This window comes from Perna viridis, chromosome 13 (assembly GCF_037379345.1).
Source record: "Perna viridis isolate PV_CMFRI_1.1 ecotype Kerala chromosome 13, ASM3737934v1, whole genome shotgun sequence".
Lineage (NCBI taxonomy): Eukaryota > Metazoa > Mollusca > Bivalvia > Mytilida > Mytilidae > Perna > Perna viridis.
The window spans coordinates 30232834-30377012 of NC_142457.1; the positions used below are offsets into that span (position 1 = coordinate 30232834).

At 33.8% G+C, this 144179-nt stretch overlaps 2 protein-coding genes, 4 long non-coding RNA genes and 2 pseudogenes across 10 annotated transcripts in view; 4 read left to right on the forward strand and 4 right to left on the reverse strand.

Annotated features, from left to right (window-relative positions):
- Positions 1 to 7865: 7865 nt before the first annotated feature.
- Positions 7866 to 12545, reverse strand: LOC148600293 (uncharacterized). Its single transcript, XR_015918210.1, has 3 exons — positions 12476 to 12545; positions 9931 to 10028; positions 7866 to 8045 (listed from the first exon to the last, which is right to left on the reverse strand). It is a non-coding gene; the product is annotated as an uncharacterized LOC148600293 (long non-coding RNA).
- Positions 12546 to 38735: 26190 nt separating this feature from the next.
- Positions 38736 to 78040, reverse strand: LOC148600294 (chitin synthase chs-2-like). Of its 3 annotated transcripts, XM_088558816.1 has the most exons (18): positions 77890 to 78040; positions 75974 to 76058; positions 64819 to 64964; positions 62920 to 63325; positions 61010 to 61938; positions 60184 to 60283; positions 53526 to 53656; positions 52932 to 53017; positions 50373 to 50472; positions 48631 to 48784; positions 47847 to 48057; positions 47268 to 47462; positions 44882 to 45089; positions 44139 to 44328; positions 43585 to 43749; positions 42478 to 42701; positions 41186 to 41322; positions 38736 to 40575 (listed from the first exon to the last, which is right to left on the reverse strand). In XM_088558816.1, the coding sequence occupies exons 2-18, from the start codon at positions 75986 to 75988 to the stop codon at positions 39710 to 39712; spliced, it is 4263 nt and encodes a 1420-aa protein (XP_088414942.1). In that variant the 5' UTR covers positions 75989 to 76058; positions 77890 to 78040; the 3' UTR covers positions 38736 to 39709. The 3 variants fall into 3 exon arrangements, with proteins under 3 accessions (XP_088414942.1, XP_088414944.1, XP_088414945.1); XM_088558818.1 differs by lacking the exon at positions 75974 to 76058 and having other exon boundaries at positions 77890 to 78039; XM_088558819.1 differs by lacking the exons at positions 61010 to 61938; positions 62920 to 63325 and having other exon boundaries at positions 77890 to 78038.
- A 3893-nt stretch (positions 78041 to 81933) lies between these two features.
- Positions 81934 to 83275, reverse strand: LOC148600295 (uncharacterized). Its single transcript, XR_015918172.1, has 3 exons — positions 83174 to 83275; positions 82780 to 82855; positions 81934 to 82027 (listed from the first exon to the last, which is right to left on the reverse strand). It is a non-coding gene; the product is annotated as an uncharacterized LOC148600295 (long non-coding RNA).
- Positions 83276 to 85725: 2450 nt separating this feature from the next.
- On the forward strand, positions 85726 to 103213 carry LOC148600296 (uncharacterized). The gene is made up of 5 exons (XM_088558839.1): positions 85726 to 86152; positions 87112 to 87229; positions 87864 to 87975; positions 100911 to 101050; positions 102390 to 103213. The coding sequence occupies exons 1-5, from the start codon at positions 85957 to 85959 to the stop codon at positions 102670 to 102672; spliced, it is 849 nt and encodes a 282-aa protein (XP_088414965.1). The 5' UTR covers positions 85726 to 85956; the 3' UTR covers positions 102673 to 103213.
- On the forward strand, positions 98220 to 99729 carry LOC148600297 (uncharacterized; annotated as a pseudogene).
- Positions 103214 to 110994: 7781 nt separating the features above from the next.
- Positions 110995 to 113281, forward strand: LOC148600298 (uncharacterized). The gene is made up of 3 exons (XR_015917825.1): positions 110995 to 111033; positions 111152 to 111227; positions 112588 to 113281. It is a non-coding gene; the product is annotated as an uncharacterized LOC148600298 (long non-coding RNA).
- A 418-nt stretch (positions 113282 to 113699) lies between these two features.
- LOC148600299 (uncharacterized) lies at positions 113700 to 118277 on the reverse strand (annotated as a pseudogene). Its single transcript, XR_015918012.1, has 2 exons — positions 116991 to 118277; positions 113700 to 115549 (listed from the first exon to the last, which is right to left on the reverse strand). The product of XR_015918012.1 is annotated as an uncharacterized LOC148600299 (transcript).
- Positions 118278 to 131759: 13482 nt separating this feature from the next.
- LOC148600300 (uncharacterized) overlaps positions 131760 to 144179 on the forward strand; it is a 12506-nt gene continuing 86 nt past the window's right edge. Inside the window, exons 1-4 of one of the 2 annotated variants that reach the window (XR_015918007.1) lie at positions 131760 to 131929; positions 132168 to 132417; positions 141577 to 141732; positions 142156 to 144179. The exon at positions 142156 to 144179 is cut by the window's right edge and continues 86 nt beyond it. This is a non-coding gene — a long non-coding RNA (uncharacterized LOC148600300). Of the gene's footprint in view, positions 131930 to 132167; positions 132418 to 135078; positions 135313 to 141576; positions 141733 to 142155 lie in introns of those variants that run through there. The other variant, XR_015918008.1, reaches the window with a different exon arrangement.

Consider the following 144179-nt stretch of genomic DNA (forward strand, 5'->3'; position numbering starts at 1 on the left):
CGCACTTCATCGTAGTGGCAAACGCATTTCCGCGTTGCTATTGGCTATCTTCTCTCACCATCGCAGTTCAGCGTGATCATAAACGCACTTTGGCGTACAACCATCTCACTTCGGCGCGACCATCGTACTTCCGTGACCCATCGCTGTTCCGAGTCTTACATATTTAATGGTGTTATTATTAACCATCCCTGGTGCAAATGTAAACAAAATATGGAAAACTTCATTTGTGCCGTGTTTGAAATATTACAACACAGCACTGAAAATGTTATATATAATTTAAGTAACATCGAAATAACCACTTTTAAAACCCAATCTAAATACGTATTAACCATAATGGAGGTACACAACAAAACAAGCCAAGCCATTTTCACATGTAATCCCAGAAAACACACAACTTTGTGCCAACGTTGGGGATTGGTCATGACAACATAATATCGTGAAAATACGTCGTCACAACGTTCACAACACAAGCCAAACCAAGTTATTTTCACATGTAATCTCAGCAAACACACAACGTCTTGCCGACGTTTGCGATTGGTCGTGACAACGTAATGTCGAAAAAATACGTCGCACAACGTACACAGCAACACAAACCAAACCAAGTTATTTTCATATGTAATCCCAGCAAACACAGAACGTTTTGCCGACGTTTGCGATTGGTCGTGACAACGTCATATCGTAAAAATACGTTGTCACAACGTACACAACATCACAAGCCAAACCAAGTTATTTTCACATGTAATAGCCCGAAGAAGTTTACCGAATTAAGTTTGATAACAACAGAAGGATTTTCCATGTTTCCACAGTTTTATGTACTCATTCGTGACATTGTATGCATAAGTATCTTTGCATTCATTTAATTAGTAAGAGGGAAAATAAAGATAGTACACTCTCCCAAATACATGCTTTGATATCAGTCAATACAATTAAAATATAATGCATGTACTTTTTACTATTTACGTCATTTGTAAGTGTTCATACTATTGTAAGTGTGATTTTAAAGTCATCCATTTTGTTTACTGTACACTGTGAAGATGAAAGACAACGACTGCCAATCTACAAAAGGCAACTAAGTACATCACCATCTGTCCGCACCAGACCTGGTCAAACCTAACGATAGGTGGCAAGCCCCTCTCTACCGAACAGTTAATACTTCTGCATTGTGTACTTAAATAAGCGTAAAATATCCAAGTTTTTACCTTTAAAAACTAAAATATTCCTAACTTTAAAAATACACAAAAGTTCAAAAACTTAATATTTATAGTTTTGAAAAGACCTCAAGAAGCCAAAATATACCAGTTCGTCATAATTTATTATGTTTCCAATATCAGGTGTGACATTAATAAATATGTTATGTGATAAATCTTTCAGATAATCATGTACTGGTTTTAATTTCGTACAAAAAAAAATAAACAGTTGTGCTAAATCCTCAGTACAATTCCCACACGCTTTACATGTATTCGTATCTACCTGACTAAATTTGGACTTAGCAAGTATGAAAATTGCTCTATTAACCAGCCTATAGATCTGAACAAAGTCCCACCTGATTGGCTACTGAGTACACGTGTCTAAAACTGATTGACGGAAATTTCTCCGCCCACTTAACTTCAGAGGTCGGGTTTCAAAGAAGGTAGACATGACGAGTTAGTAAATTTGTTTTGTTAACGCCGATAATATTCTGCCTACTGGAATTTCTGAATTATTTGCAAAGTAAAGTATTATATGTGGAACGCAAGTAGCATTGACTGGATGTTTATCTCGGAACAATGTTTTCCATTCATCAGGAATACAACGCAAATATCTTGTTAAAAGCGGAGTCTATTTTGAGTGTTTTTTTTCGTCTGGAAATCTACGTTGAATAATTTCTACTATCGCAGAAGTGAAAAATCCTGGAATGAATTCATAACACATATCCTTAATTTGAATTAAACCAGCTTGTGAAAAGACGTCAAAAACGAGTATCTTACCGTCGTGTGTTATATTTGGATTACAAAAAAATCGGGTTACTGTAGGCATGTTGAACTTTAATTTGAATTTACCGGGTAATGTAAGATCTCGTTTCAACCAGAAAAATAAAGTAGTTTTTATTTTCTTAAACTTATCTCTCCAGTTAGGTCGTCACACGCATTTCGATTTTCTATGGAAGCGGAAATCCGCCATAATTATGTTAACGCGCTTCTTTTAATTTTGTTACTAGCTCATTTGTTCTCTGTATTTTCTTTCTTTGTTAATCGAAGATTGTTTAAATGTTAATTCGTGGACTGCAGTTTTAGCACTCTAACTTGCAGTTTGTACATATCTTTCTTTGCTTAATGTCGTTTCTTTTTTCTGTTACGTTTTTCTTTTATATTTCAACAATTATTAATTTTTAAAATACTTCTTCTAACCCTGAAAGTCGTAGTTTTTCACTATCTTTTTTTGTTGAAAGTCTTAAAGAAGTTGGAGGTATTTTTCTATATAGAATTTTAATCAGTGTCACAACAGTAGTTTTATGAGCAGAAATCTAGTCAGGTCGAACTACATATAAATGCTTTTTGTAATCTGCCTGAATTGGATTAACGATCTATAATCACCATTATTTGGCTCGTAAAACTTTCACACCTTCTTAATCTAGTTTATCATTAATCATGCAGGTAGATGGATTTTGGACCACTTTGATGGACTCTATGATCCACACTTTGGTAAAACAGAAATATATGAGAGCTATAATTTTATTTTGAAACAAGAGAATGAATGGCAGGAACTTGCCCTTGAACATGATTGTTCTTGGTTACCACTTTTTACAAAACTTTGAAAACTATGAGATTCTAAAAGGCTTGTCTAGGTAACAACATGTATCACCTAAAACGAGTTTTCTAGAGCAGCTCTTTCGAGTGACGATCAGTTATTCCTAAAAGAATCATTGCACCTTCGACATATTAGAATACATAAAAAAGAACCTCAAATCTATGAATGGTCTTCCTTAAATCAAGCGAAGCATGAGTTAGGGGATGAACAATGTGATGTAAGGCTGAGGAAAATTTATCAGAGACACCTCACGTACAGGAAAAAAGTTGTCTCTCCTCCCAAAATCATCAATTCCCTCCAGCAGTAAGTAGTCATCATGCACATGCACAGTAACCTAATCACTCCTGTACCAACCCAGGGTGCTTTTATTCTTCTAGGTAGAAGTGGTAAGTATTGTGTCACAACAGTTCCCAATGAATCATGTGATCTACAACAACATGCTTCCATATCCTAACAGCAAATCTCCGCAGAGGGTATGAACCTGTTGAAAAAAATAACCTTTGTCAGTCTTCACCTACTAGCAAATACATCAGAAAGAGAACAAGTAAAAATCTACTCCGGTATCAGGAAAAAAGTTACAATTTAAGTTAGAGACAATCCAGGAAGTTGACACTCTGAATGAAACACGTACATATATAGATGTCCATTTACCACATTCTTAACTTAACCTACATATGAAAGAAGGAAACTCGATTACAACGAACAATATATCCAGGTAGACATTTTAACACAAAGCATAGCTTGAGTAAAAACTTTAAGACATGCATTCAATTTTAACAAAACAGTTTCCACAGAAATCTGGTTTTTAAGATACTTGCCTGGCACTACTCGGCTTCTCGTCAAAATCCCAGAAATCCATAAACAATCTATAATTCAGTTGATTGTGGTTTATATGCGATTACAAACATGGTTGAATTCTGTATACGTGGTTTTATTGGGGTCTTCATATTCAGCACGAGGAAATATATATGAAAGACCATTTGATTTCATGTTTGGAAAAGGGAGAATTATGAATGTTTCCTGAATCACTAATGGGTCAAGTAGGTATGGTTCTAAATCTACAAAGAGAAATAATATTTTTGTCATCTAAAATTCTGAAATAATGGTAAAATAAAAAAAAACTGCAACTGTAGAAATGAATTGTAATTGTGCTAAGGCCCATGGTATTTAGTATATGGTAGGTTGTGACTATAAAAATGGAGTCAAGAGCTGTAGTGTTTGGAGACACAAATCTTGTTCAGATCTATGCTACGCATATTGCATTAGTCAAATACCATAATGCTATGGTACAGAGGACAAATTCAATACAATTTGCATAGATACATAATATGCATAAGAAATTAGTGTGCATGTAATGGAAGAAATAGTATTAAGTCACATTCATGATGAATTTATATATATATATATATATAGGACTAGGTACAATAAGGGCCGTTTTTGGCCCCCTCTTCAAATAACTTCATATATTCTATGTTAAAACGCAGGGTATAGTAGCCCTGCAAAATGACAATTTTTTCTTGTTTATGAAAATCGTTGGTTGCCTAGCAACGGATTTTAATGTATACCATGACACTTGGGGAAACCCTTCTTAATTTCAGATATTGGCCAATATCAATGGATTACGTCCTGCTATGAGAATATATGGAAACTACTTTAATTTTGAGTAATTAATTGGATTTTGTAAACGACATTTAAAACAGAGAATCAACTTTTTCCCTCGAAAACCCATTTGTTTTGCATAGCAACTATTCATTTTCATGGCAACCAACTATCATTTCTGTCATGTTGCCTATATATTTTTATTGCGTGTCAAACAATGTATTTTTATTACACCAGTTATACTAAAATAATATAATAATAAACTCCTATTTATACTGTAAAAAAACTATTCCTTGGAACAAGGTGTTCCATGGTTACCCAAAAGATTACATAGCAACCATTAATTATCATAGCAACAACCATTATTGTGATATATTTTCGCATGTTCTAAAATGAATAAAGCTTTATGATGTATTTTTATAAGATCACTATCTAAAGTTTTAATTCTATTATTTTCAAAACTAAACCAGGCAACATTGGTTTTCATGGTGACCAGAAAAAAATCTCCATAGGAACATAAGTATATTTTGTCAATAATGGTTATATTTAATTATATGCTGACAACATTCTCTTTTATTGGGTTAGAATTAGATAATATCACATGGACAAAATAATTGCAAATTCTTGAATATTGTTTTGTAGAGCTATCAGAGACATACAATACATGTATTATATGCATCTTATAATATGTAGATTCCCGTAAAATGCATATGCTTCATTAAATGGCCAACTTCATTTTAAAAACTCATTGATCATGTTCATAATGACAAGTATTGGTCAATCACTTAAATGTATATGGTTCATAAAAATGTTAAAATTGACTCAATATTTATGGCTGAGTTATATATCCCCTTGACGTTTGTAACTATGTATTTTGCTTATTTGAAAAAGGAGGTTATGGAGTAAATGTGCATGTGACAACAACTCACACGATAGGGTGATATTCGAGAATTATACAACATATCAAGGAACGTCATATTTACATGTATTTGTTTAGCTTAGTTTATGTTTTGTTTATTAGCTTTTTTTATTTTTGTTTGTTTGTTTGTTTGTTTTTTATTGATTTTGTGTTAATACATTACTATATTTCGTTTCTTGCGATACTGACTGACATTACAAATCTCTTGTTGTATACCGAGTTATTAAATATGATTTGCTTCCGTGTTCTTTCATTTTATGCTGAATGTTTTCAGAGTTTGATATAATCATGGAATGTCTGAAATTCAGGATTATCAGCATAGAGTACTATTAAATGTAGGGGAAATCCCATAACAAACAGACGGACAGACAATCTAATTAAAAACCAATCTCGCAGCTCCCGGTTTCTGTTATGTCGCTCACACGCGACAGAACAGAACACCGGGAGCTGCGAGATCGATTTTTAATCAGATTGACGGACAAACAGAAAAACATTTTAGCCCGAAAATTAATTCCTCACAATATCTTTATAGCATTGTAGTCTACATGTAGCAGAAGTGAACAACACAATACGGACAGATCGGGTGAAACAAAGAAGGCGGTGTTTGTTGATCTCACGTGACCATCTGTGTATGACGGAATCTTATTTGCATACGACCAAATCTCGCTTGCGTCACGCAAAGTTGGAAATCGAAAGTAAATGGCTGCTGACCCTGGGTTAAGGCTTTCATACTTCTTTTTACCGAGATATGATTACAAATAGTCGATAAAAGTTACATCAGCATAAAGAAAAATAAATCCCAAATCGAACTAGATATGCACCACCTACACGATTTCAAAATGTAAGTCGTATGAAAGGCGTGAAGGGCGATACTCCGCGGAACCGCTGAATCTCAAACTGTTTGTATGGCACATCATTCTGACCCCAACTCGACATATCAATATCCAAATAAAAAAGAGGATAGTTGCAGGGTCAGAGGAAATTCGGACTAATCCACGTGGTGTGCCCGCTGGGTGTATATTAATTTTATAGGTCTAATTATGTCGATAAATAAATATGTTTCACTTTAAATATGATGACTTTTCATTCAGAATTGTCAACTTCCCTTTCATCTGTGCAACATCCCTTCGGCTCCGTCGTATGGAGTGTTCATATCACAACTCACACGTTATGCCAGAGCTTGCCGAAACTACGCAGACTTTTTGTATCGCGCTAGAACTCTAACAAATAGGCTTCTGGAACAGGGTTATGTTGCTACAAGATTGAAGTCATCACTACAGAAGTTTTATGGTCGTCATCATGAACTCGTGGATCGTTATGGTGTATCCATCAGCACCATGAAAACTGATTTATTCAACGGGTCATAGTTTTCCTTCCCTCGTTTGTCTACCCCGGACTTGACTTTTTATGAGCAACTCGGCAGGTGTTTCCAGAAAAGCAGAGGACGCTTACCCTACCGGTGCACCTGGTCCATGCTCCCAGTTTTTAGTGGAGTCTGAGTTGCTCATTTACTTTTGTTACTTTGTATGTATGATTTTAGTTACTTTATGTTCTTTGTTGTGTATGTCTGTTTTCCATGTCTGGTCTTTGTCCCTGGATTACATTCTTTTGATTATCGCTATAACCTTGGTTCCCTTGCTGACTCTTTCACCCCGAAAGTTCGTCCTGTCAAGATTTGGATTTATCTCTAAATTAATTTCAAATATCTATACATGAAAATGACTAGAACAGTTAAAAGCTTTAAGAATCCGATAAATATTTTGACAGACTTAAGTAAATTTCAAATATTATATGTTTTGTTTCCATATCCCCGTTAAAACTGCACAAATTACGTAACAGAAAGGGTTCGTCCTGTTAAGATATTTCCCCTTTAACTTTGTCAAATTTAAATATTTTGATATCAAAATATACCGTTTAATACAGGCTTTACGAATATGTAAAACTTTTTTGACAAACATTTATCACTTAGAGAAAACTTAACATTGTTTGTTCCCACATCTGATAGCAAGTTAAAAATTTCCTGTCGAAAAAGTTCGTTCCATGAGATTTTGAATTGATTTCTGAACATGTTTCAAAAACATATAAACCGTACAACAAAATATACCAAAAATTGTAAGCTTTAAAAATATGTTAAGGATGTGTGACAAACATGAATTAAAATCCAAATATTTGATGTTTTCTTACCGTACCCCCGTAAAAAAAACGACACAAATCATGTATCAGAACAAGTCCGTCCTGTCAAGATTTTACCACTTTAACTGGCTCAAATGAAGTAATTGTTACATCAAAATGTATCTATGAGTATAAGCTTGAAGAATAAGTAAACATTAGTTGACTTAAATGACACATTTTATGAATAATGAACTTTATTCATCAACATGTCCCCCTTTTCATCGCAATTATTTTGTCAGCAAAAGTTCGTCCTGTCAAAATTTTCGCTTTATTATTCGATATTAAAAAATACTTTTAATCATTTAAAAGCACATTTACTCTTCTTTAGAAATCCTTTCAATTTTTTGAATGTCATTAAGGTTCCGCTAAAGGAAAACAAACCAAAAACTGAAAGTTCAATATTTTATAAGTGTATGCCATAATAACATCATATCATATACTAAAATGTTCCTCCCATTTAGCACAAGCTTTCTAAGCCATTTAAAAACATTTTTCCATTACTGTAATTCTTGCATATAAAGGTGCCAGACTGCCATTAAATACACATCTTTTGTAAGTCCATATTTACCTATAAAATGTAAACAAAAATATTTAACAAACATGTATCTAGTGCAAATTACCCTTTTTAACCGATTCTAAATCTTAAAACTATACTTAATTGTAACAAGTAAATTACTCAAAATGAATTTAAATGGAAGCCATTTATATTGGGACAACTTTCATTTCTATTTATAGCTACTTCCACTTTCTCTTTAGTGAGAACAATATGGAAGGCCATTTGGATCTAATTCAATGTGTTAGGATTATATAAAGGAAATAAAATTAACCAATTAAAGCAACTACAACAATGTTTAAGAAAAAAAAACGATAGAGCTTTGCAAGTTAAAAAAAATTTGCTGAAATGATAATGTACATGTGTATATACATGTATGTGAAAAATATACACATTACCTTAAACAAATTTCTTTTTGTAACCCTTAAAATAAGGACAATGTTGTTGATTTGATTAACAAACTTTTCAGGGTAAATAAGGAATTGGGATTTCAGTTTAATATTGTAAGATTTTTCATTCAATATGCCATTTTGGGGGAAGAATAAGGAGTTAAGTTCAAAATTGGCCCCTGAGAGATGATTGAATCAAACAACCATGGTGAGCATGGCAACATTTACCCCATGAGCACACGTTTTTACTCTTTAGAAATATTCAATTCCAATACCAATATAGAATTAACCCTCCTTTTATGCTCAACTGTAGAATTAATTCTATTAAATTTGTATTGCTGCCAGCTACAAATTTGAAGGTAAACTCGAATAAAATGCTTTGCAGGGTCAGCTTGATATGACTGCAGAGATTGAACCCTGAACATTTGGAAAACACCCTGAAAAACAGTATGGACACACCATTTAAACCTGACACAGCTACGAAATTTGATTACGATTAGATATTTGACACAAGATAAAAATTTTACCAGAACCAATTTAGTCACTTTTTTTGCCATTCTTCCAAAATGGTTCTAGTAAAAACCTGTAAAAATCAATCCCAAATTTCCTGTGGAAAAATGGCATCTTGTGGTACAATTTAAAGTGATCCATTTCTTTTCACTCAAGTTATTGTCCAGAAATAATAAAAGAAACTGTTTTTCATGGCCCAATAGTGACTCCTTATTCTTACTCGGCTCAAGTCACAACCCCAAGAATTAATCCCACTCTTCCTTTGGTGGTACATTGTACATGTATATTACCATGAAATACAATTTCAAAAAGATTCATTCCCTAATAGTCAAGATATTGTTTGGGCATCAAGAAAAAACATGTTTCTGGTCCCTAATTTCTGAAAAGTTCAAATCTTTACCCCCAAAATCAATCCAAGTCTGACCATTTTATAGAATGTTAAGGAACAATATCATAGACATTCCTAATTCTATCAAATGCTTTTCTATGCCCCTTTTAGGCCCCTTATTCTAAAACGGTTGGGCTATAAACCCCAAAATCAATACAACCTTCCTTTTGGAGTTTGTAACCTTGTAACATTATAAGATTTTATAAATAAATACCAACCAGTACTCCAATTATGGCAAAAAAAGAAACAAGTGTCTACAGACAACGACAACACCCACATACCAATACATGACCGCAAATAAAAAGTAGCCCCCCCCCCTCCGCCTTCACTTTTCTTTGAAAAATTTAAAATTAATCTTATTCAAGCTTTTCTTGCTACTTATCATTTACTAAAGAAATCGATTCAAAATATAGAGGCCCCATCCAGACGACAAGCCTAAATTGTTAATTATTTAACACTAAGTCCCCTCTTAAAAAAGTTAACCCCTTTGACCATTTTCTAGGAAAATCCATCCTATCTAAGATTAATTGATACTTACAAATCATTTTAAAACAATGAGTCAGAGGTCAATTGAACTTACACTCTGTAACTGTAAAATATATACATGAAATACCTAAAATAAGGTCTACATCTTAATCTATCTCCATCTACATATCTTGGTACTAAATTTGTTGTATTTGTATGGATCTATCACTTTATCCATAGAACAACCTGAAAAATAAAAGTATACAATTTTTTTTCAAAACTGACTATGTACATGTACATATACTTGTCAGAAGGGTCTTTTAATCCAGGGACAGCTGGAAAAACATTACATTTATCAAATGTTACAGACCTAGAGATTTTGAAAAGATAGGGTTACAGTGTCATTAAAAAAAGTGGTTTCTAGGCTGTTATTTACTAATTTTACAATACATTAAGCACACATGTAACAAAATTTTCCAATGAAAATGTGTTTCCACCACCAGAACCCTCCCATGGACCCCCTACTAGTTCATCTAGTTTCTTCTTGTTTGCCATTTTGTTTTAGCCGAAGGGGACTTTACATTTGCATTCCATCTGTCTGTCCATCCAGAAGAAAAGTTTTTTTCAGCACTTTTTCTAAACACTTGCAGATATTGAGCAGAGTTTAGTATCTGAGTCAACCTTGATTAGTTACAGATCTATTTAACATTTCGTTTTTCCTTGGCTGATTATTGTCCGAGTTATGGCCCTTGAACATTGAAAAAATTACTGAAATTTAAATTTTCTGCGCTGTTTTGTTTTATTAAATGCTTGCAGATATTGAGCTGATTTTTGGTATGTGAGTCTACCCTGATGAGTTACAGATCAAGTATGGTTTTCGTTCGGCTTCACTTATTTTTGTCAGAGTTATTGCCCTTGAATTTACCGAAATTTAAGTTTTCGACACTTTTTTTTAAACGCTTGCAGTTATTGAGCTGATTTTTGGTTAGCGAGCCTATCTTGATGAGTTTAAAATCGAGTTAACATTTCGTTCTGCTTTGCTGATTTTTTTCCAAAGTTACCAACTATCAGTTTTACTCACTGCCAAAATTTCAGTTTTACATGCTCTTTTCTAAAGAAAACCTTTTAATATCATCTTAATGTGACAAAATTTAATACAACAAACGATTGGATAATTATTCATTTATATTGGTGTGGAATTTGAAACCTAATCTGTCCAATTATCCGTGCATTAAATTTTGCAAATCTGCATCTTTTAAATGGATTTTAACATCTTTTTTGTCTTTGTCCATATCCCTTCTTCTGTTCAAAATCAATGTCATTTCTTCAGTTTGTCATTTATACTCGATGGTTCAAGGTAGTATTTAGATCAGTGATATTAACAGACAATCATACTTTAGTTTTAAATATTATTTATTTATTCATAACATTTACTCCATTATAATGGGTTTGAGTCGCTATTACAATTATTTTTTATGGATGGGCCCAGTTGGTCTTTTGAAAATTCTTGAAGTATCAAGTATAATTCTTTTACATGTATATCTTTTTTATCATTATCATAGAAAGAGTTGTCTCAACCACAGTCTGTTTGTCCATGGAACAAGATTTCAAATATTTCTTCGAAAAAAGAAAGAAAATAAAAATATACTTCCTTTACTGTTCTATTGTTGCTGTTGTCAAAAACCTAACCCGCCTCCGAAAAAAACAAATTTTATAATTCAATATTATATAATCAAAACTGAAGCATAGCTTTTCTAAGATAGGAAAGGCAATCATTTTCTTGTTTGGAATTTATTGCTGTCATCTGAATTTTGTTTTCGTAGAAAATTGTAAGATTTCTGATATCTGTACAGATTGATCTGACAGGTCAAAACTGAAATGGATGTTGCTAGAGATGCCCTTAAGGGATAAAACATGTAAATTATTGCGAAGTGCTATAAAGTTATTGACCATTTTGAGAGCAAGGGGAAAGGGGTATGCTCATGGGGTTGGAATTTTGGGGAAAAATTGTTCCAAGTTATTCATTTATTAAAAACAAACTCCCCATTAATTAAAAAAAAACAGATTTTCATATAAAAAAAAATGATTTTGCTTGCTGCCTAAATATAAACAAAAATATTGCATTTGTGAAGCAAAACATTTCATCTGAGTTGACACTCCCTCTTTGTAATGCCATTATTTTTATGACTATGAGACTCGCACAGACAGTATATGTATGGTAAAGTTCAGGGCGCTCACTGATTTAGGCAATGCCTACCCCATATTATTCTATAATGGATAGAAAAAGAAAGCACTATTTAAGGGATCCCCTAAACAGGAGTTTTAGCCTAATTTGTAGTGTTTTGCTAAAGACAGGACAGCATGTAAGAAAATGCCCTCCATATATTACGTGTCCATACGACAAATATCAAGATAATCATAAAAAATACTTTTTAATCGTTTAATAGTAAAATTTTATACATATTTACGACTGAAACCTTAACAGTTCAGTTAAAAAAATGTTTAATTAAAGTAAATAAGTTGCCACAAAAGGCGTGGTAAATATGGCCGATGATGGGGCATGAAACCATTTGAACATTTAAATGATCGAGAATGGTTGAATTTTTGCAACTGATTGCGTTGACAACCTGACGAAAAGTTTAAATAAAAGTCGATTGTATATAAAAAGTAGATGAATACCCGCATATTCTCACCAATTTTTAATTATCAAACATTCTGTCTCTGTGTTTACATCCTTGGCGTCACCGAATAGCAGCTCACATGTAACCGGATGTCATACGTCGTAAAATAAACCGATAACGAAACGTTGTACAGTGTAGTATAAATACACGTGACAGTATAAGATGAATATTTTTTTTCCATTTCAGAGCATGTTCAAAATTTAGAAGAGTAATCTTAACTTCATTGTAAAATTAAAAATAGTTAATACATTTTAGAGCGTAGGAATACATCAATCTACTTTCAATTTGGACAGATCTAGTTGTGCAGGATGCAAACAGCAGTTTCTAATGAAAACGACTATCAACGTTAATACTTTTTAGTTACAGTTATGCAAAGATATGTTTTGGATGAAATGTTGTCGGCACTGACCAGATCGGTTCTGTATCACCCGAGATTTTAGATTGTTTTTACACTCTTTGTCCACCAAGATTTAGAAAACGGCGGCTTCTGCCATGCTAAATTGAAAGTGAAAGTAACCATGAAGGGCGTGAAATACAGAAATTCGTTACATGTAAGGGGTAACTTGCACTAGATAAAGGTAACAATTTGGTATTATTTAAATGTGTACTGTAGTGGCTCCACTTTTTTTAAAATTCTCAAAATAACTACATGTTTTTCCATAATTACACTACTTGTGATAAGTGGCATATCAACATAACATTAAAATATGAAGATAGTAACAAATTAACTTCTTGGCCAAGTTTCAAGTCTTTTTATGGTGTAATAACGAAGAAATTAACAACTGACATTTTCCTATAGCGGAACCTTAAATAAAACAAAAGTTATAGCCAAATATGTATCGGAAAATGCCTGTCCTGTTTTTATTCCAACCGCTCGATCTTCCGGTGAAAAATCGCTCATGAGTAACATGTTTATTCTTCATTCGTCATATGTTATTGCGTTCTTTGTAACCGTGTCGGTCGTGTCGATTTTAAAAGAAACGTGTTTTAATTTGTACATAACCAGTATAAATCACTAATTTAAGACTTTCAACAAGAAGCGATATTGGAAACTACGACTTTCAGGGTTAGAAGTATTTTACAAATTAATAATTGTAGAAATGTAAAAGAAATATGTCACAGAAAAAGACACGACATTAAGCAAAGAAAGATACGTACAAACTGCAAGTTACAGCGCTAACATACATTTCACGAATTAACATTTAAACAATCTTCAATTAACAAAGAGAGAAAATACAGAGAACAAATGAGCAAGTAACAAAGTTAAAAGTTAAAAGAAACGCGTGAACATATTTATGGCGGATATCCCCTTCCATAGTTTTTACCAATGTAAATGCCTATCACTTTTGTAACATCTTCAGATCTCTGTATTTCTAATTTATTTAGCTCATTATCAGATAAAGTTCTGGACCCGAGACACACTATTTCTGATTTATGTTTGGTTATTGTCGCAACAGACGCCACACTATAAAGTTTCAAAACATTGAAAACTTCATCTATTAAGTTTTTTTATCAATTGTGAAAATATTCGTGTCATCTGCGTGTTGTAATATTCGCGCTTCTCTATCAGATTTCGGAATAATTACCCCGCGTATACTTTGATTTTTAGCTATGGCTTGTCCTATCGGTTCTGCCACCATAACGTACAATAAGACGGAAAGCGGACATCTCGAATACTAGAAGCTGTATCAGCAATGTCACGACCTAAAATGCAACACATTTGGCTATTCGATATTAATTTCGGCAGAACGAATTTTGTTCTGTTCGACATGATGCGAGCAGTTAATTTGTAATAACGCATACCAAAGAAATCGGACTGACATTCTTTAATAAATTTTTATCACCTATGTTTTTATAGATTAAGGTTATAACCCCATGTCTCATTGATCTAGTCATAATCTGCTCTTCTTGAATAATTCTAAAAATGTTCATAAGAATATTTTCAAACATATGATAAACTTGCAAAAAAATTCCCCAGTTAAACCATCCGGACCCGGCGATTTATTTTTTGTCATACTAAATAATGCCGTTTTAATTTCGACGCAAGTAAAATCAGCTTCTGAAATTTTCCATATCATTTTCCGGAACTTTTTAGGTAATAGAATCTAAAAACTCATGTGCGCTATTCTTGGTAATGTGCGTACAGTAATACAACTTCTTATAAAAGACTTCACTTCTTCTAAAATTTGTTCAGTTGTATTTACAATGATACCTACATTTGTTTTCAACTCTTTGATAGCATTAATTTTTTGTTTATACTTTGGAAGCTCTAAAAATACTTAGAATTTTTATCACCTTTTAACCCATTGAGCTTTAGAGCGTAATATAGCTCTTTTGCAGATTATGTCTTCGTGTCTTTTTAAGTTATAATTTAATTCCTCCATTTTTTTTATATCAAACTCTTCATCATTTGACACAGCAAGAGAGAACTTTTCGAATTTTCTTTGAATTTTAAAATATTCCGATTTTTAGGCACGCAATTTAACTTTTGACACAACTTTACATAGTTATTTAATCTCCAATTTTAAATTATTATACCAAATCAGTGGTTTGTCATCATATAGTCTACACTGTTTTTCAGTTGCTATTAATTTCTCAATTTTTAAAACAAACTATTCATCAGTGTGTTATTAAACACCCATAATCCTGGACCTCTCTCAACTTCACAAAAATCTATATTTAAAACTACTAAAGAATGATCACTGAAAGTGTTGTGCTTATGATACATATTTTTGACTAAAACAGAAAAAAATATTTTGGAATAAACATGAAGCCAATCATACTCTGAATGAGAATAGTTTGAACCACTCGGCGCCAAGAGTACACTCGAGCATTTGGATTCCTTGAGCGCCATACATCATAAAGATTGAAATTGTCACAAAATTTACTAATAGATTTATAAGCTTTGTCTTCAATGTGTTGTGATTTGCCACATCTATCAAGTGTTGCATAGATGTATTCAAATCCCTCAACAGAATGACATTTTTGGGGTCAGATAACTTATCTAGTATGCTACCAAAAAAACTTGCTCCTTTCAAGGGCTAAATTAGGAGCATAACAATTAACAAATTAACAATGTCAAAAACTTTGTCATCCTGGTGAAGTTGTATTTAAATACACCTACCATCGAAACCCTGTATATATTTTACTTCATTTTCTATTTTGTTGTTTATTGAAAAGGCTACACCTTGTCTTTGAATATCACTACATGAATGAAATATTTTACCATTCCAGAACTTATACAAATTCTCAATTAAATCTTCTGACCAAAACGTTTCTTGTGTTCCTACGACATCATAATAATTTTCAGAACAGTAAGTACATAACTGCTGAAATTTGTCAACTCTCGAAGATCATATACATTATAAGAAACAATACTTATCATCTGAAAGATAATAATAATTTGAAAAAAGATTTAATCGTATGAATTTGATTGTGTTAACTTGTTTCTTGGATCCAATCTTATCTTTTTCAATTTATCTTTCGAAAACTTTGGACCATTTACCAATCTTTTGCGGCGAATTTTCACCATATTTACAGCCATCTCCACATCAGTCATCTCAGTATCACTATTTATTCGTAGGGGACAGGCTTAAAGTGATGAGGAGGGGGCTGTGATGTAGACGGAAGGGGGAAGTGGCTAGTTGATTTTTCATGACTTTTTAACTAATGAATCAACAAGAGAGTTATCTAATTGTTCCAGAGGCCATCGGGTTTAGTTCCTCTTCAGATTGTCCATTGTCATCACCATTTTCTCCAGATCTATGTGTATCATCATGTTTATTATCATTTATGTTCTCATCATGTTCATTTGTAACGTGATCATCACCATTATCTCTACCATTAGCAACATCAACATTATCATCTTTGATATCATCATACTCATTATCGTCAGTAATATAGCATCGCTTTAAACCCAAAACCCCAATGCAGAGAATGGGGGTCATAATTCTCAACCCCTCCAAAGTAAAATGGGGTTTATAAATGATGATCGGAAGAACAACCCCCGAAAAAATGAAGCGATCATTATAAATAAATATTATGATATCAAACTCAAATAAATGATATGGGGCTTATAATTTTTACATGTTATGAGTACTAAAGATTTCATTGCCTCACAACATTGAACCATGAGTCATTCCGACACACCTGGTCATCCTTCACTCCTTTAAAATGCCATTTAGGTGTAAATGACCTTACTGCAGCTAAAATCCAAAGATTTGCCAGGAAAACAGAGTCATTGAGTACGAACAGATTTCCGACCTATTGACATTAAAAGTGAGTAATTCCCTCAAAATATCTGTGTGACCATTAAAAAACAAACCGCTTTGTTGTGTATTTAATGATACGGCGATAATAACTTAGGTTTGGAAAAATTGTGATTTTAAACGTTTTGTAATTGAACTACAAACTACTATTTGACCTTTCACAGTTTCTTAATTTTCAAGTCGAAAGTCAGTTTATTGACCTCAAGGTCAAAACAGTTTGTTAAATCATTCAAACCTCAGCCAATTATTGTAATGAACCATGTCCTAAAGGGTAATAAATTACGATTCTTTTTGGTATATTTTGACTCACGTTCAAGTTAGGCAATTTAAAATTTTTCTGTCTGAATTTTCGCAGAAGTCGATATATTTTTTTAACAATTGTACACCTATCTTTACATTTCAATTTAGATTATTCGCCTTATCTGAAACAAAATGATATGTTAACTATGTGAAATTAACATTAATTAAATATCAAATACCTTATCTAAAGCGTCGTCATCAGTTTTTGTATTGCGACTTGATTTATGTCAAAATCATCCTCAGTAAAAATATGAATTAAACAATATAAATCAGATTGCACATGTGCTTCTTTTGTAAATTTCAGTTGAATATGTCAATATATTCAATGTAAGATAATACAGTTAAAACTTTCTTATCAACATGAGACAGGTCAATATCTACCAAAAATAATCGCAATTTATGAGCCTTATACACTTCCATAGTTTTTACTTTTTAATAACATTCAATGACAAGTAAAATTGTTGTAATATGTTATATTAAATAACAACAAGAATAATATCAAACTGAGGAAGGACAAATCCAAAGATGAGACACTCCCTGGAAAATTAGTCTCCAAGCAGGAAGAATAGAACACTTCTTCAACTGCCTCAACTACCCAGGAAATGAGGCGCAAACACCTTCCTGAAAGTAGTGACCGTAAAACAGCCACCAAATAGAACCCAAGAATCTTTTCATTTATCATCAGGATATTGCAAAATAAGTTAATTTGTGTCACATATGATTCCTAAAAATTAAATTCTATTAGACGGAGGGACAGCTTTGTGAGATGATTCCTCTATCCCAGAAGAAATCAAAAGATGCTTTAACTCATCAAAAGCCTTAAAGGTTCTGTCAGGTAAATCCAGCGAAGTCATCAAGATACTTAACAACATCAAAACCAAGTTCTCTATACATAAATGCATAAATAAACTGCATTGGTAACGCGCTGGAAAATATGTGCAACAGAACAAAGACACATAGAAAGGACTCGGTCAAAATAAAGATGTCCCTTCCACTCGAAACCTACAAAGTGAACATCATGCAGATCGATAAATTTCTGCCTATAAACCCCGCTTGAATAAAAGGCAATTCCGTCCACGCTTTTAAATCAAGTCTACAAAGGCGTCAACATTAGGATGTTTCAGATTTACTTCCATACCTAAGTAAAAAAAATATCAACGAAGCCGTTAACGTCCCCTCCTCCTCTTTCACTCAAATCTAAGATGACCGTTCTCTCAGACTTCTCAGAAGAATCTTTCTTCGGAAATAAAGGTGGAGATGGTAGTGGTCAAGTTATCTCAATTGACTAGTGCACATAAATGAAAGAGTAATCAAAGGAACCAAGGTTATAGCGGTAATCAAAAGAATGCAATCCTAATTTCGGAGATTTGATACATTGCATCTACCCCAAAAACTTGAGATAAAGGATACACATATACTACAGACACTGTGAAGTCTGCCTCATATCTTGATCTACCCTTAGAAATCGATGGTAAAGGAAAACTACTGACCAAACTTTACGACAAACGTGATGACTTTTCATTCAAAATTGTCAATTTTCCTTTCATCTGCGGCAGCATTCCTTCAGCACCTGCGTATGAAGTGTTCATATCACAACTCATACGTTATGCTAGAGCTTGTCGAAACTACGCAGACTTTTTTGTATCGCGCTAGAACTCTAACAAGTAGGCTTCTAGAACAGGGTTGTGTTGCTACAAGATTGAAGTCATCACTACAGAAGTTTTATGGTCGTCATCATGAACTCGTGGATCGTTATGGTGTATCCATCTGCACCATGAAAACTGATTTATTCAACGGGTTAGGGTTTTTCCTTTCCTCGTTTGTCTACCCCGGACTTGACTTTTTATGAGCAACTCGGCGGGTGTTTCTAGAAAAGCAGAGGACACTTACCCTACCGGTGCACCTGGTCCATGTTCCCAGTTTTTGGAGGAGTCCGATTTGCTCATTTGCTTTTAATACTTTGTATATTTGATGTTTGTTAATGTTCTTTGTTGAGTATGTCTGTTTTCCATGTCTGGTCTTTGTCCCTGGATTGCATTCTTTTGATTACCGCTATAACATTGGTTCCCTTGATTAATCTTTCAAAAACCTACATGTTCTTAAAAACATGAAAATAGCAGACAAAGAGCTGTATAGCTATAAACAAAAATACCAGTAAACTTGTAACATTATGTAACAAAACAGGAAGTATTTGCCTATTACTTTAACAAAAACTTACAGATTATCAAACATTTTGTATGATAGAATTTCGCGGATTCGGACTTTGACGTCATGCAAAATTCAAGGCAAAAAAATAAATAATGGCCACGGAATATTTGATCGAAAAGTTTTACGATACGGGTAAAAAGTAGATACTTAGAGGATCAATATTGAAAAATTGAAGAATCGGTAATAAAATACATGTTATCGCTATGTTATATTTCAAAATAACTTACATGTTCTAAATGTGCTTTTTAATAGCTTTTTAAATACATGCTAAATATGGTTGATTAAATGATTCCGGTCGAACACCTTTAACTTTTAAAAGTCCAATTATGGTGTTACAATTTTAAGTAATTACGTTTTTAAGACAAATTACTGTTTAAGTGTCACGAATCAGTCGCTTATTTTTGTCGTTTCAAAGGTCTTAGCATACATCTATTTTTATTGCGAGAATGTTCATATGTAATACTATTTTTTACTACAAAAACAAATCAGTTGAACAATTAAGTTAAAAGATATGTGATAAAATTTATGTCCAAAGTCCTGTTACACGTTTGTTTTCTGGGGAAAAAATGACATCATGGATGGAATTTACGTAGCAACTCATAGCTTAAATTTTCAACAGGCAGGCAGGAAGTTATCATCAGTGGAAATAATTCGACTGAACAAAGAATTAAAATTGCAGAAAAGAGAACAAAAACGAAAATCCTACCACAAGGCTATTTCATGCTATATTTCAGTCCTGCATCAGTTTACTGACGGATGTTGTGACAAGTAAAAAAATTCGTCACTGCATCGGAAAATAAGATGCTTGTTCTGATATAGGATATATTAAAACTATTAAACACTTTTTTGAGACTTGGCATGCTCGTGGTCCTGAAGATGTAGCCGGTGTTTCATAAAAAGCAAGCTGATTAGTCGTGGGCAGCATGTGATTTAAAGTGCACATAACATGTATTAACATATTTGTAAAACTGCTGATGATTCAAAATGCGCACGAAGGATTTTCGTTATATCGATTCAACCGTGATCGATATTTCAAACCCGTAAAAGAGAACAGGAAAAAATTACCAGGTATTTTCTACGGAATAAGAAACAGTAAAAAAAGAAAGTTGTCCTGCTATACGTATGAAAAATGTTTAAATACTTATTATTACGATTGCATGAATGTTGACTAAGTTTTTTTCTATCTTAAAAATGACTAAAGAAACTGCTGATCAGGAATCAGAAGAAGTGAAAGTTGTTGATGACATTGAACACCTTTACCACCTTGTGTCGAATGGAACTTTAATTGGCGTTAAAGTAGACGGTGTTAATGTTTCTTATGACCTTGTTAAAGCAAGCAATCAAATGATTGTTCCAAGAAAAGAACCAACTGACAAATGGGGGATAACCTATTCTCCCGGAACATAAATAATACACAGATATTATTTCAGCATGGTGAACGAAAATCCAGTAGAACAAAAAAAAAACCTGATAAAACGTATTCCTACTATTGTTCCCGTGCTTTCTTTCGTGTATATATGGTCTGAACTAGAACTGAATGACAATGGAACAGTTTCTATTGACGAGTCCCTCCATAGAAATATACCGTGCTTCCTTGAAGAGTGAGAGGAGGAGGTCGACTAAAACTTTAATAAAGGTTAATAAAATTTGCTCCAAATAAGGCCGTTTGAAAAAGATTTTTTTTTCAAAACAATGGTATATTAGAAAATCAACCCGCAATTTATGTTGAATAGTACGCAGACATTAAGTCATATTACGAAATTTGTTGTACAAAAAATCAATAACACAAATCACCAGAAAGTCTCCTCTTTATAACAATCACACGTAATCATAAAATATAAGAATGGATTCAGATAGTACACAGGACAAAAATGCTTGCAAATGAGGTAACGTTCCATGGTCATTTAATAAAAGTAAAACGTGGTTTGAAAACGTTACGTTCGTGGCGTCAACTTTGTGCGCGACGTCTATATAATAAGACTCCATTTTGCGACAACACAAAAAAAAACTTGACTAACACACCAGGTGGTGCCTTTCTCATATTGAGAGAAAGTGTGTTGTCATGCATGTTGTACCCATCTAATCTGCTTTTAAGAGGACTTAGACTCGACTATGAGAGTAATTAAATCTAAGCGTACGATAGAACTCCCTAGCTGTTTTAATTAATTATAAAAGGGGGTTTACCGCTAAGCAGACAGACAGACACGTGTGAAACTTGTACAAAGAGAAAAGAGATAAGTTTACCATGAAGCCTGTCTAAACCGAACCCTGCAACATTGAATTTAAAACTTAATACTGTTCACCAATGTTCAAAATGATTTACACTGTAATAAAGGAACACATGCTTGGTTTAGACAGATTTCTGATTATTCGGAGTTCGGTTTGAGTTTTCATAGTAGAAATCTGAATTTGCCCAAGAGCTGTTTGTTACATGTATGATTTATTCTAATTACTAATTGCATCAATACGAAAACAAACAATGCCGATTCCAATTGTTTAACTTTTTAGAAGATTTTGATGACTGACCGTAAATGAAAGTAAATAATAAATGGAATGGGCTTTTGCTTATCAATGAAGACCATTGAAGACCATGTGGTGATTTTTTTTCTATGCGATTACAGGAGGCCATGACTTATTTGGTGATTCAGAAAAAAAGAATGATGACGTTGTTCGTATACTTGACATGTCCAAGAACAGTCACGTGGTTCCGGTTATTATGAACGATACATCTTTGACCTCTAACAGTGTAAGAAATCAGGTGCATTTTCGTTTACACTAAAAAAAGTATCTTATTTCTTTTTAAAAAAAGAGCCTGATATGAAATTAACAATGAAGCTGAACGGAAGTCAAGAGTAAGACCAAAATGTAGATAATAAAAACTAGTAGGGATCCAGTTTCTAATGTTAGTAAATAAGAGATTTTCAGGAAGTAATGGTGTCGTAATGGAAGTGACCTGTACTTGCCATTTTTTTTTTATTTTCATCCATTTGATCTCACAAACAAATCATATGTTTTTTTTTGTAATTAAACGTGATGGTGAGAATGCAATAAATTACACAGAAAGCACTACATCTTACATATGTACATGTACATGGAAATAACTTTAAATTAAATTTATAATTTTGTTGATTTATTAGGGAACTTTCAACATGTATTGAAAAATATCATTTTTCGCTATTTTTTTGCATTGGACAGAAAAGCGCTAAATATAGTACCCGCAAAGTTTATTTTTAACATTATGGAACGCTTATCATTTTTTGACACCGCGGAAATTGATACCCACAATATGTACACATATGAACACTTGACAAAATGAGTTTAATTATAAACTAGAAAATAGCTTTATCCTGTGTCGTCCATATCATAGTATCTGCCTGGTTTCTCCTTAGACAGTCTCTTCATCCCTTCTACAAAAGTACCATATAAATTTTTTAATTTAAAGGCTTAATCACAGTTAAGGTTTAACAATTTGTTTACATGTATAATACATGCGTGATTCCGAAATATCAGAACTATCTTATAACTTCGTTGATACCATTAAAAGGTTTTTTTTGTTTGGAATAGCACATGAATAAATCGGTACTCTTATTCGTTGTACCAATATCCATGGTTTAAGGATGAAAGGTCAGTTCGTAGATTCTTGAAATCTTGGACAACTCTTCATACAAAGTGAAAGGGGTCGATCATTTGATTTTTGGATATGTGTGCTAGGGAGAATGTAAACGAAAAAATATTTTGAAAGATTGGATTCAATGAATGTAAAAAAAAAGATCATATTTCCACAATTAACATGGTGAACATAAACAATTTGATCTTTCAACCAACCCACCCCACTATCAAATTAAAGGGATCAATGTGTTATCATGTGTTGTCATATAGAACTTCCTTGCATATAGAATAAGCAGCTGTCAATTATGAAAATCTTTTTATCGCATTTTACAATGAATCTTGTATAAAACCACTTCTTTTATATTTAAAGAATCTACAGCATTTTCCCTAGGTATTTTTACACATCTAAATTTCTGGTTTCATTTTAGCTATTTCAGACTAATTCAACGCCATATTCAGCACAGGAGCTTTTATACATTGATGGAACTGTTTTACTTCACATTTTCATTCCAATAACTTCCGTCTTGTTTATAGTATTTGTATTTGCAATCATCATCGCCAGAAGATTAAAAGTATGCAACATGATAGTAAAAAGGAATGAAAAAAATAAAAAAAAGTTAGCGAAGATTTTCTGTTGATGGACAGAATGAACTTCGTTAACAAAAATCCCACTTACTTTTTCACTGATCGGGAAGATGATTCCAAAGGGTTCCGAATAAACTATATACCCTACGATAAAATCACTCTTCTGGATCTTGTTGGTGAAGGTGCTTTTGGACAGGTATATAGAGTTTGGTATACTTTACGTGGTACCGATATTTTGACCGGAAGTGAATGTTGTAACATTCTTCCTGTTTTATGCTGCCTGGATCATAAATACTACTCAGATCATTTTTATACAGCGAATTCCTAGTATGCTTTGGAAACTTGCTTTTATTGAACTAATCAGTCAAAAGGGTTTTAATCGTTTTTCTTTTAGAAAAGGAGAAGGGACGATAAAGGCTCTCATTAGCCTAAAATACAACTGGAAATTAATCATATTTGTGTTGAAGAAAATTAATTGTGAATTTGGAGACTTGAATCTATTGCAAATCAGAAAACTAAAAGTTTATTACTTTTACCGTGTTTCTTCTTATTATTATAATTTTAATTCTCCTATCATAAAAACTAATTGTTTGTCCACGTTTTCTCATAAACGGCTCATTTGATTGAGATGAAACTTCACAGGAAGTTAGAACTACTCTTCAAAAGATGAAGAAATTCAAAAGTTTTATTTCAGCTGCCGCCATTTTTTTCAAAATGGCCACCAGACTGGACGTACCCATGTGTTTACACCGGAAATTGGAACATTATATATCTCGAAAACTACTGATCAGAATTTGACGGAACTTGGTGTATTAAGTTCATTACTCTTAACAAAATCATGAAAAAAATCGCGTGCGTCTCGGCTGCAATTTTCAAAATGGCAGACAACACTGTCGAAAATTCAAATTTGTCCGTTTTCGATGAAAATTGATATCTAGGTTTTTTGAGCCGTCCCGATTAATAATTTGCGGCTCAATTTGCAATTGGAGCTACATGTTGGTCGCCATTTTGAAAATGGCCGCCTTCGCGGTCGAAAAGTCAAAGTTGTCCGAATTTGATGAAAATTTATATCTAGGTTTTTTAAGACGTCTCGATAATTTGAACTACGTATCAACGGATATGTTCAAAATGACCGCCACCGCGATATAAAATTAAAAGTTGTCCGATTTCGATGAAATTTGATATCTAGGTTCTTTGAGCTCCTAAAGACTCCCCGATTATGAATCTGTAGCTCAATCGATAATTTCAACTACGTATCAACCGCCATGTTCAAAATGACCGACATCGCGATAAAAAATTAAGTTGTTCGATTTCGATGAAATTTGATATCCAGGTTCTTTACTCTGCCTCAATTAAAAATAAGCAGTTCATCTGACGATATGTTTCTTAAAGCAAAGACAAGGAAACGGGAAGCGACTTCTGAACATTTCGTGGAAACGTAAATTTGAATTATTATTATCATTATTATTATTATTATTATCATTATTATTCTCCTGTCATAAAAAAATTCATTGATTTTCCTGCACGTTTTCTCAAAAACGCCTTATCTGATTAAGATGAAACTTCATAGGAAGTTAGAACTACTCTTCGAAACATGCAGAACTCCAAAATTTTTATTCCAGTTTCCGCCATTTTTTTCAAAATGGCCGCCTTACTTGACGTACCCACTTTTTTACACCGACAATTGGAACATCGTATATCTCGAAAACCGCTATTCAGAATTTGACGAAACTTGGTCCATATATTTAGCTCAATAGTCCAAACAAAATTGCAAAACTAAAATTGCGTGCATCTTGGCCGACATTTTCAAAATGGCCACCACCGCGATCGAAATTTCAAATTTGTCCGTTTTCGATGATAATTGATATCTAGGGTTTTTAAGACGCCACGATTAAGAATCTTCGGCTCAATCAATAATTTGAACGACGTATCGACCGCAATTTTCAAAAGGGCCGTCACCGAGATAAAAAATCAAATGTATTCGATTTCGATGAAATTTGATATCCGGGTACTTTACGCTGCCTGGATCAATTATAAGCAGTTTCATTCACGATATATTTCTCAAAAGATCAGGAAAGGTGAGGCGACTTCTATACGTTTCGTGGAAACGTAAATTTTGATTACATTCGTTTTTTATAGTTTTTTCTTGTGAAAATATAAAATCGTTTCTTTCGTGTAGACATAGTCATGTCCGCAAAATATAGCCAAGTAACAACAAGATACAAACAGAGAAACAAAAACAAAAACAAACAAAAACAAAAAATTACAATTCTCAGAAGTGTTTTGTGTAATGATGTATAAATGTGGCACATTTATGCCTTAATTCCACAAAACATTCTTTCTCTTAATATTTTTTTGTATTATCCTATGTTACGAACAATTTTTATTTTGTAACAACAAAATTGATATTTTGGGCAATATTTATAGCTTCATTCTCCTTTGTTGAATAAAAAAAAATAGAAACCAAAAATATGAACAATGCAACAAAACAAACAAACAAATGTAAGTACAAACAAATATAAACAAAAACAAACAATAAAAACAAAATGAACAAGTCTAACATGCAAACATTGCAGTTTATTACAATGCACAGTTTTTTTTATGATTGAAATGAACAATACGACCCCGTAACTCCAAAATGAGGTCAAAGCATAAGACGGAGCCAAAGATTCAGAATCCAGTAATAAATTCCTAACTTTTTCTAAAAAGTCGGCTAAAATTGATAAACAATCAAGTTGGCAGAGACCAATTAATACCTCGTAAAATGAATTAATAAATGATTAACATCTTCATTGTACTTGTTACTATGTTTAAAATGGCAATCTGATCGGAAAGTAGCAAGAAAACCGAAAGAATAATTCAGAATTGATATCGGATCTTTGATATAAGCGACGCAATGATTTGTGGATATAAGCGTGAAAAACTAATTGAATTGATTATTAGTGTTAAGTGCTTTGTATAACAATTAATTTGAGGGGCAACTGTTGTTGAAAGACGCGTAATGCCTCGAAGTGACAGTTTGAATTAGAGTCAATTTATATTCATTAGATAGAGACGTGAAATGAATAGACATTGTATCTATTGTATTTTGAAGTCGTAAACAGGCGCGGTTATTGGAACCATGACATTTTTCCAAAAACAAATCACTGCTTAAAAGACGAATGTCCTAAGCATAGACCTTTTAAAAATTAATTTCAGGAAATGTACATTAAAAGAATGATTTGACTGGTTGCGTTTTTTTATATACAATGCACTACATTACAGAAACAAATAAAATATCTTTTATTTTTTAAACATTATTTTGTTGTTCATATATTTTTAAAGCGTCATAGTTAATGCCTTTAAAATAAGAATCGCGATAGATATATCCCCAACTATAAAGAGACTAAGTCCTTGTAATTGTGTGTGAATTATTATCATTATTACGAAAACATGGAATATACAGTACTTATTTACTTTCTGATGCCAGTACTTTTAATAACATTCTTTATAAAACTCAGGTGATTTATGTGTCAAACCTACAAAATTCACATTTATTCCCATTTCGAAACAGTGACTTATAACATAACCAGTCTTGTTTTAGCATTCTGTTATTGCACTATAAATGATATTGTACAGTGAAACCTCTTTACCAAACCCTCTTTGAAAGAGTAACTAAGAGAACCAAGGTTATAGCGGTAATCAAAAGAATGTAATCCAGGAACTAAGACCAGACATGGAAAACAGACATACACAACAAAGAACATAAAGTAACTAAAATCATACATACAAAGTAACAAAAGTAAATGAGCAACTCGGACTCCACTAAAAACTGGGAGCATGGACCAGATGCACCGGTTGGGTAAGCGTCCTCTGCTTTTCTAGAAACACCCGCCGAGTTGCTCATAAAAAGTCAAGTCCGGGGTAGACAAAAGAGGAAAGGAAAACTATGACCCGTTTTCATGGTGCAGATGGATACAGCATAACAATCCACGAGTTCATGATGACGACCATACAAATTCTGTAGTGATGACTTCAATCTTGTAGCAATATAAATCTGTTCCAAAAGCTATTTGTTAGAGTTCTAGCGCGATACAAAAAGTCTGCGTAGTTTCGGCAAGATCTGGCATAACGTATGAGTTGTGATATGAACAATCCATACGCAGGTGCTGAAGGGATGTTGCCACAGATGAAAGGAAAGTTGACAATTTTGAATGAAAAGACATCATGTTTGTCGTAAAGTTTGGTCAATAGTTTTCCTTTACTATCGATTTCTAAATGTAGGTCAAGATATGAGGCTGACTTCACAGTGTCTGTAAACTTTTAAATGTGTTCTGTTAAAACAGATGATCAATTTACTGAGGTCCAAACGCATTGACATTGACATAAAAAGAGTTTAAAAAGTCTTTTAGACAGGATTTTGGATTTTTCAGAGTTCGGTTAAGCAAGGTCCAAGCACATCGAAATTGACATAAAATGACTTTTAAAAGTCTCTGGTTTAGACAGGTTTTCGGATTTTTTCGATTTCGGTTAAGCAAAGTCCAAGGACTTTGAAATTGACATAAAAGAACTTTAAAAAGCCTCTGGTTCAGACAGGATTTCGGAATTTTTTTTTTCAGTGGTTGGTGTTAACCAAGGTCCAAGCGCATTAGATTTGACATAAAAAATTGGTTTGGCCAGGTTTTCGAATTTTTCAGTGTTCGGTTGAGCAAAGTCCAAGCACATTGAAATTGACATAAAAGGATTTTAAAAAGTCCTTGGTTTAGACCGGTTTTCGGATTTTTCCGTGTTCGGTATTAACAAAGGTCCAAGGGCATTGAAATTGACATAAACATTTTTTTTTTAAATTTCTGGTTTAGACAGGATTTAGGATTTTTCGTTGCTTGGTGTTAACCAAGGTCCAAGCGCATTGGAATTGACAAAAAAGGATTTTAAAAAGTCCTTAGTTTAGACAGGTTTTCGGATTTTTCAGGGTTCTGTTAACATGGGTTCAATCGCATTTAAATTTGACATAAAAGGACAATAAAACGCGTTATGGCGATTTTTCGGATTTTTATGTTTTCGGTTTACACAGATATTATTGCATATGATATTAGCTCTTTGAAACCGGTGTCACTGTTGATTAATTTGATTTAAGTGGGCAAATAAGGATGGTTTCCTCAAAAATACAGATTTGAAAACAAAACGGGACTATCGTTATGTAAGATATGTAGATATGTTATATAACATATTGCAGACCGATACAGAATATTGTTTGTTCAATGAGTCATATTATACCTTATCACCGTTACCATAGGGATGACTACATTTTTTATGGACTGGTGCTTAAAAGTTAAGTAAAGTCATTACCTGATTGGTATTTTACCAAACCCACTGGTTGTCAATATGTTCAAAGATGTGCGAACGAAGGTAAACATAATTAAGTCAAGTGGAATTTTAGTTAATGCAAAGTGAACATTAAAACAAAGGAACACATAAGTCACTCTGACAGTCTACGGGTTCACATGGTCCATGCTCTCAGTTTTTGGTGGAGTCCGAGTTGCTCATTTTACTTTTGTTTCTTAGGACCTGCTTATTTTCTGATTTTATGTTCTCTGTTGGGTGTGTTGTGTTTTCTTTATCTTGTCCTTTTTCCTTAGTATAAATGGAAGAAAAATAAATACAGTATATCTTGTAAAGTGGCTTAAATTAAATGTCAATAAAATGAGTGAACAATAGCCACGTTTTAAAGGTAATGAGGAACTACATACAAATAAAATACAAATAAATTGTAGAAATATAAATGATATGGGTCAAAATTTTCAGCCTAACAGCATTAGTTAGGGTCAAATGTATTGGAAAGATGGCTGACAACAGACAACCCACATTACAAAGACAAGGTGCCTTTTAAGTTTCACTGTATCAAAACGTTAAACAAACGAAATGTTTTCATTGGCAGCCATATAATATTACAGTTGTTTTCATTGGCAGCCAAATAATATTACAGTTGTTTTCATTGACAGCCAGTTGTTACATATTGTAGAATGACATTTTGACTGAAATTGAAAACTGTAACAATTGCGTTGGCGTTAAACATTGTACTAATACGAAAGGGTGATAAAAAGTCGAAAGATCTATTCTTTTTTACATAATTTAATCGCGATGTTCAGTTTCCATCTTACAAAAGATGAATTTCATTGTCAGAGAAACCAGTAATTACCAAAGGTTTCTTTCTTTATTATCGTAAACAATGTTGTTTACATGAATCTGCATCAGTGTCAAGTGGATAGGGCTACTTTAGGTGTACCTAGTTCGAAAGACTACGAAAACAAAAAAAGCAAAAAACAATCAAGCAAACACAAAACACAAGAACTAAGGAAAAATTACTTGAAAAGAAGAAAACAAAAGGCGATATAACACAGATGTAACAGAAACCCCACCCTCTCTCTGTTATACGATTTTAAGGCTTAATTTGGACTGTCATAATAGTCTTCATGGATAAATATATAAATACATGTATCAGTCATATAAACTTTCCAAATTTCTGTTTAATCTGTACTCGTAGTTAAATTGGTGACCTCTTATCAACAGCATTTAAACAAGTAATATTTTGTCAACGTAAAACATGTTCTAAAACGGCACCTTAAAACGATAAAATCGATGTTGTACGCCTGCGTCAAAAGCACCATAAATCGCTTCTTCAGTACGTACGTTAAATTTCCATAAAAGGATTTTGAGCAATCCAAGTTTTAGACTCCATACATATAAAGGACATTGCTAACGCTTTGTCCCAATTTTTCGTTCAAAGAATTAACAGGGATTTGTCACTGTGCTGTCTATTTGTACGTTCTTGAATACACCATTACAGTAACTAAGTCATTATGTTAATCATTGCCAATTAAATATAAGGTTTATACATGTATTTATAAAGATTATTTCCCATTACAAACAAAAATCTAAAATATCCAAAACAAAGTAATCGACAAAAATACTTGAACATGATACCCTTCTGGGGTATCTGTTGTCACTCGTTGATTTTTTGTGCGATGTTATATTGCAAGTGCTTTAGTTTTATTTATGTGGTCTTGTGTTCCTCTTGTATTTCTATTGATTCTGTAAGAAAGATGGTGAGTGTGGTTCGATTCTGCTTCTTGTTTTTCTTTTGTATTTTTATTTATTCTGTAAGATATACGGTGAGTGTATTATGCCCCTGCTTCTTGTTTTCAGTTTCCGTCAGATGAGTGTAGTTCGCCCCTGCTTCATGTTTTCACGTTTCTGTCAAGTACTTGGATTTTGATGTCTCTTAGCTCTCATACTTTTGACGCTTCGGTACTTTTTGCAAATATTTGGCTGTTATTGTTTAAAAACAGTTGTCGGATGGAATGTGACAGTTGCTCATTTGCTTTTGTTACGTGTATGTATAGTTTAAGTTACTTCATCTTCTTTGTTGTGTATGTCTGTTTTCCATGTCTGGTCTTTGTCCCTGGAATACATTATTTTGATTACCATTATAACCTTGGTTTCCTTGATTACTCTTTACCTTGACCACTATTTGATCTATGACAATTTACTAACGTCATTAATAATAGTGAAACCTGTCTAAACCAAACCCCTTTAGTTAGTGTTCGATTTGAAGATGTGTTCGGTTATCCAAGGTCCTTGTCCAATGGAATTAGCATAAACAACTTTAAGAAAGTCTGGTTTAAACAGGTCTTCGGATTATTGATGATCAGGGTTCAGTTTACAAACCTTTCATTGTACTGTGTTTATTTGGCTGTTTGGCTGTTATTGCTTGATGTACCTCAAACAACATGTTTACTTTTACTTGATGCACCTAACAATCAGATAAAATCATTTCTGTCAATGTTTGAGTATAATTCACATTCCATCCGAGCAATGACTTTACGAAGAATCGCAAAGGGAAGTTTTACCTTCTATAAAGGTTTGATTATGGGTCCACAGCTCTAAAGAAATTATATGACTGGTAATTTCGTTGGTTACATTAAAAAAAATTATATATATTTAACCACAAGAACTTTAACAGTTAAATACCGTTTTCGTCCGAATTAAACAATATTATGCGGCGTAACAAATAGGAAGAAAAAAACTCTGCCTCGATAAATCAACAGCTAAAAAAATTTGATTAAATCTAAAATGGGATTAACCCGACGTTGAGTACAGTAATGTCCCTCAATAGCTCCACAGGAGTTACTCACAAAAAAGGGAAAATGTAAGACAGTCATCATATGATATTTATGTTTTCAGTAGCATTCACATATAAAAAAGTATATGCATTTTTGGTGGGATTTTAGAAAACATGATAGCATGTTTAAAAACACAAAAAACATACTTTTGCCTAACTGGTCTGAAACATATGTTTTTGTGTGTTTCAAAACATATATTAAAACATATGTCGCAATTTTTTTCTTGTACATTAACATAATTATGTGTAATACTTAATTTCAATGTGACACGATTTCTCTGCGGATAGAAAATTTTACATTTTCAATGTAAGTATTGTAAGAATCAGCAAAAGGCAAAATTGGAAAAATCAGAAACAAACATCAGGCATGTCAAAATCCCATCGAACTGACAATCTTTTCAAAATCCCCCTGATCTGACAAAAAATCAGAGAGACATGCATGTGATAATCCCTTCGATCTGACAAAACAATTTTACTCAAGGATGCCTTCTATACTTGAAAAAGAACATTATTTGATCTCTGTATCACTGGATTTGCTCAGAATATTTTCAATAGAATGTTAGAAAAATGAGGTTTTTGACAGTTAATTTTTTAATGACATCATAACTCAATTCATCAAATTGATGTGGAAAATCTGGTCCTTTTTCCTAGATTCTGGTGGTGTAAATGGGCAAATTAAATTTTCAAAAACGGTGTTTTTTTTCATACCATTATTAAGTCACTGTCTGGTTCTTATAAAAACTGACACTTCATAGTTTATCACGATGATGTTGATATTGAGCCTATGATCTATTAACTAAATTTGTATGTGCGACATAAAATTAAACCTGTTACAGAAGTTAATAGAATACTATCTTATAAAATTATCACTTATTTACTTTAAGATTTGAATAATTAATCAAGCATTTCGTTCGTCAAAACATTTTTATATCATTCGATTGTGATGATGCAACTGCATGTTTTATTCACAAATGTACTGTTAATGATTTTTCATTCCAAATTGTCAACTTTCCTTACATCTGTGGCAACATCCTTTCAGCACCTTCGTATGAAGTGTTCATATCACAACTCATACGTTATGCCAGAGCTTGCCGAGACTAAGCAGCCTTTTTGTATCGCGCTAGAATTCTAACAAATAGGCTTCTGGAACAGGGTTATGTTGCTACAAGATTAAAGTCATCACTTCAAAAGTTTTATGGTCGTCATCATAAAGTCGTGGATCGTTACGGTGCACCCTTCTGCGCAATGAAAACGGATTTGTTCAACGTGTCATTGTTTTCCTTTCCTCTTTCTTCTGCCATGGACTTGACTTTCTATTTGCCCTACTTCAACTATTGGACCACAAACATAATTATACATCACGGTGCGTAGTCAAAAGGTGTTCAGGGTACTGGAGATATCTCCATGAGATATGAACGTATGTAACAAATGACAACCGATATTATAGTCTTACAATATATATTTCCTACTCAGGGATCAATAATATAGCTAGATAAATTGACATTTTCTTCGGCTTGTTTCTATATTGTTTTTGATTTGATAAAAATAGAGATGCTTTTATTTAGATGTAGAGTCTTAAATGAAGCAGAGCCTTACAAGTAACGGATCTTCTTCAATTTTGAAAAACTGGAGAAGTTTGATTTTGGCGCCATAATTTGCAGTCAATGCAGTGGAAAAGGGAAAACAATCAAATTTCCAGATTTAAAAAATTTGATCACGTCTTTAGTACGTCTTTAGCTATAACATACTTGTCATGATGAGACGTAAATCTCTCATCTTTAAAATGGACATTGTGTTGTATCATATAGCGCTCCACGCGGAAATAATTAGTTATATCCAGTAACTGTATACGGACTAGCAGCATACTGGTATGTAAGACTGGTAAAGGCCATAAATAACACTGTTTTAGCCCCATTACTAACTAGAATTTGTCCTTCACGACAAGACACGGAATTACATCCATTTTCTCCTGGTTTGATACATTTACCTAATGTAAATGTCTTCAGATCTAGTATTTGGTAGCCTTCTTCGCCCTTTAAAGTTACTATTGCCCTCTTATCATCTATCAATTCTACATCCCATGGATCATAATGCAGCCTTATTGTTTGTGAGTCAGATCCGTTTATGTTACAGACGTATAGTAAAGGCCTATCCCGATCTGATAGTAGAAGTTTTTGATTGCATAAGAAACATCCACCGAATACTTCTGCACCTGGCTTTAAGATTGATGTTTCAAAGGAATGACAGAGAACTGGTTTGTTTCCTTCTCTGTTTTGTTTTGTATTAAGCACTTGATAACTCTTAGAAAGGTCCTCTTTTTCTTTTTGACCTTTCATTCGCACTTTTGAATTCTCTAAAGCAAGCTCTCTTGTCCTGCCCACTGAAGCCACTTCAATTGTCACTACAGAACCACATCCCATGTGTGAATTTGTGTAGCATATATTGCAAATGTCCGCTTCATGTTGGCAACAGAACTTTGTTATCTTATTTTGCAAATTATGAGGGCAGTATTTTGTTAATTTCAGAGAAGGCAATTTAAGGACATTAGGCTGATCGGGGGGTTCTCTGTCGGTCATACTCAGCCAATTTTAGCTTAATATCCTACAAAAAGATCGAAGGTACTTTAACTGCCGTCCAATCTAAAGTACAATGTATTATTGCTTCCGATATACTGAATTTTTAATAGCGAGAAAGTCCTTGTAGGTAAATATCAATACAATGCACAATTATGACATACTGGAAGAGTATTAATTTTCACGGTTTACTAATTTTCGGTATTTAAGCGGTTAATATATAAGCTCAAAAAATAGTTCCCGCTAAATTCAGGCATCGACATTTCCGCTAGTCCGATCGCCCATGGCGACTAAAACTGGCTGGGGACTGCTGAAATTTTGGGTCGAAATAATCCGCGGGACTAGTAAATATTCAGTATTGAAAATGACTTTTAATTGCGTCTCATTGTCATGTGAATCGTATTATTGTAGCCGTCAGAGAGAAATGAACTTCTGGAACCTGTTTCTTTCACCTACGGTTAAAAAAATAGAATGTTTACATTATTGATTTTTGTGTGACTGTTTTAGGAATCGTGATTGGTCGGTTTGGTTGTTAGTTATGATCAGTACGATGTTGACAGCAATGCGGTATAACGTAACTTTTATGAAAAATTTTCGTGCTTTTAAGGGTAATGTCTTCATAATACATCGGATGTCTTTGACTTTGAGGTTATAAATTAAGTGTCCAAAAGATTTAACCAAAACTGGTCTTTAAATCGATGATTTCGCGTACGTTGCATTATTTTCGGTCAACATACAATAACAAGACTACAACTAATTGACTGTATTTTCTGTTTGACACACACACAGTCTCACTCTGCTGTGTTGACTTATTTATGTCTTCTTGATTTTTAGAGGACTACTAAAAATTGTGTATCTACTAGTCCTTGGACTACTGCCAGAAAAAAAAACAGGTGACAATCCCTGAAATCGATTTTAAAAACTATAATACGAATATCTTTTTTGAAATTGATACACACCAATATGAAGACTTGACGCAATCCGCGAAAATTGAAGCACGCTAATACATAGACTCGACAGAACCCGCGTATATTATCAACCGTGAATATTAATATGCTTACTGTTGTCTATTTGTATATATTAACGGAAGTATGAATGGCTTACAATCCTTAAATATAATTTGGTCTTACAACATTTGAATTGGTATCACTTTCAATTCTGTGACTTAAATATCGAATGTAAAACTAGGTATTTAGACATAAACGGAAACAAATATTCAATCCAAAAACATGGAAATATGGCATGTAGAAAGTGACCTTTGGAATACACATGAAGAAGATAGTATGGGCCATAGGGCATGTTGCAGATGGTGTAGAGTTAAATAGCATGGGGAAAGTGGCGAGGGAAATATGGCAGGTGCCCTTTAGAATACGGAATGAAGAAGGTAGTATTGTGAGTAGGACATGTTGCAGATGGTGTAGAGTTAAATAGCATGGGGAAAGTGGCTAGGGAAATATGACAGGTGACCTTTAGAATACGGCATGAAGAAGGTAGTATTGTGAGTAGGACATGTTGCAAATGGTGTAGAGTTAAATACATGTAGCATGGCGAAAGTGGCAAGGGAAATATGTCATGTAGAAAGTGACCATTGCAATACGGCATGAAGAAGATAGTATGGGGATTATGGCATGTTGCAGATGGTGTAGAGTTAAATAACATGGGGAAAGTGGCGAGGGAAATATGTCATGTAGAAGATGAACTTTAGAATAGGATATGAAAAAGGTAGTGTGATGGGGAAGTAGGAAATGTAGCAGATGACATAGAGTAAGAGGGCATGTGTAAGGTTACATTGCGAATAACACGTGTGGAAGACAGCTTCTAGAATGAAAAGTCAGTTGTGTTAGCTGTGGTATTGTTCTATTGCATGTTTACATTTTTCAGCATGTGAAATATTTTGATCCTTTCTTTGTCAAGAAAGTAAAATGAGTTTTTGATATAATATCTCTCCGCGAAATATATGTATTTGTATCTAAATCATAACCCCATGTTAATGGCAATGAAAATATCCGAGTTATTACGTTTTTTTTAAATGTTTTCATGTCATCCTGTAAACCCTTCAAAAATTGAGATTGTTTGTTTTATATTTGATAAACACGTACGTTTAAATAAATATATATACATTGATCAGCTTGTCTCTAGTATTGTGTAAAATAAGTTTTACCAGTAACGCTACCGAGCTGTCAAAGGATCTTACTATGCGATAGCTATTTTTTAAAACAAATCAAACATTTCAGACCTTTCTGAACCGGACACTAGAATTTGGTATCATTGGCCTAAATGCAGGTGATATCGTCTGAACCGGACACTAGAATTTGGTATCCTTGGCCTAAACACAGTGTATTTCGTCTGAACCGGACACTAGATTTCGGTAATACCGAATGGCAAGTATTCAGTTTCACCAAATACAAAGTGAATAAATATTAATTTACTTCATAAAATGTCTGGTCAAGGACGCTTACCCTACCAGTACACCTGGTCCATGCTTCCAGTTTATAATCGAGTCCGAGTTGCTCATTTACTTGTGTTACTTTGTATGTATTATTTTAGTTACTTTATGCTCTTTGTTGTGTTTGTTTTTCATGTGTTGTCTTTATTCCTGGATTATATTCTTTGATTTCCGCAACAATCTTGGTTCCCTTGATTACTCTCTCTAATCAAGATTCGGTTTCGGCAAGTAGTATTGTATCAACTTTAACACAACTGACTCGTGTTGTGAAGTTAAATATATAATTCATACTCACTATATAATGAAGAAACTACTTTCAGACAAAAACAAGCTTAAAAATCTGTGTATATCTACACATGTTTCCTCAATTACAATGTTTAAATTGATTCATTGCTTTTATATTCTAAATATAAAAATTGAATTCATTTGTAACAGAGCGTTAATGTAAAACTATTTGGTTTGTTGTTATATAAACAGTTGATAGGATCAATGGAATTTATCAATATCATTTCATAATAGTATGTTTTCCGAATTATGTAAATTTCACATGCCAGTACATGTATTCGCATGAATCACGCAAAAAGTTAAAACATCTGAAATATGCTTGTTAATCTTAAATAATCTGTCGCTCAATAAAGTCTTCTTTTAATATACACATACATTGATGGCGCGTATAATGAAAAGCAAATAATGCATTATTTTATGTATGATAAGATTTCAAAATGAGAAAACAATAACTCAATGCTGTTGTGATTTATAAGGTTTTTAAATGATACACATGGCGGCACACACTAAAGAAGCGTGAGCAAGCTAGAAATTTTTAAGGTCGATATACCAGTCAATATAATTCCATTTCACCCAACGTTCAATTAACTAGTTGCTTTATCATACTTTTTCTGTATAACCGTCAATGCATCTTCGCCTTACGAGGCAAATCTGCCAGACGACATTTTTGTTTTGATGAAATAACGGGATCGAATCCGGAACGAGACTGTCAATGGAAATAAGCCACGCACACCGGTCCAATATCATTTCCAGTCGGTTAATATAGCATTTTATGGACTGATGCAGTTTAATACGGAAAAAGACATATAATTTCTTAAAGGTATCATATTATTTTGTCACAAATAATTGAAGTGTAATGATTATATTGTAGTCTTAAGCTTTCGATTTACAACAAAGAAACAGGTGTAATTTAAGTGATGAATGGTATCCGGAACGTTTCAGCCCCCTGCTGTATTAAATTCTCTCTTCAGCATTAGATGGCTGATTTTCAAAATACGTTATTTCGCAAGAACTTTTGGAATTAAAATTGTGAGAGAATGAATCGAAAAGGGTCTTATTATTTTTACCCTTTTTCCAACTACTCCATGCATGCTTTCATACTGTGCCTGATATTTTATAAAACATATTATTTGGCTGTTAGTTTTGGAAAGGCGCCCATAATTTGTACTATAACTCAGTAATATGTTTTTCAGTAATGACCTAACTGCATTGTACTACCTAAGAGGGCTGGATGCAGCGTCTACAGTGAGTTTGGAACGTCAGACACTGTTCGGAGCTTGAAATATCCATATATAAATGATGCAAATATCAATATTTTGTACATCTAATAAAGACATCGATTAACAATCACCAAAGAAAATCTTACATGTTAATTTTCAGTTCATTCAATGATATTATAACTCAATTTACCAAAATGATATAAAATATCTTGTCTATTTGTCATGTCTCCCAATTCATGATGACACACAATAACTTCAAGAAAAACTACATAAATTTGACACTAAAATTCACAATTGGACAAATTGTATGAGTATTAATGTTTATTTTTTTAATATGAAAACTTTATCGGGAAACGAAAGATGATTGATATCAGCCTTCGTTCCTGTTGAAACACTGGTAAGTTCGCACCAAGGGAATCGTTTCATACCAATTCATGGTAAACAAACCTTATTTCGTGCGTTCCTAAAGTAATTTTTATATTGTAAACCTGTTGAAATCAAAGACTTTTATAATGTGCCACTTCAAGTTTATATTGCTTAACTCCACAAACATATCCTTAATCTTTAATCCGAGTACAAATTTTTGGTTGGTCTGCAAAAAGGATAAGATAACGATAAAAGAGTTAAAGGTCAATTAAGGAGGTAGACCTAGTAGACCTAGGTACATTATTCTTGAAATCAGTGATATGTTTGTATCATATTCAATTTCATCGAAGCCTCTCAAGATTTCCTTTAAACAGGATGAAATCAGTCCAAGTTACTTTGATGTTTGCATGAGATTAATGTAAAATGGTGAATACAAACGTTCCAATGATTTCTTAGAGTTCTGTCCCTTACCCTAGATCTACCTCCTTAATTAATTAATTTATTTATTTATTTAGAGAATTTACCGTGTAATGACAAATATTTATGCAAATCAGAACATTAAACCAATCGACCACAGGAATCAAAATCATATGATCCAAATTCACAAGAATTGGCTCTCTAACCAAAAGTAAATCTTTATCAATGTAATGTAAGGTGAGCCATACGTGTCAAAAACCCACATATAAAAGCTATAGAACAAGTCTTTTTTTTTCATTCGGTTGTTGCACGTTAATGAGGTAGACCTAGGGTAAGGGGCACACTTTAACACATCACTGGAACGTTTGTATCCAGCATTTAATATCAATTTCATGAAAGCATCAAAGTTACTTGGATTGATTTCATTCTGTTTTAAATGAAAGCTTGAAAGGCTTTGGTGAACTTGAATATGATAAAAACATAACACTGATTTCAAGTTATGTCGCTTACCCTAGGTCTGCCTCCTTAAGATTAAATTTTACTGATTGTTCATTGAATTGTCATGTTGCAAAAGTTGTCGTTAGGTTTCCGAAATACAGATCTGTTTACAGAAATGACTATAGTTATGTAAATATGTTGTGTATGTATATCGTAAAAGAGTCGCTTTTCGGTGGGTTTACCTCAACATGAATCATCTATCCAATGGAAATAGCTTAATCTTACATGGATTGGCATTAAAAACTGGTAAATATTAACTTATATTTCAAACAAAGAACCATGAAGTTTCGTAAACAGGTAATTTCATGATTTATGCTCTTGTTTCTGAAATAAGTTGTTGTAGTGCAGCATATGAATTTCGGATGGCCCTTTTTTCTTCATATCTTTTAATATTCAGTTCTCTGAACATACTGTGCCATTGATATTCACTGCCGTCTCTTGGGCCCTCAACCCTGTCAAACATTATTCTCCTCAAATTGTCTCTAACAATGTCATCGAGCGTTTTATGTGAACCTCCCTGTCTTGCGTCCATAATTTTACGCATCTCCTTCCGTTTCCTATTGTTAAATGCAAAAGCATAGTCATCAGTGTTGGTTGAAGTCTGAGAGCGTAAAGTCGAAGATGATTCACACCTTTGTAAAATTTCAAATGATATCATAAGTTCTAGAAACTCGCTTTGTTGATTATAAAATGAAGTGGAAGCTGCAACATGTATCAAAGTTGAAATTCTATGCCATATCAGACCTAAGAACTGGACAACAAGTAAAATTCCGAAAACAACTGTAAAAGTTATCGATATAGGTTCTATCGCAAATGAACTTCTGGAACAGCCAACTGAAATTGTCAATGAGCCTGCGTAAGCGGAAGCTTGAGTTAGCGCGTACACAAGCGTAACAAGGAATGTATTCAGTAAAAAGAAGAAAAGACAACACTTATTTCTTAGTGCAACTAGGTCATCTTGGATTCGCTTTTCTTTTGCTTCATCTTTATCCAATGGTTTAAGGTATTTTTCAATCAATGTTTGCCAAAAAAGTTCTTCCTTCTGAGGCAATGCATCAGCAGACTGAAAATCCACTGTAAAAGCGGTCTTGTGAAATCTAATATCGATATCGCCTTGCTCTATAGTACCATCACTTCCACGTTGTATTATATCACCGTCTATATTATTTTGCTCATCTGTAAAAATATACAAAGGATATATGCATCAAGCGCTGATACAGAGTCAGACGTTCGAAATTCACTCTAGGCGCTGCAGCCAGCTCTCTCAGAAATTTCAAGAACCTTGAAAAGTCGGGAAAGAGTTTATGAGTTAACGCAACACTATCCGATTGTAAAACGACGTTTGGTTTGAATTATGACCGAGAATTTCGAAAGGCCTGTCTGCAGCGGACGAAAGACTATCGCTGCGTGGAGCTTGTGGATGTATATTAATAGCATAAATCACGATGCCGTACTCGGTTATGATTGGATAGATTTGTGCATGTGACAAATAGAACAAAATACATTTGCATTGTATTGGAGAAAAAAAGAATCTTTTTTTTTATATCTGAGAGAATAGTAATATCTTAATAATATTATTTTCGCATTTCAAATTAGGAACTTATATATTTCTATGCTCTGTCGGTCATAAGGTATCATGCCTCGAAAGTTTACAAAAGTTCAAAACATAAAACGCAATCAAAATTCCCTATAAACCATACCGTTATAACAAATAATACAAAGAAAACTGGTTCAACAGCCATTTGTCCTACGTTATCTAGGAAAAATAATTGAATCGAACTCTTACTGTTAACAACCTCCTCAGTTGGAACTTTTTCTTCATTTATCTGAGTTTTAGCATTCTCAATTTCATCCAGTTTTTGGGAAATTCGTTGAAACATTGAGTCTTCTCTCGAAATGCTTTTAGTTGGACAGCAGATACATCTGAAATCAAACAGGTAAATTTCAATATACTAGTCTCTAATAGAGTGTTAGTCGGTGCAGAAAGCCAAATTGGGCGATATTAAAGTTTCATTACGATACCAATACAAAACATTTCCTTTCAACTACATTATGGCTTGAATATCAGCTAAATTATTCACTTCAGTATTTTTACATAGTCAATAGAGGAAAACATACAAGCAAGTTATCTTAAATTTGAATATTTAAAAAAAAATGTATTTTTGAAGGAAAAAATCGTACTAAAGATCAAAGGAGGACAAGCAGTGTCGAATTGACCACCAGAAAAACAAGCAATGACGATGCACAACGAAACGACAAACAAAGAGCACAATTAGGAAAACAAAGAACAAACCAACGACCAGGGGGAGACTCACAGGTATCAATTCTACGAATGAATTTGTCATTTTTTTCTTTTTCCCCGAGTATGTGATGTTTATATGATATTTCCTTCTTTTCCTATCTTCTTTATTAGTTATCATATGTTTACTCAATACTACAGTACAGGTATGAGGTAAGTTCCCGTTTGACGGTGTATGGGGTGATTAGGAATAGGATTGTTCTGCTTTTACAGTTGACACGTCAGTATTTTTCCTGATATTAACTGATCACTGCTTTTATCAAGAATAACAAGGATTTCACAGGGTTGTGAAATATTTTAAGACTATTCACGCTTAGAAAATATTAGTAGAAAAGAATGATGGGTCAGTATCCTCCTCATTTTTGAGATGTAAGCATTTGAAATTTTGCCGGGAAAAAGATTATTACAAACCCCGAAAAAATATTAAGGATTTTATATAATCTTCCCAAATGACATTTTAAGATATGTTTAATGAAAATATAAAGAGAAAAGTGGGGGTAATTTGGCAAAACATTTAATGCTATGAAATGGATAAGTCCGAAAATCCGTCAAAAATGGCTTAAAATTATCAGCGAACTTCCTGAAATGGGTTCAATTGAGAAATCAGCTTAAAAATAGTAATATGCAAAATCTGCATACTTTACCCAAAAAATGCATCAAATGTTGAACAATTTAGTAATATTAAATTTGTTATTAACTTTTAAGAAAAATGAAGAGGGTGTTGGAACAATGGTGTATGAGCAGATAAATGGAAAATTAATATCACTAAAAAGCTATACCTAAAAAACTTTCCAACTGCTAAAGTGTATCCAGTGTCCTTTGTATCTGGCTTTCTTACTTCCTTGTCATTATACTGGTGTTTAACTGGAATGTCCTCTGTTTTTACTTCTCTGGTTCCCCACGATACGACATGAAGATTTCCGAGAGAGTAAAGCATTAACAACATTGACATAGAAGGGATACAGAGCAGATATAGAATACCATGGATGATATTAGGTGCCTCCTATAATCAAAATTTGAAAACACTTAAAATATACAACCAAGCATTCTGTATCGCGGGTCATTTTCGCGAGGTTGTAATCTTGGCGTATTTAAGCAGTAGCCTTGCATTAAGCCTGATTGACAAGGAATTTCCCTTAAATGTTGTAGACAAAAATGTTTCATCTTTATTCAAATTCTGAACACTAATTATACTGTTATTTTAGTAGATTTCTAGATGTAAAGCTGTTATATAGAAAACAAGTAAATAAAAGATGGCCGAAGCAGTATTTTGTTGTTGTTCTTTTTATTTATATTCTTTACATTTCATTCAGAAAATTACACATGGCACGCAATTTCAATTTTCGATACAGTTTTCGAACGCCACTAAGTTATCAGTATTTGGCCAATCGGGAAACTGTATTGCGATCAGAAGACTTGCGTCTCCATGGAAGAGCCTCTTTAAAGTCAAAGGGTAAAAAGCGAAGGGAAAATATAAATTTGAATAGAATATGGAATTAATGGTCTAATGAACAGAAGTTGAACTGCAGCAAATTATTGTTCCATACTTTTTTTCGGTATTCAAGTTTTACAACTTACAATCTGATCTTGCTTCCCCCTCGGTTTTCTGTTATGTCCCTCAGCACATGCAACATAACGGAAAAAACGGGATCGATGCGAGGTCGGCCATATAGTAGATTACACAACTCACGGACAATCGAAGTACAATTAAAAACGAATGGTAGTTTTTTTTTTTTTTTTTTTTTTGTAAATTAAAGAGACTTTTAAGTTCGGACGGAAGGACTTGCTAACATTTCCTACCATGATTTGTCCGTTACGTAAGATGGATATACAATAAGTGTTCAGTGTTTTATAGTAAAAGAAATCATGATGTGTAGTGTGTTTACCTTAGGATGAAGTATCGCTGATAAAATAAATATGCCAACAACAAAACACAGAAATGTTGTAGTGGTCGAGCAGAATCCGTCCTCAGCCGCTACTTTAAGTATTCCAACTAAGACCAGTATCATAGCAATGGAGTATACAGCCGACAAAATGCCGGCAAATAACAACTGAAAACAATTCATATATTTTAGGTATCCGATTGTATTTTTATTTAATGCAACATTGTTTACACGTGATACACTAATATACAAACAAAATACTCGAAATACATGAAGATATTGTGATTCGAATGGTACATGATGTTTTTCGATCAATAATTTATTAAACTTGTCTCTCGGTCGATAGTTGTTTTAGCGAGGAAGATTCGAAACCACATTACTCTTTTCATTTAGTTTTTTTTTCCCAAAACTATTTTGCCAGCGGAGTGATATTTCGTAAATAATTAACCAATTATGAGATCTTCGGATAAAATAGTATAGAACAAATCCGCCCTTTCCTACTTATTTTTCACGTCAAAATTTTATCGAATTAGACTGGTTCCTAAAATCTAATGTACCTGTATATGCGTCTTCACAAATAAACATGACAGTAAGAAAAGACCAACAGGAATGATGTTTAAAGTAAGAGATAGCCAAGCTGGAATGGACGGGAATGCAGTGATGATCGCTCCGACTATCATTAGGAATATTGTCCCAGGAGTCAACAGAGAGGAAATGAAGAAAAACAATTGGTACAACATATACAGCCTGTAAATTAATACAATGAAATCTGTATAAACCGAACCCATTTTACACTTTAGATTTGACTTAGTATACCAAGGTTCAAAATACATTCTCTGGTTAATATTAAGGATCTACAAAGGTCTCTGAATTAGATGGTTATTCAGGATTCGGCAGGTGCGGGATGAAAGTTTTTTTTTATGTCGTTTTGGTGTTCTGTAACACTATGTAATATTTTTTTTATATTTCTGTCAAGTGGCATATGGGTTTAAAATGTATGGTATGACAATATTTCATAAAGCGACAATGAAACTACACCAACAAAGTGACAAATTATAAGCAAAGAGCATGTAAGTGTAATAGATTGGGCTCATTCAACTGAAGGGTTCAATCTCTTTCAATAAGTCGCTCTTTAAATTATCGATTACGGTGGGGTGGACTTTACCATACTACAGTACACTGAAAGGATATTAACGAGGAATTATCATGAAGAATAGAATTCATTAAATAAGACGAAATTTGCAGACTAAAACACAACTATAGGGGAAAAAATCACATGATGGTATAACGTGAAACGGACCTAGAAATACTTATATTCTCTTTCACTATTTGTCTCCAGTTCATCAAAAGGTCAAGGATGTTCCCCATTGTAGACGGAGACCAACGACGACGTTGGTTATAAAACTCATAAAAACCCTCTGGGGCAAACGTGTACGAATCACTCTCAGCGCAGTACTCTACTCTGTAGCCATCCTTCAGAAGCAAGGTACACAGCCATCTGTCTTCACCTAAAAGAGTTATCAATAAGGAAACCAGTATTTTAGCGGATTCAAAAGAATGTAATCCAGGGACAAAGACCAGATATAGAAAACAGACATACACAACAAAGAATATAGAGTAACTAAAATCATACATACAAAGTAACAAAAGCAAATGAGCAACTCGGACTCTGGGAGCATGGACTAAAGTTTTCATTAAATTTATAATCGCCATATCGGGAGATGTAAGATTTATTTTATCCTCTACCGGAAGAAGAAAAAAAGAATACAAAATAACCAAAATAATACGTACAAAGTTACAAAAGTTAATGAACAACTTGGACCCACTAAAAACTGGGAGCATGGACCAGTAGACGAAAGAGGAAAGGGAAACTAGAACACGTTGAACAAATCAGTTTTCATGATGCACCGTAACGATCCACGAGATCACGATGACGACCATAAAACTACTGTGGTGATGATTTCAATCTTGTAGCAATATAACCCTGTTCCAAAAGTCTAATTGTAAAATGTCTAGCGCGGTATAAAAAGTATACGAGCTGTGACATAACCTATGAGTTGTAATATGAAAACGCCGTAAGCAGGTGCTGTATTGTTGTTGCAACAGATGAAAGGAAAGTTGACAATACGAAATGAAGTCATCGCAATCGTCGTATAGTTTGGTCAATAGCTTTCCTTTACCATCGATCCTAAAGTGTAGGTCAAGGTATGAGGCTAACTTCACATTTTTATCTCAAGTTCTTTAGGGTCGGTGCGTTGTATAAAATCCCCAAGACCTTCATTGTTTAACGATTGTACATCATCTATATGGCGAAAACTGAGATAAAAAAAACAAGTAGCATTCTGACAATGGATAAAGCATCATATTTTTTTCTTAATTTGGTCCTATTTTAAGATATATTCAATGCATCCAGAAAACATGATATTAATTTACTGATTATATCGGGGAAATCAAAGTACAATTTTCTGCCATTTTATTAGGAAGTATTGTAACCATATTTGACCTTTGATGTTGTTTTTGGAGATCATGAAATGTCATTACATAAATTCTTATATAATGTAATTAAATTTCTGCGCTTTTATAAATCTATGTACCACACGTTATACACATTTTGCTTGGTTCGCATCATTATTCATTTAATGTCCTGTAACGCTCATTTGTCTGATAAAGGTGTCCGCTTATAGTATATTTTGTCCAGTGTCGATTGTCATATATTTAATTTTGTTTAGAAGCAATGTTTCAAATTTAACTTTGGGGTTTAGAGTAATTCATGCCAATATAATACTTCTTTTTCTTTTTGTATTTGCTTATTTCAAACATACAAGAATACATATTGGGGTACAGCTATGATTTTTAAAGAGGCTGTCCATGTAAAAATCAGACAGATCGTATGATATTAGTAACCCAGGGTAAATTTTATTACACTGAATTTTTTGTCCCAATGTAGTGTTTATATCATATGTATGTCAAACAACACAATGATTTCTTTAAATCGACACTGAATTACTTAGAAAATGGTTTTAAAGTTCCCTAAGAAAGCAACCTTTTTTCACAAAATGAAAAGTGATCTCCCTTTGTAAATAAATCGAGATACTTTCTATATAATTTATTCCTCTTTAACCGTTGCAGTTAATCAAAAACCAACATTCGACTTTAAGAAAGGATGTATATGAGATATGAAATGGGTTATTTTTTTAAACACAATTTGTAATGTGCCATCCACTGCCTGTTTTTTTGGTTAGACACCATATTAAATAAAAAACGTTTTTTGTACAGTCAGATTAATTACAGTTTCAACCAACTGTATGTCTCCCAATGTGAGCCAGTTATGCTCCTCTACATGCTGGTCTTTTTCTACTTCCAGTGAGGCAGTCCATAAAAACAAGGTTAAATATGATATTTTCTCTACATGTTGGTCTTTTTCTACCTCCAGTGAGGCAGTCCATAAAAACAAGGTTAAGTATGATATTTTCTCTACATGCTGGTCTTTTTCTACCTCCAGTGAGGCAGACCATCAAAACAAGGTTAAATATGATATTTTTGCAGAAGCTGTTTTTTAGGTATGAGTATCGCTTTAGATTTATTTCCAAGATTCAAGGATTCAAAGAAAGAAAAGTAACTTTGATGTGTTTTGCCTAGACTTGTTCACATGTCAGTGGCCTCCATAAATATCTAGTTAATCTCACCTTGATCGTACTGTATGAAGTGTCTTGCAGCTGTTGCTTTTGTTGTGTACGTTTTAAGAACACCAATCAATGCTGAGCCCCGAAAAAGACTGAAACATCCGGGGCTACACAGGACACATCCGGTCACGTGCTCCGTTGCTTTCTGCAGCCAATGACTGATAGCGTATTCAAATTTCTGATACCATACCATCGGTCCTTTAACAAATTTTATGTTTAACTGTAGTAAAACTCATGTATAATTTTTTTTGATTATTTTTAGAAATTGTTTGTAAAATTTGGATTTATAAATTCCGAAATGTCATCTTTTTTTCTATACGCAAAGAATTTTCTAAAATACGCAAATTCATCCACCGTAATGAAGTTCAGAGAGAGCTTTCTAATGTTCTTAATTTGCCTTTTTTTCAATTTAACTTATAGAGTGTTCATCTAACGTTTCAAAATTTTGGGGACTAAAATTAAACTCTAAAGCATGCATAAATTAAAGATGAATGGAAGGTTGATGCCATTGTCTGTTACCTTTTTCATGCACCGTGTTTTTTTATCATTAAACACAATGTAATTACTATTACATCTAATTACCATTCCCGATTGGATGGATTCTTCCGCATGCAGCTCCTACACATGGATTTTTCTTCATACGCCTGACAAGATGCATCACTGCTTCCGGTTTGAAATCCACGTCGCCATCAAGTGCCAATAAGTATGTACTGCTAGCTTTGTCAATCGCCCCGCTGATGTTATGTTCGATTTCCTTGAGGTTGTATCCAAGAAAATAGTACATGTACATTACCTAAAGGAGAAGTTCAATCTTTTTTTATTCGAAAATTCCGATCCGATGGTTGGATCGTTGTCGGGATTGTGCACTATATTGGAAAGAATGTTTTATCAATGAGAACTTTTGTAAATTTGGTAAGTCATCAAAAATTTATTTCAGTTTTAAGTAAGAAACCTTTTAATGTTAGTTTTTTTTAGAATCAGCCTAAATGGGAAATATACGAAGCATGCAACCATGCAAAGCTTATCGATATAACATTGCCAATATAGTTTCAGTCAAGTACGCTTCTTTTTTTTTTTTTGCAAATAGTCAAATTAAACTTTCAAAATGATTCTTCCCTGATATTTACACAGACTTACACTTAAATATGAAAAAAAGACTTCAGGTTCTTACTGTTTATTATGCTATTGTTACGTCGTTACTTTTGAAAGTAAAACATCGACCATTATGGATTAGTCGACAATTTATGACCACGTTAGAATCAGTTTACTTGCTAATTCTACACTCTGGAATACCAAATAGGTTGTCTTACAAAAAGACTGGTTGAATATGTCTTCATATTGTACTATACTACTTGGCTGTTTTTACCTGGCTCCACCTTTTTCTATGTCTGATCTTTGATTTGTCTTTCAGATGAACAACCAATGAGTTTCCTCCTAACATCTCCCATTTGAGGCGACCTCCATATGGAGTTTTCATTACTTCGCATTTCCCTAGTTCAACTGCCATGCAATGGATTGCACTAAAATATTTTACATTTATACTATATTTATTCTTTTAAGTTATTCATAATTCGTGTGTATGTTTAGTGGTTTCACATTCGTGGGTGCAAAACTATCATGCAAGAAACATATGATTTTTGCATATTTAAATGCTGGGGGACAGAGTCATCAAACAGATATCTTCGCTAATTGAACTAATGGTATTAAAATAATATGTGTAAGGTCGCAACTGAATCATGACTTTAAATGTCCACTGTTAAGAACACTACGGTCGATTAACATACAATCATCAACGTAAAATTAATCGTAAGGAAAGACGCTATAACTGACAATTAAGCAATTTTACACCTACGACTGTAAAATCGACTACATCAACTCGAAATTAAAACCCATGAGTATTTTACTTTAATGGTTCGGTTCATGACATCGTCGGTGTCTGATAAAACTAATTATGACCGATATCTAACCCCTGATTCATGTCCGGTTAATGACAGCATCAGTGTCTGGTAAAAGTAATTATGACCGATATCTAACCCCTGATACATGTTCGATTACTTTATCATTCGAGGAAGAGTAATCAAGGGAACCAATATTTTGCAGAAATCCAAAGAATGTAATCCAGGGACAAAGACTAGACATGGCAAATAGACACACACAAAAAAAAATACAAAATATTCAAAATAATACATACAAAGTAACAATAGTAAATGAGCAACTCGGTCTCCACAAAAAACTTGGAGCATGGACCAGTTGCACCTGTAGGGTAAGCATCCTCTGCTTTTATAGAAACACCACCGAGTTGCCCATGAAAAGTCAAGCCCGGGTTAGACGAAAGAGGAATAGAAAACTATGACACGTTGAACAAATCAGTTTTCATGGTGCCGATAGATATGCCGTAACGACCCAAGAGTTCATGATGACGACCATAAATTTCTGTAGTGATGGCTTCATCTTGTAGCAACATAACCCTGTTCCAGAAACCTAATTGTAAGAAGTCTAGCGCAAAACAAAAAGTCTGTGTTGTTAAGGCAAGCTCTGGCATAACGTATGAATTGTGATATGAAAACTCAATACGCAGGTGCTAAAGAAATATTGCAACAGATGAAAGGAAAGTTGTTGACAATTATGAATAATCACGTTTGTCGAAAAGTTTGGTCAATAGAACAGAATGAAGAATGAAAACAACAAAGCAAACATTGTCTTATTTGTTACCTGTTTCTCAAGACGGTCTGTCAGAAACATCAAAAACGAATAACTAAAGACGTTCCTATAGTCGCCGTTTGGACTGCAGAACTTTTTTTATACATGCTTTAATTTTGTGTTAGGGTTATACACGGTGAATATTTTGAGATTCTAATATGACGTGCTCTTTAGACCGCAATCGTTCTAAGAAAGTGATGAACATATTAAATACGTCATAGACTCTATCTTTTCAACAATATGAAGAAACTAGTCCAATTAGAATCGAAATAAATCACGGAAACTCCATTTTATCATTATTTTTACCACAGTCTGGCCATTATGTTACCCTTCGCTTATCACCTGCTTATCACTTGAAGTAAAACAGTGAAAAAAATGGAGTTTCCGGTGTTTATTTTTTTTTGTTACCTGGCTGCTTTATTAATGACACCGATGAGTGTTTTAACGTAATTATTGACATCTGCACCTTCTTTTCCAGCTTCGAACGCGTCATCAAAGAAAATATGTGCTGGAAACAAAATTCTTTATTAGCATCAAATATAAAAAATAATGTGTCTACAATTAGCTACTCTTTCATTTAGCATGCCTGTTTTTCGGAAGTATATTACAACGTGTTCATTACCTCAGGTGATAGCCATGGTTGCAAATAAAATGTTTTACAGGTCCGTGTTAAGAAATAGAATTAATAATTAGTATGAAACACATGCAGAAGTTCCACGCATACGAATCATATAGTTGGTAATGTATGATAATCTCATAAAACGAGCATGATATGAAAAAACATTTACATTCAATTATCGCATATTAATCACAAGTTTAATTTTTTCACAGCCTATTATCAAATGTATCATAGCAAAAAAAAAACAAACCTGGAGGACTGTTATAATTCCAGACTTTATACATATTCGCGTAAAATAAAAAGTGGGGATCGATTCAAAAATGTTTAATATCTTGGTGTTCGCTTTACCATATGCATTGCCTATTTAAAATTGAAACGGATATTTCATTCATGTCAAGGTGAGCTCAATAGTAATGAATACATTTTGTCAGTGATTAGTGATTTGTTACTAATATCACTGTTTAAACATGATTGTATTTGCTAACAATTATATTGATAGTCTCTTAGGTTAAAGCTTTCAGATATGATGATTGATTATGCTACGGTTACCCCATCATGGAACTAGGACTTGTCAAAAAGTGTGGTTTGTTGATTCAGACTATCAATAAAGAAACTATTCAGTGAAATATTCTTACAATGATTAAGATATCTATATTGTTGTTTAAAACGTCAGATTATATCTTAGAACTTCTAAAATTTGGTTATACAGTCCTTGAACCGATCCGCACAACGGTTTGATGGGTCGATGACCGTTGACTGATTGGTCGTTGACCGATTGATAACCGATGACCGGTGACCGATCTGATCGCAGTTTTGTTATGTAAAATGAAAGATGATCTGTTAAAAATAAAACAAATGTAAAATAAAAGTAAAAATTGACGTTTAAATTGATTGCATTATATAAATATGATTAAAATTGACAAAGAGAACACCGGAAACCGTAAAATAAATTGACCGCTCTGTGTTCACTTGATGTGATCAACGGTTTAATACATCGGTTTGACGGATCGATGACTGATCGGAAACTGATTGGTCATCGATGACCTATCACAATTTTTGTTGCACGGATCGGTAAAGGTACTGTAAAATTGAATGATATAAAAGTCAAGGAACTATACATTCCTAAAAAAAACTCATTTCAATTAAAGACCTATTGTTATTAAAACAATTTAATTGAAAACAACTAAAAGTTCTTTGTCAGCAAAAACGACTTACATATTTTTTATTATTATTGACTTAATATGAAAATAGTTATAATTTCCTTGGAAACCAATAATTCTTAAGTGTTAGGTTAGAATTATTGAAGCGGTATGGGGTATAAGTGTGTCAATCAGTCATTATAGTAACTTCTTGGAATCCATAGTGGCTATCAGCATAATGATAGCAAATCATAAACACATTAAAGCAGTGATATTTAATACCAAAAATAATAATAATACAATATACTGGTTAAATGAGTGATAACTTGCACTTCCTCTTTTCAATATTTTGTCGACTTTGGGATATCAAGGCAGAGTAGTTAGCATCTATGCTTAACAGTATGACTGAAACATAACTATCGTCATAATAAATGCCAAAAAACATTGTGTATAGTTTATGTATGATACAAATGACCATTTTCTTCAAACTGGGGCAGATTTTAGTCTTCTTTGAAATACGGTATTTGAAAACAGAAATAGCCCATTACAAAAAATATGAAATCCACAAATTCCCCTTTTTTTGAAAGGTCATTGTTGCCAACATGCAAATTATAAAATAAGCGCCTGAAATGAGCAGAATACATCAAAAATAAAAACCATATTATCTATAACGTCTTTTCAAAATCGTTTATATGCTAAACATTAGCATTTAGAGTTGGTTCATATTGAGGAATTTTTTTTAGATGGGTTGCCAAATTTTCACCTAATTAGACTTGAAAAAGTTCATATATTTATTACATGGGCTTATTCCATTCGAAAGCTTGTATAGTTGTATACAAAAAATCTTGTTTTGTCTCGTATGAAGAAAAAAATGGCAATAACGGGTGATGTAAAAGAAGATCAAAAATGTTGAAAATTCCCTTCATTACCATTTTATAAAATGGTAATATCACCAAAAAAATGCGGTAACATGTAGGGTTATGGAATAAAATGAAAAATACATGATGAAACCTATATATATTTAGTGTCTTTACATGTGATGTCCAAGGATGACTTAAACGCTTGAAAAATTGAGTCACAGGAATCTTTGTTTCGATAATGGGAGGTATAAAGGTTCCTGAAAATCACCATGAAGTTGAGGATGCTTCATGGACCCTTCCATTCCATTGACTACAAGGCTTACACCCCTTTTATTGTAAATATGTATACCTTCAAAGTCATAATCGATGGCATCCTTTTCTTGGGACTCCACCCTTGTTCTTAATGTTTTCAAAGCGTGTTGATGTTTATCCATGCTATATAATAGTATATGAAATACTCAAATAACATATTTTACTTATTCATATATAATAAGATAATATATGATCATATTCTACCGTAAACACTAAAATGGTGTTCTTGTTGATATAAAAGTCTCTATAAAATTCTATTTCGATAAGATATTACATGACATGAAACATTATATGTCAAGACTCAAAACTATCAATACTATAAACTCCAATAATACTGTCGTTTCTTAAATGTTCCATGTATTGTTTATTCTATGGATTTTCTCTAAGTATTTAACTCCAGTATTGCCGCTTCTTTTTGTAATGTTTTGGAAAGAAGAAGCTGTACTATAATGTTTTGTTTACTTATTTCTTCTTTGCTTTTACCTTAATTTCCCAGCTTGAGCAGTGCGATGCCAAATATCTGAATTTCTTCAATTTCGTATTTACTGTAGTGTAGAAACGAAGTCATTTATTTCCTAAGATAATCTAAGTTTGATTAATATGTTATACCTTCGCAATTCAAATAACTAACCGGAAAAGTGATTTCAGCAATTGTGTCATTTCCTTTTCTGTTTCGTGCCACATGGTTGCGCATGCGTAGATAATTGGTACCGGTTGTTGAGGTTGAGTTGCATCGTCGCTTTGATTTATATCCTCTCGGCCCTGGAAGTATATATAAATGTAAAAAATGACTAAAAAAATGGAAGCTCATTTATAAAAGTTATAAAAATCAACAAAAATAGAGTTCAAGTATTTTCTAGAGAATTAATCTGATTTGAAACATGCTTTCTGATAAATTGGTTCTCTTTGACCACAACAAGTTATTATGTGTAACTTCCTTTGGCGTTATGATGTCATAAAACGTCTTACCGCACTCTGCTACCAAATAATCCCACACCAAAAAATATAAATTATCGGAAAATGGCACGGAAAAACGTCAATATTTGAATTAGAATCCATTAGAAATTAGATTAGAAGGAATGTTTCCAATTTTTGAACATGTTTAATGACATTATCTTGTTTGCGGTAGTAAACACTTATTAACCGCGAAGTGTTCTATAAAATAGTGTTTATTTATTCACTTGTGTTATGATCAAGGGTTAGATCGCATCATTTTTATTTAATCGTGATATCACTGGGTTTATTATACAGTGGTCTCATTTTACTATATCGTGACATTCCACTTTTTATATTATGCCGTAATTTAAGCGTTGATTATATCATAATCTCACAATTTTATTATATAAGAGCTCACCATCTTGACTAGATTATGAATTCACAAATCTTGATTATAAAGTGATCTTAACTTGTAAAGTGGATGGTAAAAAGTGATGGGGTGTCCATCCTACTTTCCTTTACACAGGGGGACCATCTATTATCTGTTACTCTATGATACTTATGGTATGTTCCAATGTGCACCCGTTGTTTAGGATTCCGATCCAAAAAATAATTTTGTGGTTTCACCAAGCAAAACATAGACTTTGTCAATTATGAATATAGATACATGGAGGAGGCATCTCTCACCAGCTACTGCTCTTACACAACTTAATGGAATAAGATGAAATTTTCACAGAATCTTTACGACATGTTCCATTGTACACTTTGTATTTTAGATTTCGACCCGAATTAATTTTGAGACTTACATAACAAACTATGCACTTGGCAATTTGTGATTATGGGAACATGAGGGCCACCTCTCACCCGTTATATATCCTCTACCACCTCTAATTACATCAATATGAACTTGGGGAGTGGTGTATCAAGTTTGTCAGCATTACTCACAGTACCTCCTTAATTAGACCATGACCTCACCGTTGATTATATCATGATACCACGGAAACACAAGAACGATTAAACAAACGAATGTGCGGTCATCGTTCGGGAACAAAATCCCGACAGTTTATCAACATTTTAATCAACAAGATCTTTCAACCCTCTTTATTAAAGTTGGTATTCTTGAACAAAATTACCATCCAACAGACAGTCCCATCCTAAATAAAAAAAAAACTATCATAGGGAAAGAGAGGAATACTGGATACGCGGACTAGGTACTGCAATACCTTACTGGTGCAATGACAAGATTAAAAGTATAGGAAACCTTTCAAGCCTATATAACAATACCATAAATGTGATGAATTCATTAGACAAAAATTCAAGACGGAAAAGGAATGTCAATCACCAATATACGTCACCTAAGATACATGGTATCTCCATGGATGGTATTCTTCCTTTCATATAAAAACCACTTGAACTTCATCACATTCAAACTAAACTCTTTTCTATACCTCTCACTCTATTTCACTCCCTTTACAAAACAAATCTTGAGACTCCTGTTTCTGAACCTACCCTATCATCATACAGACTGGTAGCCATCATTTTGGATACTGGTTTCCACAGACTCTTTAAACCAGTTTTTGAAAAGGGTCAAGAAGAAGAAAAACGATCATTTCTTCCACTACTGTTTGTCAACAAAGGTATAGATGCAATTAATTTGGCTAACATCCTCCATCACAAAAACATTACCAACAATATTCGCTCATATTCAATGGAAAAATCCATATCAATTATTACATATTCCTATACTTCACCTATTGCATAAAAAAATTCAATTTTTGAAGGCTATTGTAGAACCTCGAGATTGAGGACTTCAAGGCAAAACCACCTGACTGCTCTTGCAAAACACTTTCCATTCAAATATGGTCACTTCCTTTCACGTCGTTACGGGATATTTAAGCATCATCGAAAATGAATATCTGCGTAAGGTCCTTTCTAAAGGTTCCACGCTCCATAATTGTCATTATAACTTTAAAATTCTTATGGATGCCGTGGAGGACTACGCAAGGAAATTGATAAAACTAGAACAAGAAGACATTGATTCTCTGTCAGAATGGGTAAAGACTGTGATGTTAAAAGCTTTTTCTGGATAAGCAATCCAACTAATCCGAAGAGTACATTCACATACCGCTTTAAATCTGTCTTGTTTGATGCAACTTCTTCACCGTTTATACTACACTTTTGAAATGTTTCGAGAACAATCCAAGCTCATCATCTGACAGACTGAAGCAAGATTTTTATATGGATAATGTACTTTCCGGATTTTCAAGTAAAACTGATTTTGTAAACTTCTAACACGATGTACGTGCGTTACCCAGAGAAAGAGGTTTCAACCTAAGGTCATCGACATCAAATTTACAAGAACTCAGAGAAATTGCAAGCACAGACAAAGTCATGGACTCAGCTATAGATATGAAAATATTAGGGATGTTATGGAAGAGTAATCAAGGGAACCAAGGTTATAGCGGTAATCAAAAGAATGTAATCCAGGGACAAAGACCAGACATGGAAAACAGACATACACAACAAAGAACATAAAGTAACTAAAATCATACATACAAAGTAACAAAAGTAAATGAGCAACTCGGACTCCACTAAAAACTAGGAGCATGGACCAGGTACACCGGTAGGGTAAGCGTCCTCTGCTTTCCTAGAAACACCCGCCGAATTGCTCATAAAAAGTCAAGTCCGGGTAGACAAACAAGGAAAAGAAAACTATGACCCGTTGAATAAATTAGTTTTCATGGTGCTGATGTTTACACCATAACGATCCACGAATTCATAACAACCATAAAACTTCTGTAGTGATGACTTCAATCTTGTAGCAACATAATCCTGTTCAAGAAGCCTATTTGTTAGAGTTCTAGCGCGATACAAAAAGTCTGCGTAGTTTTGGCAAGCTCTGGCATAACGTACGAGTTGTGATATGAACACTCCATACGCAGGAGCCGAAGGGATGTTGCCACAGATGAAAGGAAAGTTGACAATTCTGAATGAAAAGTCATCACGTTTGTCGTAAAGTTTAGTAAATAGTTCCTTTACCATCGATTTCTAAGTGTAGGTCAAAATATGAGGCTGACTTCACAGTGTCTGTAGTATCCTTTATCTCAAGTTCTTATGGGTACATGCGATGTATCAAATCCCCGAAATAAGGATTGTTTAAAGATAATACGTCATCTATATAGCGGAAACTGAGATTGAAGGATCTAGCCAAACGATATTCTTTCTTTCTGATCAGATCAGCTATAAAGTCAGCCTCATAAGAGTAAAGGAATAGGTCAGCAAGTAAAGGAGCACAATTTGTTCCTATTGGAATGCCGACCGTTTGTTGAAAAACACGTCCATCACACTGGACAAATATGTTGTCGATTAAAAATTCCAGCATTTTGTAAACATATTCCTCTGATTCGTATATAAGGAACAATGGCCCGAATAAATCCAGCTCATAGATACAAATAAACTATGGAGTAAAACATAGATACAGATAAACTATCCTATCAAAACGTGACCATTGACGTTTGCAGTACTGATATTACGAAACATGAAATCTTGAGTCAGTCTTCCAAGATATTTGATCCTTTGGTTTACTTGGTTCTGTAACTGTAAGGGCTAAATATTCATGTAGTCCCTATGGAAAGAGAATTTCTGGTGGAATGAATACTCGCCATATGATGTACAAGATCAGTGGAATGCGTTAGCCACAGATCTGAAGGATGCGAGTACAATCGAAATACATCGATTATTGAACGATGTTGGTTTATAACAAGATATTCGTAGATGCCAGCCAGTCCGCTTATGGAGTATGCGTATATCGTGTAAATGGGACAAACGCACAATTACATGTGATCATAGCTAAAAACTGAGTGGCACCGTTGAAAACAATTACGTCATCTAAACTTGAACTGATTGCCGCTTTAATAGGAGCTAAGTTGGCGAAACATGTATAAAAATTCTAGGAATTGAAACCATTCTGAAGCGATAATCAAATTGTGCTGAGCTGGATTTATCCGTAAAAAAACATTAAAACAGCTCGTGGCAAATAGAGTGTTGGAGTTTAAACATAGCGATATTGTCCGCCTGATAGTAATCCAGCAGATCTTCTTTCACATGGCCCTCGGGCATCAACGCTTAAATACAACACGTTATGGTTCAACGGACCTACCTGATTCGTATATAAGGAACAATGGCCCGAATGGGAACGTACGTTCAACGTTTTGTCGGAAACTGCAGAAAGAACAAAAGTGAACGAGATGTAGGATCCCTTCATATAAATGCAATCCAATGCATCACGCATCTTGAATCGATCGATACAACATAGCATATACAGTGTTGAAATCTTGGATATCACCTCAAGAAAGTAGAGCAGAATACCAATTGTGCGTCAATATCGATTCTTCTTAGACGGCCAAGGATTATGGCGTTCAGGCGGAAGGATAACAAATGCCGCTATATGTGAAACCACAAAATATCCGTACCGATTACCATCGCATTATCCGTTTACATCACTAATGATTATGGATGCACACAAACGACAGAATCATATTGGACTAAATGGAACTATTGGGTTATTTCGACAAACATTTTGGATTCCAAAAATCCGACAGAAAGTGAAGATGCTACTGCATTCATGTGCCTCATGCAGAAACGTTCACAGACAACCTTATGTCGCACCGGAAACACCACCCACCTTTTACCTTTACGGGTGTCGATTTCAGTGGGGCGATGCATGCAAATACAATGAATAATATGGATATTTAAGTATACTTGTTTTTATTTTTACATATGCATCGACTAGAGCTATACACATCGAAACTAATCCAGATTTGACTGAACGCTCATTCTTATTAGAATTCCGTAGATTTTCGAGTGGTCGATCATTACCTCGAACAATGAAATACGACAATGTCATAACCTTTACAAGTGCAGCATCACAGATTTCCGATTTATTCAAAACTAACAATGTTCATTATCAACTTAGAGGCTATGGAACGTTTTGGAAATGTATACCCACTCGAGCACCGTGACATGGAGCTTGGTGGAAACGATTAGTCGGACTCAACAAAGATGCCCTGAAAATGACACTAGAACGAGGGCATGTTAATATAAACACCCTACACACAGTTATTACAGAAATCGAGTGTACCCTAAATGACCATCCGTTAAAGAGCGTTTCAACAGATTCTAATGACGTTGATCCGTTATCTCCGTCTGATTTACTCTATGAACGCAAATAAAAAACTTTACTATATCCGTCTACCACAGAAATGTCAGACATTCAAAAACTGATTACAAGTTCTCATATAGTAAAACGTACCAAGTATCAACGTAAGCTACTTTAACATTTCCAGAGTAGGTGCAAGAAAGAATACCTAACAACATTACGTGACTTATATAGAGAATATGGCAACAATACACAAGTGATAAAAATTGGAGACGTTGTACAGATACATGAACAATCACCGCATACATTATGGAACGTCGGGATAGTTGTCGACCTTGTGCGCGGTGGAGATAGTTTGACAAGATCAGTGATCGTGCGTACAAAATATGGATTAGCGAATCGACCGATCGTGAAATTGTATCCACTGGAGATAACTGCAACCTAGTGGAAGTGCCAGAATACAAAACCAAAAACTGTAATATTAAGATGATAAAAATATTTCTTTCTATTCTGAGAGACCATTGCGAAGACGATTTTCTTTTTTAATTTCTGTTCAAAGTTTTATTCATTTCTTACTGAGTGCATGAAAAATTCAGGTTAAGGTTCACTTTTCGCGCCCCGGAGAAACGTCGAGGTGAAAGGACTATAGTATTTTATGCGCTTTATGCATGCACTCTTACGCGTTACCGCTCTCTCATGTAACGTCATTATTGATTCTATGTATATAAGTCATTCTTCAGTCTTCCATTAAATGTTTATAGATAGACGTTGTTCTCACTTCTCACGCTAATATTCTTCTATATCGTAAACAAAATTGGTCGTCACCATGAACTTGTGGATTGTTACGGTGAATCCATCTGCACCATGAAGACTGACTTGTTCAACGTGCAATAGTTTTCCTATCTTCATTCGTTTCCCCCGTTCTTGACTTGTTATGAGCAACTCGGTGGGTGTTTCTAGAAAAGCAGAGGACACTTACCCTACCGGTGCAGATAGTCCATGATCCCAGTTTTTAGTGGAGTCCTAGTTGCTCATTTACTTTTGTTACTTTGTGTGTATGATTTTTATTTACTTTATGTTCTCTGTTGTTTTTGTCTGTTTTCCATGTCTGGTTTTGTTCCTGAATTACATTCTTCTGATTTCCGCTAGAATATTGGTTCCATTTATTACTCATTTTAACATATAGCGATCTCACCATTTTTAAGATATTTTCATACTCCTCGTCGCTCTGTTTCCTATTTAGCAGTAACGATAATTCTGTATGGATTCCACAATAGTGCGGTGTTATGAACATTCTGTAAAATATACTACTTTGTACATTTCCAAAAAAAAAGAATTCCACTAAAGTAAAACTATGTCAGCAAAGCTGATAAAAATTCAAAGAATATGACTGTAATATTAAGTCGGTCTATGAAAAAATAATAATCTAAATCACGAGGTGCCCACTAAATAACCATGTTATTTTCAAGTTTGCACCACGGGCATTGAGGTTATTTCAAATAGACCGAAAAAAAATGTAACAGTCACTCCTTATAATCTACGTATCAAAACTCAAACAGTAAATCATTAAAAGTCTTAAGGAGGTAGAACCAAGGTCAGGTACTGTTGCAAGTCGTTGGAACTTTTATGTTGAGCATTTTACACCAATCTTATATAAGCTTCAAAGTAACTTTGATTGATTTCATTCTGTTTCAAATGAAAGCTTGAAAGGCTTTTGTGAAATTTAATATGATACAAACATATAACTGATTTCAAAAGTTATGTCCCTTACCTTAGGTGTACCTCATTACTCTTTAAGAGGCTGCATTTCAATGCAAAAATCAGGCATATCCTATAATATGGTTGGGACATGGTAAATTGTATACCACTGAATTCTTTGTTCAAATGTATAGATTTATATCATATGCATATCAAAGAGTAAAAAAAAAGTTTTAATGCGACAATGCTTTCTTCTTGCTTACTTATATCTTATCCCTATTATCTTTGCACAGAATTGCTCAATATCATGTATGCAATCGTACCTTTGAAGTTCTCCAAGTTTATATCCATTAGTCGTCCAAATATACCACGTGGTACAAAGCACAGAGATGAATAACATAATTCCTGATGCAACAATTGGCCAAATGTCAGACATTTCCCCCAAGATCGTTAGATTCAAGTTAGAAAATAGCAAATCACAGTCGGTGAATTTAAGAATTGTTGGATCGTACATTAGTCCTGCCATTGCGAATGGTGCAGCTAAAATTACGATCATAAGTGGTAGTGAGAAACACAGCCGTTGACATCCAACTACACATGCAGTTTTAGCAGCTTTTGCACATGTGTAGCTACTGCAAATGTTAATTATGGCAATGATGTAGGGTACGTAGGTAGAGCAAGAATCATCGCTCCCCAAATTTAATGAACTAAATTTATGTTGCAGTTTCGTGCTTTCAAAGTTAAAAATTGCCCTGACACCGTGGGCAAATTTTTCTGCTTTTATACCATGTATACCTATCACGCAAATGAAGCAGATGATTGTTTTCCACAAATAAGAAATAAGTACCATTTTTGTTCTCCTTGTTTGGTTAATCAATTTAAGATATGGTAAATTGGTTGCCTTGTTAGCAACACCGGTGAAGTTTTCCCAATATTTTACCGAAAGCAAAATAGAAGAAACTGCAAAAATGATGCAATATAAAGTCCCATTTGTTCCCACCGATTTTCTTAAAATATAAATACATGTTAAAACAACTGCTCCCCAGTGAAGCAGCATCGCAAAAATCATCATACTCATTCGGATCACTCTCCGTTTATTATTGTCACTGCATGCATTGATAAATTCCAAGATGGGTAGAACAAATGTTACAGCAAGATATATCAATGAAGCTGTTGGTGGGTTGAAAGCAGGTAGGATAATATATACCAGACAGGAAAGGGAGACTGAATGAAGACTCTCTATGATCAATATCTAGAGAAAAAAAACAATGAAACGTTTAACCTGTCTATACCGAAACCTCCGAAGATTTGTTTTATCAAGCCTGGTGTTTGTTTTTAGAGGTTCAAAGGGTATTGATATGAAGGGACTTTGGAAGATGTCAGGTTTGCACAGGTTAGTGGTTTAATTACTCAGGGAGGCAGTATAGACAGGTATCACTAAATATTGAACAATACTGACTTAGTGTTGAATGTTTTCTTTCATATTGTTATAAAAAGTTTGATATATATATATACATAGATAGATATTGCAAAGTTCAGTTAAAAAGTATTTTTTACTGATTTAAAATTTATTATTATTATTATTACTTTTCTAGAGGTGAAAGATACTATGTAAAGTGAAATTAGTCTGGTTGTATCTTTGATTACTTAATTTGATTTACTGGTGACTTTTTGCGTCTATCTTTTTTTATATAAATGTACTACTTATTTTTTTGCATTCTTGTTGTGTAATCAGACACGCGGCTGTCCAGTCAGGAGAGGGTGGTCATTAACGTGTCTTTGTTTCGTTATTTGACCTTTTAGTTTCTTTTGAAGAGGTGTCATCGTTTTGTTACCAAGGATTGTATTACTTCTGTTGTCGTGGGAGTGGCTGATCCAGAAGGGGTGCAGGGTGTTGATACTTTTATTGTAAAAATTGTCAATTTCTTGCGTAAAATTGACAAAAAATGGCAATTAATGTCCTAGCAACCCCTTTTTCTGAGGAACTTCGACTGGCATCTTTCCTTTTCAAAGGACCTGGTTCTGGCACTACAGGGCCTTTCGGAGTTTTTTACTTAAAGATGTTATTACACATGTTGTACACCTTTTGGTGATCTTTGTATATTTACTATATTGTATAAAGGTTACACGCTTGTGTATTTGTTGAGTTTCATTGTATCTGTTCTTTTTTCTATTGTTGAATGAATGGTGTATTAGGTTAAAGCAGTTAAGGTACTTTATGGTTAAAACGTACCAGAAAAAGATGACCCAAGGTAATGGAACGAGTTCTTTTCAGACACATTGTTTTCAGGGATGTCAATATGGCGACAAAATATGGCGCGATGATAACAGTGAAAACAGACCAAACCCACTTCTCATCAACCGTCGCTTGTGTGTTTTTCGTCGAATTATGTACTGGAACATCTGTGTGGTTTATATCATTATTTGTGTAGTTGATTTTAATCGAGTGCGAGGCCGGTGGGTGTAGATGCCAAATTAGTAAGTGTAGGGTAATTCGTGATAGAAGTCCTGTGCCGAGCACGATTAAGAATATGAAAAAGATGAAACAGATTGTCATCAGTTTCTCTGCTGTCCTCCAGAACTGCTCCATATCGTCCCGATTCCATTTAACAGATTGTTGAGGGAAGATGTCCCAACCTCTGTAAAAAATAACCCAAAAAAAGTATGATATAAAGTAATTATTAAACACTTCCAGTTGGCTTTAAAAAAAAACTGTTGGATTTCCAATGTGGATTATCTCCTGAAAGCAGATGGATTTGAATGAATGAATTACTTTTCATCAAACATACCTATTAAGCGACTTATGTAGCCTTTTATGAGGTGTAACACATATTACAGAATTTGCATGACTCTTACAAAGTCTACTACTTAATAGCATTATTTGCCCAACAAGAATTAACTAAAGGTTTAAGTTATTTGAAACCCTGCTGTGGGGTAGTGCTAACCAAACAGTTTATGTCACGCATACTCATGAAACTATACACCCTGCTGTGGGGTAGTGCTACCCAAACAGTTTATGTCACGCATACTCATGAAACTATACATCCTGCTGTGGGGTAGTGCTACCCAAACAGTTTATGTCACGCATACTCATGAAACTATACACCCTGCTGTGGGGTAGTGCTACCCAAACAGTTTATGTCACGCATACTCATGAAACTATACACCCTGCTGTGGGGTAGTGCTACCCAAACAGTTTATGTCACGCAAACTCATGAAACTATACATCCTGCTGTGGGGTAGTGCTACCCAAACAATTTATGTCACGCATACTCATGAAACTATACACACTGCTGTGGGGTAGTGCTACCCAAACAGTTTATGTCACGCATACTCATGAAACTATACACCCTGCTGTGGGGTAGTGCTACCCAAACAGTTTATGTCACGCAAACTCATGAAACTATACACCCTGCTGTGGGGTAGTGCTACCCAAACAGTTTATGTCACGCAAACTCATGAAACTATACACCCTGCTGTGGGGTAGTGCTACCCAAACAGTTTATGTCACGCATACTCATGAAACTATACATCCTGCTGTGGGGTAGTGCTACCCAAACAGTTTATGTCACGCATACTCATGAAACTATACATCCTGCTGTGGGGTAGTGCTACCCAAACAATTTATGTCACGCATACTCATGAAACTATACACACTGCTGTGGGGTAGTGCTACCCAAACAGTTTATGTCACGCATACTCATGAAACTATAAACCCTGCTGTGGGGTAGTGCTACCCAAACAGTTTATGTCACGCAAACTCATGAAACTATACACCCTGCTGTGGGGTAGTGCTACCCAAACAGGTTATGTCACGCATACTCATGAAACTATACACCCTGCTGTGGGGTAGTGCTACCCAAGCAGTTTATGTCACGCATACTCATGAAACTATACACCCTGCTGTGGGGTAGTGCTACCCAAACAGTTTATGTCACGCATACTCATGAAACTATACATCCTGCTGTGGGGTAGTGCTACCCAAACAGTTTATGTCACGCATATTCATGAAACTATACACCCTGCTGTGGGGTAGTGCTACCCAAACAGTTTATGTCATGCATACTCATTAACTAAGAACTAAAGAGCATAACTAGTGAAATTGTCCAGCTGAGTGAGATCAAGCCCTTACCTGGACACTCTGTCACTTCCATTTAAGCTTTCTTCAGTAGCCCTTGTCCTACTGTTAGCAGATGAAATTGGGGGTTCTTCGTCATCCCCTGTAAAGGCCGGGTTCACATAATCCTGACTACGTTCAATTTTGGGAATTGAAAAAGCCTGAAATATATTTAATACATCTAGGAAACAACCAAAACGCTATTAAAATTTTACCTGTGGCGTAGATAATTTCGACTGCTTATACATGTATGAGGAAAAATTCACGCTATTTTTCAATAGTGCATCTCAACTAAATTTGGTATATCAATATCTTAATTTGGTGGTTATTTCTAGAAATTATGAGGTATAAATACTTTCTTCATGTGCCACAACTTATGCACATTTTACCTGATTCATAAACAGAGAAATACATAAAGGATTATTTCACAACTTATCATAGAAAGAATTGAGAGTACTGTTTGCTAAGGTTTTCAGAAGTATATCTCCCTATTATTAAGTCGATAACATTATTAGCGGCTTCTTGCATTCGTAATTTCAACATTGTACATTCGCATATGATTTGCATAATTATATACTTCTCCTGCACGTTAAGCTGCTGATCGGAGCCGTGTATAAACTTTAAAGACGGTGTCCAAAGGATCACACAGGTGTTTTGTGGTATATAAGTTGGACATATTGGTATAATGTAGGGCAGATTTCTACCTAAAAGCTATTTAAATTACTCACTAGCCAAAACTTGTTTTGAAATTGGGACTGGTTTATTTCATCCAGCTGTAAATACCAAGCACATATGTTCTACGTGCGGTTTTTTTTTTTTTTTTTTGTTTTTTTTTGTTTTTGTTTTTTTTTTTGTAAACAAATTAACGGGAGATTTACATTAGAAGATGGATTGATCGTTTAGCATTGACCAAGTTTCCGATTCAGATTCAGGAGCTCGTTACAATGGACGTTATGGGTCATATACATTGTAAGGGCCCCAATATATATAAATAGCCATTGCCAGTTGATTAATCTGGTTCCTTATCTGTTTCCCTGGTCGATATCATAAGCGTCCCAAAGGTCGCTAAATATTTGAGAGTACTGAAAAACATACAGGTCATCACAGTTACAAACGAATAATCATATCAATGGAACCAGGATTCTAGCGGAAAGTACCCGACTTAAGAGCATATCGCATTCGTGCCCTGTCGTATGTTGAAAGCAAGTAGTATAGAAGATTTGACAATTAGTGACTTTGAAGACTTCAATCTTAAAAACATATATAAGAGAACTTCTTTGGTATTCGGAAGAATGTCTCCCTATTATAGGTATTTAGAAGGGTGTTACGCGCGACACTCTTGATCTATAGGAAAATAGGGCTATGGAAAAATATATAATAGTGAATAGAATACAGTTCTTGGCATGAGAGTTTCCGAAAGGGCAGTTAGAATAGGTATTACGTGTGACACTCTTGCTCTAGAGAAAAATAGGCATGTTAATGCAAAACAGTTTGCATGTGACGCATTTGCTCTAGAGAAAAATTGGCTATGGAAAAAATACATAACAGTTAACATGGGAAACAGTTCTTTGCATGAGAGCTTCCGAAAAGGTATTTAGACGCGGTAAATCCTATAAAATATTGAAAGAGTAATCAAGGGATCCAAGGTTATAGCGGTAATCAAAAGAATGTAATCCAGGGACAAAGACCAGACATGGAAAACAGACACATACAACAAAGAACATAAAGTAAATAAATCATACATACAAAGTAACAAAAGCAAATGAGCAACTCGGACTCCACTAAGAGCTGGAAGCATGGACCAGGTGCACTAGTAGGGTAAGCGTCCACCGTTTTTTTCTAGAATCAATCGCCGAGTTGCTCATAAAAAAGTCAAGTCCGGGGTAGACAAACGAGGAAAGGAAAACTATGAACCGTTGAATAAATCAGTTTTCAGGGTGCAGATGGATACACCATAAAGATCCACGAATTCATGATGACGACCATAAAACTTCTGTAGTCAATAATCGGACAATTCAGAAACATCAAAATCCAAGTACATGGCCAAAACGTGAAAAAGGGAAAGAATGGTGTTCTGACTAGGCAGTGTACAGAACCGAATGAAAAGGGAATGAATGGTGATCTACCTAGAGAGTGTACAGAACCGAATGAACTAAAGAATGGTGATCTGCCTAGACAGTGTACAGAATCGAATGAAAAGGGAAAGAATGGTAATCTGCCTATACAGTGTACAGAACGAATTGAAATAAAGATACATAAATGAAGAGAGAAAAAAACAGACTTTATACCCAAAAAAATTACTAGCAAAGAAATGAAGTGACATCAGGTGTTCCGGGAGGGTAAGTATGGCTTGCTCCACAAGCGATACATTTATAATGCAAATAAGTTTGAATCTAGCAACAAGAATGCAGCTCCCCGACACGAGTCACAAACGGGTTCAATTAACAACGACGGTTCAATTATTTGATAGTTATCATTTAATTCAAAAAAGTGTACCATGATGTAAATATGTACCATGATGTAAAAGTGTACCATTATTAAATGATACATAAATTTTTAAAAGGAAATACAAACAGTTAATGTTAAACAGTTCTTGTCTTTAAACTATTGCCAGCACTAAAGTGTAATTGTTTAACTGCCTAAACATTATTGAATCATAATCAATTATTATTGTTTTGTAAATTGTTTCTTTTTGTTTTGTTTTATGTGCGATTTTTTTTAATTTCTGATATTTCATTTGATACGACCGCATTTGCTAAAATGTTTGTATGAGCTACAAAAATACATTAAGTCTAGAATTTTACACTGCACTTCGAAGTAATTGATTCTTTAGTGGAAGCGACCCCTGTTGGTAGCTCTTACCAGTCACTAAAGAAAACATAATGTAAGTGGGTGCATAGGATAAAGCCAGTAATTGAAGATTAACATACTTATCAGTGACGGATCCAGAGGGGTGCAGGAGTTGGCACCCGGCTTTTCATTGGAAAATTTGTTATTTTTATGTGTTAAATTGTCAAAAACTGGCAAATAATGCCCTAGCACCCCCTTTTCTGAGAAACCTCGGCTGGCAACGAATTTATAGAACAATAAATGATTATTTTGTTCGCTATTGTGTAAATTGTTTAAAGAAAATTATTCAAAAAGAATAATAGCTCTAGATCTGTATTTTTAATTCACTTTGAAAATACACGAATATCTACTTCTGAAACCCAAACAGGATATAAACAAAGCGAGACAACTCCTTACAAAATATAGATAAAGATAAAATACAGATACGTGTAGAATTGAAACCATACCCCTTTTTTCTATACAATACTTTAGGATAAATTAGTGATTAACATCTAATTTCAACTGTTAAACTCATTTTTTTGTACTTGCTTAACCCTTTTGGGTATAATTATTTCGTCAAAAATGTTTATTAAAATAGCGATCAATTTAAGAATTTATCGGTAGAAAATTTTACTATTTGTTGCCAAAAGTATTTCAAAAGTTGACTCAATGACACTGGCTGATACAGAAATTTCGAAAATGGGGAAACCCTTCTAAAGATTTCTGTACGATCATCTAAACGTTTTGAGAATAAGTAGGTCTGACTTCCCGGGGCATTATATATACTCGAGAGTTTGTGCTTTTAAGACACTTCGTGCATCCCAACCTTCTAATCACGTATTAATTTAGTTTTCAATTTAGGAAAGAGTAATCAATGGAACCAAGGTTATAGCGGTAATCAAAAGAATGTAATCCAGGGAAAAAGACCAGACATGGAAAACAGACATACACAACAAAGAACATAAAGTAACTAAAATCATACATACAAAGTAACAAAAGCGCAACTCGGACTCTCTCTCGATTTTTGCAACCAGTTTTTATTTAAAAATTTCTTTTTAAGATTGAAATTTAAAGCAGTGTGAAGTTGGTAACTTATTCTATATTCGTTTGATATTCATTTTATATCGATTTGATATTCGTTTTATAAATTTGTCTAATATTCGTTTTATAAATTTGTCTAACATTCCTTTTATAAATTTGTCTAATATTCCTTTTATAAATTTGTCTAATATTCCTTTTATAAATTTGTCTAACATTCCTTTCATATCCATTGATATTTATTGTATTTCCGAATATTAATCCACAGGTCAAATAATACCTAGAATTATTAGAGTCGTTGTGACGAAATCTTTTTACTTGTTTTGTATGAACTACTATATATGGGTTGTAGTACTTGAGTAGGGCAAAGACCGATATGATGTCGCTCACCGGGGCTCAATATTCTGGGTTCGACATAAGCCTGGGCCCGGTTAACATCTTTTAACAGACTGTTTATAGTTTTGTACCCTTCTTCCCGTGTGAGTATTGGTCCGGCCTGTTTATAGTTTTGTACCCTTCTCCCCGTGTGAGTATTGGTCCGGCCTGTTTATAGTTTTGTACCCTTCTCCCCGTGTGAGTATTGGTCCGGCCTGTTTATAGGTTAATAAAGCTAAAACTGAACCGATTGAAATAATATAAAATGTCAAACAAATAATTATTAATATTTAACTTTCATATATGTTCGTATGTTTTGTATGTATGAACACGTATGCGTGTGTGTCTGTATGTAGTTTTGATAGTTTGCAAATATACACTATACTCGGCGTCACATAAATAACATATTGTTAAAATTTGAATAAAAATATTTTCTACGACTTTATTGACACCAACCGTCGTTTAAATTGTCTTAAATGACTTGCTCATTCGTTTAGCCAAACAGCTTCTCAAAAACAAGTCGCTTATTAGCTTAAATCATGCGTAACAAATCCTTACGGGAAAATCCCATACTAATATCCGCCATGTTGGTTTTTACGGGACGATTTGTTTACAAACGAAGTGCGTAAGTTCCCGTCGAACTCCGGTGACAATCGTCTGCTTGATCAACTTCTCGGTATTATACGTTGTTCGCGTAAAATAAATCCGAGATATCCGAAATAACGCCGAATTGCATTCTGGGTTCTTCGGTTTTTGGACAAACCATTTAAACATAAACAACATCTCCTAGCAACCCGATCACTGTAAACATGGCCGACTTTTTACAATGTAAATATTGGCACCTAGAATTAAAATCTGACCGGAATTTAACGATTCAATGTTTAGGGAGAAGCCGTTTGGCTAAACGAGTGAGCAAGTCATTTAAGACAATTTAAACGACGGTAGGTGTCAATAAAGTCGTAGAAAATATTTTTATTCAAATTTTAACAGTATGTTATTTATGTGACGCCGACTATAAGTATTAACCTGGGAAAGAAGGATTTTAGATTTTCCCACAAAAAGTGAAATGCATTCGACTATACAAGTTTTTGATCATCCGAAACGTCTCAATTTTGATATTATTTTCGGTAGATTATTCGATTTCCTATATAATAAACCTAATTTTCGCGAAAACAAAATTCCCCAAAAGGTTTGAAATATCACCCCTCCACCTAGAAAACTGGTCTCTGTCTAAAGTAAAACTCATCCACAGCGTGCCGACATTGTAAAATTCATATTGAATGCATTCTTATTAAGAATAATAATGATGTATCAACATATCTTACCCTTTCAGACTGCTAGATTTTTCTTTTTGTGTTACAATTATTATAAAGTCGTAAAAAGGGAAATTTTCAGAGTTTCAGATTTTCATCTATATCACCATTTTTTTCCAAAATATCGTAGATTAAACAAGCTTTTGTATGATACACTGTATTTATATAGTATCTTATGCAAAAAAATGCCACCCTTACCTTGAAAAATATACTTCCTCATGAACCAAATGTTAATATTTAGCATATAAATGATGTAAAAATCATATGTTGTGTACTGTTGTTTAAATTATTGACGTATAAAAAGAAGAATTTCGTCTTTTCTTCCATTTCACAAGTAAGAGATTTTTTTTCAAATACCTAGTTCAAACAGGCTTTTGTATATACAGAATTTCAGATATATCTATATAGTCCAGTAGACTTGAAATAGGTCCAAGCAATAAATATTTGAAGTTCTTCAATAATTCGAAATATTTCCATCCCCGCTCAAGTAAAATACCACCAAATGAACTACAATGTTAGTTTTTGGCATAAAAGCGACGTGAATAAGACATGTTGAAAGGAAAGTTGATAATTCTGAATGAAAAGTCATCACGTTTGTCTTAAAGTTTGGTCAATAGTTTTCCTTTACCATCGCTTTCTAAGTATAGGTCAACATATGATGCTGACTTTACAGTGTCTGTAGTATCCTTTATCTCAAGTCCTTTGGGGTAGATGCGATGTATCAAGTCCCCGAAATTAGGATTGTTTAAAGATGATACGTCATCTATATAGCGGAAACTGAGATTAAAGGATCTAGCCAAACGATATTCTTTCTTTCGGATCAAATGAGCTATAAAGTCAGCCTCATAAGAGCGAAGGAATAGGTCAGCAAGTAAAGGAGTACACTTTGTTCCCATTGGAATGCCGACCGTTTGTTGAAAAACACGTCCATCACACTGGACAAATATGTTGTCGATTAAAAATGCAGGATACCTTAAGAAACTTTCTTCCAAGGTTGGTTCCAATTGGTCCAATAGTGTCAGAGGAGAAGAGATTGAAAAATTGTTAACAATGATGACGGACGACGGACGACGATGATGACGGAGGCCAAGGGGTGAGCTAAAATGACTTATTTGGTAATGTATGTTTAGTATTATCACAAATGATACTTCTGAGGTTCTTTTGATGATTTTTGGCGATTTTCAAAAAATGAGATATTCGGTTATTGCTCAACTAAAACGTCTCAAACGTTTCAAATGTGGTATTTATATAAAGCTATACACAAAGGCGGATTCAGGTGGGGCGGGCGAGCGCCCCCACCCTCACAAAAAAAATTTGCAAAGCATGGGTTGTCAGGGTTAGATTTAGGCGGTTTTAGGTTGAAACTTTAGTTACTCGCTAATTTTACTACAAAGATATCTACATTGCACCCATTCTAGAAGATTATTTCAAAAATTTAACCTCCCTACGCTCGACGAAATTTGAACTGTGTGCACCCCCCCCCAATCTAAAATTCTGGATCCGCCCTTGATACACTAGATGTATAATCAATCCATCCATTGTGTGCTGAGATTTTTGTGACAAAAATTTTCTGTATTAATTCATATCGAAAAAAAAATTGCAACGTCCTACCAAACAGAAAGTTGATATCGGTTAGCAACCGAAACTTCTTTCAACATATGCCCTATCTATATGAAGCCATTAAACTGAATTTCAAACCGATCCATTCATAGGAAAGCCTTGCAGTGTTTATTAATGAACGAATATTAAGTTAATATCGAACGAATATCAAATTAATACCAAACGAATATCGAACGAATATCAAATTAATACCAAACGAATATCGAACGAATATCAAATGAATGTCAAACAAATATCAAATTAATGTCAAATAAATGTCAAATGAGTATCAAACGCATAGCAAATAAGTAGCTAACTTCACACTGTTGAAATTAAATGACATTTTAACTCACTGAAATGCTTGCCATTTCTTTCAGAAATATACTAAACGAATGCACTGGAGTTTTATCCACAATAATTTTGTGAAAATCCAAAAACTATATAAATAGACGGATTATTGACTATCTTTTATATAAAAACAATATGTTAAATACATGTATTTTTGTTTGAATACGAACTTCGTCCGCGAATAAGTTAAAATAGATACGTTTCATACCTTTTTTATCCACATTTTTTTGTGGAAATCCAAAAACTATATAAATAGACAGACTATTTCAATCTCGTGTCAAAAAAAGGTATAAAGTGCAGTTCATTTGGCTAACAACCTCCATCAAAAAAACGTCACGAACAAAATTTCAAAGACAAATCAATATCGATTATTTCATATTTCTATACTATAGTACTTCACCTATCAATATCGATTATTTCATATTTCTATACTATAGTACTTCACCTATCAATATCGATTATTTCATATTTCTATACTATAGTACTTCACCTATCATATCCAAAATTTTCAATTGAAAAAAGCTATTGCAAACTTATAGATTGAGGACTTTTAGACTAAACTACATGACTTTTCTTGCAAAAACTCTCCATTCAAATATGATCCTTCTTGTCACGTCATTTCGGGAGATTTAAACATCATCAAAAAGGAATCTCTCCGTCAGGTCCTTTACAAAGGTCCCAAGTACCGTAAACCACGCTCCATAAATTGGAATTTTTACCTTAAAGTTCCTGTGGATGTCGTGGAGGACTACGCAAGAAAATTGAGAACAAGAAGACATTGATTCTCTGTTAAAGTGGGTAAAGGCCGTGAGGTTTTTAATTTTGAAACGTATGAACGTTTTAAGTAGGTCAATGACTGCCAATGCTACATCAGTTTTCAAAGATCCCGATGTAGCAAACACATTGTCTACTATACATAACAAATATAATGTCGTACCTTCAGACAAAGCCCAAAACAACATTGCTTTTGTCTGCAAAACGTATTACATCCAATGTTTATTAACAGAGGTAAACGTAGAAAATAATAGCAATAAAAAGACCTATACTGCCACTATACTCTGCAAAGAAAAGATAGTGGAAAACCATAACTCTGTGCTATCCTCTTTTGGTCGCTCTACTAAAGACGATGATTGTAATATACCGCCTATGTACTAGATTCCTAAAAACCACAAAACTCCATACGAACAACGCTACATAGCTGAATCTGCAAAATGTGCCATCAAACCTCTTTCAAAACACTCAACTTCTATACTCACAACTGTCAAACAGTTCTACTACGCCACTTGTTACTCGCGTAGTGGTATTAATTCAATGTGGACCCTGAAAAATTTGAAAGATCTTTTGGAAACCCTCAATTCAAGATTATTATCAAAATAAAATAGCATTGAAACCTATGATTTTTCGACTCGTTACTTCTATTCCCCATACGCAGATAAAATTCCGACTCAAAACATTGCACATCGTTGTTACTCAAAAAGAGGTACAAATATGTACTTCTTGGTAGAAATTCCTCATACTTTGTAAAAATAATTCCAATCATCTTCTTAATATACCGAAGAAAGTGTTTTCAAATTGGTGAAATTTTTGATCGACAACATATTTGTCCAGTGAGGTGGACGCGTTTTTCAACAAAAGGTCGGCATTCCAATGGGGACAAAATTTGCTCCTCTACTTGCTGACCTATTCCTTCATTCTTATGAGGTTGACTTTATAGCTGATCTGATCAAATAGAAGGAACATCGTTTAGCTAGATTTTGTAATCTCAGTTTCCTCTATATAGATGACGTATTATCGTTATAAGTAATCCTAGTTTCGGGGATTTGATACATCGCACCTGCCCCAAAGAATTTAAGATAGAGGATACTACAGACACTGTAAAGTCAGCCCCATATCTTGACCTACACTTAGAGATCGATGGTAAAGGAATACTATTGACCAAACAATACGACAAACGCGCTGACTGTTCATTCCGAATTGTCAACTTTCCTTTTATCTGTGACTATATCCCTTCAGCACCTACTATGGAGTTAAAAACGCAGACTTTTTGTACCGTGCTAGGCTTCTGGAACAGAGTTATATTGCTAAAAGATTGAAGTCATCACTACTGAAGTTTTATGATCGTCATGATGTTTTCGTGGATCGTTACGGTGTATTCATATGCACTATGAAAACTGATTTGTTCAACGTGTCATAGTTTTCCTTTCCTCTTTCTTCTGCCCAGGACTTGACTTTTTATGAACTCACAAAAATCACAAGAATCACTGTAGTGTCTATGTAAATCTTATAAAACAATGATTTTTTTGTTCGTTATTGTGAATATTGTTTAAAGAAAATAATTTTGATTTCACAACCATTGCAGCTTGAAGTTTTTATTTCTTTTCTTTTTTTTTTCTTTTTTTTTTTCTTTTTTTTAAAGGCTATTATTGATACGTATATTTATAAAACATGACTCAAATCATTCAAAAAGAATAATAGCTCTAGATCCCCATTATGCTTGTGTCCCATCCCTTTTTCCATTTCATCATCATTTCATGTTCATTTTATCATCCATTTCATGTTCATCGTCTGAATATAGCTGAAATATTGCTGCTCGGACGTTAAACCCCAACAAACAAACAAACAAACAAACATCAGATTCAGAGAAACCAAACAGGATATAAACAAATAGAGACAACTCCTTACAAAATATAGATACAGATAAACACAGGTACGTGTAGAACTGATACTATGCCCCCTTTTAGAAACATCTAATTTCAACCTCATTTTTGTGTTTTGTAGTCGATAAACAGCCATCAAATATTCTCTCCACTTAAACACATTTTTGTACTTCAAAGTTGCTAAATGTATTTCAAAAAATGAATCAATGACATTCGCGGATTGAGATATTTCGAAAATGGGGAGGCCGCTATAAAGATTTCTATAAGAAATCTTAACTTTTTTGGGAATAAGTGTGTCTGGCTGCTCGAGACATTATAGATACTCGAAAGTTTGTGCTTTTGAGAATCCCAACCTTCTAAAACGCGAATTAGTTTTTAATTAAAGAAAAAATCTCTCTCGAGTTTTGCAATCGGTTGTTATTATTTGAAAATCCAAAGGTACATATGTACACCCATGACCGACCCACAAAACCCAAAAAGGTACATATGCAATACCCATGGCCGACCAACAACTACCCCCCCCCAAAGGTACATGTGTGCATCCATGGCCGACCCACTAACCCCCACAGGTACATATGTACACCCATGGTCGACATTCCCCTCCCCAACCCAACCTTTTTATGCTTTATTATTTAAAAGAAAAATCGTGGAAATCATGGGTACGGGTCCCTCAGACCAACCCCTACACCCCCACCCATTTGTATTGTCGGCTATTTTATATTTATTGTTTATTTTCAATTGGTCAGTTTATGTAAATGGCTTTTTAAATCGATTAAGAGTAAATTCAGTGTTGAGACTATGCATTTCCTCATTCTTGTATCAGATTATTTTAGAAATATGGTAATTGTTTCTTGAAATATTTCCTGTTTTTGCTAACAATATATTTGTTCGCATCGCCGGAATCATGCATGATTTATATGATAGAATTGGTCGATATAATTAAATATAATTATCAACCCTTTGTTATTTATTTATATAATTTTTGTGAAATTAAATGGTATTTTAACTCACCGGAATGCTTGTCATTTCTTTCAGATATATACCGAACACGAATACACTGGAGTTTTTATCCACACTTTTCGTGAAAATCCAAAACCTATATAAATAAACGGACTATTTCAATGAACTATGTAACTCGTACAGAACTACCTTCTGCTATTTATACTTATTTTTTTTCAATCCATTGTTTTAATCAACTGATTGAACAAGAATAATGTGTGTTTCTGCTGTGGCTGGCCAAGCATGCCTCACGTTTAAAAACGTTATATTAAATATCTTTTGTTTAAATTACATGTATATTAAATTTAGCTATTGACGACCTTCTTCTGCGATTAAATTGAAAATATTCATACCTTTTTGTTCTTTATATATAGTGTGTTGATTGTATAATCATAGAACTGAAGCCGACAATTAAGTCAAAAAAGTAATCTGTGTTACTGATTTATCCTTTCCGAGGTGAAATAACAATGCAGGGTGGAATCAGGAATTTAGAGAATATTGATCCAGTACTGTATAGCGGGGATTCAAAATATCATTTGCTGTATTTAGATCACCGTCATCCACAAAATCAACAAGGGGTTCCAATAAAAAGAACAACTGTGTGTCTGTGTTAGTCTTTGGGTTGTAGTCTCGCATTCTTTAAACAAAATTTTACGTCTTTTTAGAACCCTATGCACCTGGTCCATGCTCTCAGTTTTTGATGGGGTCCTCAAGTTGGTCGTTAGATTTTGTTTCTGTACACGTGATATTTTGGTTATTTCATGTTCTTTGTTGTTGTGTCTGTTTTAAAAAAATCTGTGTCTGGTCTTTGTCATTGGCTTATTTTCTTTCGATATTTGCTCGAAAATTGGTTCCCTTGATTACTCTTTACTATGTAATGACTCCTCGGTTCTCCCCAATTCTAACTTTTTTCGCTCTATATATATTTTGTTACTGATATGGTTTGTAAGTTGATAAAATTACAACATATGACGAAAGTGGGTATACACGCTTCTCCAAAATTAATTACGAATACGAATATACATGTATGTAAGACGCCCGCAAGTGAGCAGAACAATAAACATACTATAATTTTTAAAGGAAATAAAGTGAAGAGAGATCTATAGGAATTCAGTTACAAAAAAAGAGTGATTTAAACCTTAACTATTACATAGAGTAACAGATTACTAGTATGTATATACATGGCAATATTTGAAGCGAACGCCTCCATAATTTAGTTTTGTTTCACACTTTTGGCTAGGGATGGAAAATGACTTTAATGGAAACCGATGGTTGCTATAGTGATTAAAAATGAAGAATCTATTGTTGATAAAATATTTTCTGAAAAAAGGTTAAAAGTATTTTGCAGCGTTTCATATATTTTCAATGTTGAATGTTTTTTTTTCAATGACAATTTGACTTCATGGTGAAAGTGAAAGTAAGTCAATTTTTACTATGCTAAGTTTGATAAGTGGATCACAATGTGAAATAGCTACAAATCTAACCGGCGATGCCCATATGAGGAAGGGGTTTTCTAAGGAAAGTTTTCACTGTTTCATGGCATGAAATAAATATTTAAGATATTTTGCGGGAAAATTTATATTTTTAAACCTGATTTTATCAACTTTTTCGCATATTTTTGCATGCTTTCTATGGTAACCCTATTTGTTATGGGTAATTTTTAACACAAAATGTGTACTGCATTCTAAAGGCTTTGCCTATAATGATAGTCGACCCCTGTTTGATAGTATTTCCCCCACAGACAGAAACATGCGCCAGTGGCAGTGAGTTGCACGGATCGGTTCACCGTTCAGGTACTGTAAGTACTAACCTTGACTACCAATAAATCTGCTATACATTGCAACAAAAAAACAAAATAGAAATTATTAAAGGCCACATATAACACAATTGTGATTATTAAATCGAATTTAACGTGATAATGTGCATACCTACTTCGCAGCAATTTTCAGCTGACAGAATGTAAACAAGAAGCGCCAACAAGACCCAGATTTAAACGCCGATAATTTCGCTACATTTCACAATCGTCACATTCATTGTAATAAACAAACACATGCCGACACGGTTATAAGCTTACATGTAGAATCAGGGGATATCATAGGGAAAGGGGAAGGAAACAGAGAAATATGCTGCAAGAAAAGGCGACTATTTCCTCTCGGAAAAGCTTTGGGTTCTTTAAAAATGCCCGATAAATATATAAAGTAATGCTGTGTTCTCGCTAACGAGATGTTCATTTCATTGGCTGTAAACTTAGCCGAAACATAACGAATATTGTAATTAGCCACGTGCATAACAGCTTTTTTTTTAAGGTTAAACCTCTAGATTCGGCATCCTTTATATAATAATTTACAAATAATATTCAAATCATAGACATTTATTTGAAAATTTAAACATACCAAGTACATATATCCAGGGGGTCATTTTTTTTCTGTAAGTGGAAAAGGGGGTTCAGTTGTTTTATAACTTCAAAGAGGGGGGTCATTTTTTTGCACATGGATTTCAAGGGGGATCCAAATTTTTAGTTAAGCAGAGCATTACACCAGTCAAATTAAAACATATTTTACCACCATTAAACATTTTATTTCATTGTCACATGCATGATCTCTGGTAAAATCAAGTTCACATATCAACATAACCATCAGGATCTAAAACATTTACAGTTATTAAATCAAATTGGTCCGACTTATCTGCTGACGATTCAATTTCCTTACCAATATCTTGAATCTCAAGAGCTGTGTCTGATTCTGCTTGATTTTGATAAGACTTTTCCAAAGTATCAAGTTTTGGAATTGAAGACTTGAATTTTTTATTGTAAGAATTCTTTAACATCTCAACTGCTTTTGCTTCAAAGAGTAGTGAAGGGAACTACGGTTATAACGGCAATAAGAAGAATGTTATACAGGGACAAAGACCAGACATGGAAAACAGACGTACAAAGAACATGAAATTTTGTTAAAATCATAAAATCATATACAAATTAACAAAAGCAAATGAGCAACTATGACTCCACTATAAACTTGGAGCATTGACCAGGTACGCCAGTAGGGTAAGCGTCCTCTGCTTTTCTAGATACACCCACCGAGTTGCTCATAAAAAGACAAGTCCGGTGTAGACGAAAGAGGAAAGGAAAACCATGACACGTTGAACAATTTAGTTTTCATGGCGCAGATGGATACACCATAGCGATCCACGATTTCAGGATGACGACCATAACATAAAACTTCTATAAGGATGACTTCAATCTTGTAGCAACACAATCCTGTTCCAGAAGTTTATTTGTTAGAATTCTAGCGCGATACAAAAACTCTGCGTAGTTTCGACAAGCTCTGGCATAATGTAGTAGTTGTTACATGTATATGAAAACTCAATACGCATGTTTAATAGAGAGGGTATCACATTTAAAAAAAAATGTTTTTAAGGGGGATAAGAAAATATCATGGGGGGGTCAAGAAAATTTTATATGATTTCAAAATGACCAGTCCCCTCTCCAAAGTAAATAATGATACATTCCTATATCCATTTGAATCGTAAGGGGAAAAAGGGGGCTATATAGTCAAATTTTGTGTCCCGGATCTTTTTATGTAATATTCAAACCAGAACCTTTTTTTTTCGCCTATTGCATCTTTGTATTTATATAAAATCATATATCATTGTCCTGCCTTTCTATTTCAAATGTGATCCTTGCCCCGACCCCACTCATAAAAATCAACATGGTTACTCGGAGGCGTATTCTGGTGGGGGAGTGCGCCCCCCTAAAATTTGCAAAGCATGGGTTGTCATGGGTAGATTTAGGCGGTTTCAAGTTGAAACTTAAAATTTCTCGCTAATTTTACCACAAAAGATATCAACATTGCACCCACTCTATAATGTTTCAAAAATTTAACCTCAAAATTTGTGTCACCTCGCTCCGCTCGGCAGAATTTTTACTGTGCGCCCCTATCTAAAATCCTGGATCCGTCCCTGTTACTCCTACAACGTAAGAAGTTGGAATTCCGTTCCTCTATACCCTAGGATGGCACCAAGTCAGAAAATAGCTTCCCAGACAACCTTTAGCATTGCTGGAGTATAATATGGTTTGCTACCTAAGCATTGTATTGTTTTATATATATATATATATATTTCTCTATTGCTTTTATGGAGAATATTAAAATAGTTTCAAAACAGGCAACTTGTTTCATGCTAGACGGTTAAAGCAAAATATGATGAAAGCTTTTTACAGATTAGTGAACAGGGACGGCTCCAGACACTTTGAAAAGGAGGGGTGCAAGCCAAAGTGATGGTGATGCTAACACATTATTTTCCATGTTTTGTCAATTTTACACATGAAAATGACTAATTTTCTGGTAAAAAGGAGGTGTGCCAACCCCCTCTGATCAATGAACAGGTATTACCAGCACAGTTGACTAACCATTATCATTCGATAAAATGTCCTATTAAACAGGTGCATCATGAGCTTATGGTATGATTATCTCTCTTAACTTGTGAACAAAAAAAAATCACAATTTACCAGTCTTGTAGAGTTTATACAAGGAAACCATGAATTCAGATCAATTCAATGTAAATTATAGGTGCAAGTACATGGCATGATTATGATTAGCTCAAAATTCAACAATAAATCTCTTCTTTTTCAAAATGTTTAATGTATGTGAATGTTTATATTTTATTCTTTTTACACATGGAACTTGTTTTTTTTTTCATTGATTGGTTGTGGTTTCAATGCATACTGCAATTATTTCTTGCATTTCATGACAAGAATGTTTTACTGTATGAAATGATCCTGCTTTATACTACTCTACTATTATGACATTTTGAGGCGGTTTCATAGTGCTACCTCACAGAATCAACAGTTGCTTAGCCAAATAGTTGTTACACAAAATTACTTGTTCGAGAAGCACTCACTAGTCATAAGTAGAAAACTTAAATACATGTACCATTTATGTTTGCGAATGAGATAGTCATTCAAAAAACAAAGCAAGTAACGATTAAGCTTCTACAAGTGAAATCACCACATGGATATCAATAATGGGCAAACCACATACCATTAAGCAATCTATTAAAAGACCCAAAAATAAATAAAGTAAAACTATTTACAAAAGACCATAATCAACCTAATCTACAGAAAACAATGAAGTAATTTTTTAGCTCAGTTGATAGAGTGACATCTTGCAGTGCAAGGGATTCTAGGTTGTATTCCAGGATGGTACTGTCAAGAAGTATACATGGCTGTTATTTTATACATGTATGAAAGTGACTTTTAGTTTTGAAGCACAACACACTTAAACCTTGTACATTTGAATAAGAAATATGATTTTGAAAATATTTAATATTTTCAAACTTCAGCTTCATATCAGCTTTCATTACAGTGCAAGCAGAGATTTGAACAGCATTGAAGATCATCTAAATTCTACATGTATGAATCTTTTCAGTCATATATATGCCATGGATGACCTGGAAGTATAAAAGCAGTAATAAATATACATAATACTCATATTCAAAGTTATTGTGATTCATGAATCCTGTATTGAAGTAGACCTCTATTTAAGTAAACCCTACATTATATGGATCATTGGATTTTTTTTTTCTTCAAACAAAACATCCCATTATGCTAAAATATTATGTCTATGTTACAACCTTCCTTTAAGTGTCATGGGAACTGTACTGCTACATTTTAAGCGATAAACACATATGGGATCTATCTACATTATACATGTATAAATAATACAAATACATTTCTAAAATAAAACGACTAATGAGAGTTTCTAGGGAACAATCAAAAGACTTTGAAAGTGGGGGTCCAAGCTAATAATTTCCTCATTTTTGCAAAAATTTTCCACATTACTTCCAACATTTCCCAACAAAAGAGGTGGGTCCTACCTTTGGAACACCCCAAATGAATATTAATTTTTTTTTTTCAAAAAAAAAAAAGGCAAAAAAATATTGTATACTGAACCTCAAATACCTACACAATGTATTATCATACTTCAATTGAACAGAGTTTCCTGTTATGTATGATTTGTCTGGTAACTTGTATCATTGGTAGGTGAACATGATGGCTGCATCCAAAATTTTCTGGAAAATATCAAAACATATTTCCTTTTAATATGGAAAGAGATACTGAAAATCAATATGGATAGACATAGACTTTTATCATACTGTGATGACTATGGTATAATTGTACATGTTCATGACAACATACTGTGCAAAAGAAGTCTGATGACTGATAAAACTAGTTCATTATCCTTAGTTACTGATATACAATGTAAGTCAACAATATACAATGTATATGTTAATGTTTAGATTAATTTCCAAATCATATAATTCATGTAGTTTACTTCAAGTTATGTATGAAATGTTCTCATATGACTTACATGTACAATACCATGGAACATTAAATATTACTTTTGATTGCTCTTGGTCAACTCTCCCGCAATACTTGTTTCACTGGAGTTTCCTTGACCTTGTACATGAATTTATTTTTGTTCTCAATAATGAAATATGGGGTACTGTATACACAAATAACATATTCTTGTAAGGTTTTGTTTGCGTTACCCTCATCATGTTCAACAAGTTTGTATCATAGACTGTTTCCTTTAAATGAAAATCAACAGTCATTGACTCAACGACAACTCTTCATGTCTTTATAAAAATGTTTGTATGGACTATGGAACATGTATACAGTAGTAAGTACACATGTAAGGCTTAAGAAAGTTTCTTGTGTACCATATTTCCTGTAATTTATACTGCACACATTTACTTAGACTACAGCACATGATTTAAACAAATTATAATTAACAAATACATGGTATATGATAAACACTTACGTTATTTATCATAATTCTTCATTATTGTAACTGTGTTCGAGCTAAATAAAATATTTGTATTTTCATCATGGCGGCACTGTAAACAATAATGAATGCATATCATTAATGTTCGTTCGTTTTGCTAATCATTTTTTTGATATATAAAAATATAAAAACAAGAAAATATAGCAAACAATTGAAATAAAAACAAACTGTCATGTTCGAAATGAAAAAAATATACTCAAATAAAACATTAATTTAGCGACAAATATGCCGAAGTTCATAGGCAAGCTGCTGATAAAAAAACACAATGGAGAAAATTTTAAATAGTTTGGTGTTTTTTGTAGAATGGTTTGGAATTATCTGTAACTACGATTTTCAGGTTTATTTGTATTCACCTTAATGTGTCACTTACTTTTTGGTGGAATATATGTCCATATGTGAGTACACGAAACTCAAATTCAGACGACCCCCCCCCCCCCAATGTGACAGCATGGTTTTTTACAAAATACCGTTCGGAAGTCTGATTTTAGTTCAAAAGTCACGTAAAAGTCCGAGAATTCCGAACTCTTGTTTCCACTGGCTGGTAGAATAAGCTGACCGGAAAAGGCACACGCGTGTACATGGTCCTTCTAGTTTCTTCCAGAATTTCCATGCATAAAAGGCGGCATATTTTGCACCATACAACCTAATCCAAGCAATATATAAGTAAAGCGCATTATAGCACACTGAAAGAGTAATCAATACTCCTACAACGTAAGAGGTTTGAATTCCGTTCCTCCATGCCCCAACCTCTTACTTCCGAGCGCCATATTGCATAACGCTCGTTCCGCCTTTCTTTGATATCGGCAGAATTATAGTTAACTATTTGCCATTTAAAACGTTTTATATAGTTCCTTTACCATTATACGGCAGTAGGTGACAAAACTGAAGAAAAACAAATGACCTTTCTGATAAGAAAATCCAGAAATCCTGGAAATCCTTTGTAAAAGCAGTTAAAATGTTAAAATTGTTAGCTCTTTGGGCTGTCTTCATTACAAATGTTTTCTAGGTATTTAACAAATATTTAGGATTTTTATCGCTCGATTTCCGGTAAGTTAAACTTCTTTTATGTAAATAAAATACGTAAAATATTTTAAAACACATGTTTAGCTAATTCACATTGGCAGTGACTTACAACATGTCAGATGCTAGAGGTTAGGATGGCACCAAGTCAGAAAATAGCTTGCCAGACAACCTCTAGCATTGCTGGAGTAGAGTAACCAAGGGAACCAAGGTTATAGCGGTAATCAAAAGAATGCAATCCAGGGACAAAGACCAGACATGGAAAACAGACATACACATCAAAGAACACGAAGTAACTAAAATAATACATACAAAGTAATAAAAGCAATGAGGAACTCGGACTCCACGAAAAACTGGGAGCATGATCGACCAGGTGCACCGGTAGGGTAAGCATCCTCTGCTTTTCTAGAGACACTCGCCAAGTTGCTCATAAAAAGTTAAGTCCGGGTTAGACGAATTAGGAAGGGAAAACTATGACACATTTAACAAATCAGTTTTCATGGCGCAAATGGGTACACCGTAACGAGACATGAGTTCATGATGACGACCATAAAACTTCTGTAGTGATGAATTCAATCTTGTAGCAACATAACCCTGTTCCAGAAGCCTACTTTTTAGAAATCTAGTGCGACACAACAAGTCTGCGTAGTTTCGGCAAACTCGGGCTTAACGTATGAGTTGTGATATGAACACTCCATACGAATGGGCTAAAGGATGTTGCCACTGCAATGGTGAAGGGAAGGTTGACAATTCTGAAAGAAAAGTCATCACGTTTGTCGTAAAGTTTGGTCAATAGTTTTTCTTTACCATCGATTTCTAAGTGTAGGTCAAGATATGAGGCTGACTTCATAGTGTCTGTAGCATCCTTTATCTAATTCGTTGGGGTAGATGCGATGTATCAAATCCCCGAAATTAGGATTGTTTAAAGATAATACGTCATATATGTAGCAAGTACGAGAAAAGTAAATTATATATTTAGTAAGTTTTTGTTTTTGTAATTAATTTGATCAAAAAAAAAACTATACTGATAACAAAAAAAAAAATTAAAAAAATACAACTACAGTGTATATACAGGTATGTCCCGCTTCACTGAGTCTACAAATAACTGTTTACTCGAAAGAAAATGTCATAATTTAGCAACTTATTCGGTTCCATTTCTTTTTGTTACTGGCCTGACATGCGGAGAATTTTATTTCTATAATTGTACGTAGCAAAAACAAACATAAGGCATTTCTATACATTTCCCAAAGCTTAGAATGATTAACCTTTTCAAAGATTCCAGCCAACACATAAGTTGACCAGAACAATAAAAATGTGTGATATGATAACCGAATGCCCTTATCATTTGACAGTCAACAAATAGCATGATGAACAGCATCTGTACATCCCAGGAACGGGTCCAGGTGAGGGCGTAATGAGCGTACGCCCCCCCTCCCTCGTAATTTCGCCTCCGCTTCATAAAATCCTGGATCCGCCCATGACACCTGTGCTTATCTTCGACTTGAAAATAAAAGTGTTTATGCTTGAGAAGGGTTCAGGCCCAGGGTTGTATCCCCTCTCGTTTTTTTATGGAAAATTTTCTTGATTGGGTGCGAAATCTTGGCAAAGTAAGCAAATGACAGTGCGCTGCTGCCGGGCGTATGGGGGAAACTTTGTTTGAATATAATCTAGAAATATTTTTACACATTCTACCTCCAAACATTTTTTTTTGCATTGCTTCGCTCCGCATTTATTTCTATTAACGCTCCCTTACCTGAAATTCTAGATCCCCCCTAGCTGTACCACATTTTGATTTACACGGTAACTTTCAACTCGGTGTGAACTAATATCGAAGAGTTCATTGACACATCGATGTGCTGAAATTAATGTTTACTTGCCATTATGCAAGGCATGCTTTGATTAGCATTACATATTCACTTACTAAGTGCTATATACATGTAACTTAGTGCAAGAAGTGCTTCAGATTTTTTTCAAAAATAAACCGAAAAGTAAGCTGTACATGCATGGTTCGTCACATTTTAAATTGAGAAGTATAATAACATATTGAAATGCACATTTTCACTGCGGACGACCAAGTAATTAACATTCATAGATGGTGTTAGATACTGTAGTTGAAACAATTAATTGAGATTGATGCAAATAATCGGTAGTTTTGTCAAATTTCTACAATTTGTAGTTTTGGGAAATGGATTATGTCCGGACCCCGTATGCCGAGATCAGTGGGATGCCAGTTCGTTTCCGAATCCCAAGACCGATAGTGGATTATGTGGGCGTGGCTGTAAAGATAGCTATGTGTGTGATCCATGTCAAATACTGAACAGTCAGGGGGGTGAGTTTTTTATTTAAGATATATATAGTCTACATGTATACTTGGACGTACATATTTCTTGCAAAACAGGGGAGTGGTCATGCAAGTAAATGTCTTTCATCCTTGACACGCAAAGCTGACTACATGCTTGCCTTGAATCTACTGTACATCTTTGAAGATCCTAGATAGCACTCAGTCACGTTTTTAAACTTAGCATCTCATATAGCATTTAAGAAATATTCTGACGAGTGTCAAATGATGGTCAACGCGCATATAGGTCATGACCGGCGATTTTACCTTACTATTTGTCTTATTTACATGTATACAACATGCATTAAGGCAAACTGAAGTGTGTGCCAATTCACACATTAATAGAACGAACCTGCGCAGTAACGGTTTCAATGGGGATAGGAGATTGACATCCCTCCTTTTATTGTAAATTTACATTTGACAAACAATACTAAATGTCTTAGCACCCTCTAGAACCCGGTTGACACTCTCGTTTTCAAAGTGTCTGGATCCGCCCCTGTGTCCTAAAGCATACATGTATTTATGTTTGTTTATAAAAACATGAAACTTACGGAAAATGTTCTTCTAATAAAAGTTTTAATGAAATGAATTTGGCGTAATATACAAACAAAATCACACACTGGTACTCAACTTCTTAAAAAAATAAAACTAGAAAAACGGTTAGCAAAACTCACTGGTGATGTCCCTGCCGCTACCTTCCCAAAAACCTTAGGAAAAACTTAAACAATGGCATCCTATGATAAACACATTTTAGAAAGTTTCATCAAATTTCGTTCAGCGGTTTCAGAGAAGTTGCTGTTTAGAACTGGGGACGGACGCACGGACAGTCAACATGAACATATACTTTTTATACTCAAAATGTTAATGAACCGTTTTGTGAAGAGTATAGTTTGTTTATCGTGCATTGAGTTATATTATTTATTTTATCATATCTTGTTTTGTTTCCTCAGCTGGCGAACTGGATGATATGTTAAAGAATGTACCTGCGCACATAACCTTGTGTGATGGAACCACAGATAGCTACGTCATTTCCGTTGCGATTATCAACATAATGAATATCACACATGGGTAATGTATTATTTCAATAATTGGATCTATTTGGTCATTGTTTCACACATGTAAATACAAAAAAAAAACTTCAAATGCACTTACATGTATAAGGAAAGGGGGCGTCATGGTCTGTTATGTGCTTTTCTATTCATGCTAGGTTTTCGCAAGTGGAAATGGCGGGGAAGTTCAGTTAGGCTAACAGTTTTTACACTTGGACCAACCCGGTATAAGTCGCCTTCTACGATTGGGATTTTTTTTTGCTTGAAAATTTCTCTCATATTCTGCACACAAAAAATAGCTCCCGTCGGTTCACCCGGCCTTCTTGTCTGTTAACACCCCATAACTTCAAATCTTTGATCCGACCTTGAACCGTATTATATGATCCCTTTAATTATGACATACGTAAAGAACTATATTAATTTGTGAATAAAACACATTTTCACCCAGCTCGTTCATATTATATGCAAATCTTAACCGAAAGACCAGGGTGGGGGGTCGGGGTTCTAGAGATGTTCCAGAAATGGCAGTGGCCGGGGAGTTCCGGATTATTATTTACAACATGTAGCAACTGCACGGCGATGGTATTTTGTGTTAACCGCTAAGTGATCGTCTATCTTTTAATCTTTAATCTGCGCGTGTCTTCCTTTTTTAGGACAAAAGAATCCAATGCTGAACAGTTTGCTGCCTCCCTTAGATATAAATGGGATTTTGGAGGAACTTGCTGGACGGACATTGCTATTTTCATGTCACGAGAAGACGGTCAGGTATATGTTGTAACGAGGACATTATAGTCATGCTTAAGTCAAGTTAGTAAATTGGTCGATTTGCCGCGAAGTTAGCAAGTCTTCTGTTCAGGCGCCGATCAATCTTTCGTCTGCTGGTCAGGCGGTCTCTCAGACGATCCGTCTTTCCATTCGTCTGTCAGTCATCAGTCTGTCAGGTTGCTTGTCAATGGTCGGTTGCTCAGACAATCCGTCTTTCCATCAGTCTGTTTACCAGCTGCTTAAATGGTATATCAGACAATATTCCCGTCTTTTAATCGGCCTGTCTGTCTGCTGGTCAGGTGGTACATGTATGTCAGACAATCCGTCTTTCCATCGGGCGCTCAATCTGCTAGTAAAGTTGTTGGTCAGACAATCTGTCTTTTCATACGTCTGTCGGTCTGCTGTTCAAATGGTCTGTCAGACAATCCGTCTTTCCATTGGTATATCAGTCCGCTGGTCAGGTGGTTGGTCCGACTATCCATTTTCCGTCATTCTATCAGTCTGTAGGTCAGGTACTCATCAAAATAATTCGTTTTTTTCATCGGTCTGTCAGTCTGCTGGTTAAACGGTCTGTTAGATAATCCGTCTTCTCATCGGACTCTCAATCTGATGATGAGGTTGTAAGTCAGACTATTCGTTTTTCCATCAGTCTCTCAATTTGCTATTCGAATGGTAGGTCAGGCAGTTTTTTTCCATTTGTCTGTCGGTCTGTTGTTCAAGCGGTCGGTCAGACAATCAGTCTATTCACCGGTCTATTGGTCTGCTGATCAGGCAGTCGGTAAGAGAATCCGTTTTCCTTCGGTCTGTCAATCTGCTGCTTGAAATGTCGGTTAGACAATTTGTCTTTCATCGGTCTGTCAGTCCGATGGTCAGACTATTTGTCAGACAATCCGTCTTTTCATAAGTCTGACAGTCTGCTGGTCATGTGGTTGGTCAGACAATCCGTCTTCCAACGGCCTGTCAGTCAACTGGTCAGGTAGTTGGACGGTCTTCCCATCAGTATGTCATTCTGCTGTTCAAACGGTCGGTCAGACAATTCGCCGTCTCATCACTCTCGTTCTGCTCTTCAGGTTGTCTGTCAGTCTGCTGGTCAGGTGGTTGGCCAGACAACATGGACAATGGGTCTTTCCATTTGTCTGTCAGCTTACTGGTCGGATAAGTGGTAGGACAATCTGCTTTTCCGTCGGTCTGTCAGACAATCCGTTTTCCTTCGGTCTGTCAAATTACTGGTTGAATATTCTATTCTATACAATAGTCAAATGAAATCTATATAACAAATATAAAGAACCTGACTTGGTTCAGATATTTTTATTGAAATGATTGGTGAAACCAAGTTTAACTGCTATATTATAATAGTGTGTTAAACCTCCAGTTTTTTGTTGCTGCTAATCGTTTTTGGTATATTAAAATAAGTCAGCTTAAAAATCCAACGCCAATAGCTCTGACATACATATACCTAAAAATTTGAAAATATAAAACACAAGGCGATGGGAAAACTAGGATATTACTGCATATTAAGGAGGTAGACCCAGGGTAAGGGACATAACTCTTGAAATTAGTGATATGCTTATATCATATTTAATTTAACCAAAACCTATCAAGCTTTCGTTTGAAACAGAAAGAAATCAGTCAAAGTTACGTTGATGCTTTCATGAGATTGAAGTTAAATGCTGAATACAAACGTTCGAATATTTGTCAGAGTTGTTTCCCCTACCCTAGGCCCGCCTCCTTAAAGGGAAATGCACACAGTGTTTTCTGTCTTAATAGAAACTTTAATATAAATAAAACTATTTTGACCAAACTAAAATCATAATAACACTTCGTTTATATAAAATATATACATGCAATATATATAGGCAATTTGATCCAGTAAAAGAATAATCAAGGGAACCAAGGTTATAGCGGTAATCAAAAGAGTGTAATCCAGGGACAAAGACCAGACATGGAAAACAGACATACACAACAAAGAACATAAAGTAACTAAAATCATACATACAAAGTAACAAAAGCAAATGAGTCCTCTGCTTTTCTAGAAAACTAGTAATCGGTCTTAAACAGATTCTTTTGTCTCAATGGGTTCAGTTTAGACTAATCTGGTTCCTTGGTCATTATCATAAGGAACCTAGGATCGCTGAAATATAGACTCAGGTCACCAGCGACAGATATGCAGAATATATGAGTAAATTGATGCTAATGAAATACATGTAAAGTAAAAACCAAGATGAAATTATCTAAATTAACTTATTTACTGTGCATTTGTATCGAAAGGTAATCTAAGTAATTTGGAAGAAATATTTAAACGTTGGTTTTTTAAATTTGAATATTAGAACGTATAAAATAACGTCATATCCACTCACCAAACAAAAGACAGAAGACGTCCCTGGTGACCTGGGGTAATATCACCCGAGCTGCCAGGTTACGGTTTAGATATGTTACATGTACTATGGAATGCCATAACTGTCTTTTGATATTGATTGTTCGGTGTTTTCAGAACTATGTTTAGTATTACAATGTATTTGGATGATGTTCAGTAGTTTTTTTTATATTATATTTGGTGTTTTGGTTATTATGTTCAGTAATTTCATTATGAAATGCAGTAGTTTTATTATGACATGCAGTAGTTTCATTATGACATGCAGTAGTTTTATTATGTCATGCAGTAGTTTTATTATGTCATGCAGTAGTTTCATTATGACATACAGTAGTTTCATTATGACAGGCAGTAGTTTTTGGATTATAATCGTCACTTATAAAGTTATATTCAACGTATTTTTTTACATGTTCCGTACTTTCGACATCATTCAATAGTATCTACACTACATTTTGTTATTTTTTCAGTTCCTCCAGTTTTGTTTTATACTCAGCGGTTAAATGGTTATGGTCAGCAGCGTCAATATTATACTCGGTTCAAAATGTTTTAGCGGTTATTCAATGGTTGTATCATTACGTTTGTTACGATGATTATGAACGAATCGGACAAGCAATAACGGAAGTATTGTCGGAAATGCAAGATTGTGGATATTTTTTGACAAGTGTTGACTTTCTGGAGTCTGCTAGAGTAAGTATAAGTTTTTTTTATAAAATATACTTCGCTGTACATGTATTATGACTATGTGGTTTCGCGAGTAATGCATGGAGATTCGTCATTAATCTTTTCATGTAAAAATATCAATAAAAAAGAAAACTACATGTGTCTAGTTCTACACGATAATATCGTTACGAAAAGCATACAACAAAATATTTTGCAATTGTAATGCAGCGTTCGAGATCCTGGAAGTAAAAAAAAATACAATGCAGGTCGGTCTTGCGGTTTCAAAACGTTCTACGTCGACAATAGTGCAAGTAAGTCTCGTCATGAGACCCCGTGACTGGGTTCTAGTCTACCATTCAAAATCATGGGGATTTGTCACTTAGAGAGCATTGAACTAAATGTTAAGGACAAAACATCTTTTCGTGTAAAGAATACCGATAAAAAATGACAAATATCTATCTCTACATGACAAAGGTATGAAGATAAAACATAAAATGGAAGATTTTGCAATGTTATACAGCTTTTTCGAGTACCCGGAATAAACAATAAAATGCAGATCGGTCTTCGGTTTCCAATACGTTCTACATCCGAAAGGAATTGAAAATAAAACAAGAACAACACTTTACTGTCTGTGAGAGCAACTGGCCTCTGTCAAATTTTGAATTTTACTTATGAATCAGCATTTCACTGAGTCACTATGTGCAATATTTCCAAAAATAAATGTACTAAAAATCATTTTGGTTCACTTTTCAATCGTATGTGAAAAAAAAAATTAAAAAAAAAAAAACAAAAATGAGGCTATTTTGGGATCCGCGTTTGATTTTTTTATTAAAGCTTAACACAGATAGTAATATACATGTACCTTCAACGCAGTTTTATTGGGGATTGTATATTATACCATAGTTGTACTTATAATATCCAGCAAAAACCTCAGGAGACGTATTCGAATGAGTTTGCAGCGTTTTTCAGTTCGGAAAAGGTATTATTTAATTTACAATGCCCAATAAAACTGCATAAAACGTATGGCATACCTAGTAAGATTAAGTAGTTGTATCATGTTAGTGGATTATTGTATACAATTATTAGTAAGCTGAAACAATAATATATTATCAAGATTTTTCATATTTATTATGATTTTAAAATATGTATTTGAACATTTGTAAATGAATGTTAAAGTACATATTTTTTATATTTTGAGAGTAAAACGAATGTTTTTTTTCTGTTTGAATTTTAAAATTCTGCCTAAATTACTTTTGTCAGTTAGACAAATTAAATGATGAAAAACCCCTTTAATTATCTTGCCTGAGGATGCACGATTATAATTTGGGTGAACATAAAAGCACTGTATAAAACTATTAGCAAGTCTCATATCGAAGCCTGATTGTATTGTTTTACTTATCGAAAAGCTGCTTTACAATGCAATGTATTATAGCTAATGCTTTTTCTTGTATAACATATATCTATGTCATTTTAATGGTATTTTGACACGAAAAGATGTCTTCCTTTAGAAATCAAACATTTGGTTTATATTGGTCGAATGTCATGGGTACGAAAAATGGGCTTCCGCCCTTTTCACACAAAAGAAATTCATAAGATTAAAAATTAGTCTTAAGTAATGAGGTCACAATACTTTGATTTAATTATTTTCTTTGTTTTGACACTTTTTTTCTCACCTAATAATAGGAATACTAAGTATTTGCTTTGTTGTACATCACACATTTTGCTTTGAAACAAACTATTTACACTTCAGTAAGTACATTTATTTAAATGGTTTGAAATTAATTATTCAGAAGTAACCAAGTACTTACCGCAGCTACAATAAGGCAGATATTTGAATTTTATGTCTACAACTGTCCATTGGTCCCAGGTTTTAGTGCGAGTTGCACGTTTATTTATGTCTTTCAAAGTTGTCAGACAACTCTTTGTTAGAGTTATAATTGACTTTGAAAGGCGACAAATTAATCAAGTGAGCGATTCAGGCTCCTTGGAACGTCTTGTTTGCTTATTTAATCATAAGGTTTATACTCCATTCATTTGGAATTGATTCTTCACATATCTTTCTTTAGTTCACCTGGCCGAAGACCACGTGACCTATTGCCATCACTTCACCTCCGTCGTCGTCATTAACAATTTTCCAAAACTTTCTCCTCTGAAGCTACTCGACCAATTCGAAGTTTTTCCCATATATCTCAACAACCGTTAGGTTTAGTTAAATTCTGACATAGTAAAGAATGATGAGATATATCTCTGGTCAAATTTTAGTGTTAATTTGTTAAGTCAAGTTAGAGTTATTGTCTTTTCTCAATGTTTTTTTATGTTTTTGTTTCTTTTGTTGTTTTTTGTCGTTATTGTTATTGTTGTTGTTTTGTTTTTGTGTTTGTTTGTTTTTTTTTTTTTTGCTATTTTTTATATTATTACTCTAAAAATCTTCTCTTCTAAAATACTCCATCAATTTAAACCAAACTTATTATGAATGTTCCTTGAGAATTCTGTATAGAACTAATGTGAGAATTATTGATCTCTGTTGAACATGGCCGCCGTGTTACTAAAACGGAACATAGGGGTCATACAGAAGTTTTTCGTATATCTCCAAAACCATTAGATTAAGCAAAATTCTGACACGTGTAAAAGTCTTCAGAATGTTGGGATCTATTCCTGGTAAAATTTTCGTGTAAATTTGTTTAGCCATGTTGAAGTTCATGCCCTTGTTCGACATTTTCCCTATTTGATGTTAATTCTTTCAAAAATGTTCTCCCCTGATACTACCAAACCCGTTGGAACCAAACTTGGTTTGAATATTTTCTAGGATGTTCTGCACAGAACTGATGTGGGTATTTGTTATCCGTCAAAAACATGGTCGCTGTTACTAAAATACTAAAAACCAAAGGTGTCAGCCAGTTTTCTCATAACAAAGGTGTCAGTCAGTATTATCATATATCTCCAAAAATGTTAGGTTTAGTCGAATTTTCTCAATTGTCAAAATGACCCTTATTATAAGGCCTACAAAATACTGCGACAAATCAAATTAAGTTGTCGCTCGACACCTTTTTAGAGTAAATGTAAGTGCCCTTGAAAGCCGAAAATTGATGTTTTAGCTGTTTTCAGTCAATATCTTGAAAACTATAATAGAAAGAAACCCAGGTGTTCCCGAGTCAAAATTGTTGGATAATTCCTTGTTAAAGTTATTGCCATTTAAAGTAAAAAAAATGAACCAGGTGAGCCATTCAGGCTACTGGCTCTTGTTGTTGATGGGATTTGTGACATCGGTTATCCCTTTTAGTGCCACCTTCAGCAACTCGCCATTGAATGACGAGTAATTTTACAAGTTGCAATTTTGATGCAAAAATCGATGTAATCTGAATGTTTGGTCAACATTAAGCAGAGAAGGAAACTTTTTTACTCTTAATTTAATTTGATTTGTAACAAACGTTCTGATTGGTTGATTCACTTTGAGAACGTGCTATGGTACTATAACGTCATTAACGGTCGATTGGTCCGCTATTCCAATTATCACATACGAAATAAGGTAGACGTACAATACTGTTAAGTCATTTCTGAAAATTTGGTCATATTTTGTTGAAATAAAGCTGTTTTGAGGCAGTCCACACAGAGATTGCTAGTGTTTTGTCATAAGAAAGTGCATATTTTTTTAATCCTTGGTGTGTGGAGGTTCAAGTCATTTATAAGTAATTTAGTGATTATTCTTATAAAATCCAGTAGCCATGTTTTAGTACAAATCAGGGGTGCCTTTCCAAAACTAACAGCCAAATACTGTACTTTATAAAATATCAGGCGTTTAAACACTACCACAAGATGAAAGCATGCATGGAGTAGGTGGAAAAAAGGTAAAAATAATACGACCCTTTTCGATTCATTCTCTCACAATTTTAGTCCCAAAAGTTCGTGCAAAATAAGGTATTTTGAAAATCAGCCATCTGATGCTGAGTAGAGAATCTAATACGGCAAGGGACTGAAACGTTCCGGATACCATTTGTCATTTAAATTACACCTATTTACCATAACATATATTACATCTCTCTATGTATAAATGTTTATCTACATTTAAATAATATATCCACCAAATTTCAACTTTTAATTTTAAGTTTTACAAAATTTGACCGGGATAACTTGGCGTGCGAAACAGTGCGCCTTAATGTAACAGTATAGTGCACCCTAACGTTCTGATAACGAACTGTATAGTGCACCCTAACGTTCTGATAACGAACAGTATAGTGCACCCTAACGTTATGATAACGGACTGTATAGTGCACCCTAACGTTCTGATAACGCACTGTATAGTGCACCCTAACGTTCTGATAACGCACTGTATAGTGCACCCTAACGTTCTGATAACGAACAGTATAGTGCACCCTAACGTTCTGATAACGCACTGTATAGTGCACCCTAACGTTCTGATAACGCACTGTATAGTGCACCCTAACGTTCTGATAACGAATCGAATATTAATATTTGGAATAGCACCCATAAGAAGTTAAATTATGAAGAATGTTTCTATTTGTTGAACATGTTATATTACTCAACAGCCAGGTTGATCATAAGTCGGTTAACACTGCCGTAAATCAGAATATTTCGTATAATCTAAAAAAAAAATAGAAACATTCTTTAAGTGTCTTTATATTTGTTATATTTCAATAGCCAGGATGGTGTTCCTGAAATTGTTCTACTGTATGATAATATTAGAACGCTTTATGACCACTATTGTCTGGGCCTAGAACGTTTCCTGACGATTTAGTGTAGAACGATTTATGACCATTAGTGTCCGGGCTTAGGACGATTCTTGACGATTTAGTCTAGAATGATATATGACAACTAAAACTGCTCTAACTCCTGCTAATTCTAGATAAAACAGAAAAAGACGAGAGCAGACCCTCTCTGTACTACGAGTACCTGTAACGTATTCGCAGTCCTTATGAGCTATTGACCTTGCAGCCCTAAATAAATGCGGACCAATCGACCACTCTCGCTTTTGGACCGAGATGGGCAATAAAGCCAAAAAAAAAAAAAAAATAAAATAATAATTACAAATTGAATAACAAAACAATTTGATAAACCAAGTATTGAATTATAGAACATAAATAAATTATATGCAGCTTTCATTTTACACAGGTAATTTGGAGGCGAAAGTGCATGGGACATAAAATATGAATATAGCTAAAGACGTGACACAATGTTTCAGCTCTCATCCCCAAAAAGAAACATTAAATGCCTTATACTGCGCAAATGTGGGATGCGTTCTTATTTTAACTGTAAATGTCAAAAATGTGAGTTATACATTTGGAATGTTGTAAATGAGCATTTTATTTCATACTTTTCTAGGGGAAGGGGTAATAACTCCAATATTCTAAGAAATTCCCTACAAGACAATAGCTTTTTCTGGTTTCATAATGTAGCTGTCGAATTAACATGTATCTATCGAATGATAAATTTTAGAACTGTTTATGGAGAATTTCATGTGTTATTGATAATTTAGACTATAAAAGTCGGCACACCCGAGAAGTATTAATTGTGGTAAGACGAAACAGAATACACCACATAAGCCATTTAACTGAAGTATCGATGCGCTAGGGCTATGATATTAAAAATATGTCAATTTTAATAATTTTTCGATAGGGTAGGGTTACATGTTTTACATATTACGCAATAACCGTAAGTGGTACCGCCATTTTCCGAGTACCATTTGAAAGCTGAGATATTTGGCTGTCAGAAGATGCCTATAAATGTCAGTTTCCGTGGGTTGAAGAATAAATAAAAATGTTGGCTTTTGTCTCAACGTGGTTTAAAAATTGGCCAAAAAATACAAAAATGGTTCAATTTATTATTTTTTGGGCGACATATTGATCCTTAAACAAGAGGTATTAGGATATACGAAATTCAAATTAGATTTGATGAGTGGTGGGGTGCACGGGGATAATCTCAGTCAATGTACAACAATGAAATTTCAATTTTCATAACATAGGGTCTATACTGATTGAACTATGTCCGAATCTAATTGTACATTTACTTCACTATTATAATACCAGAAATGATGAGAAATTTCAATTCATAGGAGGGGATTCAGCCGGGGGCGTGGCGGGCGTGTACCCCCCCTAAAATTTGGTAGATTTAGGCGGTTTTCGGTCGAAACTTTAATTTCTCGCTTATTTTACCACAAAAGATATATGTAACAACATTGCACCCACTTTAGCAGAATATTAAAAAAAAAATAAACTCAAAAACTTTTTCGTCTCGCTCCGCTCGGCGAAATTTTTAATTGATCTTAAATCCTGGATCCGCCCCCGATTCAGATTCTGTTTCTGAGATATACATGTATGGAATGGGACAGCACTTCCCTTTTACCAGCTGAGCAGTACTTGGTCAACAGGAAACGGTTATTGTTCATATATGTTTTTGAAATAAAACAATCAATATTAAAACATACCAATTATTGTTAAAATATGTATACATTTGTGTGTGTGTTTTAAACTGCATATTCATTTCTCCGTTCACCTAAATTCTGGCATTTTATTTTATCGTTTGTCTTCGGAGCTGAGTTGAAACGGACGACATAAATTGTAAAGTGTCGTTCTCATAATGTAAACTTTGTACTTACTTTCAATCCCCCTTTTTTATTTAAGTTAGATTTTAAGACGCTTTAGTTTTTAAAAAAAATATTGGAGACACTTATTGTTGTTTCAAATTCTCTCCACGACATATCACTTCCGCATGATGATTTTTTGTTCCCATCATTCTGCATCCCGCCAATTTTTACGCGCATATTGCTGTTGCGCTCTCCACTCTCGCTATTAATAACTTGACAGGTGTTTTTTTTTTCTAAAATAACTACTGTGAACGGGACATTATCGCTTGCGCAAAACATTTATGTGGATGTGAGTTTCGCTGTAAGATGTCTTTACAATTACGAATAATATTGTAGGGGGATAGGGTTGTATCTTTGTGGACCGCGAATATGGCGATAGTTACCCGCAAAATGACCTCATTTACGTTATTTAAAAATACTGTGTTATTTTTTTTTACAGTAAACCATTGTCAAATGAAAGGGACCAGTAAAATATACGTTGTCCTATTATTTCTTAGTGTTGGATTGATCGTATACAGATATTTACATGTAACATATCCAACTCAGAATCTCCCTGTGGACTCAGAAATAATGGCTCTACAACTTTACATCAAGCCCCTTACTTAAATACCAAACATAACGGATGGCAATATAAAATCCTACTCCCAAGAAGGACAAGACAAAATTGTTTTCGACATTTTTCCAATCGAGAATGGATTTTTTATTGAAATGGGAGCTTTTGACGGTCGGTCTTTGTCAAACACATTTTGGCTTGAGAAACAACATGGATGGAGTGGTTTGCTTATTTAAGCAAACCCTGACCTGTGTAAACAGATAGATAAGCGTCATCGTAACGCATGGAGACTATGTGCTTGTATAGCAGATAAAACGAAATCAACTTATATTCGAATGAGGGAATATGATTCAGCGTTGGGTGGATTACAAGATTCCTATACTGGACATGTAGCTAAGAAGAGAATGAAATCGAAAATCACGGTTCCCTGTTTTAAATTGCAAACAGTTTTAAGTTACATGTACATAAGGACAAAACGGATAAACTACTTTTCATTAGATGTTGAAGGCGCTGAAATGGTTGTTTTGAAAACTATCCAAGACGCCTTGAAGTCACGTGATATAATCGTGGATATATGGACTATAGAGTATGCTATTCATCATGGTAGTAGCAACGAACACAGTCGAAAATTGAAAAAAACTGCGACATTATTTCAAAGACGTTGGGGGTTATACAGAACATTCTACTATAGGGGGTTTAGATGTAGTATTTATTTACATAGAAACTTGGTGTAAGGTTCATCGTGTCTTACCGAAAGGTCAGAAATGTGATACATAGTTTTACTTACTATCATGCGAAAGGGTGCAGCCATTTACATTTTTTTTATTTTGGCAACTTAGATTTTATTATTATTGTTGTTATCATTTCGTTACTATGATTTTACTTAATATTTGCACAAAATCATTGAAAGCTTTGGATAATATGTGAGAAAAAAAGAAAGAATTCTTTTGTTAAATCTGAATGTTCCTATTAGAAGAAAACCTATTTTTGTATAGTCTACATTAATGTTTTTGGTATTAATTTGATGCTGGTACAATGATTATAAGTGTTTTGTTTGTTTTTAATATATATTAAATGCTCTTGATTTTACCATATTTTATTGTAAATAAGGGAGCTGGTATTTAATCGTAGTACTCCAGCTAAGAATCATGCAAATTATGATTTATGGTTGGAAAGCCTACGTACTTTTTATTTTTGATATTTTGTTTAAATGTTAAACTAAACAGAAATTAAAATGTGGCTTTCCATATACACACTAAACCCTGTTTATATACATGTGTATGTAAATTATATGTGATGGATCGTAAAAAACGATGCGAAACATAACAATAAATAGATGTATATCTATATGTACAAGCGTATCAGAATGTGACGACTCTTAACGACTCCATACGCTACACTGCTCCATCGGTTCAAAATGATACAGGAAAGATAATGTAAACTTATGGAAGGGTCTGAAAAATCCCAACGACATTAGAACTGTCAAATTTGTGAATTACAAACGTTCCAATGTGTTATTAAAACCTATGTAGAATGTTTGTTTGTTTGTTGTTGTTTTCTTTTTTCGATTTTAATTATTTTTTTTATTGTGTTCCTTACATAATTCTGGTAAAAAAATAATGTACACGTATCAGTAGATTTTGAGTTAAAAAGCAAGTATAGTATGGGTTCTGCCCATCTATGAAGATCGTAGGGTGACCTGTAGAAGTGTAATTGTTTGTCGCTTGGTATTTGGTGGGTGGGTGTCTCAATGCAATCAAACCATATCTCCCTTGTTTATATACAATAACCAAAGCACCAATTATATAGTGTCAGTACTACCGACCATACTAAAATATTGTCAGTACTACTGAACACACTAAAATATTGTCAGTACTACAAGGCTTAATAACCAAAACAAGGAATATGATTTCAGTTCTTTGAACAAGATTGATTGATTTATTGATTGTTAGAGTTTAACGTCTTTGAACAAGATAGCAAAAACACCGAATATAATGTCAGAAATACTGATCATTATAAAACATTTGTCCAAATATAATTTCAGTATCACTGAACATGATTACCAACGTTCCGAAAATCATATAAAAAATACTGAACATCAACACCAACACTTCGAAAATGTTGTCAGAACCACTGAACATGAGACCTAAACGCCTAACATAATGTCACAACTTCTTGACATAATACCTAAAGCACTGATAATAATGTCAAAAGTACTGAACATAACATAAAAACTACAGAACAACATAATAAATACAAATGGACATAATGCTGAAAACACCGTTCATATTTAACAATAAACATCAGAAGACAGCTATGGTGTTTCATAGGTTACACTTAGGCGCGGATACAAGGACTGGCGTTCCTGGCGTACACGCCCTCCCCCCTAAATCGATAAAAAAACATTTTCACCACAAATTTCACCCCATATGTTTTGCCTTGTTTTGCACGCCTATAATTCAATTAACGCCCCCCCTTTTTCCAAAAAAAAAAGAAAAAAAATCAAATCCTGGATCCGCCCCTGACACTGTTGATACTAATATCCAAGTACAGAAAGGATGTTGTGCTTCATTTTAAACTGAGGTGACTGCTGTCGTCCAAATTGTGGAAAAAGTCTTACAAATGAGTTGCATATTTAAAAAAGAAGTACTGAATTTACTGTATGAGTTATGGTTTGGTGTTATAATCCAAGTATAAGAAATCTTCTTTATGTACATAGATTTTAATATACTTCGACTCTTTGTACATTATAGATTTACAGTTCGCTTGGACGTGTAGCCAATGAGGCTCTAACCTCCGACTGTACAAAGAAAATATCGGATGAAACTAGAGATCGATATCTAAAAACAGACCACTTCGAAGAAGGAATAAAACACATGGTTCAAGAATATAAGTAAGCTGCAATGGCGAATCTTTTGGGGATCCGGGTTATCCTGGGGTCGGGGGTTTGAACCCCACCAATGTTTACAGATTTTTATCATTTTGGGCAAATGAATATGTGGACAAAAATGAGCTAATTATAACCTGGAAGTTAACCCCCTTCTAGATTGGAATACTTACCAGTTTATAAATGTTAACAGATCGGAACTAGATATAACAACACAAGCTTATCTTTATTACCGTCTTACTATAATTCTACTTCCGGTTCGGCAATTACATGCAAGTCGTCAGAATAGGCGTAATCATCCAGAGTATATCCAAATATATGGTCTTGGTTCAATCACATGAATGATTTGTTTGGGAATGGGAATTTCGAATTGCTCTCATGCACTGACATTATGAAAGTGGGTGTTACACTCTCGAATCAAGTCAGTTACTCCCACTAATAACTGAGGATCTATCGGCAGGAATGAACCACATAGTACTATGATTCAAATGCAACGAGTTACCGTCTCTTATCCCAAAGAAATCAAATGGTGTTTCTCTGAGGTTGTGTGGTTCAAACACATGTGCGGATTAAGAGAGGTTAAAAAAGGGGGTCAAAGCTATAAATTATGCTCATTTTTATCCTACCACCTTTTTCCTACATTTATGGAACTTTGAAATGTAACCACCGCAATAAGTAGAGGGTGTGCGATTGTGTTCCTGTATGCATCTTATACATGTATGTACATGAGCGTAAAACGTCTATCTTGTATCTAAAATATATACGTCTAGGATGTTTGAAACCCATATAACTATAACCTGTGCGAATTTAATCTATGACCGTAGAACTGGTTTCAATTTGACAGAGAGTAATTTGCTTGATAAACAAAATTGAAAATGAGCTCGTATCGTATAATAGAATTGGAAAATCTACATAAAATCTACTAGGACATAGATAACATTAAACGAAGATGAGTGACATATACATGTAGAAATAATGCATGTTTAGCTTATAACTTGCATCTTCTGTAGCTCTCTTAAAGTTACACCTGCCTTAGAGTACCTTTGATAAACAAGCTGATGTCATGCATCTATTTCCTGCATAATGGGTATATTCGCTACATGTATTTCCAAGATTTTTTATCTGCGACACTCAGTATACTTACATGTAACTCCTCTTCTTAATCAGTACTGTATAATGACAATAGCTTCGCGGATTTGTAATGAGTAGTGCTCTTGTCTATGGAATTTTTCACATCCTGTTTAGCACAGCGTATATGTATAACCTCGCGGAGTGATAAGTAGTGAAACAGGAAACATTTATATGTCAGCGGAGGAGATTTATATGGACTGATATTTATTTTCAGGAAGGTTCTTAAACAAGGAAAATGTGATGCTGAAACGGAAACGACGAAGATGATTGTTGGGGGTGTTATATTTGTCCTTGCTGTGACTGGAGTTATTGGATACTCCTGTTACAAAGCAAAAGGGAAGGTATGTAGCTGCAAAGAAGAAACCCCGACACGGAGAGCGTCGGTTCAAAGTTCAACTTCGGATTACGTACCATTCCATGTTGATGTGTGTGGAAATAATGATGAGGGACATGATAGAGATAGTGACGGAGGAGGTGGTGGAGGGAGTAATTTTTAGATGAAAATATATACAATGAAAACGAAATCGGTTTTATTTTGTACTTTTTATTCACTTAATTTCCAGTCATATTTCTGTTAACGAAATGCATGGTGTCAACAGCCTTAACTTCATATCATTATACAATAGTAAGTTAATAGATTATAGAGTTTATGAAATATGGAACTTGATTGGACTAGTCTTCTGTGTCTGTAAATATGTCCAAAAAACAACAACAGAATAAAAACAATTACCAGTTTCAATCTTTAATTCTTCGATGACATTGTATATAGGATCTTAATATTACCCGATATATCTACACTTTGGCGATTCAGATGCAGAAATGATATTTTTGTCTTATTAGAATAGAAACAATTAAGGGGCGGAAGCTAGGCGGGCGTGTACCCCCCTAAAATTTATAAAATGATTACATACGGAATGGCCATTATATTTGTATTTTATACCTCGATAACGCTTGGTATAAAATAATCGAATATAAAGTCCCAGTCTCTGTCTAAATGTGTACAACACTATATCCCTATGAAGTAGTAAAATAAAATAAAGCAAGCAAAAAACGCTGTGTTTTTCTACACTTAGAATCGCCTCTAACATAGGAAGTGTCTGAATTGGTTGATCAACACTGCATCATTCTGTTTGAACATTAAGACAATAAAACATATCCGTTCATGAAAATCACGATATGACAATATACCCGGCGGTCTGACTACTTGACTGGTGGATATCTGACTACTAACTTGGCTGTTGAATACCCGACTACTTAGATTGGGTGATGAATATCTATTTTACCGGTGAATATCCGAAAATTTGACTGCTTGACTGGTGAATATTCCAGAGTCTTACTACATCTGAGCAATGGATGACTACTTCACTGATGAATACTCGATTTCTGTCTACTTGGATGGTGAATATCCGACACTCTAATTGACTGGTAAATACCCGACAGTCCGTCTTCTTGACTGGTGAATATTCTACAGTCTGATTAATTGACTGGTAAATATTCGACAGTTTGACTAATTTAATTGTGAATAACCGATGGCAGTCTGACTACTTGACAGGTGAATACCTTGTAGTGTGACTACTTTACTGGTCAATATTTGACAGTCTGACTACTTCACTGGTAACTACCCTTATATATATTATCTGAACCATTCATCCACCTACAGTTTTATAGGTTACGTTGTTTTAAAAATACAGATTTATCAGTCGTATATGATTAATGCAAATTCGGTATACTGCATGTACAAATGTATTTTTCTTAGAAGTTACCATTCGGTAGCATTACAATTAAGTGCATTTGAGGGACTAAATACAAAAGGTCTTCAAGAAGAACTCGACAAATATCAAAGAAATCGTGATAGAGAATTAATTGCATCATCAAACCGTTCCAATGTTATTTAAGGAGGTCGGCCTAGGGTAAAGGACACAACTGTTACAAATCATGGAAAGTCTGTATTCACCAATTTACATCAATCTCATGTAAGCATCAAACTTGCACTTATTTCATTCTTTTTCAAAAGAAAAGCGTGAAAGGCTTTGGTGAAATTGAATATGATACAAACATATCACAGATTTCAATAGTTATGCCCCTTACTAAAACGTGAAAGGCTTTGGTGAAATTGAATATGATACAAACATATCACAGATTCCAATAGTTATGCCCCTTACTCCAGACTCACATTGAATAATATTAGGCTATAAAAACTTTAAGCTCATTGAAGTATATGTACCCAGCTCTCTTGAAACGATATATGGTCAAAATATGAGTACAAAACTAATAAAAGCGGAAGTTGACGTTGCTGGAGTCTGATATCAAATTCAAGGTGGTAGACCTAGGGTAAGGGACACAACTCTTATAAATCTTTGTAACGTTTGTTCTGCATTTGACATCAATCTCTAGTACGCATCGAAGTAACTTGGATTAGTTTCGTTCTGTTTCAAATTGAAGCTTGATAGGCTTTGGTGAAATTGAATATGATGAAAACATATCACTGATTTCTCTTACCATAGGTCTTCCTCCTTAAACAAGTTTCAAAAGACTTTTAATTGATGTTAAGGTACTTTAGAAGTGTCTGGTTTTGAAAACAAATGTTCGGCTTATTCGAGGATTCATGTTTCACTGTTTTGAAAAAAAAAATCAGACTAAATGTATATATATAATTCATATGGTTTTATTTAAATCAAAACTCAGATGTTCATCTTCAGTAATTTTGTCAACCACAAACGCATCTTTGCATTGACTACAAATTTAAATGAATAAATGTAAATGTAAATAAAATAAATTAATATTGCTTACTTTCAGTTTGCTAAGGAGTAATCAAGGGAACCAATGTTATAGCGGTAATCAAAAGAATGTAATCTAGGGACAAAGACCAGACACGGAAAACAGACATACACAACAAAGAACCTAAAGTAACTAAAATCATACATACAAAGTAACAAAAGTAAATGAGCAACTCGTACTCAACTAAAAACTGGGAGCATGGACCAGGTGCACCGGTAGGGTAAGCGTGTGTTTCCATAAGTAACTTCGTATTAAAGCATAACACTTACGAAGTTCAAGGTAAAAAAAGTAGTACACAAATCCAGTACAGACAATTTCAACCATGTGCATTACAAGGAATATAGCCTCAGTGGTTTTGAATTGGTGAAGATAATTTTGATAAATTACATCTTATGATTAGCTACAATAATGTAGTTCCTCTGTCATATTCCGTTTGAAGCTTCGAAACCGCATCTGACGTACAAGGTTCACTCTGGCCGCTACAACCAACCCTGTCTATTTCGGAAAATGCAAGAATCTTGCAAAGTCGTAAAGAGCTTAACGATTTTACGCGACATCATCCGATTGACGAACGATGTTTAATTTGAATAATGCCCGAGAATTTTGAAAGATCCAGTCTGCAGCGGTAAGTAAGAGATTAAATATCCGTTCTTTATATATCCATTATAAATGATTGTTTTAGTACCATTCTGTCTTATATCTTTTAAGTGTGTGCGTTTTTTTAATTTAATTCCACTTATCAAATTATTAGATTAAAATATCCATTATTTGTATAATCATTATTACCGACTGTTTAAGGGTAAGAATCAGACACATCATTTTTCTCAATTGTGTCATTTTTTGCCTCAAATAAATTCAATACATCTAGAAAACAAGCAAAAAACTATTATTAAATTAATTCTAAAACATTTGTGATGTAGATATTTATTTACTGCTTATATGGGAGGAAAGTGTGGGGAAAACGTTCCCGCATTTTTTTATAGTGTATTTCAACAAAATTTGACCTTTTACATCTTAAATGGACAAATTTTACAAACACTGTTATGGTTCATTCTGGATATTATGAGGTAAAATTACTTGGATAATGCAACTTAATTTCTGCGGTTTTTTTTCCTTCATGTGCCACACCTTATACATATTTTATGACGTTAACAAAGAAAATAACGTCACAATACGTCGCTGAATTCATTCGTAAATGTAGTCAATGCCCGCTTGTTTTTACTACGCAGTCCGTATAGTTTCCCTTTTTAGGCTAGACACCACTAATTCCACTTCCCATAGGCTTCTATGCTAATTTCACAATATTCAATGGCTTCTCTGGACTTTACCTTAACTTTAACCTGCAGAGGACTATAGATCAGCATGATTCTACATATGTCAGCTCACAATCCTCAGAATGGCATGTGGGGTTAGCAGACTTGCAGTGCAGTACTGGTCACCGGAAGTGAAGGGTCTATAAATAGCATGGGAAATCCCAGTGTTTTCACAAGATAGGGGTATATATAGAAATCATTATGGAGATTAGGCTTTACATCACAATAAGCACAATGCACCTATAAATTGTACAGAAATGTTTTTCCTTTCAGAAACTGTTTAATTTTTTTAAATAAGATGAGAACTTTTTTCACAGCACTATGAGGAACAGGGGTAATTTCTGCGTAGGACTATTTTTGCATACGTTCCAAATGCTCATTGGTTGAATTGGTGGTCTGTAACCTAAATACCCTTTGACCTTATGAACGCTCTTCTATGGAAATGCGATTCACCTGATCGCTATTCTGTTTCCCGATTGGCCGAATACTGCTAACTTGGCGACGTTCGAAAAAAAAACTGATCGAAAATTTGAAATTGCGTCCGAAAACAAAATCGAAAATTTGAAATACATGCAATGTGTTATTTTCTTGAAAGAAATGTAGAAACTTCGAAGTAAAAAGAATAAAATTTTACTGCGTTGGCTATCTTTTTTTTTAAGATAGTACTTGTTTCAACTTGTATACACCTACCGTTTCTCCACTAATCTGGCAAAATCGGATATTCACTAGATCTTCTAATTTAAATTCGGTTACGGGCAGTTTGCTGTAAGCATTCTTAAGAGCAAAAGGTTAGATTTATCTTGAATTCAATAGAATATCTAAGAAAATGTAGGACACTAATGCATGCTTTCAATAAATACCTTTATTACTGGAATTTTACTTCTCATTCGATCCTCGCTTTGTAGCGAAAAATTAACGAAAATGTCTAGATCAAATGAATGCTACCCAACTTCTAAAAAAAATCGATTTGTTTAGGAAACATACATTTATGAAAGATGAACAGATTTATGAAAGGGAAGTTTTGCCTGCTTTTTCACATAAGATGACATTGCTCTGTAACAGTATGATCCGGTTTCGCTAATATTGTTCCCAGCTTTATTTTGTTAGTATTTCCTTACGTCAAAACTAGTTCACTTTTCATTGTAACCTTTTTTCTTTGTCATTTTCACTTGCTATGTATATGGAACGACTAAACAGTCTGATGAGATACACTTTTGTTTACGTGTTGTCAATTTTATATTACTTGCTGTGGTTTTATAATTACATGTGGTCATTTTGTATTTACGTTATGTAGGAACATCTTTACATTATGTCATTTCGTCTTTACGTTCTGTAATTTTGTCTTTTTTTTTGTCTTTTGTCGTTTTATGATTACGTTATGTCAACATATATTTACGTTGTGTGGATTTATCTTTACTTTTATTTTGAGTTCATACAATAGACCCCTTTTCTGAATCATTATTTTTCATGAAAATACTGTTTTTCCTAAAAAAAAAGTTTATTTTGTCATAGCTAGATATTTACCCTGTACTTTTGATGAAAAAATGAGAGCCATTTGCCAAGAAACAAAAACAGGAAAAGACAAAAACGAAGCGCACTATATTTTTTAGCCTCCATGTTTTGACGTACACCCGCTCATGAATATGTAATACAAGACTGATACCATCTCTCTTCCGATAACAATTCAAACAAAAATGGCGCCTGTTCAAGAAAAAATGATTTTTTAAAATCTTCAAAATCTATCGAATATTAGGTTACAAGCAAGTGTTTTAATCACATTTTCATTTCAAACATTTAAGATCAGATACGGAATGAACATTTTTCACTCCAGCTTACGATGGATTGTAACAAAACTTGGCCCAAATATACCTTACAGTACCCTTATCAATATTGTATGGGAATTTTTTATCTGCCAAAAACCATGGCCAATGATACTAAAAGTAGACTATAGGGGGTCAAATTGAAGATTTTTGGAAATAACTTGTAAACAAATAGGTTTAGCTAAATTCTGACAAGGTAAGATTGATCAGCATGGTGAGACCAACCTTTGCCGAAAATATCCATCTGCACCATGAAAACTGATTTGTTCAATATGTCATAGTTTTCCTTTCCTCTTTTGTCTATCCTGGACTTGACCTTGTATGAGCGACTCGGTGGGTGTTTCTAGAAAAACAGAGAAAGCTTACCCTACCGGTGCACCTGGTCCATGCTCCCATTTTTAGTGGAGTCCAAGTTGCTTATTTACTTTTGTTACTATGTGTGTATTTTTTTTGTTACTTTATGTTCTTTGTTGTGTTTGTCTGTTTTCCATGTTTTGTCGTTGTCCCTGGATAACTTTCTTTTGATTTCCGCTATAACCTTGGTTACTCTTTGTTGTGGTTTTCTGTTTTCCATATTTGGTCTTTGTCCCTGGACAACTTTCTTTTGATTTCCGCTATAACCTTGGTTCCCTTGGTTACTTTTTGTTGTGTTTGTCTGTTTTCCATGTCTGGTCTTTGTTCTTGGATAACGTTCTTTTGATTTCCGCTGGAATCTTGGTTCCCTTGAATACTCTTTCATAAAGACCTGTTGAATTGTATTGCCCTTGAAGAGTAAAAAAATAACTATAAGAGATTTGTTTTATAAATGAAAACCAAACTGAAAACTAAGATGTCCCCTATTGATTAAATGAGTCTTGTGACAATAGTGAAGAGAAGGTCAAGAGATCAACTTTAGAAAGCCAAAAAAGACTATTTTGACAAGATGAGCAATTCAGGCTTTCTAGAGCCTCTAGATTTTTTATTTTCTTTCAAAAAATTAACAGCTCTCATGACAATTCCAATTGTATGCAGAAAAATACAGATCCTTCAATGGTGTAAATTTAAGAAAAAAAATTGTAGGCTTTGTTCATTACTGAATTATCTATTATTGATGCAAATTTTAGAATAATCTGTTGACTCCTTAGAGTTATGTCCCCTGAAAATGTCATTAATGACAATTTTTTAAACCAGTTTTTCCTGTTTTTGAAGTAAACAATAGCAGATTGATGATTAATGTAAATTGATGAAAAAAGTGTTTCTGGTTAATAAATCAAATGTATATAGTGATATCATGTCAGTCTGTCCGTCTGTCTGTCTGTCTGTCTGTCACACTTTAGTTAGGAGGTGTTTGTTTTACCTTTGGTTAATTACCGGTAGTCAAGTGTATTTGGTGAATCCATGTCCGTAGGTCTATCTGTCTGTGTGTCTGTTTGGTTTTGAGATATTTTGTATACCTCTAGTAAATTAGTCAAATGTATATAGTGATCTCGTGTCTATCTCTATGTCTGTAGCATGTTAGGTTTGGATGTAGTTTTTTATACTTCTGGTTAATAAGTCAAGTGTATGAAGTAGTCTGGGTGTCAGTATGTCTGTCAAGACAGGTTTGGGTGTTCTTTGTTAAATATAAAAGTCATTAGTTCATTGGTTACAGATTTTATGCAAGTACAATGTTTTTATTCTTGTTCTATTTTCAGGACATTTGTCTCTCCATTGGCGTGGAAGAATGTGTTGGACGAAATCTTAGTCTGCTTTCATCTCCATTGTTCCATGTTCATCTTGACTATGTACATATCATCTTCCAGTACTATGTGCATGGGGCTGTTTGAGATGATGGCGGCATTTCATCATCATCCATTGATTCAGCAACTGAGGACCTGCCACAAATATTTTTTCGCCTTAATCTTCCTGAATGGATTTAGACTCTCACTGTCTACAAACCAGCCTGACTTCTTTATGTTCCAGAATGTATTTAGACCCCCCTTTCTGAAGACCGACCTGACCCTCTTTTTTTGGTGGAGTATAACCAGGTGGGATCATCATGATAAACTTCTGATGTTCAAGTATCTTTTTTTAATGTAAATCGGAAGTGATAAATGCTTTCCAATGTCAAATCTGAAGGGTTTATGCTTTTTTGATATAGCAATTGACATTTCAATACACATGTTAAAAAAATGTGCTACTTCCTAACTGTTACAGTCTGTGGCATCAACATTTTACCTACTAGCCCGAATAGTCAATTTCAGTATATCATTATAAGAATGCAACTGAAATTCTCAGACTTTTCACTAACCCGAATCAATTTTTACTAGCCTCAGGTTTTGGGCTAACGACTAAAAGCACAGATTGAACTAATTGAGGAAAGTCAGTATATTTATTTATCTATGTATGTTATTTTGTATGAATTACATACTGTTAAACCTGTCTAAACCTACATCCTTCAAATTTAAATTGGCTCCTCTAAGACTTGTATAGGTTGTTGGTTTTCTAAGGTTCCAAAATCTACAGTATCTGCTTTAGACAGGTTTCACTGTATATGAAATATCTAAATTTTGTGTTGTGCCTTTTGTTTCAAATAAAATTTTTTTTTGTTGGTTTCGTTTGTTTGTTTGTTTGGTTTTTTTTAATTATCTCCCTTAGACCACACATTTTAAGCTTCTCTCAAATTAATTCTTTTTTTTCATCGGATTGTTATTTGGGGCTTCTTGATAGTCCAACACAATATCCAGATGAGGCACTGACCATATTTTGCTGATGGAGGGCTAGAATAATTAGGAGATTAAAATTCAGAATCCTCCACAAAAAATGTTCTTACTCCGTCACTCTGACATTTCAATATTGTCTTTGTTATCAGCATGAGATATTGATATCTGCTGAGTTAAGGGGACGATATCAATCAAGGACTGATCACATGGGCAATATTCAAACGGTCATTAATCTTTTCATCACATGTGTTTTTGGCAGTAATGATGTATTTATTATTTCCTTTAAGAAAGAAAAACCATAAATGACTAGCAGATACATTGTGTGGTATATTCTTTTGACATAAAGTCAAGCTTCCAACTTACTTTTATTTTCCTACTTTATAGGAAGCTGGGCATCATATGTACATGACGAAATATGGTTACTGTCAGGGAGACTACAAAGGGAGATAAACCAAATCAAGTATGTTTCATGTTTATAAATCGTAAGCACAACTTCTCCCTTATCATCTCAATGGATTTTGATGAAACTTTATACGAAGGTTTTGCAACATATTCAGATGTGCATGAAATAAGATAGTTTCTGTCAGCAGACTCCAAGGGGAGATAATCCAACTTAAGTGTTGAAATGTTAAAACCTCATAAGCGCAACTCCTCCTACACCGCTGAATTGATTTTGATGGAACTTTATAGGAAGGTAGGGCATCATATATAGATGTGCATGAAAAAATAAAGTTACTGTCTTGGGACTGCAAAGGGAGAAAGTTGGACTTCCAGGTTACACATTCAACTGCATTTGAAATGGGGGTGTATTCTCTTTATGAACTTGCTGAAAGTATTTCTAGTTTATCTTTAGTTGGTGCGTGTTTTTCTATTATTATTTATAGTGTTTTATTTGTTTCTGTGTCTGTATCATGGTCTCTTTTCTACTTTACATTTAACAGATTATCTGGTATTCTCCAGTTGAGTGGTTGGTCCATGTGGGTTAAAGAGATTAGAACTGCTCCCCGCTTTTATTTATTTTGTTAATTTGCCTTCTTAGTCCGGTATGTTTCCTGGTTTTATTGTATTATAACCAATTGTTAGGCACAGATCAGGTTTGTACTTAGGGGGGTGTCTGGCCTGGTTTGTTATAAAAAATAAGATTATTCCATATTTTAGCCAAAATTTTTCTCAGTCATACGATAAAAAAAAAACAATTCAATAATTCCATCATCCCTATTTTGATTATAATCAAATAAATATTTTAACCCTGGCTGCTGCTGAAAAAATTAATTATTTTGGCGCTTCGGCAAAAAAAGTTTGTAACTCACCATAAAATCCAAGCCCCATCCCCTTTTCCATAAGAGCCCTATTTCATATCAAACAAATGAAATGCCTCGCAGGGCTTAGCTTGATACTAAGCAGGGGTTAAACCATGAAGGGTTGGGTCATATTTTTACACACCATTGAAGCTTGATGCAGATTTCAATTTTTCATAAAGATCTATACATTTATACTTCCTGTCCAGACGAGAAATATCTACCAACCTCGACAATGACAAAACTGACAATGGAATGATACGACCGCAAATTTGTTTTAATCTATCTGGATCCACAACTGTTAGAATCTTAACATGTTTTTGTTTGTTGCCTTCTGTTATTTGAATTTGTGGATCCTTTATTCATGGTGTCAATGGGGGGAGAGATCGACTGATTGATTGATTGAAAGCAGTGAATTGACTGTTTCATACTTTTCTAGTGCAAAATCTTGTTATACTAGTTAAATTGAAATGAATCTGCTTTTATATGATCTCTAACAAGGACCTCTTTACTAAATACAAGCAAGAAGACATGAACATCATCTTCAGATGATACAGATGGATTGGACACATCTTAAGAAAACATCAACAAGACCACAGTAAAACAGCCCTTTTCTGGAAACTACAGTGAAAGCAACGCAGAGATAATGTGGCGTCATACCATTGTGTTGGAAATGAGCAAAGTTAGCCACTAATGGGAAAGCCTATATCAAATGGTCAAAAAGCAAACATCAATTTGGTGTACTTGGCAGTAATTAAGAACTGGCTTGACACTTGATCCTATCTTCACACCAAACAATTCAATGTGCTTGCTCATGGAAGTACCATCTATCATTAAATCAATCACTCGTTTCCAAGAGATAAGGCAAAACAAATGTGTTAACAGTCACATCCTGAAAAAATAGGGTCAGTCGGTTGGTCAATTTTTTTTATTTCCATTTTGTACAATAATTGAGGTAATGGTTACTGATCAAGGACAAAATTTCCAGAAATTGAAATTTCCTGATACAAATTCAATGCGGCAAACAAATAGGGTACAATGTATGTCGGGTTACAGTAAACACACATTTTTGTTTTGCCTTACCTTGAAACATTGTCTTATAATCCCTGTCTGTATTTTCTGCTATTTTGGGAGTTGCAGAGAAGTTAAAAACAACCAATCCTTAAAAATTATCCTATCATCACTCAAAATTGCTGGCAAGGGAGGACATTACAACTAACCCCTGCAGGCAAACAAAATGAGAGTTTCGTAGAATATATATATATATATATATATATATATATATATATATATATATATATATATATATATATATATATATATACATGTATTTTTTTACATCTTATGTTTGTACAATATTAAAAGACAAATTACACAAAAAATTATCAGATTTTCTTGAATTCAACAATTGTAAGTAACTTTCTGGATACTGGAAAACTCAGGAGCAATAACTCTTCTCTTAAAATCAGACTAATTATTGATGATGTGCAATGGCTTGATTTAAAATGTTTCACAGCAATTTTGAATTGGAAGAAAACTTAATTGATACATCAAAATAGACAAATAATTAAGTTATTGTCATATGGACTTTAAAACTTAAATTTCTTTTGCACTAAAATTACTTACAAAACAAATAAGTGGTAAATGTTGTTATAATATTGTGATAAAGTCTACAAAAACAAAACAAAACTTAAAAAAATGAAACAACAACATACATGTAAGTCCCCAAAGTGATAAAATCTTGATTAAAAGTTTCGTTTGTTCCTATCAACGGACTCCTACTAATGATGACTGATGGACAGCATTGACATGGTTTGGAAGAAAAATGGATTGTCTCCCTTAGAACTACAATGTACATTACAATGTAATTAAAATTACTTACATGTAGAATTTAAATTAATGGCTTGTATCTGTTCTTTGAACTTAATATATAAGTGTAAGTTTTTGTAAGAATCAGGCAAAATGGATGTCAAAACCCCACCAATCTAACAATATAATTTCACCCTTGGATACTATCACTATATGAAAATACCATAATTTGATCTCTGCATCACTGGATTTGTTCAGAAATTTTTTCAAGAGAATGTTATAGAAATGAAATTTTTGACAGAATTCGCTGCCCTTGTAGTCTTCTTTTTATGTGCATTTCAATGTGATTATAAGTCAAGTTACCAAAATGATACGAAAAAATCTTAACTTTTTACTTTAAATCTGAGAGCAAATACATGTAGTCATATTACACTTGTATAACGGTTGGGTTTTGTCATACCATGTTTCAACAACTGCCTAATTCTTACAGAGACTGATACTTAATACATACATTTACATTACATAATTCTGAGATAGATATAACTAGAAATACTTTAAGCAATCTCAATAAGAAAATGCCACTTCTTTACATGTACTTGAAAAAACTGTAAGCAATCCACACTTGGTATTATCCCCCTGCCGCTTTCCTACCCAGAAACCATATACATGTAAGATACCTCTTAAATGATTAAACCGTTTAGATGCAAAAACAAAATAGGATATACACAATGGTATCAAGTAATGAATAATCTGCGAAAGTAACAACAAATTCTATTCAGTGGTATCAGGGAAGTTGCAGATTAGAAAAGCCCCCACCCCCCCTCCCCCTCTTTACCACTCATCCACACAAAGTTCGCATCAGGAACAAAATAACCCCAAACGTTATTCAGCTTGGAAAAACAAAATAGGAAGTGCACAATGGCATCATGTTATTAAGCATCTGTGGAAGTTCTATCAAATTCCATTCAGGGGTTTCAGGGGAGTTGTAAATTAGGTTAGGAAGGACGAACAAACACCATGATCACTAAAAACATGTACAAATGTACTTGTATCTACCGCTTGTCAAGATATGTGCACAGCTGAAGACACAATGTATAATATATGTACATTTAAAAAACCTTCAATAGCTAAGTAAGTTCAACAAACATATAAATAAAATCACAGTAGATATTGTCCATCTAAAAAAATCCAAATAATCTTTCATTCGAAAATCCATATTGGCCGAACACATAATAGAAGACTCAATGAATTGGCAAAAGTCTCTTGAGAATATCCAGTATTTAAAATGTCTATGTTGACTGCGTCCTTATGATGAATTCATATTCCACAGGCTATATTGAAATGTGTCACAACTTCTAAATAGAAGGTTTTTCATTAATCATGTTAATATCCAAATCGATCTTGATGGCCTCGTCCATATGGAAAAATCCAAATTCACCAAGTGTTTAAAATCCACTTCAATCGAGCCTTGTCCATCTCCATAAATAAAAATTGTCTTAGTCCATCAGGAGAAAAATTGCAAATCATTCATCCATTAAGATACATGCACATTTACGATGTAATTCGAAATGGCAGGGCCTTAACTGGGTGTATTCATCACGGGAAAAAGCTTAACTGGCCTTCTTCGTCAGTTCACTTGAGATTTTCTATTAAATTATCCTTCATTAGATCTGAACTAATTAAAAATAATTATAAAAAATAAGTGTTAACCTAAAGCAGAAAAAAATATGTGTGTTTACGGTCACCCGACCGACCCTCATTTTGTCACCGCGAACCTTAACTTTTTGATCGTTAATGTTCTGAAATTCTGGAAATTTCCGCCTTTTCCATCACTGGTACCAGTATTTATCGTATTAAACAATAATGACAGCCACCAGTGCCACCAGTGTCACCAGTGCCACCAGTGTCAGCACTAGCTGAGAGACAAGCATGTACACCATTACAATGTCTTCTGTTTCTCTCTATGAAGCTTATTAGTCAAAAAAACTACAATAGTACACCCCCATCCCCCCCCCAAAATAAAACGATCTACCCACCCTATTTCTTTTCTGCATGTGTCAGTAAACACACATATCTGTTTTGGCCTAAGCACTGTCGCATATTCAGGGGTGCAGGGGGGTTGGACTCCGCCCCCTCCCCCATTTGATTGAAAATTTTATTTTCTTTGAAAATTTGGGTTTCAATGAGTTAATACTAGCCTGAATCCTAACTGGGACCCCCCTTTAAATATTTCTGGATCCCATTCAGTAAGTGCATGTGCATGACATGACAAGAAAACAATACACACATATACATGTACATGTACAAATGTATATTTACAAGTGACAAAAAAGATTAACAATTATTGTAAACAATTCAATGTACACATGATATGTACATTTTTGTACATGTTAGTATGTATTGAAGAAATTTACATGTACAAGTGCACATGGCAAGTACTGAAGAAATCTCAATGAAGATAATTTCCAGTTAAGTCAGTATTCAAAAATATTTTACACCTCAAGAAAAAAGTTCAGAAAAATTTATACATGTACATAAGAAATGTATTCAAAGATAATTTTACAGTCAAAGCAACAAAGACTTACATGTTCATGTTACTTGTAAATCAATGGATAAAAATAAAATATAGTACATGTATTTACATTACTACTTCTTTTACAGATTCTTTTTAAAAAATTTTAAAGTATTTTTTATCATTTTTTTAAAGAGTCATTTAAAAGAATACATACATGTACATGTAATGATGATATTCATGACTACAATAAGTAATAACTATTTGTTTACACCATTTGATGTTGTACATGTAAGAAATATTTGTAAAACAATTGTAAGAATTTCAAAATTTAAGAAAAAAAATCAAAGTTAGAAACATGAAAATGATAAATACAACTATAAACAAAAACAATGAAGTGAACAGATTTTCACTAATGACACTAGATACATGTATGTGACTAAAAAAGTAAAAAGTTATGTTATTAAAGATTATTAATTAAGTCAGTAAATTTAAAAACATGTTTGTGAAAAAAAACTTCCTACAAACAACAGAAAAATTTCTGATATTGTATTAAAGATTTCTGATAAATTAATTCATTATAAATTAAACATATTTTATTTACCTTTAAATCTGAATTTGTTTATCTCAGTGTTAGGTCTCCATCAAAAGTCAATATACAGTAAATATCCTGACCACCATCTTCCTATCAACAACAGTGAGATGATGGGTCACTTTATCATAATGTACACACTGAGGGCCACACAACTCTTTATCTCTACTGACCACAACTTCATGTTTATCTCCATCCCTTGAAATTAGTAATAAATTATGTTTGGCAAAATCACACACAAAATTATTCTGCTGTTGATCCATTGATAATCCACGAGGCCGTGACATTGTATTGTGATCCTTGAATGTGAAGATAACTCTGAGGTCAGAATCTAGGACAGTAACTGTGTAAGGACAGGTATAACATATTCTATTGCCATCTGTGTCTATATATGATAAACCACCAACATTCTGGTCATCATGTAGTGTGTCTATTTTTTCTGTATCTATATTAATTTTTCGGATTCCTACCTGAGGTACACAGAAGTATAAATGTCCATCACTATGTGTAATTCCTCTGACTTGACTCTTTATCAGAAGTGTTTTAATGATTTTACTCCTGTCTACATGTATGATGGAGATTGTTTCTGGGCCAGGATTAGAAACAGCAACATGGTTCTCATTGATGACTGTTAAATCCCATACTGCTCCTCTTCCTCCATCAAATCTGACTGATGATTTGTGTTGACCATTACTGTGTAGTATGTTTACTACATTATTGTCCCAATCAGTCAACACCAGGAGTCCATTAGGCAGGATACAACAACCAGGACACCAATATTGATCTGCTGTAAACTGTTGTTTAAGTGTCAGTTGTCTGGGGAATCTTGTCTTCACCTCTGCCTGACCTATGCTTGGTTTGTTTATGTCTATGGATGTTGTATTTTTTTCTTTTGATACTTTAATGTCACACAGAGTTTTTATTCCAAAAATTGTGTCATCTGCTGTGATGTTTTCATTCGTTTCTATGTCTGTATTATCCATGGTTCCTTTTTTCATATCATTTGTGTAAGATTTCTTCTGATTCTTGAACTTCTCTCTCCATTTGTTTTGTTGCAATGAATGTTTGGAAATTTGATGCATGTTTCTTAATGAGTTCCTCCTGTTCCAATAATTCACCAAGTTTTCTTTTATTTGATTCCAGGATTTTTGTGGTGGCTTTGATTTCATTTACATTTTCATTTACAACTGACTCTAACTCTGATAGTGTTTTGTTTTCTAGTTTCTTAATTTTATCAATAGGATTTCGTGGGGTTTTTTTCACCTCTGTTGATAGTTTTTCCTTCTTTTTCTGTAGTTTTTTTGCATTTTATTCCCTAACAATGATTGCATTCAAGACAGTTTGATGAGTTGTCATTATATTTGTCCATAGGTCTTCAAAAACTGCTGATGATTTTACGTTGTGGATCACATCATCTATGCGTAAAGTTTCCTCACATTTTTTATGAGATTGAAACAAACATTTATGACAGATAACATAATCATGAGACCTACAGTAAAATTGATATTTTTGTTTGTGTTCTTCGCAGTCGAGTTGAATTTTGTGGATAAAAGATGGTAATTTTCGGTAATCTTCATAAAGTATGGTGCTGTGGTCCCTTGTTGCTTTTCGTACTCTGTGGTGCTCACTACATGTAGAACAGAGGGATTCCTCACATTGGGGACACCATACTTCAGGTGTACTGGTCTTTTCTAGTAACAGGCAGAAGCTGCAGCTTTCAAATGTCATAATTCTGTAATATAAACAGAGAATTAGATATTTAGATTAATACTCAAGGTGAAAACTCTAAAACGTCAGATTTGAGTTTTAATAACTTTCGAACGAGTTTAGACCTTATAAAACTAATTCTTAATGATGGCCCTACATTGTATATAAAAATCGTAGGTCTTAAAAAAAGTGTTGAAATTAATAGTCCGTGTGTGTCAAATTTTTGTATTAATATTAAACTTACAGACATGAACAGGGATTCAAGTCCCAGACCTGTCAGATTGACGCAGTCGGACTGTCAACGACGGATGCCTTCAGGTCTCACTAATTGGAGACAAGAGAAGACAAGAAAAGTAAAAAAAAATAGGAAACGCGACAAGAAACAGTGAAATAGAAGGTCATTTTTTTTCATTAAAAGGAGAAAAAAACATCAGTATGGATAAAAGTATGACAGTTGAATAAAATATTTCAACAAGAAAAAAATGGAAAGGTAAATGGGTTGTTTGATTTTTTTTTTCAATAGATAAAAGAACCAGGGACATTTTTGTTAATTAAAAAAATAATGAAAGAAAAAAAGATAAGTTGAATAAGGCAACAGTCTTCACCATATAGATTTCCAACATGTCTGATCGAAACCTAAATTTGACCCTTACTCCTACATAAATCAACAACTTCCAAAATTTCTGTCTGATCAACAAGTGACCCAAAATTTGACCTTTTTCTTTTTAGTCAAAAACTTTCAAAATTTCTGTCAACCAAACGATATTTTTTATATAATGACTGAAAAAAACAGTTCAAGAGTTAAAAGTTATTTCAAACAGGCATAATTTTAAAAAAATGCCAGGATATTATTTGTATTAAACTAAATGCGAGCATTTATCAACATGAGAATAAAAAAAGATGTTTGTATGAACAATTAAATTTCATTGCTATTTACAAGATGATCCAAAGATTGTTGCGTGACAACCAACTACTAATAAATTCATACAGAATATGAATTACCCAAATTCCATCCACGTGCCACATCAATAGATGCTGTATCACCTGTATACAAGTACAGTCTGTGTTCATTCACCTAGAGTGGCCGAGTTATCCACCTTCCTTGTATGAATGACCTTGCAAAGAGTAATCAAGGGAACCAAGGTTATAGCGGTAATCAAAAGAATGTAATCCAGGGACAAAGACCAGACATGGAAAACAGACACACACAACAAAGAACATAAAGTAACTAAAATCATACATACAAAGTAACAAAAGTAAATGAGCAACTTGGATTCCACTAAAAACTGGGAGCATGGACCAGGTGCGCCGGTAGGGTAAGCGTCCTCTGCTTTTCTAGAAACACCCGCCGAGTTGCTCATAAAAAGTCAAGTCCGGAGTAGACAAACGAGGAAAGGTAAAGTATGACCCGTTGAATAAATCAGTTTTCATGGTGCTGAAAAAAGGAATACACAATGTCATATATACTTTTTTTCTAAATAATATGGCATATTTTTCATCTTAATTCAAGTTTTCATATTATCTCATCAGACACTGATAGTATTTCATTTTATTGTAAATATTTTTAATTTAGTTCTTCTAAAAAAAAACGAATGTTGCTGTATCCATCAATTTATCAACAGAGAACAAAACCCTTTTTCCTTTAGTCTTACCTCTGAATATTGTTTTCCAAATAATTACCTTTTGCCACTTTTTTTTCAATTGTTATACCACATTTTACAAGTTTGCATATTTTTAACGACACATTTACGCATAAAATAAAATATGATATATACATATATGTATCGAAACTGATTTTTTAAAAACATTAAATTACTAATATAAAAAAAAATAATTTTTAATATCAAAAAATTCATTTTCTTTTCTTAATATTAAAAATTCAATTTAAATATAAAAACTAAAAGAACTTTTTTTCAACATGAGAAATTTATTTTTTAACTGAAGAAAATTAATTTCTAATATTGAAAATTCAATTTCTGAAATTAAAAAATCAATTTCTAGTATTCAAAAATCAATTTCTGATATTAGAAAACCGTTTTCCAATTAAAATATAAATTTTTAATATTAAAAATCTAAATTTCATTATCACACTGTCGCTTGTAGGCATTTTCAATATTAGAAATTGGTTTTCAATATTAGAAAATGAATTTTTAATATAAGAAAATGAATTCATTTTATTTAGAAATTGATTTTTAATATCAAAAACTCATTTTCTAATTTTAGAAATTCAACGAGATTCTAATATTGGAAAAAATTGTTTTATCTTAATATAACAAATTCATTTTCTGATATTAACAATTCTATTTTTAATTTTAAAAATTCAATTTCTAATCATTTTTTATAAGAAAAAAATATTGGTTTTTTTTTGTCAACTTTGACTTGCCATATACTTCTAATCTTTTTTCTAAATTCTTTACTTATTTTCATTTGAAATTAATTATTTGTAAGAAGTTGTATTTTCAACATCTTGCACTGATTTTTGTCTATGTCACTTTTTTCTTGAAATCTTCTTGTCGCTTTTTCTAGACATCATGATGCCACTTGTCGCTACTTATCACTGCTTGTCGCTAATTAATAAGACCAAGTGTCAGCTTCAAATTTTAGTTGTAGAATACTTATGCGATAAATTTCTGTATAAAATGTTTTATTAAAACCTACAAAAAATATGGTGTTGAGTCACGATGAGCTAGCTATTTGTTTAATTTTAGTTTAAAGCTCCTTTGTTCAATTATAGAACGAAGTGTCAGGAGCACCTGTAAAGCCTGAAACGAACCAAAGTGACCCGAACCAAAATCGATCGAATACGAATAAAAATAAACATAAAAGGGGATCGACCATGTGATATTGGTGGGTAAGGAGCAAGGGGGGATTATTATTTTTTTGCCTTGCTGCGCTCGGCATATTTTCATAATACCTGAGTATTTTACACCTCTAAATAAATGTTAAACAAAGGATCGGGATAACTTCACTAAGTTACTTATGTAGTTAATATATTTATGCAGGTATACTATTATGCAGTAGCGGATCCAGAGGAGGGATGCAGGGGATTAACACCCCTTTTATTGGGAAATATGTCATTTTCATGTGTAAAATTAAAAAAAAAATAACAAATAATGTGCTAGCACCCCCTTTTTCTGAGGAACCTCAGCTGGCACTCCTACTTTTCAAAGTGTCATATTGACCAGCTTGAAATTACCGCAATAGAAGAACCCTGAACATTTTGGGCAACTATGGACATACCATTCAAACTTGATACGGCTTTGAATTTTGATTAGATATTTGACACGACAAAATAAAACAAAAGTCGTAATGGTCACTTTTTGGCCCCTTATTTCTTCCTAAATGGTTGTTTCTAGAGCCAAGTAAAAATAAGGGGCCACAAAGGTACAAGAAACAAGTATTTTGTATGACCTCAGTAAAAAGTAATTTTGGTATGTATTGATTTTGGCGGTTTCCACTCAGTTAAAGCCCTTTTTGTCACATGGCACCTTGTTATATAATTTCAAAGAGATTCATAAACTTTTACTAAATTCATTGTCCAAAAAAAAAGAACATGTTTGTTTCAGGTCCTTTCCAGCCCATTATCCATAACTGTTCAAACCTTAGCTCTGAAAATCATCACAAAGACATTGAAATATCTCGGATAGCAAAATCATTGATAGACACATTCATGTCTGATAAAACTAATTAAGCCAACTGTAACAAACTTGACAGAAATAATTAAAGGAAACATACATGTACTTCTGTTGGTTGACAAATAAAAGATGGTCAATAGAAGCTCTATATACTACTGAATTACCTAATGGCCAAGATCAACTCCCAATGATATGACCTCGTGATGTCAAATATTCCATTTAAGCAATGTACATGCTGATTCTTAAAAAATAGCCTTTTGTTTATGAAAAATGTTTAGTCCATAACTTCGTTTTTTTACCTACAACTCAGATATTAGCAATGTAGATATCTTGGGAAGTTGGTCCATAGAATTATGAGTTGATGTCACCTGGACCTCTAAGAGCTATGTTTGAAATGGAAACTACCCCCCCCCACTCCATATCAGGATCACACCCATAAAAAAATAAAGAGTCTGAGCCATAAGGTTCCAAGGTATTTGATAAACACCCTAACAGCAGAAATTTTTTCATTTTTCTGTGAGGATATTGTTTCTTATCCAGATGTTGTATCCATGGAACTGTAAATCCATATGTTTAAATTTGTTAAAAACTAACATGCTTTCGTAACTTGCTCCAAGTCACACGCAATAAATTCTATAAATGAACAGTTATTATTAAATTACAGTATTTGGTAATAATCGGTGTCATATGATATTTTGACCCCCACGAAATATTGACCCCGGGGTTAAAATATTATTTGATATCTTAACCCCAGGATCAATATATCATATACAATATTGACTACCGGGGTTATTTTAACATACCCCCTTATGATATTTTAACTCCTCTAGAGGGAGGTTAATCTATCACAAAAAGGGGGTTAAAATATCACAGCAAAGGGGCAAGATATCATAACAGGGTTAATTAATCGTATCAGGGGGGTTAAAATGTCATAACAGGGGGTTGATTTATTGCAGCAGGGGGTTAAAATAACACAGTAGGGGGCTAAAATATACTAGCTGGGGGTTACTTTATCGCAGCAGGGGGGGTTAACGTATCGCAGCAGGGAGGTTAAAATATCATAACAGGTGGATTGAGTTATCACAGCAGGGGGTTAACTTATCATACCAGGGGGATTAATTTATCAAATCAGGGGTTAGAATATCACAGTAGAAAGGTTAATTTATATGAAGGGGGATTAAATATCATAACAGGGGGTTAATTTATCGCAGTAGGGGAGTTAACATATTATTGCAGGGGTGTAAAAAATATTGCAGCAAGGGGTTAAAATATAGCAGCAGGGGGTTAAATTATCATAACACGTGGATTAATTTATCACATCAGTGGGGTTAAAATATCGCAGCAGGAGGGTTAATTTATGGTATCAGGGGGATTGAAATATCATAACAGGGGGTTAATTTGTAGCAGTAGGGAAATTAAAATATCACAGCAGGGTTAAAGTATCATAAGGGGGTAAATTTATCACACCAGGGGGGTTCAAATATCACAACAGAGTGGGGGATTAAAATATTGCAGCATGCGGGTTAAATCATCTTTGCAGGACAGTTAATTTATAAAATTAAAAGTTAAAACAAGAGGATTTCAGGAGATTGAATTGCTCACCTGGTTAAAATTTGTCTTTCAAGGGTAATAAATTTAACAAGGAGATGTCCAACAATTTTGACTCAACAAGACTTTGGTAGGACTTATCATAAGGATCATTTCAGCAGTTGAAAGTTTCTTTCTATCTATTATAGGTTTCAAGATATTGGCTGAAACTGTAAAAAAAATAATAATTGTTCATCTTTCAGGGGAAATAACTCTTCCAAGGAGTCGCCTGACAACTTTGATCCCTAAAGACTTTAGAAGGCCTTATAATGAGGATCATTTCAGCAATTGAAAGAGTTTGTCTTAACCTAACGGTTTTGAGACATATGCGAAAAACTACTGCCTGACCCCTCTGTTCTATTTTTAGCAATGGCGGCCATGTTTTTCGACGAATCAAAAATCCCCACGTCAGTTCTATGCAGGATGTACCAAGAAACATTCATACCAAATTGAGTTTCAATTGGTCGAGTAGTTTTAGAGAAGAAGATTTTTGAAAGAAATAACATTAAAGATAGCAAACATCGTCGAAAAAGGGCAATAACTCCAACATGGCTTTAAGGATTAAAACCAAAATTTGACCAGAGATAGATCTCATCATGTTGAATACTTTTACTCTATTCAGAAATTAGCTATACCTATCTGTTTTGGAGATATATTCAAAAATCTACTGTCTGACCCCTATGTTCTATTTTTCGTCACGGATAAAAAAATCCCCACATCGGTTCTATGCAAAATATCCCAACAAATATTCATACCAAGTTTTGTTTCAGTTGGTAAAGTAGTGTCAGAGAAGAAGATTTTTGAAAGAAATAACATTAAAAATAACAAAAATTGGCGAAAAAGGGCAGTAACTCCAATATGGGTTAACGGATTAAAACCAAAACTTGACCAAAGATAGATCTCATCATGTTGAACACTTTCACCCCATTCAAAATTTAGCTACACCTAACGGTTTTGGAGATATATTCAAAAATCTACTGTCTCACCCATATGTTCTATATTTAGTAACGGCGGCCCTGTTTTTCGACGAATCAAAAATACCCACGTCAGTTCTATGCAGGATATACAAAGAAACATTTATATCAAGTTTGGTTCTAATCAGTCAAGTAGTTTCAGAGGAGAAGAGTTTTGTATTATTGTAAACGATGACGACGGACGACGACGACAATGACGACGGACACCAAGTGATGGCAATAGCTCACGTGGCCTTTGGCAAGGTGAGCTAAAAAATTGGGTCAAGAAAGGCATACATCACAAATTAAAAGCCTCTGCCTAGTTTTAAGGCAGACCTGTACTTAAAAATCGCTATCTTTATGATATTTTAACTACTTATAGCCCTTTTGGACATTATTGTCAAGGTTTAGAGTAATAATCCCGCAAAATCAATATTAAGGTAGTTATTTGGAAACCTGTAGTTCAATATCATAAAAATCTATTAATTTTTTTGCAAGACATTTCGAACACTAGTAAAATGCTCATTGCTGGCCCATTTTTGTTTTCTATTTCAAATGGTTAAAGTCAAAACCCTAGCCTCTGCCATCAACCATAGCCGTCCTTTTGTGGTATTAATCTTTCTGTACAATTTCATTGGCAACCACATATTTTTATAGAATTTTGATCTTTGTCTGAAGTCATTGTGAGACCACCAGAAAATAAGTGTTCAAATCATCACCCTCAGAATTAATCCCAGCTTTACTGTTGTGATACATGTATGACATCTGTTGGTACTAATTCATTGTGACCTATTCACAAATACCCAAGTAAACTGTCTCAACACAAAAATGCAAATAGATGTTAAAAATAAAACATGTATAGAAAGTTGACAAAAATACTCTTGACCCCTTACTGAGAAGTTGACATTTTTAGCTTACCTGGTTTAAAAGGCCATGATAGCTATTACCATCACATATTTTTTTAAACTTTAAACACTACACTTCCACATAATCTCATAAAACAAAAATTCGCATCTCTCATGAAATAGTCATTTCATAAATCGGGATGTGAATATTTTGTTCCATTACTTTAAGATCAGTTTTTAGTAACGAAAAACATGAAAACTGCTTCTTTTGATATGCTTACAGCACTCAAATTCCAGTTACACAATATTTTCATGCGCTATGGCGAAACCATTTATTGACAAGTTTTTTTTTTAATATTCATTGGGACGAATCAAATTGTGCACCACTCATTTGGCATAGGTCCATCTTATCATGCAGAACTATTCTACTCCCTGCCAGACTTGAGCTAATCCCAGCTGTTTTTTAGTTTTTTGCATAATTCAGCTATTTTACCATAAAAGTCTATTTTTAGTACCCCAGCCATGTTTTTTCGCAAGATCAAAAACACACACACACACAGATTGTTGAAGATCTTGTATGAAAAAATCATGCTAAATTTTGTTTCAATCCATCCAGTAGTTTCATATGATAAGATTTTCGAAGTTGGAAATGTAAAATTCGGGAAAAAAAATTATTGGACCCGTAACTCAAACAGCCATCAATAGATATTTCTGAAAATATTTGCATAGGTCCATCCCATCATACTGAACAATTTTATCCACTGCCAGATTTTAGTTAAACCCAAGTGTTTGTGGGTCATTTGCAAATATCCTTTGAAGTGAGCAGAAAAGTTGATTTGTTTTGGCCATTTGACCCCTTCAAATTCATAAAAAAAAATAAGGGATATCTGATATCTGAATTTTCAAGAGAAATATAATGTTAAATTTTCTTTGAATTCTTACCAAAATTTTTTATTTTTTATTTTTTTTTTTTGGGGGGGGAGGGGGCATTGTCCTCTTTGGCCCTTATTTGAACAACGTAAGAGATATCTGTAATCTGATTGAAAATGCAAACAGATCATAGTGAGGAATCGATAAAAAAAAGAACAAAATTAGTAAGTTGATTTTTGGGGTGGCCCTTACAGTTTGAAAAACATCAGATATATCAAAAATTAAAAGGCCAGACAGGAATTTAAATCAGGAAACTAATATAAACAATTTCGGAAATCGGACCAAAATTTTTTAAATTAAATTTTGGGGGTGAGGCCCTTTGAGCCCTTATACATGTATCTCGAGAAAGGTCTGAGATATCTGAACACGGCCAGGGATTTTCATAGGGAATGAAAAATGAAAACAATTCCAAAACAAAGAAAGAATGATTTTATTTTGGGGTGGGGCCCAATTTTGTACCCCTTTGACTCCAAAACGGTTAATGATGAGCCTACCCTGTATTTTGTTTTCTTAACAGAATTTCAAAAGAAAAAAAAATCAATCAACAATCAACTTTTCCTATTAATTCTAATGATAACACCAAATTTCTGCCTTTTAGCCCTTTATGTCAAAAAATGGTGGGGCAATAACCTCCAAAAACTATCCGGCCCTCTACTATTCCCTAAGGAACAATGTGTAAAAAATATCATCTGAATCTTATTCAAATAAGCTCCCATGTTGAAGCGTGTCAAAAACAAATTATGTGCCCACACTTGTCCAAAGTTCAACATGCTGCAATTCTAGCATTCAGCACTTAGCCAAGCTATGTATTTGTATTTGCATTTGAGATAATCTGTTGCATGTAAGAAAAACAGATAATACATTGTAATATCATAATACTGGTATATCATAATGCAACTGTTAATTCAGTTATATCAACAGAAAATACAGGTCTCTTTAAAAATATATATGCTGGTATAAATTTTAACCCCTTGCTGCATTAAATTAACCCCCTGCAGTGATATTTTAATACCCTACTGCAACAAATTACCCCTTGCTATATTTTAACACCCTACTGCAATAAATTACCCCTTGTTATATTTTAACACCCTACTGCAATAAATTAAACTTATTGCTATATTTTAACCTCCTGCTGTGATAAATTAACCCCCCTGTTATGATATTTCAACCCCCATGCTGCAATAAAGTAACCTCCTGTTATGATATTTTAACCCCCGTGCTGCAATTAATTGACCCCTGTTATGATTAGTATAACCCCCCCCCTAATTGCAATATTTTAACCCCCTTCCTGAGATGCAATACATTAACCCCTTGTTATGATATTTATCCTAATGTTTTTTTGTTTTATTCAATTTGCGATTGGGGTGGTCAAAATATCGCGGGAGTTAAATATCATACTTGGGGAGGGGGGCAAATTATCATAAAGGTGGTATAAATTTCGCTATATTTTAACCCCGGAGTCAATATTTTGTGGGGTCAAAATATCGTACGACACCAGCTTTCGATAGAAGCAAATGACTGTGCTTCAAGCGAACAGATGTCTAGATATTGTCAGGGGCGGATCCAGGATTTGAGTTAGGGGGGGAGGGTGTTAATTGAATTAAATGCCATGCAAAGCAAGGCAAAAAATATTATGTGGTGAAACTAGTGAATTTTGTTTTGTCTTGGGGTGTACACCCGGCATGCTGGTCCTTGAATCGGCGTCTGATTGTTGTCGTCCCATGCTGCGCTTGGAAAACCTCTTATTATTCCGTTTTATTTTTGTATGAAGTATATAATATGGTATATAAAGACACATTGGACGTATTATTATCAACTCCAGTAAATACCTTTATTCATCATTTAGTTTGAATCAAGTTTATTTGGTTCTTTTCAAGCAAAGAAAGATAACTCATATTTTCAACCTTTTCTTTTTTCAAAACTGATTAGAATAAAAAAAAACTGTAGATAAATAAATATTTATAGCCCACATATTGTAATGAAGAAATTTAAATGTCCAAATGCAGTATGATGATAATGCATCATTAGTTAGAAATATATATGAATTGTAACGACTATGTATGAATGTGATGTAATGTTTATATACGCTGAGCTCCACTTAAAAAATGAAATATTTATCCATCCACATTGTATTATGCGATGTTATTGAATGATAATCAAAGATAAGAGACTTAATTATACAATATGTATATTATACATCTCTGTCAAAGACTATAACCAACACAAAAAGTTTATAATTTGAACCTTGACATAATTTGAGCAGACATTTATCAAATTTTGTAGGAAGAATGTAGGATGATACAATGAACTCAAGTAAAGCTCAAATCAGAATAAATCTTACTCTTAACTGTCTGGTATTCCCAAATATTGGCACTTAGTTAACAGATTTTTCTGACGTTACAGTCTAGAGGGTAGACCGAGATTGCTCTGACGTTACAGTCAAGAGGGAAGTCCGAGATTGCAGGACCTCTTACAGTCAAGAGGGTAGTCCGATATTACTCTGACGTTACAATCAAGAGGGTAGTCCGAGATTGCTTTGACGTTACAGTCAAGAGGGTAGTCCGAGATTACTCTGACGTTACAGTTGAGAGGGTAGTCCGCTCTGACGTTAAATTCATGTTCATTGTTGTTTTCATTGAAGCTGCCGAAAAAGAAATCACTCAAAACAGACTTGAATTCTAAAAATCGTTTCCTAAGGTCTGGGCTTGTTACAGTTAATTAAATTATAGATCATGTGTGTGTATTAAACATTCACGGATCATATACGCGAACATATTTTCAATACATTTAATATGAAATCAAACTTGATTTTCCGTTTTTGATGTAAATGATTTTTCCATCATATTCTGTATTATGTTTAAGTATTGCTTAATATCTTTTTTTTTTTCGTTGCCAGTGGTTGATCCAGATATCTTGAAAAGGGGGTTCCAGAATATCATTTGTTTCTTTGTTTAACCGCAAAAAAGTAATGCAGTTCTGTGTGTACATTTTTGGTATATGGCTATAAACTGTACATATCTTGTTGGTTTGACCTGCCTTTCTGAAGCCTTTATCGAAAAAAGGAGTGCACTGTACAATATGTACGATACAAAACAGGTACATGTATTAGAGACTGATCATTAATCGTGTGACTTCGACTGCCCCAAGTTACATGTAGCTATGGTAACAGTGCTTCCAATTTTACATTGTATGGTTCACCTTCTTGGTCATTTTAATCATTTTACATCAGAATTTCATGGTTTCTCTCAAAAAACGGCTTAAGCTTTACATGTATACACATGATTTCTATAATTTCATTACGCATTGGAATTCAGTCATTGACAAATCTAATTTGTAGATTAGTAAAATGTGACGATTGACAATGCATAGTGAAAACCGATATAGATCATTTGTTTATTTAGTATACGTAAGTATGAATTCGTGCCCATTCTATTTGTATTGGGTAATACCGTGTCCCACAGCAGTCGATATTTGCTTTAAACATTTCTGTATAGGCCCTATTTGTGAATCCAGGCAATTGGTATGAAATATATTCGACAAGACGTTCAGACGATATAAATCGCACCTTTTGAGAAAATTGTACGCATGCGTGTATCGCGTATATAATTTATAGTGGAGTTATCTCCGTTGGTTATATATGTACGTAGTGCATGAAACTAGACCAGAACTTTAGGGACTATTTTCAAATGAAAGTACATGTAAAAGGAAACATGGTTTAATACATATAATTGATATAGTTTGTACAATTAAGTACTGTAGAAATATTTCTTATCGTGCGTGAAATGTATGGGTAGACTTTGATAATATTTTATATTGAGTTCGCCTGTTCAATATAGCAAGATCATGTTTTATATGGAGTTTTAAATAATAAAAATAATTTTAGAAAAACGTAAAATTGGGATAGGTTAGTGAGAAATAGTCAATAAATAGTTGGGTACGGTAACTTCCAGTTACACATTTTAGACTTAACAAAACCGATCAAACAAGAGATATCAGAAAAATATACATCAAGTTCTTGATTAGAAATGAATTAAAACGGACATTTCCACATTTCATGCAATTTTCAGTTCTTAAACGTGGCGTAAGAAGGAATATTTTAGCAAAACAATATTCGGGTACGGGGAAAAGTTGGTACGGATGCGGGTATGGGTTACACATTTTAGACCCTAACCATAAGAGTTATCAAGATTAGGAGAAAATAAACAATCCTAATCATGATGCATGAGAGATATTTTGTTTATTTTCATCGGTGACAGGATGAATCGGACCAAAACGAAAATAGACCATTACAAAATCGGACCATCCGAAAATCAGACTAGAAATAAAAAAATGAACTTTTTAAAATAAACAAAAGTCATTAATAAGAAAATATAAAATATTTCTTTTATACAACTTTAAGAAGTTAATTACTTATTCGAAGAAAAACAATACTACTATCATGAAGATAAGGTATGAGGTCAGAAAATCAAACACAGGTTACCACGCGCCAATCATTATTAATTATCGTTATTAAACGAGCTTGCACACGTTAAGATAATCTTGTTAATTAATCTATTTACCTAATTTAGTTGAATTAACGAGCCCCATAAACATAATGATCAGCCGCAAATTGTTTTAAAATACTAAAAATTTCGATAGATGTTAATTAGAAAAAAACACTTTTCTCGTGCTAGTCAATCAATTATCATGCGCAAAATATAGGGAAAAAATGAGAAAATTAGATGAAAAGAATAGAAAATCCTTGATCTTGGTCATTTCCTATAAAAAGGCAATGTACATATTCCTCATATTATTTGTCAAAATGGTTACGGACGACTGTGTCGTGTGTTCCAGGAAAGTGAGACAACATGCATTAGAAAGCGATGATTGTGGTTTATGGTAAAACAGAGTTTGTGGTACAGGTAAGTCTCTTTCTTTGTGATACAGGTAAGTCTCTTTCTATTATAAATGTAGTTGTTTATGAGAAATATTGTGAGTAGTGTAGATAAGTAAATAATTCATTAGTTTAATATGCGTTTGTCATTGGCATGATGTAAAACTAACTTTGGTTTTCAAGTCTAGACAATAGATTTGTAATGTAGCAAATGCAAAAGTTATGTGCAGAATCATGCCAAATATGTATTTATTATTTTTGAATTTACTATTTGCATATTGAAGTTTCAATTACAATGTTTTATTTCTTATTCTATCTTTATAGGCGTCACATTGACCGAATATCGCTTAATGGTAACACAGGGCACCCAGATAAGCTTGAGCTGTCAGAAGTGCAAAGCAAGACAAGATGAAACAACAAGGTACGTGTTGAATACATTAAATGAATAATAAAAGAACTTGTGTCAATAAGAATATATATGATTGCTTTAATTGAGTATTGTAGTGAATGTAGTATGTTAAGATTAAAAAAATAATAAAAGACTTTGTTCCTGTTAATAATTACGTTACTAATTGTATATGTTCATACTATTCTGCATTGAGAGAGAAAAAAATGCAATTAGCAATTAAATTATTTTTATTTTTATTTTTTCTTTGTAGTGGTCCATCTGATTTGACCCACATAACCGAGGAGCCAACTCCAGACTATGGTTTATTTGACCTGGCAGTAATCCAGACAACCAGGGTCAGTACAGACCTGAATGCCATATACACAATTAGCAACACCTCAGCATTAACACGTGCAGATAGTATCACTGCAGACACAACAACAAATAGTCAACCTGACCTGACTGCATCCTTTTGACATAACACGCCAACCATCGGATGATCCATCAGAAGTTTTAAAAAAGTATACTTTAATAGCATGAGTAACCGGTATATACAATACCATAAAAAGCTGGTTAAAGATTTAATTTAAATGCATATTACTACATTGTAAAAGCAAGTTATTAAATGCACGAACTATGATAATGATATTTACTCCATATAAAATGTATTTTATTTGCATCTGCATTAGTTCGAGAAAAATATTGTTAGCATTAAAGGTATAGACAAATAAGTTACAAATTTTCAACGACCTTTGATTCCTTAAGTTTTTTTTATGCTTATTATTTAACCATAATTATTTATTAATTCCTTAATTGCTTTTTTCACTTACGGCTCTCTTCAAGAGCCAAACTTACCAGACACAATACTTACAGACACCCCATAGTCCAGCAGGTGTCCAGTCGTTATTCAAACTAATAAATTATGAGTGCACATAAAAAATTGGTCCGATTTTGTGTAGTCCCATTTTGTCATGGTCCGTTTATGTTATGGTCCGTTTTTGTTTTGGTCCGATTCATCATGCATTCTTTTCATCTATGTCGATAACAAATGCGCTTTAAAGAACAGCGTCCCCTTCTTATGTATTTGGCTCCTCCATTTTATAGGAGCACCACAGCATGGATTTTAACTACTACAAAAATAAATTTTACATAAAATCGTCAATAAAATTATTTGGGTCGCGACGATTTTTTCGGGTCGGTCGGTATTGGGAAAACAAAGAATATTTTATATTTGGCCTTCTATAAAATAGATATTCTGAATACAGAAAACACATGCAGTCCGGGTTAAAACAAAATCATTGAAACATTGTGATTTAACTCTTTGGACAGTAAATCATAGTTCAGACTATTTAAAACAGAACGATATCCTTTGATACTGTTTCTTTTTTTAATTACCATCGACAATTTACACGTTTTGTGTCTTTTCAACGTAATTTACTACTACGATTATAGAGCTGACCGAAGACCGAGTCACTGAATATTACATATGGGACTTATCAACTTTACATCGACTGTGCCAAATACTTACAAAAGTTTGTGTTTTGTATCCACAAATTGATTACGATATGAACATATCAGACTTTATTAATTAATACATAAGCAATCGAAGAAATTTCAGTTTTTGTTACGGTTAGCAATTACATAGTGACATGTCGGTTAATTATCTTTTCTCTTATAAATTCAGGTAACCTCTGTTTATCCAAAACAAAACGATATCGTGGTCTGTAATTAGTACTAACGAAATAAATTGCACAAATTTATTATTTACCTTAATTTCTTACGACACATGTACATTATCGGAAGATATTGTACGAGGTTTCGGAACAGTACTACCAGATCCCGACCGATTCTGACTATTCACTAAAAACACCATGTTCTCCTAAGATAAAATGTTGTTTTCATTACATTACACCTCGTCCCCTCATGCAAGAAATTACGTCGTTCTCTCAAGATACAATAGGTCGACATATCATATCGTTTCTTTAATATACCATCCTGTCCTCTTAACTAACCACATTGCTCCCGTAAGCTTAAGATACAGAGCCTTTTCCCAAAGATACAATACTGTTCCTTAAAAAGCCATGTTGTTCCCCAAAAAACCATGCCGTTCTCTCGATGTGCCTAAACGTTCTCTCAGGATACCATGTTGTTCTCTCAAGACACCATGCCGTTCCCTGAAGATACCCGCTTTTCCATCAAGAAACCGGCTAATTTATCAATACCCTCAAGATACTATACAGTTCCCCTAAGATAGCTGCTGTTCCATAAATATACCATACCGTTCCTTCAGGACACCATGCCATCCCTCAAGATACTATGACGTTCCCTAAATATACATGTTGTTCCTTCAAAACATCATGCCGCGTTCCCTTAAAATACCTGCTGAAACAATGTGAAGTTATCTTGTTGTTCCCTTAACCTACCACATTGTTTCCTTGCGCTTAAGAAATCATATTGTGCACGTATATATCAAGTCGATGTCTAAAACTACCATGAAGTTCGCTCAAGATACTGTTCATTCATTCAAAACAAGCTGTTTCCTCAGCATTTATGTTGTTCCCTCAATGTACCATGTCGGTCCTTCACAATACCATGCAGTTGCCTCAGGATCCCATGTCGTACTGTCAAGATACCATTTTTATCTCTCAAGATACAAAATAAACATGTGGTTCCCTTAAATACCATGTTGATCACTCAGAATACCATATCATACTCTCAAGACATCATATTGTTTTCTCCAGATACCTCGTCGTTTCCTCAAGATACCATGCCGTTCACTCAAATTTAAAAAAAATATGTGCTAGTATATTTCAAATGCTTAACCACTGGACAACTTGCAAAGCATTCAGATGATCCTTGATCCTAATATCTTGAGCCAGTGGATAATTGTTTGAACACGCAAGCTCTACAGTTTCCGTAATAGGGTATGTAAGTCTCGTCATGTGACCCTGTGATTTCACGAGATTAGGTCCTAGTCTACCATTCAAAAGCATGGAGATTTGTCATTTAGAGAGCTTTGAGTTCACTGTTAAGGGCAGAAATCTTTCTGTGTAAAAAATCCCGATAAAAATGACAAATAAATATTTCTACATAATAAATGTAGTAAGAAAAAAACATGAACTAGAACATTTTGCATTGTTATACAGAGTTTCGAGTACCCGGAAGTAAACAATACGTTTTACATCGGAAATTCCGGTAAAGAAAATGAAACTAGGACGAGATTTACATACCCTATTGTTTACGATGGTCAGGATCGATATACGAGATCTTTATGGGAACGACAAACATTATCATATATCTTGATGGTATGCGTATATGCACCAGTTGCATTGGCAGGGCCATAACATCCTGGTGTTGTCGAACTTAAATGCCAAGTCTCATTTTTGCTCGTTGTCCAGCTACATTATTGCAATCATGTGAGTTATCTATCCGATGAACGTTAAGTTTTTTTTATATATATTTTGCTTTACATGTTCTCTTTTTGCAATTTACCAAGTAATCATTTCGGAATGTTCTATCGGTACATGTATGTATATTCTTTATATAGTTTCATTTCAATTTTTTTGCAAGACTATCACCGAATACCACGCCAAAACAACATTTCTTCAGATGCTACATGTATATAGTCAGCGTTCTGTAAAACCTTGTTGATGCATATTATTTTGCATATTGAAATGTTTGACATACAAAACAAATTATTGTCTTATACAAGATACTAGTGCAAGTATTTTTAAGTTATCTTACACTAGTACGCAACCCCCTCTCTCTCTTTTTCTAAGGGCTAATCAAAAGAGGAACATAATTGAATCACCCTATTTTCTCAACAAAGATACTTTTCGTTGGACAACGATTTTGAAATATGAAATGCGAAACGGAGTCATTGTTTTAGAGAAAAGGGGGGTGGATCCATCCATGTGAAAGTGTATGTGGAATGTCCACTTTTTATTATGATCATATATAGTTTGTGTAAGTTTTCGACAGTTCGAACATTTGAGAACAATAAATGCAGTAATGTTTGTAATTAATAGCCCGGAACCCAATTTAAACACACACTTAAAACATTTTCAAATGGGCACCGATACCAAATTTAACTATCTTAATATATTCGTGATTTTTAACTTAATACTTAATCTTGAACTTTATGATTAAATACAGTTTTGCAAGTTTACCGCATAGACACGCATGTTTCCGAGTGTATGTTTATGTACAATGTATGTGTATTGGAAAATATTTTTGTTTATTTTTACTGGATAATCTTTTTTTTCGTTTTTGAGTTACGGAAACTTATTTTTATAAAAGAGTTTCACACAAAACGCTTCGCAGGGCACAGCCTGGTACGACTGCATAAATCGAAACCTTCACATTGGAACAAGTATGGACACATAATTCAAACTCGATATACAGCTTTGAATTTTGAATATGATTAGGTATTTGACACAGGGAAAGAATTCGACCAGAACTAGTGGTCGCTTTTTAGCCCATTATTTCTAAATGGTTCGGGTATATATATTTTCATATCACACCCAGAACAAATTCCAGTCTTCCCGGTATAGTGTGGCACATTGTTGTACAAATAGTATATGAGATCCATTCACATGAACTAAAGTTATTGTTTGAACACAAGGATAATTCTTTCTTAAGGCTTCTTTCAAGCCCCTAATTCTTAACCTCAAAAATCAATCACAGTCCACCTTAACTACAATTTCAAAGAGATCCATTCGCTAATAGTGAATTTATTGTCAGGGCATGTGCATAAGGACCCCAGTTTCTAAAACTAAACCAGTCCCCCCCCTAAAAAAAATCGACAAAAAAAAACAAAACAAAACAAAGCAAAACAAAACAATCCCAGTCTGTCGTATAGTATATTGTGGAGTAATATCAATGATAGTCCTTTTCTTTACATGGAACTGAAGTTATTAGTCATAGTCTATGAAATATTGTTTTGGACCCTAATTTGTCCCTAGTTTTAAACGGTTGGGACCATAACACCCAAAATCAATACTCACTTCCGTTTTTGGTTTGAAACACTGTTACCACATATTTTAAAGATCAACCAACTAACAGTCACTTTTTCGTACAAAACAGTGGCGGATTCAGGAGGGCGAGGAGGGGGGCTTAGAAAATTGCTATTTAAAAACATTGTTGAAAAATTGAGCATGCCCGACCCCCCCCCTTTTCCAGCATATTCGGATCACTTTGTAACCCTCACCGGTGATCCTGCCAAGACATTTTTGGGACCCCCTTACCTAAAACTCTGGATCCGCCCGTGAATGGGTGTCAAGTTTTTGCACAAAACTAAAAATTCTAGTACCTACTATCAAATTGAAAAGTAAGAAAAGTGTAAGCCTTTAAAAATAACGTACGTGTTCTTCGCACATACATGTATGCATATATTTATTGGTGATTGTTAGAAAATTTATATATAAATATATATATATATATATATATATATATATATATATATATATATATATATATATATATATATATATATATATATATATATATATATATATATATATATATATATATATATATATATATATATATATATATATATATATATATATAATTTCTATATTTGCTAAATGAAAAGTTAATTTTGTCGCGCCCAAGTGCCGATGGACAAATGTGGAGCCGTCTCTCCGTGACACAAAAATATTACATGTGCCTGCGTAGTCTTACTTTAAATATTTTGGCTCACCAGTTGTGTCCATTGCTTGTTTTTGACTGGAATTTTTTTTCAGGTCAGAAAATTTATTTCCAGCCTGGTGAAAGTCAAATTACTTATGTTTATTATAACCTTGACTACATTATTCATTTTCTATGTTCATAGTCTAATTTTCTTTTAATTTGAAATGTGTATATCCGGGTTACCAAAATATGTGATTTGGGTTCTTTATCAAAGCATATGTTGTTGTTGATGTTTTTTATCGAATAAATTATTAAATGAAGTTCATTCTCTATAATACAAGGCATAGTCTACTAAACCCGACAAGTGGAATTTCTGGATCTGAAATATGCCCCAAATTTAACGGGATATGTTGCAAGGGACTTTTTAGGGGACAGATTCGCATATCTATGTATATGAATGAAATCTACAATAGCAATATTCAACTATAGTACGTGTGAACCCTCCCCTGACCCCCTCATCAACCATAATATGCTTTTAAGGTACCTTTATGCCTCTCATTTACACCAAAAAAATAAACTGGAGAATTTTTCAATCTTTTTGGGCTACTTTTCATATCTCATTGAGGCAAAAATACCAAATAAGCCATTTTTTTTTTCGTAGGCATAAATACTCTAGGAGTTTTGACATGGAAAAATATGTCAATTCGAGCGATTTTTCGGTGGGGTATGGGTACATTTTTTTCGTTTTACCCCAAAATCCTAAGTGTTACGGCAATTTTCCTGGTACCATTGTAAAGTTAAGACATTTTGCTATATTATGAAACCCATATTGATTTAGTTTGTTTACAGGAAGACTTAGGGACCGGTCAAAATTTATCGCCACGTAGAATCAGAGCAAATAGCAGTAGAACAGATACTTTTTTGATGTAATGCTTTTGTGGGACACCACTTTTTATACTGATAATATCCATAGGACACATTTACAAACAATTAACTAATTTTTTTTTATTAACTTTAAAAAAACCGAACTATTATAACAAAATAGTCTACAACATATAAATGCAGTAAAAATACAACTATTTAACATAACTCATTGTAATTGGAATAACTAAATCAGTGGCAGTTCCTGAGTTTTAGGTAAAGGGGAATGTTTTTTGACAGGATCAGCGATGAGGATCACGAAGTGTTCCAAATTTGCTAGGGAGGGTTGGCCCCAAGACATTTTTGAAATATTTAACCTCAAATCCTGCATTCTGAGGGTATTTTGAACAATTTCTCAACAATTTTTAAAAATTGCAATTTTCCAAGGGTGGCCCGGGCCCCTCGCCCCGTCTCCTTGGATCCGCCACTGTTTTTGTATTAAAATAGAAATAGCTTTATATCAATACCATATTTGTAAGATTTTTAATACAGTGTATATATTAATATTATATTTTCAAATACAAACTTTATAAGAAAACATCATAGGACATTAACTTTTTTTTCTTACCAAGTTAACATAGGACATCATTCTTTTTCAAGTCTGGGGGTAACAACTTTTTTTTAGGCTCTTATTTTTTTTATTATTATCTCTTTTTTTTTGCACTGGTCCTATGTGGCGATAAATTTTGACCGGTCTATTAGGCGCTCAAACAATTGAGTCACAACAATCTTGGCTGTTTGACCCAGTTGGGTATAAATATAAGGTTATACTGAAAAAGAATGCAATAATATTCTTTGGCGACAAATTGATTCGGTAATGGGAGGTATAAAGGTATGTAAAAATCACCATGAAGTTAATGAATGGGAGTACACGGTGGACCCTCCCATCTCATGGACTACTACACATTACCCTAGTAAAGTCATTTATGTACATGTATTCAATATTACCCACTGGAGACTATAAAGGTGTTGTATAAAATTTGTGGAGTATTTAAACATGTATACTTTTCTAAATTATGAAACCACGGCGAGCGTAGCGAGCCAAATTTTTTTTTTTAATGGTTTGCGGAGGTCAGAATATTTATTTTCAATTTACTAGCCAAGATGAGAAAATTTATTTTCGATTAACCAGTCAATGTCAGAAATTTGTTTCTAGCAATTTGCAAAGTCAGACTATTTAAGTTTTTTTCATGATGAGGCCAGATTATTTATTTCCTAAATAATCAGAGACAGATTATTTATTTTCAAAATCTGCCGGGCCCCCTAATAATCTAATGGTCGTCCCCTTATTACTTTTGAACTTGTAAATAAATAGCTAGTGGTCTTTTACTTCATTACTGCTGCATAGACTACAGTATTTCTGTTTTTACACAAACATGCATGTGTATATATACATATGATCAATTTATCGTTCATTCTAACATTGTTCTTTTACACATATAGTCAATGTGTCGTTCATTCTAACATTGTCCTTTTTGCAAATTGGAATTGCAGGAGTGGATCCAGGATTTTGTGTTAGTGGGCTGTTCATAGCATTAAGTGCTGAGCGTAGCGAGGAAATACAACTTCTGTATGGGGTAGACATATGAAAATCAAGATTATGTAAAAGGGGCTAGTCGGGTCCGCTTCCCAATGAATCCCCGTCTGTTTTGGGATCACATATTCTTGCTTTGTACTAGATTATATCGTTTGAAGTCTATCATGCTGACCCAAATCATACACAAGTGCAACATAGTTTAAAACTAGTGTGAATTTTAGTGTTTTCATTATCATAGACTTAACCGACGATGTGGGTTACAGAGGACAGCGTAAGAAAACAAAGAACGAAGATACAATTACAATTATATTAAGTAATTAACCCACATTGTGGGTTTATATTTTTTATTATAAATTTTGCTGATTGTTTTGCATTATCAACCAAAATAGTTTTAAACATGTTGACTGCCGTAGGGCACTGGTATATTTTCTGGTCGCAGTATCTATCGCATGATATGTCAATATTTACATTGTACATTTGATCAATGAAGTCCGATAATTGAAAAATTTAGGACCCGGTACGATGGACACATTCCCTTATGGTTTTAGCCCTTTCATAAATATGCATAGTTACATCAATGCAGATCCAGAAATATTGGAAATGGGGTGGTTTAAGACAGGTTTTAGTTCATTAACATCAGTTTTTTTTTGTATTTAGAGTTTTCTTAAAAGGAATTATCGGTAAATATAATTAAAACAATGTGCATACTTATTGACAATACTTCTAGATCTACATGTACCATCATCAAGTCCAAATGTCCCTACTTGGTCTCTCTTGATTCATGAAATTTAACGTCTGGAAATTGCTAATGAAATTAAATTTAATCTGTGACAATATTACAATGCAATAGTCCCAGGCCTGTTTATGCACTAAACGTGGCTTCTTTGAATTTATCAAACGGTCTTACATAATATCACACATTTTTATTAAATGAAAAGTAACTGTCAATATTTTTTAATACATTTTTGAAGAAGTTTAATTTAAATGTATATTACTGTTTTCCTGGTCCATGTACATGTACAACTACATTCAAATCACAAAAGAGCTCAAAGTAATTGCTGTCTTTAGTTTCTATGTTCAGGGGCGGATCAAGGATTTTAGATTGGGGGGGGGGGCACAGTGAAATGTTATTTTAGGTTAAATTTTTGAAATATTCTTCTAGAGTGGGTAGATATCTTTTATGGTAAAATTAGCGAGAAACCCCATGCTTTGCAAATTTTAGGGGGCGCGCCCGTCCTCCACACCCCCGCCTGAATCCGCCCCTGATGTACATGTATTATTGACAAACTGTTGAAACATGTACATTGTACTCTGTTAGTGCAGGCAAAAAATCCATTGATATCTATTGCAATTGTTTTTCTATTGTGCAAAGGAAGATGAAAAGGAAGATGAAAAGGAAGATGAAAAACTCTAATTAATCAATTACTAGAAAAGTGTCAGAAGAACATGGAAAATAGTCACCAATGATTGGTTGATGTTACAATATACATGTACAATGTGCATGTATTACATTTATATAGTTTTTCATTGTAGTCCACAACCCGCTACCTCCATATTCTAAAACTTTTCCATATGCTATTCATTTCAGGAGGTAAGAAAACTGGAAGAAAAAAAAGGAGAAATTGAAACAGGCAGCACAAGCACAAAATGTAACGCAGTATGAATAACTAAATACAGTTGAAGCTCTAAGAAAAACTGAAGTAATCATTCATGTACACACATATATAAATGTTCATGTATCAAGGTAAGAGTTAAGTATGTTTGGACATTAACAAAATGCTAGCAATATGTCATATGTGCATATTGTAATTTAAGCTACATTGTACAATGGAACTGAAATAAATATTGTTGGTGTATATGAGAATTTGTTTATGTCCCCTTGTTGTTCAATACAGCAACTTATCATTATTGGGTCAGGTTGTGGGTTTTAAATGAATATGGATATATAAACTTAAATTTAAATTGTATCGATTGATTCATATTATCATACAGGTACACGTACATGTAGCTGTGGCTTTGTTGTTATTTGTTGAGTTTTAGGCCAACGATACATTGCATTTTCTTTCTCTATCTCAAAATACTCACAATTATTATACTTCAATACATTGGTTTTTAAAGCACATTTTTGTTGTACTGGTACTAATTTAAAGCTTTTTTTTTTCTTCAGAAAATGCAAAACCACATCAAGGCAAAACAGAATATCCATCAAAGAAGATTAAGGCGCTTGCTCTTGACTTTTTGTACAGTGGAGGGATGATACTCATCTACTTACTAACCGTATGTGATTATAAAACATGGATAAAAAGTAGACAACATTATCAGAATGATCTTAATGTATAGGGGGAAATTAAGGTCCAGAAGAATAGTTAGTAGGTCATCTAGATATGACAGACCATGCCCTTAAAACGACAAATATTGTGTAGATATTTGCTCAGTTGCACGTTTGTAAAGTAAAAAACTTAAGCTTATACATGTACAAGTACAATGTAGAACCATTTGATTTTATTATTGATACGTTTTTTTCTCTATTTTTGTGACATTATTACTTTCTGGTCTATTTTTGTGACATTAATACTTTCTGGTCTATTTTTGTGACATTAATACTTTCTGGTCTATTTTTGTGACATTAATACTTTCTGGTCTATTTTTGTGACATTAATACTTTCTGGTCTATTTTGGTGACATTAATACTTTCTGGTCTATTTTTGTGACATTAATACTTTCTTGTCTATTTTTGTGACATTAATACTTTCTTGTCTATTTTTGTGACATTAATACTTTCTTGTCTATTTTTGTTGAATCAGGTCATTTAGTTCCATTTGACACTGTTATTACATTCCATTTTTGTGAGATTTTTAATAAGTGTAATTGAGGGTCATCAAATATTTTTTTTTTAAGATGCCTGTAGTTTTGGGAATAATTTTTAAATAAATTTGAATTTTTTTTTTCATAATTAAATGGACAATTAATCATGTTTTTATCTATATATATGACAAAAAAAATTAAAAAAACACATGACTCTTTCCACAATGTAGTTGTGCACATGTACTAAGCAAAGGGAGATAACACCAATGACCTGTTTTGAATTTTAATACAATATCATGTAAATTTTGTTAAAAACAACTGGTAATCTATTATCTGTGAATTTGTACATTTAATTGTGTAAGCATTTGAAATGTTTATTGCTAATAATTACGTTTTTTCCTACAATAATCTTAAAAAAATAAAATCACAACTTGATTGTTTGTTAATACAATTGTGTACTGGTCAAAGGGAGATAACATCAATGACAAATGAGAACTGACCACATCATCAAAAAAATTATTGTTTAGGTAATGTCAAGGTGAATTTGTATGTCTAGATGTAACAATCCTCTGTATAAAATAGACCAATTATATGTTAGAGACATTAATATAGTTCTATTCATCATATCTCTGTTTATGTTATAGTGCTATTATGTATGTATTACTAAAATTTGTATCAGCTTTCTTCAAGGCAATTGAAATGAATTTATTTCTTTTCATAAATTATAAAACATCTCAAAATTAAATAAAGCTTTGATATTTGCTTCTTTTCTTTATATTTATTGATTTTTTTATTGGTGATTTTTTTTATTTCATTTATTTTAATGGATATAAGCATAACTTTTTTTTCAAAAAATTATAAGTATAAATAATGCACTATTTCTCAGATGCTCTAATCTGTAAGCATTTATTCATTTATCAAATTGATGCTTTTATCAGTTGAACATGTCCTTTGATTGACACGCATAGGAAAAACAATCATATTCACAAATCAGAATCATTTTTCTTTCTACTATAAAAACAACTTTCTTTACAGCTGTAAAGTGTGTATATTTTTAAACTCATCTTATTATAACTTTAAGTGGCAGCACTTTTAACATAAGCAGTCTTGATAAGACAGCCTCATCTCTGAAACAAATCAAGCAGAGCATTTAAACTAAAGAAAGAGAGATAAATCAGTTATAGGTATTGTTTTATAAAGTACACAGGCGAAATTATTTCACATGATTTTCACACGAATTTCACATGATTTTCACCTGAATTGAGCAAATAAACTAAGTGACAGAGTTCACGTGAAATTCGGGTGAATGGAGCCATCAATTAAAATTCTCAAGAAATGTCATGATGTGAACTCTGCAGAAAGACAAAGAAGTTTGATCTGCATTTT

Bases quoted from the DNA above. Each gene is read 5' to 3' on its own strand.
- LOC148600294 (XM_088558816.1), bottom strand. The intron at 60,284-61,009 runs GTACGATTGCAT...TATATTTTACAG, and splicing joins AAACTTGGAGAACTTCAAAG to AATGTTCATAACACCGCACT. The intron at 40,576-41,185 runs GTAAGAGTTCGA...ATATTTTTACAG, and splicing joins AACTGAGGAGGTTGTTAACA to ATGAGCAAAATAATATAGAC.
- LOC148600296 (XM_088558839.1), top strand. From the start codon at position 85,957: ATGCAAATAATCGGTAGTTTTGTCAAATTTCTACAATTTGTAGTTTTG. The intron at 86,153-87,111 runs GTGAGTTTTTTA...TTGTTTCCTCAG, and splicing joins AATACTGAACAGTCAGGGGG to CTGGCGAACTGGATGATATG. The intron at 87,976-100,910 runs GTATATGTTGTA...TGTACATTATAG, and splicing joins TGTCACGAGAAGACGGTCAG to ATTTACAGTTCGCTTGGACG.